This window comes from Rutidosis leptorrhynchoides, chromosome 11, assembly GCF_046630445.1.
Source record: "Rutidosis leptorrhynchoides isolate AG116_Rl617_1_P2 chromosome 11, CSIRO_AGI_Rlap_v1, whole genome shotgun sequence".
Classification (NCBI taxonomy): Eukaryota; Viridiplantae; Streptophyta; class Magnoliopsida; order Asterales; family Asteraceae; genus Rutidosis; species Rutidosis leptorrhynchoides.
Window position 1 is genome coordinate 172876834 of NC_092343.1, and position 144179 is coordinate 173021012.

Sequence of the window (144179 nt, forward strand, 5' to 3'; positions counted from 1 at the left end):
CAAAGTGCATGTATATGGAAAAGGGAAAGTATGGTCAAGTTTTGGGAATCATTAGCATGCTTTCTCCCAACTCCAAGGCCACTTCCATATTAGTTTAAATAAAATAGTTTTAAATAAGTTGAACTTTTATAAAACTATTATATATAAACTTCCATATAATTTATAATGCACATTTTATAAACTTGCATTTTAATTATGTACATTTTATATAAAACCAATTATATAAAAAAGTAACGTAACATTATTAATTATTTAACCTATAAATAATTAAATCCATATTATATAAATTATTCCATAATTTATATATGTACACATCAAGCAGTATTTCAGAAAACCATTTTTCTTAAAGTTCAAGTGTCGCGTATTTGATCAATGATCCAATCGTTAACATCAAATACGAATAAGGTGTCGGTAAGCTTGTTATTGGGTATGACCCGACTTGGATCATAACATGTTAGCCACATTAATTTAATATGTCTCTCGGGCATACGAAATACCTTCAATCTCCCACTTGCACGAGAAACATAAGAAATTAATGCAAGTGATGGATACAGCCTAACACACCGTCCATCACCGCTAATATGTTATGACTTTGTGCCATTCAATAACATCATCCCTTTCGAGTTCCCATTTCGAATATGATTAGGTGAATCTTTCATTATTTCCTTTCGTCCTAGATGTCATGTTAAATCCAAGAGATACAGAGTGATCACTCTCTTATAGATTTAACTTTTCAGGCCTTAGACATCTGACTCTCAACGAATAAGAGGGACAAATTCCATCTTGACTACATACGTCCTAGATATACACTTTGTAATATACCTGAGTTCTTCCTTATGTACTACCATGTTTCAGAATAGCGAAGGAAGGAATCAAGGCATAATACTCGGTGAATGTCAGAACCCAATATGTATCTCAGGTCAGAGGATACAATGATATTCTCCTTTACTCAAGATTACATGTGATCAACCACAAAAGTTCTATACAGTAATTCTTGAGAGCGGGTCTTCCAATATTTGTTTCCCACAAATATCTATGAACCTTGGTTGCAACCTTGCCCCACATTCAACCTATGAATGTATACCAATCCGAGTTCATAATAGTCTAAACCTCACACTTGTTCCCACAAATGTGATCAACTACGGAATTTAGAATAATAGTTTATTCATGGATGAATATGCTAAATTGGAACATGACTCATAATTAAATTAATACCATAATTATATTAATGAGTTTGAACTAATTCGTTCCGTTACAATACATAAAGTAGATCAATTCCAATCACTAGAATATCGAAGCCCTAACGCACAAACATGTCCCTCATGTTTTGGCCCATGTAAAAGCTTCGTGAGTGGATCCGCAACATTATGATCTGTGTGAACTTTGTGAATACATATCTTTCCCTTTTCAACCTCATCCCTGATGTAGTTGAATCTCCGCTCAATGTGACGAGTCTTTTGATGAGCACGAGGTTCCTTGATTTGAGCAATCGCACCCTCGTTGTCACAAAAGATCTCAAGAGGATCCTGAATGGAAGGGACCACTCCTAAGTCGTCGATGAATTTCTTCATCCATGCAGCTTCCTGAGCTGCCAGTGAGGCGGCAATGTACTCCGACTCTGTAGTGGATAACGCAACAACCTCCTGTTTCGAACTCTTCCAAGAGACCGCACCACCATTTAACATGAAGACATAACCGGATTGTGATCGAGAGTCATCTCGATCAGTTTGGAAACTCGCGTCCACGTAACCTTTTACGGCGAGTTCCTCTTCACCAGACCCATATATTAGAAACATATCCTTAGTTCTCCTAAGGTATTTCAATATACTTTTAACAGCAATCCAATGACTGTTTCCTGGGTTATTCTGGTATCTACTTGTCAAGCTTAGAGCGCATGACACATCCGGTCTAGTACATATCATCGCATACATGATAGACCCAATAGCAGATGCGTATGGGACTTTCTTCATTCTCTCTTGTTCATCTTTCGTGGTAGGACACTGAGATGAATTGAGAACGGTTCCTCTTTGAATAGGTACCAAACCTTTCTTAGAGTTTTCCATCTTGAACCTTTTCAAGATTTTATCAATGTATGTACTTTAACTTAAACCTATCAATCTCTTGGATCTATTCCTATAGATCCCTATCCCCAATATGTATTGTGCGTCTCCAATATCCTTAATGGAGAAGCAACTCTTTAGCCAAGTTTTGACTCCTTGCATTGTGGTAATATCATTCCCAAATAATAATATATCATCCACATATAGCACAAGGAACATTGTAGAGCTCCCACTAGCCTTCTTGTACACACAAGCTTCATCACCATTTTTAATGAAGCCAAATTTCTTTGCCTCTTCATTAAAGCGATGATTCCACATTCTAGATTCTTGTTTCAATCCGTAGATTGATTTCTTCAACTTGCATACCTTTTTAGGATTTTTCGGATCAACAAAACCTTCGGGCTGTACCATATAGACATCTTCCTCAAGATATCCATTTAGGAAAGCGGTTTTGACATCCATTTGCCATATTTCATAGTCATAGTGAGCAGCAATGGCAAATAATATCCTAATAGACTTTAGCATTGCTACTGGCGAGAAAGTTTCATCATAATCAACCCCTTGAGTTTGAGTGAAACCTTTTGCTACAAGTCTAGCTTTGTATGTATCCAAGTTTCCATGTATGTCGGTTTTCTTCTTGAAAAGCCATTTGCAATCAACTAGCTTGGAGCTAGGAGGTTACACAACAAGTTCCCAAACTTGGTTTTCATACATGGATTGCATCTCGGCGTTCATGGCTTCCTGCCATTTATCTTTATCAATTCTTGATAAAGCATCTTTGTAGTTTGTCGGTTCATCCAAATCAACCGTATAGCAACCTTCCACGAGAAACCCATATCTCTCGGGAGGATTACTAATCCTACTAGATCTTCGAACGTCTTGTGTACCTTAATCATCCACTTGATCATTTTCAACATTCTCATGTTGAGTACTAGTGCCAACCAATTGTGTATCATCGGCTTGATCTTGTACCTCTACAAGATCTATCTTCCTTTCACCATCACCTTCCATAAGGAACTTGGTTTCAAGGAATTCCGCTTTCCGAGCAACAAATACGGTTTGCTCGGATGGATCATAGAAGTAATATCCCATGTCATCTTTGGGATATCCTATGAAGATACACTTTGTGGATCGAGCATGTAGCTTATTTGCTACATAACGCTTAGGATAAGCTTCACATCCCCATACTTTCAAGTATGAAAGAGAAGGAGGTTTTCCAAACCACATCTCATGAGGAGTTCGTTCCACCTTCTTGGTTGGGGCCATATTTAAAATACGAGCCGCAGAGCTTAGACAATAACCCCAAAATGATAGAGGCAACGAGCTTCTTGCCATCATAGATCGAACCATATCCATTAGGGTTCGGTTCCTCCTTTCGGAAACTCCATTAAGTTGGGGTGTTCCGGGTGGAGTAAGTTGTGAGATAATCCCACAACTCCTAAGATGATCTTGGAAGGCATCGCTTAGGTATTCACCTCCTCTATCGGTACGTAGTACCTTAATTGTCTTATTGAGTTGATTTTGTACTTCGTTTTGATATTCTTTGAATGCTTCAAACGTTTCGTCCTTGTGTCTTAATAAGTAGACATATCCGAAACGACTAAAGTCATCAATGAAAGTAACAAACTATCTTTCACCTTTCCTAGTCATGGGTTTAAAGGGTCCACATACATCCGAATGTATTAATCCCAATAAATCTTTAGCCCTTTCATAGGTCCCTTTGAAAGGTGCTTTAGTCATCTTGCCTTGTAAACAAGATTCACATACTTCAAACGAATCCATTTCATTTGATTTCAAAAGTCCATTCTTTTGAAGTGTATGTATTCGGTTCTTGTTTATGTGACCAAGGCAACAATGCCATAAGTAGGAATCACTCAAATCTCTTTTGAGTTTCTTGGTGCTTGTATGGTACATTGAGCTACTAGATGATGTGTCATCATGAACCAATTCATAAATTCCATTTGAAGGCGAAGCCTTGAAATAGAATACATTATCTTTAGAAACATGAATATCATCATCAATAAAATTAACAACGTAACCACATTGTTTTAAGCGAGAAATAGAAATAATGTTTCTACACAAATCCGGAGCATACAAAACATTTTCTAAAATAAGTTCCAATCCGCTTGGAAGCTTCAAAATAAAATCTCCTTGAGCTTTAACATGCACCTTTGCACCATTGCCCATATAGAGACTTGATGTTCCCGCCTTATGATCACTTCTTTTGAACCCCTGCAAAGAATTGCAAATATGAGTTCCACATCCAGTGTCTAATACCCATGTATTAGAAGAAGTAATACTTAGCTCTATATATACCATATATATATTACCTGAGGTTTGCCCTGCATCCCTCTTGTCCTTCAACTCCTTAAGGTAGACCGGACAGTTTCGTTTCCAATGACCCATCTCACCGCAACCGAAACATGGGTCTTCCTTGGGGTTTGCCTTCTCGGTGACCTTTTGCTTCTTGGCCTTGTTGATGGTTGGGGTAACCATCTTCCCCTTCCCTTTGCCTTGATAGGCGGGTCCTTTTCTCTTAGCCACCTTTGGCTTAGAGGTGTTACCTTTGGACCCACCTTGATCGATTGCTAACACGGGTAAAGCCCTTTTACCCATGCTAGTTTCCGCCGTTCTAAGCATACCGTGAAGCTCACCTATGCTCTTATCCATCCCATTCATATTGTAATTAATTACAAATTGATCAAACCTTTTTGATAGGGAATTAAGGATAAGATCGGTGGCTAACTCATTTGATATGTTTAGGTTAAGACAGTTAGCACGATCAATAAGGCTCTTCATTTTGAGGACATAAGAGGAGACGGATTGGGTGTCATCCATACGACATGCATGTAGCGCTCGAACCGTTTCGAAGCGCTCGACACGTGCTTGTTGAAGGAACATCTCCTTCAATTGCGTAATCATGTCATATGCACTATGATGTTCGAAATCCTTTTGGAGTTCGGGTATCATAGTCCCAAGCATTAGACAAGCGACTTGCACCGAATCGGCGCAATACTTGTCATAATAAGCCATGCCCTCTATATCTTCCTCATCCGGTTGGTCGGGAATAGGGTCCTCCAACACATACGCTTTGTCCTCAAGTTTGAGGACAATCCTAAGATTACGGAACCAATCCATAAAGTTCGTATGGTTGAGTTTGTCTTTCTCGAGGAGAGACCTTAATGATAGGTTGTTTAGGTTAAGTGGTGCATTTTGCATGTTGTTGTTATTTGCGGCCATCTACAAAATTTAACAAAGTCCTTTTAAGTATCGATTTTAAATTTAATAAACAATACCCTTTTATTTTTAATTGTTTTATTAAATCTTAGAATCCAACGGTAAATCAAATTTCGGTTAGGTGACCTTTATCCCGTTATTTGATTTAGCTAGGTAGTCATTTATGTGACAATTGCAATCCTTTTGCAACTTCTAAGTTATGGGATCATGCAATCCTTTTGCATGGCATATTTATCCCATCAACGCCTATTTGTTCCTCATGCTTCGGTGACCCTAAGTTCATGATTCCTAAATCAAGTCGTCCTACTTGTGTAAACATGTAGACTTAACATACAAGTGGTTAGGTGACCTTTATCCCACATGTATGCGAAGTGTACCTTATTCATATTAGTTCATTCATGACGGTTAGGTGACCTTTATCCCATCAAGAGATTCCTAATATGTCTAAGTGTTTCCACAAAAGGATGGCGTTTAACTTGTTTACCTTGTTTTAGTTAAGGGATTTTAAGTTTTCATAAATTCTAGTTTAAGAAAACATTTGCCATACACCAATATGCATTTGGTGTATAGTTCATTATGAAAAGCCAATTTCATGTCTATAAACCATTTTATATATATGATCCTAATCATGATCTTAATAACCGTTTATTAATGTCCTTTTAGCCATTTTTAATTCAACCAATTAAATTGTCGTTTTGCATGTCGTTAATTAATGTATAATTTAACCAATTAAATTTCCATTTTGCTTGTTGTTAAGTTGTGTGATTAACATGTAGCATACAAACATACAATCCACAATCATACAATAAACAACCATGCATGCAAAACAAATATGTTCACAATCAAGCCATTTTGGTAGACATTTGTTTAGCCGAAAACAAATGCCACCGGATAAGGGGTAATTACACAAAGTAGGAGATTTCAAATCTCCCACTTAACCTTGCATCCAAATGCTTCTTCATGTGTTCTTCAAGTCTTCATCATTCTTCATCATTTTACAAAATATATCCTAATACATTTTGTCTAAAAAATGAAATTACAACCTAATCTATTTTACATACCAAATATAAAATAAATTACATAACCAAATGAATTATTACATGCCAAATGAATAAATATTATTACAAACCAATTGAATAATATCAATCAACCATGCATGCAACCAAACACAAGGTCAAGGCTTAGATTGTGAACATCATCAACATAAGTGATAGGCAATACAGAATCACAAGTGATTGGAAACACAGAATCACAAGTGATCTGCAACACAGAATCACAAGTGATCGGCAACACAGAATCACAAGTGATTGGCAGTACAGAATCACAAGTGATTGGCAGTACAGAATCACAAGTGATTGGCAGTACAGAATGCAGAATCACAAGTGATTTTGGCCAAAATGACAACCACCCAAAACCAAAAATTTTACATTCTACTTCATGCATGTTCATAGAATGCAAAATTATAGTGGGTTTAATAACCATCTCGAAGCATATTTCAACAACTTCGGCTCTAGATACCATTGTTGGGATTTAACAAGTTCATAATATACTTAAACCATTTTAAGAATTAAAAAAGCGGAAGCATGTTAATTACCAATTTGATACTTGTTATTCTTTAACCAATTAAAGTTAAATCCCAATTAGGATCAAGTTGTGAAACATACTTACAAACTATAAGCAAGAAAAGAGATTATACCTACTCCAAGCTTGTTGATAAGTGATGAAGATGATGATGATGAATGGAGCCTCAAAACTATGAAACCTCAAGTAGTTATACCCCAAGCTTATCACCAACACCTTGTACTTTGGTTAGGATTTGTTGACACATGAATTTGGCTTCCAAAAACCAAATTATGAAACCCTTTTGTGCACAAAAAGGCCACGGCCAGAACAGCTCTTGGAGAGAGCTTTGTGCAGTTTTTTTTTTTTTTTTTTTTGTGTATTTTTGCAAGTGTTACTCTCCACAAAGTGTCAAAGTGCATGTATATGGAAAAGGGAAAGTATGGTCAAGTTTTGGGAATCATTAGCATGCTTTCTCCCAACTCCAAGGCCACTTCCATATTAGTTTAAATAAAATAGTTTTAAATAAGTTGAACTTTTATAAAACTATTATATATAAACTTCCATATAATTTATAATGCACATTTTATAAACTTGCATTTTAATTATGTACATTTTATATAAAACCAATTATATAAAAAGTAACATAACATTATTAATTATTTAACCTATAAATAATTAAATCCATATTATATAAATTATTCCATAATTTATATAATTACACATCAAGTAGTATTTCAGAAAACCATTTTTCTTAAAGTTCAAGTGTCGCGTATTTGATCAATGATCCAATCGTTAACATCAAATACGAATAAGGTGTCGGTAAGCTTGTTATTGGGTATGACCCGACTTGGATCATAACATGTTAGCCACATTAATTTAATATGTCTCTCGGGCATACGAAATACCTTCAGATGTTGATCCCAACTGTTTCCGAAATCAATAACACATGCTCGTAGCATGTCTTCAAGCGTTTGTATCGTCCTTTCGCTCTGCCCATCAGTTTGTGGATGATAGGCAGTACTCATGTCTAGACGAGTTCCTAATGCTTGCTGTAATGTCTGCCAGAATCTTGAAATAAATCTGCCATCCCTATCAGAGATAATAGAGATTGGTATTCCATGTCTGGAGACGACTTCCTTCAAATACAGTCGTGCTAACTTCTCCATCTTGTCATCTTCTCTTATTAGCAGGAAGTGTGCTGATTTGGTGAGACGATCAACTATTACCCAAATAGTATCAAAACCACTTGCAGTCCTTGGCAATTTAGTGATGAAATCCATGGTAATGTTTTCCCATTTCCATTCCGGGATTTCGGGTTGTTGAAGTAGACCTGATGGTTTCTGATGCTCAGCTTTGACCTTAGAACACGTCAAACATTCTCCTACGTATTTAGCAACATCGGCTTTCATACCCGGCCACCAAAAATGTTTCTTGAGATCCTTGTACATCTTCCCCGTTCCAGGATGTATTGAGTATCTGGTTTATGAGCTTCTCTAAGTACTATTTCTCTCATATCTCCAAATTTTGGTACCCAAATCCTTTCAGCCCTATACCGGGTTCCGTCTTCCCGAATATTAAGATGCTGCTCCGATCCTTCGGGTATTTCATCCTTTAAATTTCCTTCTTTTAAAACTCCTTGTTGCGCCTCCTTTATTTGAGTAGTAAGGTTATTATGAATCATTATATTCATAGATTTTACTCGAATGGGTTCTCTGTCCTTCCTGCTCAAGGCATCGGCTACCACATTTGCCTTCCTCGGGTGGTAACGAATCTCAAAGTCGTAATCATTCAACAATTCAATCCACCTACGCTGCCTCATATTCAGTTGTTTCTGATTAAATATATGTTGAAGACTTTTGTGGTCGGTATATATAATACTTTTGACCCCATGTAAGTAGTGCCTCCAAGTCTTTAATGCAAAAACAACCGCGCCTAATTCCAAATCATGCGTCGTATAATTTTGCTCGTGAATCTTCAATTGTCTAGACGCATAAGCAATCACCTTCGTTCGTTGCATTAATACACAACCGAGACCTTGCTTTGATGCGTCAGAATAAATCACAAAATCATCATTCCCTTCAGGCAATGACAATATAGGTGCCGTAGTTAGTTTTTTCTTCAATAACTGAAACGCTTTCTCTTGTTCATCCTTCCATTCAAATTTCTTCCCTTTATGCGTTAATGCAGTCAAGGGTTTTGCTATTCTGGAAAAGTCTTGGATGAACCTTCTGTAGTAACCAGCTAGTCCTAAAAACTGGCGTATGTGTTTCGGAGTTTTCGGGGTTTCCCACTTTTCAACAGTTTCTATCTTTGCCGGATCCACCTTAATACCTTTTTTGTTCACTATGCGACCGAGGAATTGAACTTCTTCCAACCAAAATGCACACTTTGAAAATTTAGCGTACAATTCTTCCTTCCTCAATACTTCTAACACCTTTCTCAAATGTTCACCGTGTTCTTGGTCATTCTTTGAGTAAATAAGTATGTCATCAATGAAAACAATGACAAACTTGTCAAGGTATGGTCCACACACTCGGTTCATAAGGTCCATGAACACAACTGGTGCATTAATTAAACCAAATGGCATGACCATAAACTCGTAATGACCGTAACGTGTTCTGAAAGCAGTCTTTGGAATATCATCTTCTTTCACCCGCATTTGATGATACCCGGAACGTAAGTCAATCTTTGAATAAACAGACGAGCCTTGTAGTTGATCAAATAAGTCATCGATTCTCGGTAGTGGGTAGCGGTTCTTGATGGTAAGTATGTTCAACTCTCGGTAGTAGATACACAACCTGAATGTACTATCTTTCTTCTTGACAAGCAAAACAGGAGCTCCCCACGGTGATGTGCTTGGTCGAATGAAACCACGCTCTAAAAGTTCTTGTAATTGGCTTTGCAGTTCTTTCATCTCGCTGGGTGCGAGTCTGTAAGGAGCACGAGCTATTGGTGCAGCTCCTGGTACAAGATCTATTTGAAATTCAACGGATCGATGTGGGGGTAATCCCGGTAATTCTTTCGGAAATACATCGGGAAATTCTTTTGCAATGGGAACATCATTGATGCTCTTTTCTTTAGTTTGTACTTTCTCGACATGTGCTAGAACAGTATAGCAACCTTTTCTTATTAGTTTTTGTGCCTTCAAATTACTAATAAGATGTAGCTTCGTGTTGCCCTTTTCTCCGTACACCATTAAGGGTTTTCCTTTTTCTCGTATAATGCGAATTGCATTTTTGTAACAAACGATCTCTGCTTTCACTTCTTTCAACCAGTCCATACCGATTATCACATCAAAACTCCCTAACTCTACTGGTATCAAATCAATCTTAAATGTTTCGCTAACCAGTTTAATTTCTCGATTCCGACATATATTATCTGCTGAAATTAATTTACCATTTGCTAATTCGAGTAAAAATTTACTATCCAAATGCGTCAATGGACAACTTAATTTAGCACAAAAATCTCTACTCATATAGCTTCTATCCGCACCCGAATCAAATAAAACGTAAGCAGATTTATTATCAATAAGAAACGTACCCGTAACAAGCTCCGGGTCTTCCTGTGCCTCTGCCGCATTAATATTGAAAACTCTTCCACGGCCTTGTCCATTCGTGTTCTCCTGGTTCGGGCAATTTCTAATAATGTGGCCCGGTTTTCCACATTTATAACAAACTACATTGGCATAACTTGCTCCGACACTACTTGCTCCGCCATTACTCGTTCTGACACCATTTGTTCCTTTCGTTCTATTAACCCCTGGTCCGTAGACCTCACACTTCGCCGCGCTATGACCATTTCTTTTACACTTGTTGCAAAATTTGGTGCAGAACCCCGAGTGACACTTTTCACACCTTTGGCATAGCTGCTTCTGATTGTTGTTGTTGTTGCGGTTATTATTGTTGTTGGGATGATTGTTGTAGTTGCTGTTGTTGTTGTTGCTGTTGTTGTTGTTGTTGTTGTTGGGCCGTTTGTTGTAGTTGCGATTGATGTTGCGATTGTTGGGATAATTGTTGCGATTATTGTTGTAATTGCTGTTGTTGTTGTATTGGTGATTCTTATCACCGTTTTCCTCCCACTTTCTTTTGACTTGCTTCACATTGGCCTCTTCAGCAGTCTGTTCTTTAATTCTTTCTTCAATCTGGTTCACTAGTTTGTGAGCCATTCTACATGCCTGTTGTATGGAGGCGGGCTCGTGTGAACTTATATCTTCTTGGATTCTTTCCGGTAATCCTTTCACAAACGCGTCGATCTTCTCTTCCTCATCTTCGAATGCTCCCGGACACAATAGGCACAATTCTGTGAATCGTCTTTCGTACGTGGTAATATCAAATCCTTGGGTTCGTAACCCTCTAAGTTCTGTCTTGAGCTTATTGACCTCGATTCTGGAACGGTACTTCTCGTTCATCAAGTGCTTGAATGCTGACCACGGTAGTGCGTACGCATCGTCTTGTCCCACTTGCTCTAGATAGGTATTCCACCATGTTAACGTAGAACCTGTGAAGGTATGCGTAGCGTACTTTACTTTGTCCTCTTCAGTACACTTACTTATGGAAAACACAGATTCGACCTTCTCGGTCAACCGTTTCAATCCGATCGGTCCTTCGGTTCCATCAAATTCCAAAGGTTTGCAGGCAGTGAATTCTTTGTAGGTGCATCCTACACGATTTCCTGTACTGCTAGATCCAAGGTTATTGTTGGTATGTAGCGCAGCCTGTACTGCGGCTATGTTTGAAGCTAGAAAAGTACGGAATTCCTCTTCATTCATATTCACGGTGTGTCGAGTAGTCGGTGCCATTTCCTTCAAAATAGTCAAATGGAACAAGTTAATCATACAGAATATTAAGAGTAGTTAATAGTATTTCGTAGCATAATATGAACTCATTTATAAAAGCTTTTTCTTCATATTAGCGTTTTATAAGTTTAAATTCGGGTAGCACACAATAACTTTGATATGAAAAACTGATTATAATAATATTTCGCGTTCAAACTTTTATACAATATTTTACAAACTTACAATACCGCTTATTTTACATAAAGCATGAAATATAGCACACAATAACTTTGATACAAGATAGTTGTGAAGATAATTCTAGCTAGTACACAAGTCGTTCAGCAAAGGCAATAAAGACACGTAATTCATACGTCCAGAAACAAGTCGTGCATTCTGGTTTTACTAGGACTACTTCCCATCCTTGGTCTTGTGGAACATAACAGTTATGGCCGTTGATAAGACAGCGTGTTGTAACATCGTCAAAGGGACGAGGGTTACGTAATGTCCAACAGTCCCGTAACAATCTAAAAACCTCATTTCTTACCCCAATTACCGACTCCGTCACTTGTGGGAACATTTTGTTTAATAGTTGTAGGCCGATGTTCTTGTTCTCACTTTGGTGAGAAGCGAACATTACTAATCCGTAAGCATAACATGCTTCTTTATGTTGCATGTTAGCCGCTTTTTCTAAATCACGAAGTCCAATATTCGGATATATTGAGTCAAAATAATTTCTTAACCCATTGCGTAAAATAGCATTTGGGTTCCCCGCAATATATGCGTCAAAGTAAACACATCGTAACTTATGGATTTCCCAATGTGATATCCCCCATCTTTCGAACGAAATCCTTTTATAAACCAAGGCATTCTTGGAACGTTCTTCGAATGTCTTACAAACTGATCTCGCCTTAAATAGTTGTGCCGAAGAATTCTGACCGACTCTAGACAAGATTTCATCAATCATGTCTCCGGGTAGGTCTCTTAAAATATTGGGTTGTCTATCCATTTTGTGTTTTTATACTGTAAAATAGACAAGAGTTAGATTCATAAAAAAATACTTATTAATACAAGCAATTTTTACATATATCATAAAGCATAAGCACACTATATTACATATATTACACCACACGAATACAACTATCTTATTCCGACTCGCTTGTTTCTTCTTCTTCGGTTTTGGTTCGTTTTGCCAAGTTTCTAGGGATATATGATGTTCCCCTAATACGAGCCGTCGTTTTCCACATTGGTTTAAAAAAATCTGGTGGTTTAGAGGTTCCCGGGTCATTGTTACAACTTAAGGGCTTCGGGGGTTGACGATACATATAAAGTTCATCGGGGTTGGAATTAGATTTCTCTATTTTTATGCCCTTTCCCTTATTATTTTCTTTTGCCTTTTTAAATTTAGTTGGGGTAATTTCTATAACATCATCGGAATTCTCGTCAGAATCCGATTCATCGGAGAATTGGTAATCCTCCCAATATTTTGCTTCCTTAGCGGAAACACCATTGACCATAATTAACCTTGGTTTGTTGGTTGAGGATTTTCTTTTACTTAACCGTTTTATTATTTCCCCCACCGGTTCTATTTCTTCATCCAGTTCCGATTCTTCTTCCGGTTCCGATTCTTCTTCTGGTTCTGACTCTTCTTCCGGTTCCTCTTCGAGAACTTGTGAATCAGTCCACGAATCATTCCAATTTATATTTGACTCTTCATTATTATTAGGTGAGTCAATGGGACTTGTTCTAGAGGTAGACATCTATCACATAATATCAAACGCGTTAAGAGATTAATATATCACATAATATTCACATGTTAAAAATATATAGTTTCCAACAAAATTTGTTAAGCAATCATTTTTCAAGTAAACATGGTCGAAGTCCAGACTCACTAATGTATCCTAACAAACTCGATAAGACACACTAATGCAAAATTCTGGTTCTCTAAGACCAACGCTCGGATACCAACTGAAATGTCCCGTTCTTATTGATTAAAAATGTTCCATATTAATTGATTTCGTTGCGAGGTTTTGACCTCTATATGAGACGTTTTTCAAAGACTGAATTCATTTTTAAAACAAACCATAACCTTTATTTCATAAATAAAGGTTTAAAAAGCTTTACGTAGATTATCAAATAATGATAATCTAAAATATCCTGTTTACACACGACCATTACATAATGGTTTACAATACAAATATGTTACATCGAAATCAGTTTCTTGAATGCAGTTTTTACACAATATCATACAAACATGGACTCCAAATCTTGTCCTTATTTTAGTATGCAACAGCGGAAGCTCTTAATATTCACCTGAGAATAAACATGCTTTAAACGTCAACAAAAATGTTGGTGAGTTATAGGTTTAACCTATATATATCAAATCGTAACAATAGACCACAAGATTTCATATTTCAATACACATCCCATACATAGAGATAAAAATCATTCATATGGTGAACACCTGGTAACCGACATTAACAAGATGCATATATAAGAATATCCCCATCATTCCGGGACACCCTTCGGATATGATATAAATTTCGAAGTACTAAAGCATCCGGTACTTTGGATGGGGTTTGTTAGGCCCAATAGATCTATCTTTAGGATTCGCGTCAATTAGGGTGTCTGTTCCCTAATTCTTAGATTACCAGACTTAATAAAAAGGGGCATATTCGATTTCGATAATTCAACCATAGAATGTAGTTTCACGTACTTGTGTCTATTTTGTAAATCATTTATAAAACCTGCATGTATTCTCATCCCAAAAATATTAGATTTTAAAAGTGGGACTATAACTCACTTTCACAGATTTTTACTTCGTCGGGAAGTAAGACTTGGCCACTGGTTGATTCACGAACCTATAACAATATATACATATATATCAAAGTATGTTCAAAATATATTTACAACACTTTTAATATATTTTGATGTTTTAAGTTTATTAAGTCAGATGTCCTCGTTAGTAACCTACAACTAGTTGTCCACAGTTAGATGTACAGAAATAAATCGATAAATATTATCTTGAATCAATCCACGACCCAGTGTATACGTATCTCAGTATTGATCACAACTCAAACTATATATATTTTGGAATCAACCTCAACCCTGTATAGCTAACTCCAACATTCACATATAGAGTGTCTATGGTTGCTCCGAAATATATATAGATGTGTCGACATGATAGGTCGAAACATTGTATACGTGTCTATGGTATCTCAAGATTACATAATATACAATACAAGTTGATTAAGTTATGGTTGGAATAGATTTGTTACCAATTTTCACGTAGCTAAAATGAGAAAAATTATCCAATCTTGTTTTACCCATAACTTCTTCATTTTAAATCCATTTTGAGTGAATCAAATTGCTATGGTTTCATATTGAACTCTATTTTATGAATCTAAACATAAAAAGTATAGGTTTATAGTCGAAAAAATAAGTTACAAGTCGTTTTTGTAAAGGTAGTCATTTCAGTCGAAAGAACGACGTCTAGATGACCATTTTAGAAAACATACTTCCACTTTGAGTTTAACCATAATTTTTGGATATAGTTTCATGTTCATAATAAAAATCATTTTCTCAGAATAACAACTTTTAAATCAAAGTTTATCATAGTTTTTAATTAACTAACCCAAAACAGCCCGCGGTGTTACTACGACGGCGTAAATCCGGTTTTACGGTGTTTTTCGTGTTTCCAGGTTTTAAATCATTAAGTTAGTATATCATATAGATATAGAACATGTGTTTAGTTGATTTTAAAAGTCAAGTTAGAAGGATTAACTTTTGTTTGCGAACAAGTTTAGAATTAACTAAACTATGTTCTAGTGATTACGAGTTTAAACCTTCGAATAAGATAGTTTTATATATATGAATTGAATTATGTTATGAACATCATTACTACCTCAAGTTTAGTAGGTAAACCTACTGGAAGTGACAAGAAATGATCTAGCTTCAAAGGATCTTGGATGGCTTGAAAGTTCTTGAAGTAGGATCATGACACAAAAACAAGTTCAAGTAAGATTTTTACTCGAATTAAGATAGTTTATAGTTATAGAAATTGAATCAAAGTTTGAATATGAATATTACCTTGAATAAGAAAGATAACCTACTGTATATAACAAAGGTTTCTTGATCTTAGATGATTACTTGGAATGGATTAGAAAGCTTGGAAGTAAATTAGTAAACTTGAAGGGATTTTTGAAGTGTCCTTGAAGTGTTCTTCCTATAATGATTATAGCTTGATTCTTGAAGTGATTTTTGATGAAGATGATGATTAACTACTGGAAAAATACATTCATAATAGTGTGTGTGTATGTTGAGAGAGAATTAGAAAGAGAATTGGAAGTGAAATGGAATGAATGATGAGTGGTAATTGGTGAGTGGTGAGTGGGGTTAAAAGGAGTTCTAGTTAGTTGACTAGCTCATGGTAGAAGTTAAAATTCATTAGTCATACATGACATAATCAAGAGTGGAATCCCATGCTAGTTCCTATTAGTATATACCCATAGTAAGTACGTTTTGAAGCTGTGTATAATACGGGTAAGAATACGACTAGAATTCTTGATGAAAGAAAAGAATGGGAAAGTAACTGTAACCATTTTCATTAAGTATGAGTGTTTTGATATATGTCTTGAAGTCTTCCAAAAGTATTTTAATACATCTAAATACACTACATGTATATACATTTTAACTGAGTCGTTAAGTCATCGTTAGTCGTTACATGTAAGTGTTATTTTGAAACCTTTAAGTTAACGATCTCAATTAATGTTGTTAACCCATTGTTTATTATATCTAATGAGATGTTAAATTATTATATTATCATGATATTATGATATATTAATATATCTTAATATGATATATATACATTTAAATGTCGTTACAACGATAATCGTTACATATATGTCTCGTTTCGAAATCCTTAAGTTAGTAGTCTTGTTTATATGTATATAACTCATTGTTAATATACTTATGGAGATACTTACTTATCATAATCTCATGTTAACCATATGTATATCCATATATATATCGTCATGTAGTTTTTACAAGTTTTAACGTTCGTGAATCGCCGGTCAACTTGGGTGGTCAATTGTCTATATGAAACATATTTCAATTAATCAAGTCTTAACAAGTTTGATTACTTAACATGTTGGAAACATTTAATCATGTAAATATCAATCTCAATTAATATATATAAACATGGAAAAGTTCGGGTCACTACATCATTGATGTGATTTGCCATCTCATTCGTCATCAGCTTTTGATAGTTCCCTATGTTCTCTGTTCGTTTGCAAATGTCAAAGAACTTTAGAGCACGCTTGAGGGTTCCCTCTGAGTATTTTGGCAGCTCGGATTTACGAATGAATATGGGCCTTTTGATTTTTTTGCGAAAAATGAAGCTTTCTTTAGGGGCGTCCAAGCAATAGCATATCTTGAATTGAGACAAATCCAGAGTGTCGATGGTTTGATTAGGTGCGGAGATCAGGATCTTCTTTCGAATTGATTCGACACCTAGCTGAAGATCATATTGCGAGGCAAGTTTAATTCTGTCTTTCATGAACCTTCTCACCCTTTCGATAACCCAGGTTTTTCTTATTTTGTTCCTCAATCAATTGTATAGGAATAACACATCAACCGAATTGAGTTCAATCAGATCATACTCCGAGAACATGTACTCTTGGTCGTTTGAACGAATCACTCTAAAAAATGGGGTAAACACTCTCTTAGATAGTGACCTGTAGAACACACTGTTTATGACAATAATCGGATTCTCTTTCTGGTCTTCCATATTAAACTCATCCCAGTTCTTATAAATCCGCCTTTGATAATGGTACATTATCAACTTGTCCTTGTCATTAAGAAAATCATAACACCCGATTGGTTTGAACCTTTCAGTTACATGCACGTTTTTGAGTTTATCTTCACTCACGAAGATCCTATAGGCTTGTTCCTCAAGCCAACAGCCCTGTAATACCTCTTCAGATTGGGGTTCACTAAGTTTGATCGGAAGTGATCTGTGTTTGTTGAATTCTCCATGTTGAGGATCGGATGACGTGGATTGATCTGGAGTTGGTTGAGCGGATGGTTTGGGAAACTTTGGTGCAGGTTCACCGGTGTATTCCTGAGTGACAAACCGATCATATTCATTCAGCTCTTCCTCGTCCGGAGTTTCTAAGTTTACGTAATTTTCTTTAGTGAATGCTCCTTCAATGACCGTAGTAGGCTGGGGTTTCAAGTTTCTGAAGTGCTCTTCCTCTTCTTCTTTAGATTTTGGTATGATAAGCTGTGGTGCGGTGGTGATGATTGAATCGGAGTGTGAGGTGACGGGATTGATGTCGGGACTATTGTACACCACCATAGCAAGAGTGGTTTTTGCTGAGGTAACCACCGCTTCAGACGTTTTGATAACGGTTTCTACTTTTTCTTCTTTGACATCAACAAACATAATTTCATCAAAATCATCTTCATCATCAGAGTTTATTGTAATCACATCATGTCCATCGGGGGCAACATCATTTTCTTCTACTGTGTATTCGATCCCTTCGACCATTTCTTCAGGTACATCAGAGTCATCGACAATTTCTTTTCCTTTTCTGGAAGAGCTAGGTAGAGTTTATGTTTGACTGAAGGTTTGAGTGATATGCACAGTAGATCTTCCTTCAATATTCTCCCCCTCATGTTGGCTGCCGGAATCGGGGTCATCATGTTGCCGGGAGGAAGATGGTTGATCAACTCGATAAGGAACCGATTTAAGTACATGAGGATAGTTCGGGATCAGTTGAAGAGAGTTGAGAAGGCCAAGAATATCTCTTCTGATGTAGTCATCCTCAGAAATATTGACAGAGCGAAGGTGAGCATGAAACTCATTCTCCCGTTAAAGATAAGTGAGGTTCGGTTGACTGAGTGATTGGAGATGATGTCATGACGGGTGGTGATAGTGGTGGTGGTGAAGCATTGAGATTAGGTGGTGGTGATGTGAATAGAGGAGGTGAGGATATGATGGGTTCCTGCAAAGAAATGTTAGTGAAAACACCCTGAGATTCTTGGCGAAACTCAGTTGTCACCACTGTTGAGCTGGAGAGCTGAGCAGCGAGGCCTGTTGGAACAGGACTTCCAAGCGATCTCAGAGAGGTAATTTCCGGAGATTTTCATGTCTCTACGCTTGTTATGGCAGTCTGAGCTATAGACACTGAACGTTCGGTATAGGACTGCGCCAAGTCCCTACGAGCACTAGACACATTTGCAAACTGTTTTTGGCGAATCTCATCTAAAGTCGCCAATTCTAATTCATATGAAACAGATGTTTGTGCATCTGAGTGGCTTCCTAGTGTTTGTGGAGGGCTAACGTTTTCTTTTTGCCCTATCTCTCTCCCGGTTCGTACATCCTCTCTTGATTTTTCAACCACGCCCTCATTTCCATCCGTATCACTCCGATCAATATCGTGAAGATCCTTTTGGAGTTGTTCAGAGGTTACTTTCTTTAACTTGGTTTTCTTTTTAGGCCTAGAATCTCCCTCAATTCTTTTCCCCCAGACTTTCTTTTCGTTGACCCTCGCTTGCTAGACCACTCACCAGGTGTCCTATCAGCTCCTTGGGCAGGTTTCTCAGGTGGTAGGGGATCCGTTGGAGCTCCTATCTCTCTTAAGTAGCTCATTATTCTTGGATCGTCTCGTGGTCCGAGATTTAGTAAATGAGCAGGTATGAGTTGAGCTTGAACATTTTTGGACCCTATTTTCTTTTGAATATATGAGATATATTCCTGCATCACAAGTGGTTCAACCCGATCTCTAGGGATAGGTTCTGGAGTTCTGTTGCTGTCATCAATGATGTCTGAGAGAATGTTTGCGTAGAATCTCTGAAATTGAATGTATGATAGGAGAGGTGCTGAGTGTATTTCTATCATGCGATCCCAGATAACTCGGCCAAAATCGGCAGTTGGCAGGAACACGATTCCATAGAAGATTTTTAACAAGAAAATGGTGATGTGGTCGGATCCAGTCTGCATCGAGTTGAAACATCGATTAACAAATGTATACAGTACTGCCCATCGTTGTGTCATACGTTATTTTTTGAACGCTCTTATCTTTGTGACCTCTCCATCATAACCGAGTTGTTGAACGGCTGCTAACATCTCATTTTCGGAGGGAAATGCATCATATTCAGCTCTTGCAGGGATGCCTAAGAATCTTCTCATGTCAGTTAGAGTGAATGAGACTCTTCGATCAGGGTTTTGAGTGACTAGAAAGGAAAAGGAGTCAGGGGTGTCATCAACATATGGATGATAAGTCATAGTATCCCGCATCAAGAGAAGCTGCCACTCAGAAGCATGCTCGAACTCAGTGAATACGTAGCGCATTGGGTGGTTTAGTAATATGGGGATCCAGTAGTCACATGGGGTGGGGACATCTTCATCGAAAAAGGCAGTGTTCGACATTGCTGTTGTATCATGAGCATGGTTAGTTAAAACACGATTCATATGGTGTGTTTGAAAAGGTTGTTTCAAAAACATGTAATTTTAATTTTTTTTATTAATTAAAATTTGTCAAAGACAGTTTTAAGATATTTCCAACACTTAGAAAAATTTTGAACAGGAACATTTTTCGAGCAAGGGAAGGTTTTCAAGCAATATTGGGTTTTCGAGGATGCACTATTCAAACATTACATACAACACATTTTTCAGACAGGTTTTTCAGACAGAACATTTCGGACAGTAAGTTTTCAGGCAAAGCACATTTTCGAGCACAACAAGAGTTTTTATGCAAAGCTTTTTCGAGCAATTAAAAGTTTTCAGTCAAGTACCTTTTCGAGCAGTTACTGTTTTCGAGCACTCGAAAACATGAAGTTTTCGAGCACTCTGTCTGTTTGAACACATATTAATAGTAAAGAAGAGACATCAGCAAATCAGGCCAAGATAAGCTTTAATGAGTGAAATCTACACTAAGCCTAGCTCGTTTAAAATTATGAATTGAGACTAAACATCTGATATGCTTAAGTTCAATTAAGAACCCTAAATTTGTCCCCTTTTTGAAATTGAGATGACAGGAGCATCTAAAGATGGATTAAAGGAAGTAAGCATATTCAAATCATCACAAACATGAACCCTAAATCAATTTTACCTAACATATTTGTATTTTAGGTGTAATCGATCGGTTTTCAATTCTAGAGTTCGATACCCCTTTGCACAGTAAACAGAGATTAAGAAAACTAGCATATAAATCATGGCATTTCTTACATGTTTAGATGATTACATATGCTATTTAAGTTCCTATGTGACAATGGATTGAATCATAAACACATAAAATAGAAGAAAATACCGATTTTGTTAAGGGTTGGGGGCGATGAACAGTAATGATGATGATGATGATGATGGTTATTCTGAGCAAGTGGGTCTTTGATTTTAAAAGTGAAATTTGAAAGTGATGGGGTCAAAAGTGAACTTTTATCCTTTTATAGCCACATAATGACTAAAATTTTTTTTTTTCAGGCAACCTTGCTCGAGAACCATTATGTGACAACCCGGAAATTTCCGATCAAATTTAAACTTTAAATCTTTATATATTTCCGACACGATAACCAAAGTTTGTTAAGTTAAATCTCAAGAATTTTAAACTGTATTAATACATTCATTTAACCTCTACCAAATTCCAACGATTCACGAACCATTATATGAACGGACATGATAGTATATATATGTGTGTGTGTATATATATATATATATATATATATATATATATATATATATATATATATATATATATATATATATATATACATATACATATATTATAACTTGAGAATATTAACAAAGTATTAAACGTATAATACTTTACATGATCGTATTTGTTTTAATATGTTTATCGATGGAATTAGAAGATGATATCAAATGTTTGATTTATCAGAAACATTGAATTATGATTACGAATCTTTGTTGGGAGGTCCACTTTGATTTAGGAAACCTTTCTTTTTAACGGTATTTAGAATAATTAGTAAAGTAATTTACAAGTAAGAACAAATGTGTCAAATGACGAAGGTTAGACAAAAGTTAGTGGAGAACTGGATTTCATAATATTCGACTGACCTATTTTCAAACGTAAGAAAACAATTTCAAAAAAACTGAATTATTGTAATCTGTTATTTATAAAGGAAAATTGATTATATAGAATTAGCAGAATTTAAGCTTTATATTATAAAGGTATATATATAGTGTTTCTTAAACGAAAATGTTTTTCGATATAATAGACTTTTATTATTAACAACATATTATGACATAACAACTTCTACTATTATAACCTTTGTAATAAAATGATTTTGAATATAAAATAGGTTGATTATTAAAATGTCTTTATGAACATTTGTATATAAATGAATTATATCAATCTTAAACTTTAAAAATACAAATGTTACTAAATAATAATTCTTATTACTTAAACGATTTCAAAATATATAAGTTTTGAATATCATTAGTTTTGAAAAACTATATCTTATATTGTTAAATAAATATTTCAAATTAATATTTCGAAATGAAAATATAAGTATATTTATATTTTAACTTAGTCATAACACGTTTCGATAATATGTATATACAACGAGTCGATGATTTATAGAAGCAAATGACCAGAACACTCAAATGTATAAGTTACACTTCGTGTAATATAGCTACGAATGATTTAAGTCTATATTTTGAAAAGGGTACGAGTCACTAAACATAAAATGCTAGTTTTCTAAGCGTACGAAAATTTGTTTGAAAAACCGGAACCAGGACATAAGTTGAGTGACAACGTACAAGTCATTGAAATTAAATTTAGAAGTTAACTATGCGTATGAATATAATATAATATATAATTAATTATATAAATAAAAATATATATATATATATATATATATATATATATATATATATATATATATATATATATATATATACATATATATATATAAAACCGTCGGCACAAGAAGTTAGTCGAGAATGAGCTGGAATCCATAGGCTCGCGATCGCGGAGCCATTAGGTCTACACACTTCGTGATCACGAAGAAGGCTGGGACAGAAATGGGCATAAAGCTCGATTGTTCCTGGTTCGGCTGAATCCATTCCATCTATCCACTTATCTATTACTCCTTAGTATATTCATTTTATAATAATAATAAAAATAATAATAATAATAATAATAATAATAATAATTATTATTATTATTATTATTATTATTATTATTATTATTATTATTATTATTATTATTATTATTATTATTAATATTATTAATCATATTATTTTTAGAATTCGTATTAGTATTATTATTAGTATTATACATAAAATACTACGACGAGGTCATGAGCGTGTTATTTTCAAACGGGTTTTTGAGCGGGATAGAGCTAAGAAAATTATGGGTTATAGCTAAGGAGGTTATGGGTATGATTCGAGGGTATGCTCGTGAGGTCAAACGAGTATTTATCATCTTCATTGCGTCTACGTACTTTTCTACAATATTAAATCTCAATATTGATACGTGAGCACTCATAACTTAACTTTTATATATTAGTAGTGTATCCCCGACTAGTGCTCGAGTATATAGGATTATGCATGCTTGTACGTTTGATATTGTCGTTAGATAGGTTATGTTGAATCCTGAATTAGATACACATGCTACTGAGATAAGGTATATGATATGCATGTCGTTGGAAAGTTAGCGAAAAATTAAGAACTTTTCATTTAGAACTCGTGTGAATTCGATGAACGGATTAAAAGATATAGTCGACTGAATTATTATTAAGTTTAGTATTATTATTGTTAGAATGATTATCATTACTATCGTCGTTATTATTATCTAATTATTATTATTATTATCATTATCATTATCAAAATAGGTATTATAATTAAAATTGTTATTGTTACTATCGTTATTATTAAAAATTATCATTTCTATAAAAACTATCATTTTATTATTTTTATCATTATTATTATTATTATTATTATTAAAAGTATCATTAATATTAAAACTATCTTTTTTATTAAAAATAGCATTTTTAATAGAAATATGATTGTTATTATAAAATATCATTATTATTATCATTTTAGTGTTATTATTATTAAAATTATCATTTTAAATAAAATTATCATTTTCATATAAAATACTAATATCATTATAGATAAAATTAAAGAGAATCATTATTATTAAAAATTATCATTTTGAATAGAAGTATTATTTTAAAATATTATTATTGATATCGTTAATATTAAAAATAGTTATTTTTTATTATGTTTGTTAGAAAATAATACTTTAAATATTAAAACTTATATTTTCATTATCATTTTTGTTAATATTATTAATAACAACAATATTATTATTGTTATTATCATTAAGATGAATATAATATTACTGTCTGAAATATTATTATTATTATAACAATAGTATTACTACGAAAGATTATTATTTATTATCAAGGTTATTATTATCATTATTAAATCTAAATATTATTATTATTATTATTATTATTATTATAATATTATTATTATTATTAAAAATAATTAATATTATTTTAGTTATTATTATTATTATCAAATAAATAGGTGATACAAAGATATTTTTATCACACACGAGATAATTACATTTCACAATATTTTTACAATATTATGAAAACTTTATAAATTTTATATAAAAGTATATTTTTATCGTATATAGATTTTAATATAAATTTTTATAAATAATTTGTATTATTTACTATAATAAAATTGATAGATATATTTAAACATATAAAATGACTATATTTAGGTTATATAATAAACATGTATAGATTTTGTAAATCATTTTGGGTCAAATTGACTTTTGTTGACTTTTGCATATTAGTCTCGAGCATTAGGATTGTGATACACTATGACCTGACCTAAATTGTTAGACAGTTATTAACCAACATATAAATATATATACTTAATATAGGTTCGTGAATCCGAGGCCAACCTTGCATTGTTCAATGTCGTCATATGTATTTTTACTACAAAATACAGTATTGTGAGTTTCATTTGCTCCCTTTTTAAATGCTTTTGCAATATATATATTTTTGGGACTGAGAATACATGCGCTTTTATAAATGTTTGACGAAATAGACACAAGTAATCAAAACTACATTATATGGTTGAATGATCGAAATCGAATATGCCCCTTTTAGTCTGGTAATCTAAGAATTAGGGAACAAACACCCTAATTGACGCGAATCCTAAAGATAGATCTATGGGCACTAACAAGCCCCAGTCAGAGAATTTGAACTGCTTTAGTACTTCGAAATTATCATGTCCGAAGGGAGTCCCGGAATGATGGGGATATTCTATATGCATCTTGTTAATGTCGATTACTAGGTGTTCAATCCATATGAATGATTTTTGTCTCTATGTATGAGACGTATATTTATGAGAAATGGAAACTGAAAATCTTGTGGTCTATTAAAATGATGAAAATAATCGATTATGATAAACTAATGAACTCACCAACCTTTTGGTTGACACTTTTAAGCATGTTTATTCTCAGGTTTGAAAGAAATCTTCCGCTGTGCATTTGCTCATTTTAAAGATATTACTTGGAGTCATTCATGGCATATTTTAAAAGATGTTGCATTCAAGTCGTTGAGTTGAATAGAGATTATTATTAAGTGAATGACAGATTAGATCATTTATAGTTGGATATTATGAAATGGTATGCATGTCTGTCAACTTTCGATGTAATGAAAGTTTGTCTTTTAAACCGAATGCAATGTTTGTAAAATGTATCATATAGAGGTCAAATACCTCGCAATGTAATCATATGTTATTGCATTCGTTCTTATGGATTAGGATGGGTCTTTACACTTTACACATAAAAGCATAGCTTAAAAAGTTTGGATTTCAGACACCAATGCTCGAAAAGTTTGGATTTTAGATACCAATGCTTGAAAAGTTTGGATTTCAAACACCAATGCTAGAAAACCTTCATACTTTGAATTTGCTCGAAAACTTTCAATTTTTCGAGCAGGTTTGGATTTTAAAGGGATTTTGATTCAGTATGAAAGCCTTAAGAATTTTAAGAAATTCTGTGAAATAATCAAGTTAAAGTTTAAACTTTAATTATTTTTCAAAATTTAATTTTCTCAGGTTTTTTTACAACTTTTGAAACCGGGAACCATGAGGCAGTCATTTAGACACATCCTCCTGAGGCAGTCACCAGGACACATCCTCCGTCATTTGTTGACTGTGATTTTGAGGCAGTCATTTAGACACATCCTCTTGAGGCAGTCACCAGGACACATCCTCCGTCATTGCTGATTGATTGGTTTGGGGCAGTCATCTAGACACATCCTCCTGAGGTAGTCACCAGGAAACATCCTCCGTCATTGCTGACATTTTAATGTTAACTCCCCCTAGACAGTTGCAGGATTTAGGAGAATTAGTTTAGAAAGAACGAGTTTTACATTGTTGTTTGTGTAAAAGTCAGTTTAGATTTTTAAAATCACATTGACACTGGGTCTCACACTGTAATGTATGTGAGAGCCATTGTTCTCATCTCCCCCTCAAAATGAGATGCAAGTGCATCACTCCCCCTAGTCCCTTGTCAGGATCCTAAATGGAAAGGAAATCAATCATGCCAATTTTACCAACCAGATTTTTAAATGTGGGTTCATCTAGGGCCTTGGTCAGTAAGTCAGCTAGTTGACTTTTGGTGGGTACAAAGTACAATTCAACATTGCCTTTCTCAACATGATCCTTAATAAAATGATAGCGAATGTCAATGTGTTTGGTTTGAGAGTGGTGAACCGGATTGCTAGTGATAGCAATGGCACTCTGAGAGTCACAATAGATTGGGATTTTGTGGAATTTGAATCCATAGTCAAGTAGTTGGGACTGCATCCACAACACTTGAGAGCAACAACTTGCAACTGCAATGTACCCAGACTCAGCTGTGGAAAGAGAGATGTAGTTTTGCTTGCGGGAGGACCAGCTGACTAATTTGAGACCTAGGAATTGGAGACCACTAGAGGTGCTTTTCCGGTTTACTTGGTCACCACCATAATCAGCATCCGTGAATGCCGTAAGGTTGAATCCAGTCCCGAAGGGATACCAGATTCTGAGATTGGGTGTTCCTTTGAGATAGCTAAATATTCTCATTACAGCCTTGTAGTGAGAGTTCCTAGGGTTAGCTTGAAATCGGGCACACAGACATACATCAAACATGATGTCGGGTCTATTAGCAGTGCGATACATCAATGAGCCAATTAGGCTCCTATAGAGTGTTTGATCGAAAGGTTGACCATCCAGATCAGCATGTAAAGAAATATTGATTGACATTGGAGTGGGGCTGATTTTCATCTCAGGAAAGTTAAACTTTTTGAACATATCAGAAATGTATTTTGATTGACCTATGAAAATCCCCTTCGGAAGTTGTTTAACTTCTAATCCTAGAAAGAAATGGAGTCCTTCTAGCATGCTCATTTCGAACTTGTTTTTCATGAGTTCAGAAAACTCATAGCAGAGAGCGGGGGAAGTGGGACCGAAGATGATGTCATCAACATAGACTTGAATTAACAAGATGTGTTCTTTCTATTTTCTGATGAATAGAGTCGTGTCTATGGTTCCACGTGAGAAACTGTTCTTGAGAAAAAATGCGGTCAGGGTTTCATACCACGCCCTGGAAGCCTGTTTTAGATCATAAAGAGCCTTGGAAAGGAGATACACATGGTTGGGGCATTTGGAGTCTACAAAACCTTCAGGTTGACTGACATAGACCTCTTCTTGAAGAATGCCGTTCATAAAAGCAGTTTTTACGTCCATTTGATAAACGGTAAATCGCTTGTGAGCAGTATATGATAGAAATAGACGGATGGATTCTAATCGAGCTACAGGAGCAAATGTTTCATCGTAGTCAATTCCTTCTTGTTGTCTATATCCTTTTGCTACAAGACGTGCTTTGTTACGAATGATGATGCCGTGAGGATCCTTCTTATTTTTGAAGATCCACTCGGTATCAATAATGGTTTTTCCAAATGGATGAGGAACAAGTTGCCATACTTCAAGCCGATCAAATTGATGAATTTCTTCTTGCATGGAAATAGACCAGTTAGGATCTTGGAGGGCCTCAAAAGCATTTTTAGGTTCGATCGTGCTCAGAAAGGCAGCCAAGAGACATTCATTGTTAGAAGCCTGCGAGTGCGGACAGGAGCGTCTGGATCACCAATAATTTGATGAATTGGATGATCTGCAGTCCATTTCGTGGAATGTAGAAGAGGTGAAGTAGATCCATCATCGAAAGAGGTGTCAATATGCGAAGAGGATGAGGATCCAGTAAGCTCAGTGTTGTCAGTAGGGTAGGTGGCATTTTCTTCCCACAGAGGAACAAGGGTATCTGCATTTTGTTCAGTGGAAAGTATGGGAGGAGTTGTAGCATCTGAGGACCTAGTATATGTTTCATTTGAAGGAGAATCTTCACTAGATTCAAGAGGAGGCGATTCAACAGCTGGAGGATGAGAGTTGGTAATGTGAGCGTTGTTTGAGGAAGACACTCCAGTGTTAAGGTCATCCAGAAGAAGAAATCCGGATGAATTACTTTCATCAGATGGTGATTCGCCCACGACTTCTGGAGTAGAGGAATCGATTGTGATTGATTCGGGGGAGCATGTTCAGAGGGTACCGTGGGGTTTGACGTCATTGGAGGGATGATGGGTTCAAACAACACATCCAGATCATCAGAGGTGGCCAGTGGAACATGTCGAAAGTGAGGATCAGAATTGAGACCAGGGCGAGAACCGTTATGTCCAAGTACCATTCCATACATCTCGTCAAACTTGACATTGGTGCTTTCTTTAATGATTCGAGTTCGACGATTATAAACACGATATGCCACACGATCTTGAGAGTAGCCAATAAATATTGCTTCATCACCATGAACATCAAACTTTCCAAGGTTGTCCTTGTCATTTAGAACATAGCACACACATCCAAATATGCAAAAGTACTTCACATTGGGTCGACGATTGAAAAGAAATTCACATGGAGTTTTGTCAAACCGACAGTTAATGATGGACCGATTTTGGGTGAAGCACGCAGTGTTAACAGCTTCAGCCCAGAGGGACGGAGTTAATTTGGAATAAACAAGCATTGTTCTTGTGGCTTCAACAAGTGTACGATTTTGTCTTTCAACAATGCCATTTTGTTGTGGAGTGCGAGCGGCAGAGGTTTGATGGGTGATACTGGCCTGGTCAAGATATGAATTAAGAACCGAGTTTTGAAATTCCGTGCCGTTATCAGTTCTGAGTATTCGAACCAGTTTATTGATGGAGAGTTGGATTATTTTTAGGAATTCAATGATTATTTTGGGAGTTTCAGACTTGCTTTTCAGAAATATGACCCAGGTGTAACGAGAGTAGTCATCAACTATCACCAGAATGTATTTTTGACCGCCTAGACTGGAAACACACATAGGTCTACAAAGATCCATATGTAGCATATGTAATGGACTGGTGGTGTTGAATTCGGTTTTTGATTTGTGGGAGGATTTATGAATCTTTCCCATAGCACAGGACGGGCAAAAGTGTGTGGAATCAAATGAGATGAGTGGAACACCGTCAACAAGATTATTGGAAACTAGTTTGTTGAGGTTCTATGAGAGAAGGTGTGACATCCGGTGATGCCACAGCCATGAGGTTTCAGAGGAAGCTTTGGAAACCAGGCAGAGTGGTTGTAGATCTGAAGACATGTTTTTCATGGTAAGAGAATAAAGAGTGGATTCATGTTTTCCTTCGAATAAATTGTCTCCCTCCATGGTTTGAACACAGCACATGGACCTTTCAAAGATCACGCGGAGATCACTATTACAGAATTGACTAACACTGAAGAGACAGCATACAAGGCCTCGAACATAGGACACGCGCTTGATGGTTACACCGTTGAATACATAGTCTCCATACCCTTCGATGGTTGCAATTTCATCAATTCCAAAGCGAACTGTACCTAGGAACTTGTTGACATAGTTTGTCAACATGGATTTATCACCACTCATGTATCTGGAACAACCAGGATCCAGATACCAAACACATGCTGGGATAACCTGCAAAACAGAGTTAAGCACATGTTTTAGGGACCCCAGTTATCTCGGGTTCCTTGTAAGCAGACACATTCAGAGAATTTAGAGCATTAGGTTCATCAGATGAAACATTCAACAAGGTCTAAACATCCATTACAACACACGAATCATGGTTTTGGTGACCAAAATATAGACGTCTTTTACATCTATTACAATTTAATGACCCAGACTGAGAAGCAAGACTTGAGGATGCTTGGACTGTTTCAGTCTTGGATTTCTACGCTTTCAAAATGCTTTGTTTTGGTTTAGGTCCTGTGAAATTTAAAACACCAAATTTAGACTCAGTGTGAAAACGATTCATGTTTTTAAGTAATGACTGTCTAGCCCTTTGTGCTCTTTTGCGACGGTTTCGCTTTTGAGTCTTAGTTAACCCATCAGATACCCGCTTTGCAACATAGTTGAGATTTGGTAGTTGCGGATGTCTGATGGATTCGGGGTTGTGTTTCAATGGTCTATCACTGTTGCTCTGGATGAAGTTAGAGTGGTTGATATTACGGTAGACGTGAGGGCTGCTTGAACCACCCCTCCTGTCTGGAATAGGCGGTGCAGGGTGGTTATGGACTTTTCTTACTGAGTAGTCATACACACCATGTTCTTGGATTATTCTTCGAACAGGGTTGTTTGGCTTTCTCATCAGGGTTGCGAAATGTGGTGGTTTGGGATCAGCACCCCTTTTAGTGACAATCATCTCTAAACGAGAACCATGATTAGGGTTTTTTAGGATGGCGACAGCTGGAATGACAGGTTTCCTTTAGTTCACTACAGTAGTGTAAGGAACACCTTGGTGAAGTGGGGGAAGAACTCGTTGAGAATAAGTGGGTACCCATGGTACAAATTTCTCTTGCGTTGATTTTGATTCCTTTTGTTGTGAATAGTCTTGTGTTAATGTTGGACCAAAATTCTTTTCGTCTTTTTCAAAATCACGATTCATTAAAACTTTTACTTGCAAACCGATGTTGTCTTTTTCAATAAGAGCAACATGTTTCTTATAGCCTTTTAGTTCAAGTTTTAAGTCAACGATTTCTTTCTTGAGAGAATCAGTAAGGGCATTTGAGTGTTCTTTAAGGTGGCAGGGTGGCGGTTCCTGAGGGGCTTTGGACTTTGAAATCATTTCACAGAAAGTAGTTGCTTGACTAGCAATCTGTTTTTGAAGTTCATGCACATCATGAGCAAGTTGATCATTTGTGGACACATGGAGTGAGATTTGGTGTTGCATGGCCTTTATGATCATCGGAAATTTTCGTTCATTGTCAAAAGATTTCATTTTATTTTCGAAAAGTTCATTTTCTAAACTGATGATGTATTTTTCTAAGACCAGGGTTGGTAAGTAGACAACACGTTTTTGACCTTCCGAACTTTCACTCTCATTAAACAAATCAGGTAAACTTTCATATGAAAATGAGTTTTTCTTTTTCAAATAAAGGGCGTTGATTTTATCATAGATTAGAGCAATTTCTCGTTTCATTTTAGTTGATCTTTTAGCCAATGCTTCCTCAACCTCACTATTGGATGCAAATGTAAGTCGTGCAGGTAGGCCAATCATCAAGTATCTACTATCATACAGACAGGGCTCAGCTTTAGCCATATTGGACAAGGTGAGAGGATTTTCAAAGCCTAGTCCTTTGTTCTCACGGAAGGAGTCCTTTGGTCGATTCATGAACAGGGTTTGATTCAAAATATGTCCTGCTAAAACAACCTTAGACTATTCAGTCCTGTAGAGCTTTTCTTCAAATTGACCTAGACGAGTTTGAAGCTCTGAATTATGTGCAGTAAGTTTAGAACATTCAGAGGTTTTCTTAGCAAGGTCGAAAAGGGGTTCTCTTATCTTTTCTTCTAAGGTGTCTAGAAGAGTTTTCTTAGAAGCAGTGAGTTTCTTAATTTCTTTCTCAGCATTGTCTACTTTCTCACTAAGAACTTCATTTCTTAACCTAAAGTCTGTCCTTTCTATCCGTAACGGTCTCACACTAGATTCTAGCTCCTTCAATTGTGTTACTTTTTCAGCTAGATCCTTCTGAAGTGTTAGGTATGCATTGTTTGACACTTTGATTTTTAATTCAGCTTTTAACCTATGGTTCTCATTTTGTAGTCCACTAACTTGATTAGCAAGTGATCTAAGGTCCTTACTCATTTTAGCAAAGTTGTCAACATACATATCAGGTAATTCAGGGAGCATTTTATCATGATTATTAGAAGCAGGTTCATCTCTAATGGACACATTAATTTGGACAGGTAGGTCATTAGGTTTCTCAGAGGGTGCATGCAATACATCAGAAACACATTCAGAGCTATTATTTATAGAATTATAATATTCATGAATTATGTCGGTGTAAAGTTGTACCTCTTCCTCATCATCGGAAGAAACATTGTCAGGAGCACGGTTCATGTTGGTGAGTTTCACTACATTAGCTCATTCGGGCTCATGTTTACTGTCTGACCAGTTTAGCCAAACATCATCTGAAGCTTTGAGGACCTTCCCCTTTTCGGCATCTTGGGCGAGCAACATCTTTTTCGTGTAGTACTCGGCATCCTTTCGTTTGGGTAGTCTGCATTCTCGTGCAAAGTGACATGTTTTACCACAGTTGAAACAAACATTATCAGGGTCCTTGTTGTTAGGAGCCCGGTATTGAGTGGTTGAGGTTTCGGGCTTTTGGTTGTATGAAGAGCTGGATGAGGTTCGATTATTGTTGTTTTTGCTAAAACCTCCAGATGATCTCCTGAGATTCAGTTGCTTGCTGAACATTACGGCAGCCTTGACGAGATCTCGATGTTCTTCATCAACATCAGAGTATGTGTCTTCATCATAGGAAATGGTTTGTTTTGCTTTGAGTGATTTGGAGCGGTTGGAAGGGGTTTTGGTGGAGCTTTTGTTAACAAACAGAGCCATTGGATCACTGGTTTCAGCGAGGTTGGATTTAGGGTTTTGGGCGGCTAGAACATCAGGTTGAAGATTCATTAGTTTCCCTACAACTTCATGAATGTTGTACTTCTTGGTGTTTTTGGAGGCACGGAAGTTGTTTCCGTATGGTGTCCACGTGGCATTCAGTTTCTTCGGAAATTTCATATTCAACTCTTGATTTTCCTTTTTCACTCCAACATTTTTTAGCTCATTAATGACTTCACAGAAACGTCTGTAGCATCCTTTAGAGGTTCGTCAGGTTTCTGAAAGTAGTCCTCATACATTGCGAGAGCTATGTCAAGTTTTGTCTGATCGGATTGGCTGTATCCTTCCTGTTGACGGGTGATTTCATCTAGAAGTTCTTTTCCGGATTTCAGAGAGCTGATGGATTTGTACATGTCATGAGGAAGAGCTTGCTTGATAATGGACCTGGAATCAATATCGACTTGAGCTCTCTTGGCTTCTTCACCCTGAAGTTCATAGGGTTTTAGAACCGCGCCGGTGTCAGGATGAAGTGAGATCTTAGGTCCATTGAGAAATGATTCCCAGAGATATTTGGTTTATTCTCCCTTTCCATCGATGAAGTTGTCAAATCTTCCTTTCCATTCGTCAAACAATCCCTCAAACAGCATGGGAGGACGAGTATCAGAGCCCACGACCAAAGCATCACGGTTTGCAGTAGCCATCTTAACTAAGAGTGTGAACTGAGTGGTGCAAAAGAGAAGAGGTTTTGAGAGTGGGGAATCAAGAAAATTGGATAGTGAAATTAGGGTTTTAGTGTAAAACCACTTTTAAGAACAGGGTGGTTTGTGAGCAAAGCCAAATTTCAAGTCAGAATGAGTTTTCGAGCAGCAACAAAAAGTTATGAAGGAAAGTCTTAACGAATATATTAGAGCAAGCACCAAGATTTCGAGCAGACAATATAACTGAGCACTAGCCTATCTATTCGAGCAGACCAAGTTTTCGAGCAGCAAAGGAATTAGAGCACTATCCTAGTTCTAGAGCACTTAAGCTTTTCGAGCAGACAACTAGGGTTTCAAATAAAACCAAACCTTCTAGACAGGGTGGTTTTCGAGTAAAACCAAGTTTTCTGACAGCTAAGTTTTCGAGCACTAGGAGACAAAGTCTAAGAGTTTCGAGCAACAAAAGATTTTTCGTGCAAGGTTTTTAGACAGAAAAACCACTGTTTTCAGACAATCTTTTAAATTTTAGGACACAGTTTTCGAGCAAAGAATCAAGTTACACACTGTTTTCGAGCGAAAGTCTCACTATACTCACTGTTTTCTAGCAATTTTGACTGACAATACTTTAATCAGTTTGTTAAGTTTAAAGAGTTTGACTTATAAGTGAGATAAAACCTATGCACGTGAACTCTTATTCAACAGTACAATCTTATGCACAAAAGGACAAGTCCTTTGTCCTTTATGACACAAATCAAGGGATTATGTTAAGGACGTGTCCTTTTCACTTCTAAAATCTATCGGGTAATAGCAATTCGGTGGGTATTAACTAAGGGTCCAAGATTTGGAGCCAAAACACACTCGACAGGTGGGAAAATGACCAGAGTTTTCGAGCAAAAACCTTAGGGTTTCACTGTTGTGATGAAACCCTGAGAGGTTTTCGAGCAGAATCAAACCCAGAAGGGGTATTCGAGCATCTGATCTGGGAGAAAACTTAAGCAAATTGAAAGATTTTTAAGCAGTTTTATCAGGAAATGAGAGCAAAACAGCAATGAATCAAGTAATTATAGGGCCTTTAATTAACCTTAACACATATGGAGTGATAATTATCATGCAATTTTCGATTAAATCTTGTTAAAAAGTGACAAATACATAGTGACTCAGTCATGGCCTGTAACAACCCTCACTTTTCGACTTCTAAATTACTAAATTAACCCTAGGGTTATATGTCTGACTATATGTATTAAGGGTTGTTATATACAATTAAATATTGACCGAATAGTAATTTTTAGTCAACAATGTACGCTTAAATAAATAATATATTATTAATTTATATAATTTGACATAATTTAACTAAGTATATAAACTTTGTATCACTTTTATTATTTAGTTAATGTATTATATATTTAACTATATAATAAATCTAATTATATATAAATGTAATAATATTTACAAACTTACTAAAACTATAGTTTAATAATTAAAATCATAATTATTATTAAAAATACAAAATACCGAATTATTTATTATTTTTATGCAAAATTTGTATTTATTAATAAAATAAAACAAAAATACAAAAAAATAAAAAAAAAATATTATTGACAAATATTCTTGGAAAAGCATTAAATCAATTTGTTTATTTATATAAAAAAATCCTTAAAATAAATGAAAAAATAAATAAATAAATAAATTACTTTTTAATTAAAAATTATAATGGAAAAACTACTTTTATTATTTTATTTTGTGCATTATCCCATGACCTAACATTTAATATTTTTTAATTTTAAAATCCCATTAAGAATTAAAATATTTCTTTTTATTTTAATTATTTTATTCTTTTTACCTAATTTTTTCAAGTATAAATACCCCTCATTTCTCATTCAAACTCACACCAAAATTTCTCTCATTCTCTCTTTGAAGAATTACTACTAGTAAGTATTCTTTTCTTACTTTTTTTTTTTACTTTTTACTTTTTACTTCGGTTATTATTTTTACCGAAACATGTAAATAATGTTATAAATTATATGTAATTAAAAATAAAATAAATAACATGTATACACTATTACTATTACTAGCACCTATAACCTACTACTTATATTGTAACATAAAAACATTTTGGGATATGTATTAGAGATGTATAGATCTTCGAACTTTCTTGACGAATGGTTTCTATGAGATTCTAGGCAGAGGGTTTGGATTTCCGATTTAAAGGGTCCTATGGCTCAAGCCCCTAGATCTAAATTAGCCATTCGAAGGGAAAGGGGTGATTGGAAGCTTATCTAATACGGCAAGTATCCTAAAATGGAAAACACTGATAAAAGTAGAAACTCTCTAGTCATAGAAACTTAGTAAAATAAGAAACTTTCTAAAAATGGAAACTTTATAAAAATAGTAACTTACTAGGAATAGAAACTTAGTAAAACAAACTATACTTAAACACATACTTAAACTTAAACATGGGCAAAACACTTAACTACTCTTAAATGTCAATAGGTTGACTTTCCTGCTCACTCGTTCAACTCTTTATTCCGAGGAATAACTCTCTCTCTACTTACTAAGGTGAATACATAGCCCCTCTTTATTGCTAGCAAACTTACTTACTTTTACTTGGGGTGAGACACATGCTGTTTTTACTTTTTACACTTTAGATACAAGTACCAAACTGTTAAACTATGCTATACCCGGCTATGTCCGACTAAGTCCCTACAGTGATATTTTTAATTGCTGCAGCATGCTTAATTATTGGGGATAGGCCTATCGGGAGTAACGTCCCCGATACATTTAACCAAGTCATTGTATTACTTAATAATGAAATTAAACCGACAAGGATAGACACAACTTGTCATGGGGCAAAACTTGAACGTTTAGTCTAAATATCACGCATTGGCATAACTTTTTGATCCTGCGGGAGATCAACTTTACAAACTAAATCTTGTGGTCTAAAACAACGACAAACTTTTTGTTAAACCTATGAACTTCACTCAACCTTTTTGGTTGACACTTTAGCATGTTTTGTCTCAGGTGCTGTTTGATTCAAGCTCTTATACTTACTGCTTATGTGATGCTACTTGGACATAGGATCAAGAGATATCGCATTTATTTCTTCTGCATGTGAACATTTACGATATTGTTATTCCTGTCATTGTAACGACATTTCATTTTCCGCTGCGTACTCATTAAAGTTAAATTCATCATTTAGTATTGTTCTCATTTATTATAATATGTTGGTATGTTTTGATATTAGTGACGTTCCTTCCAGACCCTATTGGGAGGACGTTACAGATTGGTATCAGAGCATAACCAAGCTGTTATAGAGAACCAGGATTGCATTTTTGTGTGTGCCTTATGTGTTAACTAGGGTGCCTTAGCAATCTAGGAAACTATAACCTTTCCTGCCATAGACTTTAATGCACTTAGGATTACCTTATAATCTTAACAACCTTGCTTTGATAATCTTGGCTTAAAATGCTAATGAAAGTCTCTTTCCTAATGTTAGAATGTCTAATTTTCATCAAACAAACAAAATGACTCTTTTCAAGCCAATCGAAGAAGATACTAAATGGTCTTCCACTGAAAGACCAGCCCAAAGTCCACCTTATGGCTTTGGTCGTCCTCATTCACCAAACTATAGTCCGGATACTTTACCTAATTCTCCCGATCACTACCCGACCCCGAAAACTGAAGACAAGGGGAAACGTCCTGAGGAAACTAGTCCGTCAAGGAAAAGAGTCCGATCTCCTTCTTATGATGATGCTTCTAAGTATGAGATCATGAGCCTGCGAAAAGATACCGAGAGAACTTGGAAGGTTTGCTTTGCCACGTGGCGAGAATGGAGGTTCGTATGGATGAGAAGGATCGCGAAATTAAGAAACTCTTGGAGGTAAACGCGGAGTTAAAGAAAGAGATAAAGTTGGTGAAGTATGAGGAAGAACGTAACACCAGTTGGGGAAAGCAATCACTTGCTCATCTCAAGGAGAATGTTGATTTTTGGTTGGATATGGAAAGAAATCGAGTCAATAAGCAGCTTACTCTAAAGGGGTACGATAACAACACAGTCAACAGCCACGTTACCAACCTCTACGATAACCTTGAGTATCTTTATGAGAAGCAAAAGGCGAGGAACGAGAAAGTTGATGAGTTTATGTGAGAAAGTGGGACACGTTGCTAAGACGTGTAAAACTCCTCCAAAGGATAAGGCGATTGTTCCGGCCAAAGCTCCTCCTACATGTTATACTTGTGGAGAAAAGGGACACATTAGTCCAAATTGCCCTAAGAAGAAAGATACTCCCGCTACTGGAGCCAATACCATTGCTGCAAAGGGCCGTGCATTTGTTATTACTGCTGCTGAAGCCCGAGATGAAGATGAGGTTATCACGGGTACGTATCTTGTCAAAATTTTTACGCAACTATTTTATTCGATACTGGTGCCGACAGAAGTTACGTGTCTAGTGAATTTTGCACTTTATTCACTGAAAAGCCTCAACCCTTAGAAACTAAAAGATTAGTAGAAGTAGCCAATGGAAAGATCACGAAAGTCGATAAGATCTATAAAAACTGCAATCTAATCTTAGCCAATAAAGAATTTAAGATAGACCTTTTGCCGGTCGAACTCAGAAGTTTTGATGTCGTAGTTAGAGTGGATTGGTTACGTCCATTAAGAGCTGCCATCATGTGTTACGATAAAACCGTTCATGTTCCATTGGGAAATGGATAGACTCTTATCATCCAAGGTGAAAAGAGTGGTTCCAATCTCAACATTATCTCCTGTATTAAAATCCGCAAACACCTTATGAAAGGTTATCCAGCTATTCTAGCCCACGTTAAGATGATCGAATCGAAAGAGAAGTGTATTGAAGAAGTACCAGTGGTTAAAGACTTTCCCGATGTGGTTCCCGAAGATCTTCCTGGTCTTCCACCTCCTCGACAAGTTGAATTTCAAATTGATTTAGCTCCCGGTGCTGCTCCTATTGCTAAAGCACCATACCGTTTAGCACCTTCCGAAATGAAGGAACTTTCCAACCAGCTCCAAGAACTATTGGATAAAGGTTTCATTCGTCCAAGCTCGTCCCCATGGGGAGCTCCTATTCTATTTGTTAAAAAGAAGGATGGTACGTTAAGGATGTGCATTGATTACCGTGAACTTAACAAGCTTACTATCAAGAACCGTTATCCGTTGCCACGTATTGATGATCTATTCGACCAACTTCAAGGGTCAGTTGTTTATTCAAAGATTGATTTGAGGTCCGGATATCACCAACTTAGAGTCAAGGAATCTGATATTCCTAAGACAGCTTTTTGCACTCGTTATGGGCACTATGAATTCTGTGTCATGCCTTTTGGTTTGACCAATGCTCCTGCCGTTTTCATGGATCTCATGAACCGTGTCTGCAAACCTTATCTCGATAAATTCGTCATTGTTTTCATTGATGACATTTTGATCTACTCCAAGAGTGAGAAGGAACATGAGCAACATCTGCGCGTGATTCTTGAACTCTTACGAAAGGAACAACTCTACGCTAAGTTTTCTAAGTGCGAGTTTTGGCTCAAAACCGTACAATTCCTTGGACACGTTGTTGATAGTAATGGAATACATGTCGATCCAGCTAATATTACCGCTATCCAGAACTGGGAGATACCAAAGACTGCGAAGCATATTCGTCAATTTTTGGGACTTGCCGGTTATTATCGGAGATTCATAAAGGATTTTTCCCTTCTTGCCAAACCTCTTACGAAGCTAAATCAAAAAGGGAAGAAGTTTGAGTGGTCCGAAGAACAGGAATCTGCTTTCAAGATTCTGAAAGAGAAGTTGACCACAGCCCCGATTCTATCTTTACTTGAAGGTACTGACGATTTTGTTGTTTACTGCGATGCCTCAAAGCAAGGCTTTGGTTGTGTTTTAATGCAACGTGAAAAGGTTATTGCCTACGCATCTAGACAGTTGAAGAAACACGAGGAGAACTATACCACACACGACCTTGAGTTAGGTGCCGTGGTATTTGCATTAAAGATATGGAGACATTATCTATATGGTACCCAGTTTACGGTGTACACTGACCATAAAAGTCTTCGACACATCTTTGATCAAAAATAGCTGAATATGAGGCAAAGCCAATGGCTCGAGTTATTGAACGATTATGACTGTAAGATGGAATATCATCCTGGCAAGGCAAACGTAGTTGCCGATGCCCTCAGTCGAAAAGACGATGTTAAACGTGTTCGTGTCTTAAACCTGAAAATCAAATCAAATCTTATATCACAAATCTGCGAAGCTCAACTGGAAGCTATTAAACCAACACTTATCGAAGGTGAAGGACCTATCGGTTTTGAGAACCAACTCCAAGTGAAAGCTAATGGTACACGGTACTTTGGCAACAGAATTTGGGTTCCTCGCTTCGGTAATCTCCGTGAACTAGTCTTGGATGAAGCACATAAGACTAGGTATTCTATTCATCCGGGTTCCAGTAAGATGGACCACGATGTGAAGGAATTCTACTGGTGGCCTAATATGAAAGCCGACATTGCTACTTATGTTAGTAAGTGTCTCACTTGTTTGAAAGTCAAGGCTGAACAACAAAAGCCTTCTGGTCTGTTGACACAACCCGATATTCCGCAGTGGAAGTGGGAATGTATCGCTATGGACTATATTACTAAATTGCCCAAGACTTCTAGTGGCAATGATACTATATGGGTCATAGTAGATCGTCTTACTAAATCTACTCATTTCTTACCGATCAAGGAGACCGACAAGATGGAGAGATTGTCACAACTGTATATCAAAGAAATTATCTCTCGTCATGGTGTTCCTATATCAATCATATCCGATCGCGACAGTAGATTCACTTCCAGATTCTGGAAATCCTTACAATCTGCTCTTGGAACTCAACTCGACATGAGTACTTCTTATCATCCGCAAACCAATGGTCAAAGTGAACGAACCATTCAAACATTGGAAGATATGCTTCGCGTTTGTGTTATTGACTTCGGCAAAGGCTGGGATAGACATTTGCCTTTGGTTAAATTCTCTTACAATAATAGTTACCACTCAAGTATTAAGGCTGCACCTTTTGAGGCCTTATACGGATGAAAATGTAGATCCCCACTGTGCTGGGATGAATTAGAGGACAGACAGTTAACTGGTCCTGAAATCATACACGAGACAACCGAAAAGATAGTTCAGATTAAGAAACGAATAGAAACTACCCGTAGCCGACAGAAGAGCTATGCTAATAAAGGTCGGAAAGATTTGGAATTCCAAGTTGGTGACAAAGTCATGTTGAAAGTATCCCCTTGGAAAGGCGTCGTTCGTTTTGGTAAACGAAGCAAACTAAGTCCACGTTTTATTGGACCCTTCAAGATTACTGAAAGGATCGGACCCGTGGCTTATCGATTAGAATTACCTGCTGAACTTAGCAGCGTACACAACGTATTTCATGTCTCGAATCTTAAAAAGTGTCTCGCTGATGACACTCTCGTTATTCCTTTGGATGACATTCGCATTGATGATAAAATGCACTTCATAGAGGAACCCGTAGAAGTCATGGACCGATCTGCTAAACGCTTAAAACAAAGCACCATACCTATTGTTAAGATCCGTTGGAATTCACGACGTGGCCCCGAGTATACCTGGGAACGTGAAGACCAATTGAAACAGAAATATCCCCATCTCTTCTCAACCGCTGATGCATCCGAGAAGTCTACTTAAAACTTCGGGACGAAGTTTTTATTAACGGGGAGGTACTGTAACAACCCTCACTTTTCGACTTCTAAATTACTGAATTAACCCTAGGGTTATATGTCTGACTATATGTATTAAGGGTTGTTATATACAATTAAATATTGACCGAATAGTAATTTTTAGTCAACAATGTACGCTTAAATAAATAATATATTATTAATTTATATAATTTGACATAATTTAACTAAGTATATAAACTTTGTATCACTTTTATTATTTAGTTAATGTATTATATATTTAACTATATAATAAATCCAATTATATATAAATGTAATAATATTTACAAACTTACTAAAACTATAGTTTAATAATTAAAATCATAATTATTATTAAAAATACAAAATACCGAATTATTTATTATTTTTATGCAAAATTTGTATTTATTAATTAAATAAAACAAAAAAAAATAAAAAAAAAATATTATTGACAAATATTCTTGGAAAAGCATTAAATCAATTTGTTTATTTATATAAAAAAAATCCTTAAAATAAATGAAAAAATAAATAAATAAATTACTTTTTAATTAAAAATTGTAATGGAAAAACTACTTTTATTATTTTATTTTGTGCATTATCCCATGACCTAACATTTAATATTTTTTAATTTTAAAATCCCATTAAGAATTAAAATATTTCTTTTTATTTTAATTATTTTATTCTTTTTACCTAATTTTTTCAAATATAAATACCCCTCATTTCTCATTCAAACTCACACCAAAATTTCTCTCATTCTCTCTTTGAAGAATTACTACTAGTAAGTATTCTTTTCTTACTTTTTATTTTTTTTTACTTTTTACTTTTTACTTCGGTTATTATTTTTACCGAAACATGTAAATAATGTTATAAATTATATGCAATTAAAAATAAAATAAATAACATGTATACACTATTACTATTACTAGCACCTATAACCTACTACTTATATTGTAACATAAAAACATTTTGGGATATGTATTAGAGATGTATAGATCTTCGAACTTTCTTAACGAATGGTTTCTATGAGATTCTAGGCAGAGGGTTTGGATTTCCGATTTAAAGGGTCCTATGGCTCAAGCCCCTAGATCTAAATTAGCCATTCGAAGGGAAAGGGGTGATTGGAAGCTTATCTAATACGGCAAGTATCCTACAATAGAAAACACTGATAAAAGTAGAAACTCTCTAGTCATAGAAACTTAGTAAAATAAGAAACTTTCTAAAAATGGAAACTTTATAAAAATAGTAACTTACTAGGAATAGAAACTTAGTAAAACAAACTATACTTAAATACATACTTAAACTTAAACATGGACAAAACACTTAACTACTCTTAAATGTCAATAGGTTGACTTTCCTGCTCACTCGTTCAACTCTTTATTCCGAGGAATAACTCTCTATCTACTTACTAAGGTGAATTCATAGCCCCTCTTTATTGCTAGCAAACTTACTTACTTTTACTTGGGGTGAGACACATGCTGTTTTTACTTTTTACACTTTAGACACAAGTACCAAACTGTTAAACTATGCTATACCCGGCTATGTCCGACTAAGTCCCTACAGTGATATTTTTAATTGCTGCAGCATGCTTAATTATTGGGGGTAGGCCTATTGGGAGTAACGTCCCCGATACATTTGACCAAGTCATTGTATTACTTAATAATAAAATTAAACCGACAAGGACAGACACAACTTGTCATGGGGCAAAACTTGAACATTTAGTCTAAATATCACGCATTGGCATAACTTTTTGATCCTGCGGGAGATCAACTTTACAAACTAAATCTTGTGGTCTAAAACAACGACAAACTTTTTGTTAAACCTATGAACTTCACTCAACCTTTTTGGTTGACACTTTAGCATGTTTTGTCTCAGGTGCTGTTTGATTCAAGCTCTTATACTTACCGCTTATGTGATGCTACTTGAACATAGGATCAACAGATATCGCATTTATTACTTATGCATGTGAACATTTACGATATTGTTATTCCTGTCATTGTAACGACATTTCATTTTTCGCTGCGTACTCATTAAAGTTAAATTCATCATTTAGTATTGTTCTCGTTTATTATAATATGTTGGTATGTTTTGATATTAGTGACGTTCCTTCCAGACCCTATTGGGAGGACGTTACATGGCCGCAAAAAAATGAACATTCAAACATGAAATATGAACAAAGTACATGAACTAAGCACAAAATTAACAGGAAACTTCATGAGTTTCATACCATTTTGACATACAAATCATTTTTCATGAGATAAACATGTTAAGCATACTTCAACATAAACGAAAAACACGACATATTAGAACTAGATATGAGTTTTCATGCATATAACTTTAAGAAACAGATTAAAATAAGTTAATACATGAGATTTTTCAGTTCATGTTAAGAATTTTAGACAGATTTAAAGCAAATCAGTGAATAAATAAGGAGAAAAACGTGATACCTAAACCGAAGAACACCAAACACTTCAAAACACGAATCTAGAGGCTTCAATCCTTGGATCTAGTAGCAAGATAGCAAGTCCCGCTCTTATACCAATTGTTAGTCCCTAAAGAAGCCTAGATCGACCGGTTTGTGATTGGATTAGTGGGTTAGAGGTATTAGTTAGCAAGAACACTTGAGAGAGAAAACAATAGATATGTAAGTGCAAATGGATAACTAGTTGAATTAGATGTGGGGAGGTTGTTTATATATGACAACCTCCCTAGTTACAAAAGGTACATTGTTACCATGGTAATTACTAGTAAATACATTACAAACTTAGATTAAAATCGGGCACCACTAAACTATTACATAAACATATGTCAACAAGTTGATTCAGTCATCAGGTTGCTCATTCGGGATGCCATCAAAAATGCCACATTAATCTCTGTATTTAATTCAATTGCCCACATGACATAAATTTGAGTGACATAAATGTGGGAGTGGTTCCCCAGCCTACAGTAGATTTTGTGGTCAATGATTTTGTTCAGAATATCCAGATCTGATCGGAGATCCTTTTCGGCTAGTGCCTTGGATAGTATTTCTGAGTGATTGGCGTTAGGTTTGCAAAGCAAGGTTAATGCATCAGTAGCTTGAATAAACTGAGGAAGATGTTCTAGCTTGTGTCGTCTACTGTAGAACTCCATTCCTTCAGTATGAACACCCGGAATTTCACCAAAAGTACTGAGAGGAAATTCCCACCATTTTTTATTAAGATGAAATCTTACCATCTTAGTTTCTGTGTTAAAGCTATAGTTGGCATAGAACTATCTTATCAATTCAGGATATATATGTCCATTAATTAGTACGAACGAAGCTAGATTCCTTTGAAACAGCTTATCAATTATTTCAGGGAATGATTCAAGGCTTATGATTCTTCCTTCTGCTATTGCTCTTGCTTTGAGCCATTTCTTGTTATATGTTGTACGTTGTCTCGCATCAGTTGGAGGATTATATCTATTCTCACCTCCTCTAGATTAAGCATCCCTGGTCCTTGCCATTTTTCTACACAATGATACTTCAAATTAATTCAAAGTGTATAATTCAATTGTAGGCAACTAGTTTTGCAAACTTTAATTATCATCAATACTTAGAAGTTTTGATGCTAATATTCTTTACATTTTCATTCTTCATTAGTGTCAATGAGTTCCAACTAGATTAAGATTTTCACAAAGTTCATATGTGTTCTAGACTTTTGAGATCATCATCAACACATGTTTTGATATTCAACATTATTACACTCAATTAGCAACAATGTCATTCATATCATATGAACAATGATTCTATGAAAATCTAATCTATATGTATAATGAACCGTAGAATTGTCCAAAGTTAAATCAATTCATAGACATACTACAATCACTACTACAATCGTTTCTAAATTGTTCTTCAAGAACAATTTTGATTGTTTGCATCAATTTAAGTTTTTATTTATTCTAGTTAGGGTTTCTTCATAGCCTTAATTCATCATACAAACCCAATTGAATGTTAGGAAAGCAAGGATTAATCATACCAAAAGTAGGAATTAAGATTGAAGGAATGAGCGTTCTTCTTCGTACGGTTGATCTCCTCAGCCGTGTGTAAGTGTGTGTGTTTTGAAGTGAGTTGAAAAGAAATAAAAGTGAGGGTTTAGTTTAATTTAAAACAAAATCAGACCACGCAAGGTCGAAGCACGGTCGACTGTGGTGTTAGCCGTGTAGGAATTTTTACATGTACAGGACAGGAATCTGCAGTCAGGTATACGGTCAGCCGTGGTGCTGCCGTGGATCCTTCTGATAACTTATTTCTTCACTTCTTCTATCTTTGAACGTGTTTTGATGATTCTTAGGTTCTATAGAATACTTGAGGACAAGTTTTCTTTTCCTGACATTGAATGATTACATCCTCCCACTGTTTAATCATCAATGACAAATAATATACTATATCTATATGTATACATATACATATACATATATATATATATATATATATATATATATATATATATATAATATATATATATATATATATATATATATATATATATATATATATATATATATATATATATATATATTCATATTCAATCATTCACATAGTATACACAAAACGCATAAATCTTGTAGTTAGCATGCAATACATAGTTTCACGTAAACACACAATCCTAAAGCAAGTAAGCTTCCTTCAATAATCTTTTAAAATCATTTTTTCAAAACCATTTTGTATTTGCAAGAGAAACCTTTCATTAAAACAAAGTCTTTTGAGAAAAATTATTCCCATTAGCATTTTGATCATTGGTTTTGATTGATTTTAAGATTATCCAATCCTTGACTTATCCCTACCATTGAATTGTTAGCTTAATCCATTTTCCCCATGTTCTCAATGCTTCTAATAATGGACAATGGACTTTGATTACATGATTTGTGCTTACTAGAGCCGTGACACACATTCATTTCAAGTTTATCTTTTGATGAACCATAAATAGTTATCCTTTCAAGTTTTCTTTTCAAGGTGTTATTTTCATCAATTAAAACTTTGTTAAGTTGTCCAACTTTGTGTAATTCTTTCTCCAAAAGTTTTACTTTGTCACGACTACTATCCTACACAAATTTAACAGTCTTGCAATCCATGTTTGAGACATCATCTTATTTGAAAGGAGATTCAACCTCTTCCTCACTTTGACCATCTTGATCCATATCATTCCAAGAACTCATGAGGCAAAAGTCTTCATATCCATTCAAACCTTTTGTTTGAGAATCACCAAGCTTCTCCAAATCCTTCCCTATTCCTTTACCCTTTAAACTCCTAGAGTTTTCTTCTTCTTGAGAACATAGTGAATCCCAACATTCCTTTGCACTTTCACATGAGATTATTTTCAATCTTTCTTCACTAGAAAAAATTCCATGAAGTAGTGAAATTGCATCAATTTGTTTTAAAATATCATTGTTTTGAAATGTTGACTTCACTAGTCCTGAACTAGCTTGCGGAACAAAGTCTCCTACTTTGATTATTCTCCACAAGTAGTAATCCTTGGATTTGAGATAAACCTCAAATCTTAATTTCCACACATCAATATCCATCTTATCAAAGATTGGTGCTTCTTTCACCAATTCTTCCAAGTATCCCATAGTTTGAGTTGATCCGAGAATCGATGACTCAAGTTTTTGCACAAAACAAATTTTGACGCTTTCGCAATCGTTTATAGAGCAATGATTTAAGCAACCGCTCTGATACCAATTGTAAGTAACTAGAGGGGGGTGTGAATAGTTACTTAATACGTTTTTAACTTTTTTTCGATTGATCACCAAATTCGATTAACTTTGATCAATCATTCAACTCAAACTTGATATGTGTAGTGTATATGTTCAAAATGATAAATGAAGTAATGTAAAGAACATAGACACAAGGATTTATAGTGGTTTAGGTGGATGTTAACTAATCCACCTTAATCCACTCCCCGATTACACTAATCGGGATTTGTTGCTTCACTAAGCACTTTTCTCCAAACCCGGTGGAGATCCGATTTACAAGTCTTCAACTTCTTTGGTAGACAACAAACCTAATCTCTCTATCCCTTTAAAAGATCAACTCCAACCTAGATCAACTTGTCTTCACCTTGGACACATATTAATCTTCAAATAAGATTAATCAACTTCCTAAGTCCCTTTAAGGAAGTAGATCACTAAGCTAGCTTATGCTTCTACTAATTGAAGTTACAAGACTTATACACTTTGTAATGATGATCCTAAGACAATACTAGGACATACATTACACTAAGTAAACTCACAAGATTAATGATTTTTATTAGAAAGTTTACAACAACTAAATTCTATATCTATAAGATCATAGAATCTTCTCTTGCTTGATCAAATTTGAGTAGTGATTGGAGCCCTTGTGGAAATAAGCCTTTGAAATGTGCAAGAGGGTCAGCTTCAAATGCTCATTAAAGTTTGCCTTTTATAGTGGGATTCAAAAAGTAGCCGTTGACACACGGTTGCCATCATGGTCGACCGTGGTTCGACCGTGCGTGCTCCAGTCCAAATTTAGTATCCATTGTATAGCCGTTTGACTCAAATTTGAACACCACATTTTAGCACCTTTACTCCTTATAGCACCTGCAAAAGAACCAAACATCCTATAAAAGTACTACATGCATTAAGTGTGTGAGATTTGGTCTTATTGCATGAAAGTGACTTAACATTCCAAAAGTGGCAAACCCAACATTCTTGAAGAAGTGTCTTGATAGATATATTGGGAAATCTCAGTTGGTCAAGACTTAGTTAGTCACATTAATGCCTTTGGTTTAATTCTAAAGACTAGTCACCATGTCATTAACTTCCTAGTTTCAATTAATCACAAGTTATGTTCCATTTGAATTTAGATAGAGATTAATTGAACAATGTCTCCATAAGATAACCATGAAGTATGTATAGACATTAAAGTTAAGTCATTCTTGAATAAGCAATCACACTTAGTTACTTAGACTAGACCAAATAGACAATTGACTATAATTTCATTGTGAACCATTATTTAAGCTAATCGTGTAGTATGTACCTGACCGTGTATTTTGCTGAACTATTATTTAAGCTATGTTTGACTTGGTCGTTTGCAAGATAAAGTATGAATTAGTGACCTTGCATGTTTTATGTTAAAATGTCAGTCATTACTTATGCATATGTATGTGTCATCATCAAAACATATTCTTTGGTTAATCATACTTAAGTTTGTCGTTTAGTTCATTAACCAACATTCAACCAACAGAGTATTTTCTTTTAATGACTGAATGGAAATATTTGGTGTTTTCATCCCCATTGAGAATCCATTTTACTCGAACTTTCTGCTTTGCCATACCAGCCCGCACCTTTTCCATATCGATCCACTTTTTTCGATCAGTTAACCACTCCCTTCGCTCAGAATCTGATAGAAGCCTGAAGTCAGCCCTCTGTTCCCACTCATCGACCTGTTTTCGCAGCTTATTAATGTCAGAATCCAGATTCCCAAAGATATTGGAGCATGCTGCTTTTAACGCAAACTTTACACTTTTTAATTTGTCTTGAAGGCAAACAGTCAGTTCACGGCCCATTAAAATTGCACTTCCATTTTTCTGAGATAACCTTTTCCGCATACTCTATCTCGAGCCATTCGTCGAAAATTTTAGTAGGTTTCAGCCCAAAATCGATTTCTTTATCTCTAAGAATTATTGGGCAATGATCCGACCAACCCCTATCTAAAACCAAAGAAGAAAGTTCAGCCCACATATTACAAAATTTCTCTGATATTAAGAATCGATCGAGCTTGCTAAATTTAAGTCCGTTATCGCAGATTCTAGTTCTCCCACCCATAGGAACCTCAATTAGCCTAGAGTTGTTAATGAACTCATTAAACCACTTTGCTCTATACTCTATAAAGGCACAATTTTGTTGTTTCGACTCATCCATAACTTCGTTGAAATCGCCACAGAGTACCCATGCAATATGTATACTGCCCACGAAAGCCTCTAGACTTGCCCACATTCTTTGTTTATTTTGATCATCATGCAGGCCATACACATTAATTATGGCTACATCCTCTGTCTTCCCAACCCATCTACCTTTGATTGCAATAAAGAAGTCTCGATAAAAGAATCTTCCATGGTGAATTCATGAATATTCCACAAAAGTTGCATACCCCCTTATTTCCCGACCATTTCTTTGTGGATAAAACACACATCACCCGACCCCCATAAAATATTAACCCATTGAGTATTGTAACGACCCGGATTTTTCCGCTAATATATAGAAGATTAATATTTACATAATTAAGGTTTCCAACATGTTAGGCAATCAAATTTATTAAGACTTGGTTATTTGGAATGAATTTTATACAAGCGTTTGGACACCCAGTCTGTCTGACGATTCACGAACGTCATATATCGTAATAATTAATTAAAGGAATATATATTTGGATATATATATATATATATATATATATATATATATATATATATATATATATATATATATATATATGATTTGATTAAATTATATTTAAGTATCTCATTAAGTATAATAACAATGAGTTATATATATTAGATGAGACTACTAACTTAAAGACTTTGAAACAATATACATATATGTATCGATTATCGACGTACTAACTCTTAAGTTAAAATCAATATATATGTATTGTATTAAGATATATTAATACACTTTTAAAAGACTTAAATACATATATCAATATAATTATACTCAACAAAGATAGCTATATTCATATTCCCATTCAATTCCATCAAGAATTCTACTCGTATTCATACGGTATTTATACCCGTATTGTAACCAGTTTCTATATGTATATACTATTGGTATATACACATAAAAATCTGCATCTTACCAACCCTAGGACAGCAAGAAACATGTGGGAGCCATGGATTGACAACTAGTATTAACCATTTAGCTAAAATTCAACATAAGGATCCTATACACTTACCTTAACCTCATGCCATCTTTACTACTTATACATCCATTCCATTTTCATTTCTACTTCATATTTTTCTAACTAAAAACACACATACTCAAACACTCTCTCAAGAACACAACACAATTCAACAAGTTTTAGAATCAAAAGCTAAGTTAGGATCATCATAAGAAAGCTTGATCAAGAACGTATCAAGATAACCTTCCAAGTGTACAAGTTAACTTCCAATCTTTTAATCCAACTCCACAACTCTTTAGAATCCATAATCCTACTTTCATATCATTAGCTTTCCATCTTATAATCAAGGTAATAAATATATTCAAGCTTTGGTTCAATTCATATAATCATAACTATCTTAAATCAAGATAGATTTCTTACTTAAAACTTTTGTTGATTCTATGATTCTACTTCAAGAATTTCAAGCCATCAAAGTTACCTTTGAGCTAAAGATTATTTACTATCTTTTCCAGTAGCTTTACTGTAGTAAGTTGAGGTAATAGCTTTGTTCAAAATCTCATTCGATTCATATTCATATAGCTATCTTATTTTGAGTTATAACTAATAACAACAAGAACATAGTTTAGATTATTTCTAAACTTGTTTGCAAATAAACTTAATCCTTCTAACTTGACTTTTAAAATACTTCAACACATGTATTATGACAGTATGTCAAGCTAACATAAGGATATAAAACTTGTAAACACGAAGAACACCTTAAAATCGAATATACGCCGTCTTAGTCGAACGGGGGCTGTTTTGGGTTTAATTTTAAAAACCTATCTTAAACTTTGAATTAAAAGATTTCCTTTGGTGAAAAATCTTATTTTATATGGATATGAAATATATCCAAAATTCATGGTTAAACTCTAAGTGGAAGTATGTTTTTCAAAAGGGTCATCAAGATGTCGTTCTTACGACGGATATGACTATCTTCTCTTATTTGAAACCTAAGCTGTATTTTCGGCTATAAACCTATACTTTTTCTGTTAAGATTAATAATTTTGAGTTCGATACGAAACCATGGCAACTCGAATCACTCAAAACGGATTTGTAACGAAGAAATTATGGGTAAAACAAAATTGGATATTTTTCTTAATTTTTAGCTACGTACATGATTTATAAAAATGGATGCTAACCTTATCCTAGCTAACTTACCTTGTATCCTACATGTATATATACATGCCTTGTTCCCGAACTTATGGAAATACAATTTATAATAGTCGTGATTAAGTTCTACGACAATATATTATAGTCTTAATAAAGATCGTAAGGCACCATATATATATATATATATATATATATATATATATATATGACTTGATCACCGTGGATTCGTATACAAAGTTTTGACATATCATTTTGACTTCTTCTATATATATTATTGGAACGAACTATTAGACACCATTGGCAGTAATCTCGAGTTAGCTGTGGGTCAAAGTGGATTCCAAAATATTATATACTTTGAGTTGTGATCGAGCCTGAGACATGTATACAATGGGTCGCGGATTGCTTCAGACAATATACATATTATGTGTCTTATTATATTAAGACAATATATTATAGTGTTAGTGAATTCTAACACAATATACGCATTTATATTTATATATATATATATTTATACTGTTGGACTACTGGACTATTGGACTACGAACGTTGGACTACTAACGATGGACAATTAAAATTATCACAAGTATCATAAGTATGGAATATTATATATATATATATATCTTGACACAAAAATATTATTATTAGGTTCGTGAATTTGTCAAAAGGCCAAGTCTTATCACCATCTATTCGGAAATCATCACAAGTGAGTTATAGTGCCATTTTTACTATCTAAATTATTTTGGGATGAGAATACATGCAAAATTTATAAATGTTTTACAAAATAAGCACAAGTTCATGGAACTACATTCTACGATTGTTTTGTTATACCGGATATCTGTACTTATTATTATTATGCTTGGTAACCTAAGAATTAGTGAAAAACACTAATTGACGCGTATCCTAAAGGTAGATCTACGGGCACCAACCACCCCCATTTTCGAATAGTGGAAATGCTTTAGTACTTCGAAGGGTTCTTGTCATACATTTGAATAGTGGAATGTATGATGCTAGATATCTTAAGCGCTCTATGTTAAGGTCGGTTACCAGGTAACTCATCATATGAATGATTTTTGCAGTTGTAATGATCCTGCGCATTTAATTAAATGAAATCTTGTGACTTATTAAATGTTATGATTATTATATAGAAATTAAACCTATGACTCACCAACATTTTTGTTGACGTTTTAAGCATGTTTATTCTCAGGTGAATATTAAAAACGCTTCTGCTGTCGTATGCCAATCCAAGGTCAAGATTTGGAGTCGGCATAATTGTTTATATTGTTTAAACTTGCATTCGGAGTATTTGTTGTAATATATTTGATCATATTGTAATGGGTTGTGTAAAAATTTATTTATTTGAGGAGATTGTCTTTGATAGACAATCTAAATTATGTCATTAAGACCTTTATTCAATAATAAAGGTTATGGTTGTTTTTAAAAACGAATGCAAGATTTGAAAAACGTCTCATATAGAGGTCAAAACCTCGCAAAGAAACCAATTAATATGAAACGTTTATAATTAATATGAACGGGGCATTTCAGTTGGTATCCCAGCGTTGGTCTTAGAGAGTCAGAAAATTTTTTATTAGTGTGTCTAACTGATTTTTGATGCATTAGTGAGTCTGGACTTCGACCGTAATTATTTTAAAAATGATTGCTTAATATAATTGTTGGAAACATAAGATTATTAACATATAAATATTATAAGATATATCATTCTCTTAACGTGCCTGCTATTATGTGACAGATGACTTCATCCGATCATATAAGCATCTCTAGTGATTCAGATTTCATTTACTTATCAAGTGATTCGGAGGCTGAGTCAAAGCATACGACTTATGAACCAACGGAAAAGTTAACTTTTGGTGCTACCATTAAAGTGGAAAATTGTTGGGAAAATTGGGAAGATTCATAATTGGCAGTAGAGGTTCCAGAAGTGGATCCAGAAGAAGATCCCGAAGAGGAACCCGAAGAAGAGGATCCTGAAGAAGTTGTGGAAATTACCGAACCACAACGTGATTTGGGAAAATCTTTGGCTGTTATACCCGATCCCAAACCCGATGAACCTATTATGACCCAAAATGTTTGTGGTCATCCAACTGAACCACCTAAGAGACCAGTTTATAAAATGATCGCTCGTATAACGACTGTTGGTTTTGCTCCCAAATAATTAGCCGAAAGAACCTATTGGGAGGAATTGGAAAAAGAACTATCCAAACGAAAATGCAAACGTTTGGCTGAGAAAGAAACAACGTCAACATCTAAGAAATCTCGCCGTTCTTGAACCATCGGCAGCTATCCTATATTCCATGCATTGTATAATATGTATTATATTGTGTGTTTAAGTTTGTAAGAAAATCCGCAATGTAATTTTCCTTATGATTGTATAATAATAAGAATAAGCATAGAAGGTTTATTATTATTATTACAACTTATTATTACGTAGTAACGTAATAACTTACCATAGTTTTTCATATTAGAATTTTAGTAGTTAATTTGTGTGTTAGCTGCTAAGGATGAACATTATTATAGTTATAAAACGCTAATATGAAGAAAAGGCTTTTATAATAATAAGTTCATATAAAGCTACAAAATAATTTTTGGCTACTTCTAAAATTCTATATGATTAACTCAGTCGGCTATTTTTGAAGGAAATGGCTCCTCCAGCTACTAGACAACAACAATTGAACACAGAAGAACTTCAAGCTTTCGCTGTAAATATGGCTGCAGTGGTGAATGCAATGAATAACAATAACCAATCGGGTTCCAGTGGTGGAGGAAACAATGGCAACCGGGTAGGATGTTCCTACAAAGCTTTTATGGCCTGCAAACCCAATGAGTTTGAAGGAACTGAAGGACCCGTTGGACTAAAGAGGTGGACAGAGAAGGTTGAAGCCGTGTTTGCAATCAGCAACTGCGCAGAAGAGGTTAAAGTTAAGTACGCCACACATACTTTCAGGGTTACTGCTTTGACATGGTGGAATACCTACATGGATTACGTAGGACAGGATACCGCCTACGCACTTCCATGGTCCGCTTTCAAGCACATGATGACGGAAGAGTACCGTCCCAGAACCGAAATCAACAAGTTCAAGGCAGAGCTTAAAGCACTGACAACCCAAGGGTTAGATGTCACTACCTACGAGCGACGTTTCAATGAACTGGCTTTAATGTGTCCTAGAGCATTTGAGGACGAAGAAGCAAAAATTGAAGCATTCATAAAAGGGTTGCCGGAACGAATCTAAGAGCATGTAGGTGCTAACAACCCTGCAATAATGCAGAAAGCGAGTCGTATAGTGCACAAATTGATAGGCCAAATTACAGGAAGGATAAAGAAAGAAGTAGCCGAGGAGGCCATAATGAAACAGGGAAAAAGAAAGTGGGAGGAAAGCAGTGATCAGGGTCACCAGTACAACAACAACAATCAAAACAACAACTACAACAACAATCACAACCACCCCAACAACAACAATAATCACAACAACAACCGCAACAATAACCGCAATAATCATCCCAATAATAATAACAACAACAACAATCCTAATCACAACAATAACAACAACAAACGACTCAACAACAATAACCCTAACAACAACAACAACAACAACAACAACAACAACAACAACAACAACAACAACAACAACAACAACAACAACAACAACAACAACAACAACAACAACAACAACAACAACAACAACAACAACAACAACAACAACAACAACAATAACAACAACAACAACGACAACGACAACAAAAGGTAAAGAACTATATGCCCCAGGTGTGATACGTTTCATCCGGAATGGTTTTGTAGAGAATTATGTACCAAGTATAATAGGAATGGCCATATTACGGCAAAGTGTGAAGTCTACAGACCAAATAGAAACAAAGGAGTAAATAATGTCGGAACAAATAATAACGGCGTTGTTTTCTATGGATGTGGAAAACTGGGCCATACCATAAACTAGTGCAGGAATGGAAATAGGCAAGGCCGTGGGAGAGACTTCAACATTAATGGGGAGAAAGCACAGGAAGACCCGGAGCTTGTTACGGGTATGTTTCTTGTCAACAATACACCTGCTTATGTTTTATTTGATTCGGGTGTCGATAGAAGTTATATGAGTAGAGAATTTTATGCCAAATTAAATTGCCCGTTAACACCTTTGGATAAAAAGTGTATAGTTGAAGTAGCAAACGGTAAACTAATTAAGGTTGATAAAATTTGCCGAAATCAAAAAACTAGTTTAGTTAGCGAAACGTTTGCAATTCATTTAATACCGGTGGAATTGAGAAGCTTCGACGTAATTATTGGAATGGACCAGATGTCCAAGGTGAAAGCCGAAGTTGTTTGTCATGAGAAGGCGATTCGCATTCCGAGAGAAAACGGGTTACCCTTAACGGTATACGGAGAAAAGGGTAATGCCAAATTAAATCTTATTAGTAGTTTGAAGGCACGCAAACTAATAAGAAAAGGTTGCTATGCCATACTAGCACACGTCGAGAAGGTTGAAAAAGAAGAAAACAAAATCGATGACGTTCCTGTTGCAAGAGAATTTCCTGAGGTGTTTTTGGATGAATTACCGGGACTACCTCCACACCGATCCGTTGAATTTCATATAGATCTTGTACCAGGATCCGCACCAATAGCTCGTGCTCCATATAGACTTGCGCCCACCGAAATGAAAGAATTAAAAAGTCAGCTACAAGAATTATTAGAACGTGGTTTTATCCGACCGAGTACATCACCATGGGGAGCTCCAACTTTATTCGTTAAAAAGAAAGATGGGTCTTTTCGCATGTGTATCGATTATCATGAGCTGAATAAAGTAACCATCAAAAACCGATACCCTTTACCCCGAATCGACGACCTATTTGATCAACTCCAAGGTTCGAGCGTATACTCCAAAATCGACTTAAGGTCGGGTTATCATCAACTGAGGGTTAAAGAAGCCGATATACCAAAAACAACCTTCAGAACTCGTTATGGCCATTACAAATTCATGGTTATGCCATTCGGTCTAACCAATGCACCCGCAGTTTTCATGGATCTCATGCACCGAGTATGTAGTCCATATTTAGATAAGTTTGTTATTGTCTTTATTGAGACATTCTTATCTATTTGAAGAATAACCAAGAACACGAACAACACTTGAGACTTGTATTAGAGTTGTTAAGAAAGAACAACTTTATGCAAAATTCTCTAAGTACGCTTTTTGGTTAAATGAAGTACAATTTCTTGGCCACGTAGTCAGTACTAATGGAATCAAAGTTGATCCCGCAAGATCGAATCCATCAAAAATTGGGAAACCCCGAAAACTCCAACACAAATACGTCAATTTTTGGGTTTAGCCGGTTATTATAGGAAATGTATTCAAGATTTCTCCCGAGTAGCCAAACCTTTAACTGCCTTGACACACAAGGGGAAAAAGTATGAATGGACTTCCGAACAAGAGGGTGCCTTCCAATTGTTGAAAAAGAAGTTGACTACGGCACCTATTTTATCATTACCTGATGGAATGGAAGATTTTGTTATCTACTGTGACGCATCAAGAATGGGTTTTGGGTGTGTTCTTATACAACGGAAGAAGGTGATTGCATATGCTTCTCAACAACTCAAAATTCATGAACAAAACTACACCACACATGATCTGGAATTGGGCACCGTTGTTTTTGCATTAAAGATGTGGAGACATTATCTATATGGGGTCAAGTTTATTGTATACACCGACCACAAAAGTCTCCAACATATTTTAAATCAAAAGCAACTAAATATGAGGCAGCATAGGTGGGTTGAGCTGCTAAATGATTATGATTGTGAAATCTGTTACCACCCGGGGAAAGCGAATGTGGTAGCTGATGCCTTGAGTCGAAAGGAAAGAGAACCTATTCGATTAAAAGCTATGAACATGATTATTCATACTAATCTTACTACTCGAATAAAAGACCCACAACAGGAGGTTTTGAAGGAAGTAATTTTTAGAAAGGAAATACCCAAAGGATTAGAAAAACAGCTTAATATTCGGGAAGACGGAACCAGATATTTAGCTGAAAGAATTTGGGTACCAAAGAATGGGGATTTGAGGAAAGTGGTACTAGATGAAGCACATAAAACCAGATATTCAATACATCCCGGAGCGGGGAAAATGTACCAAGACCTCAAGAGAAACTTTTGGTGGCCAGGAATGAAGGCCGATATAGCCACATATGTAGGAGCATGTTTGACTTGTTCTAAAGTCAAAGCTGAACATCAAAAACCATCGGATCTACTCCAACAACCTGAATCCCAGAATGGAAATGGGAAAACATTACCATGGATTTCATTGCTAAGTTACCGAGAACCGCAGGTGGTTATGATATGATTTGGGTAATAGTCGATCATCTTACTAAGTCAGCACACTTTCTGCCAATAAAAGAAGAGGATGGTATAGAGAAATTAGCATGATTATACCTGAAAGAAGTTATTTCTAGACATGGTATACCAATCTCTATTATCTCTGATCGTGATAGCAGATTTACTTCCAGATTTTGGCAGGCATTACATGAAGCGTTGGGAACTTGTCTAGATTTAAGTACTGCCTATCATCCACAAACTGATGGGCAGAATGAAAGGACGATTCAGACACTCGAAGACATGCTACGTGTGACAACCCGGAAATTTCCAACCAAATTTAAACTTTAATCTTTATATGTTTCTGACACGATAAGCAATATTTGTTAAGTTAAATTGCAAGAATTTTAAACTATGTTCATACATTCATTCAACCTCGACCAAGTTCCAACGATTCACGAAACATTAAACGAATATGATTATATATGTATATGTGTATATATATTATAACTTGAAACGTAAACAAAATATTAGATTAAATACTTTATATGATTGTATCTGTTTCAAAATGTTTATCAATGGAATTAGAAGATAAGGTCAAATGATTGAATTATCAGATATATTGAATTATGATTACAAGTCTCTGTTGAAAGGCCCACGTTGATTTGAGAAATCTTTCCATTTTAACAATATTCGAAAAATGGTAAAGTGATTTATAAATAAGAACAAATTGTCAATCATTGAGAACTAGACAAAGGATAGTGGAAGATTGAATCTCATAAAGACTCGATTAATCTATTTAGTTTCAAACGTACAAAAACGTTTTTAGTTTAAAAAGAACTTTATTATTAAAACGTATATAACTTTTATAAATATCTAGAACCACTTTTGACAACTCATTACTTAACTAGTATGATAAAGATAACGATATTTATATTTTATTTTATTAAATATATATAACGATTTAAATTAATATTATATATATTTATACGCGTATTATACGTACATAGTTTTATACTTTTACTATACTTAAACTTTATCTTTACTTTATTTTTACTTTACTTTAACTTTACTTTAACTTTAATAATTCACTTTAATAATTCATACTTTAATAATTCACTTTAATAATTCATACTTTAATAATTCACTTTAATAATTCACTTTAATAATTCATACTTTAATAATTCACTTTAATAATTCATACTTTAATAATTCACTTTAATAATTCAAAAATCTATTATAAATAGAATTCAATAGGTTTCATTATTTCATAGAAACTTGAAAATATTTTTCTCTAAACTCTCTCAATCGATTTACATATATATTTACTCCTTATTATTTCAAGATATTATTAGTATACATAAAATATTACGACGGAGTGCTGTCCGAGTGATTTCGAAATTGTTTTTCGAGTAGGATAGGATTAAGGAAATTATGGGTTATAGCTATGAAGGTGATTGAGTATGGTTCATGGGTATGCTCGTGAGGTCAATATAGTGTTTATCATTTCCGTTGCGTCTACGTACCTTTCCTGCAATATTGAATCTCAATATTGATACGTGAGTACTCATAATTTAACTTTTACATACTAATAGTGTATCCCCGACTAGTGCTAGAGTGTTTAGGATTATGCATGTTTGTACTTTTGATATTGCCCTTAGATAGGTTAGGTTGAATATTGAATTAGTTACACTTGCGGTTGAGATAAGGTATAAGATATGCATGTCCTTGGAAAGCTAGCGAAAAATTAAGAACTTTTTCTTTAGATATCGAATGGTTTCGATGAACGGATTAGAAGTTATAATCAATTGAATTTTCGATATTTTTATTAAAATTGATTATTATTATCGTCGTTTTTATCTTCGTTCTAGTTTTATCTTATTATTATCATTATTATTATCTTTATCAATAAAAGGGATTTATCATTAAAAATTGTTATTTTTTTTATTATTACTATCATTATTATCGTTAAAGTTATAATTAGTATTATTATTATTATCCAATTATTATTATTATTATTATTATTATTATTATTATTATTATTATTATTATTATTATTATTATTATTATTATTATTATTATTATTATTATTATTATTATTATTAGTATTATTATTATTATTATTATCATTATTAATATATATATCATTATTTAAAAATGGTTATTGTTATTATTATTATTACTATATTATCATTAAGATAATTATTAGTATTATCGTTAATAATGTTATAGTAACTATCATTATTAATATTAGTTAATTAAAATAAATATTTGTAACACCTAATTATTTTGATTACTATTATTATCATTATTATGAACACGATATAAAAGACGATTAAAAGCTATTAAACGAAACGATTAGGAAATAATGAGTAAGAGTATCATGATGAAATTAAAATATTATAAGATATTGATTTAGATAAAATTATCGTTCTTATTATTTTTATCATTACTATTATTATTAAAAGTATCGTTAGTATTAAAACTATCATTTTAACAAAAATTATCATTTTAATAGAAATGTCATTGTTACTATAAAATATTATTATTATTATTATTATTATTATTATTTTAAATAGAATTATTATTTTAAAGATAATATTAAAAATTATCGTAAATATTAAAGTTATCATAATTAGAATTATCGTTTTATCATAATGTCATCTTAGTAATTATAAATATTGATATTTTTATAATAATAATTATTATTACAAAATAATACAACTTTTACTTACTATCATTATAGATATTATTTTATCAAATAAATATGTGATACAAACATATTTTACTACGTGTAATAATTTACTTTAATAATACCTATCATATTATCTTTATGATATTAAATGAACCCTATAAATTTTATTACTTAATATATATAAAAGTATATTTTATTACATAAATTTAATATAAAATTTTATTTATTAATAAATAAATTATATTATTACTCTAATAAATCTTTTAAAAATATTTAAAAATATAAAACGACGATATTTAAACTATATATTAATCATGTATAGATTTTTTGGAAATTATTTTGAGTCAAATTTACTTTTGTTGACTTTTGCATATTAGTCTCGAGCATTAGGATTGTGGTACACTATGACTTGACCTAATTTGTTAGACAAATATTGACCAACACATAATTATATATAATTAATTTAGGTTCGTGAATCCAAGGCCAACCTTGCACTTGTTCAATGACGTTATACGTATTTTTACTACGAAATACAGTATGGTGAGTTTTATTTGCCCTTTTTACTCTTTACTTTTTTGGGCTGAGAATACATGCAAATGTTTTATTAACTGTTTTACAATATTTATATGCGTGAGTTTCATTTGCCTTTTTACCCTTTATATTTTTGGGCTGAGAATACATGCGCAATTTTTATAAATATTTTACGAAATAGACACAAGTAATCGAAACTACATTATATGGTTGAATTATCGAAATCGAATATGCCCCTTTTTATTAAGTCTGGTAATCTAAGAATTAGGGAACAGACACCCTAATTGACGCGAATCCTAAAGATAGATCTATTGGGCCTAACAAACCCCATCCAAAGTACCGGATGCTTTAGTACTTCGAAATTTATATCATGTCCGAAGGAGGATCCCGGAATGATAGGGGATATTCTTATATGTATCTAGTTAATGTCGGTTACCAGGTGTTCACCATATGAATGATTATTTTTGTCTCTATGCATGGGACGTATATTTATGAGAACTGGAAATGAAATTCTTGTGGTCTATTAAAATGATGGAAATAAATGATTATGATAAACTAATGAACTCACCAACCTTTTGGTTGACACTTTAAAGTATGTTTATTCTCAGGTGTTAAAGAAATCTTCCGCTGTGCATTTGCTCATTTTAAAGATATTACTTGGAGTCTTTCATAGCATATTTTGAAGAACGTTGCATTCGAGTCATTGAGTTCATCAAAGATTATTATTAAATCAATTTATAGTTGGATAGTGGATATTATGAAATGGTATGCATGCCTGTCAATTTTCAATGTAAAGAAAGTTTGTCTTTTAAAAACAAATGCAATGTTTGTAAAATGTATCATATAGAGGTCAAATACCTCGCAATGTAATCAACTATTGTGAATCGTTTATAATGTATATGAACGGGTCCTTTCAGTTGGTATGAGAGCGGTGGTCTTAGCGAACCATGTCTGCATTAGTGTGTCTAACTGATAAGTCGTTAGGATGCATTAGTGAGTCTGGACTTCGACCGTGTCTGCATGTCAAAAGTTTTGCTTATCAATTTTAGTCGGAAATCATCTGCTTATCATTCTTAGGAAATTACCTGCTTATCATTACTAGTCTAGACACGTCTTGCTACATTAATTGCATGAGTAGTGTATAGACAAAATTCATATCTTAGTGTATCTGCTAAATCATATCTTATCGTATCTGTTACTTTAAACTTTACCTGACATATCCCGCAAATTCCTCCGTAATCTATGAAATCTTTTGTTCTATATCTATGGATATTCTATGTAATTAGAATACCATCCGATAACCGAAAATCATTTCATATCGAAAAATCCTTATTCAATCGTACGAAATGGAATTCATCATTAATTCAAGTTCCTCGGATTCCGAAATGGAATCCCACTCCAGCTCTGAAAGCAGTGTGACCGGAATGGATCAACCAATCAGCCATCATCTATTCTGGATGAATTGGGGATGGGTTCGTAGCCTCCTCAATCATTGGAGACAAGAAGAAGGTGATCCCTTCCATCCACCCCATTGCCCTCTTAACGAAGAACCTGAAGCACTTACCGGCGAACCAATCCGAAACACCATTTTCTCTATCATTTCCAGAGTATCTCATCACGATTATATACTACATCAAATTCTAGATTATATTTATCCGCTCATCCGAACCGACAATCACCCAGGTATAATAGAAGAAGTCAACGAGCTTCGCGCTCAGGTAGTGGCTTTAGAGAATATGGTGCAAAGATTACAAACACCAGCAGCAGCACCAGCAGCATAACCAGTACCACCATCATCAACGCCAACAGTACCATTACCACCTCCAACCACAACCGCGTCGTAAACCTCAACTTCACAATCTGTCCCACGAGCATCAACGTCATACGCACCATAGATACCAAGGAGTACCAACAACAATAACTGACGAAGTATTAATTCATAACTTCATTGGAGAAACATTCCGTGGCGATTATGTAATCTCTAAAGTCTTAGAGATTATCTAATCTAGCCCTAACCATAAAACAGTTAAACGAACCAAAATGATAGAAGGAAGAGTAGAAACCCTAACAAAAATGGTGTGTGATTAACAAGCTAAACTTGCTTTACCAACAGCATCAACAGTACCGTCAGCGTTACCAGCATCGTCAGTACAGTCAACATCCGAATCAACAACACCGATAACATCATAAACTCCGTCAGTTCAAGAATCACTGTGGACATCATTACGAATCAATAACGTGTATATTGTATCAACGAGTTATGAAGAATTAACTCATTCCCTCTGAAGAAATTATATGCATATTATATATATATATATATATATATATATATATATATATATATATATATATATATATATATATATATATATATATATATATATATATATATATATATATATATTGAAATAAATCTTTCTGTGCTAAGCTATTGTGTGTGAATCTTAACTACTCGGTTAATTCATATTACAAATATGCAATAATGTACGTCCTTCGGCCGCAACTTAACCAGTGTTAACTACAATCTCTGTCGCAATTCAACAAATTTCAATTCATAATAAATCAAGTATATATTTGATTTTACACTTTCATCATCGATGTACCCGAAACTTTTCAGATAACATCATTCGTACTTTGCAAAATTCACAAGAATTCCATGAGCCGAACATCATACATCAACAAATAACGAAGTATTGATTCATAATTTCAATGTCATTAAAGAAATACTGCGTAAAAGTTATGTACTTTTTAAAGCCTTTAGGGATTATTCAATTCTAGTTTCAACCATAAATCAAATGAGTTTAATTTAACATTAACTCATTAAATCTATGTTACATCTGAAGAAAATATACATATATATATTTTCATAAAGACTGTAATAAAATTCTTTTGTACAAAATATTAATTGTGAAATTTTTTTTAATGGGTAGGTAATACCCGAGAGATATATAAATTCACAATTAATATGTTACATTCTTCGAATCTGATTCAGCAAATCATCCATTATACTCCCCACTTTCACAACAATATACATTCTTTTATAGAAATCAAAACAACCATACGCATTCAAAATTTAATTACATATTCTGATTTTGAAATCTCAAAATTCAACTTGAGATATGACCAAAATCATCACTCTTAGATCCTTACATCTTTCACAAGCTATATTTTGACTTCAAAACTGTGTTAGAACATCAAATGTATGTTAACGATTACAATCTGTGTTCAAACCCTTCGAAAATTTCTGAAGACACTTCGAATGATGAGCAATCGAGATGATGATCCAACCACATGTTACCCACAGTTATGTACTCGAAAAACTCTTGAAACCAAAGTAAAAGTTTAAACAATGTATCCGCGTCAGATTCTTTGGCATTTATTAGCAAAAATAACTTTACGACTCCTATTCAAAGTAGCCAGTTTTGTCACAGCTCCAGCAAGTCAACTTCGACTTTTCAGTCAGACTAACCTTATTATAACCTTGAGATATACACCATCGTTACCAGGGAACCTTTTACATTCCACCACATTATTAGCAGATGTACCAACAACTTCATTACCCTTTGACTTTAGCCTCTACAAAAAGTCATTATAATTATTCATTGAAACCCCATTATTTACTCATTCGCATCTTGTAATGAGAATTGCCATACGAATCATTGGGAATTAGCAATCAGTATTTTGAAATCTCGCAGGATGTCTACGCCAACAGTTATATGTGTATATATAACGTCTATCTTCTGGACTTAATTTGAATGTGAAGTTTCTGAAAAACACTCCGAACTACGAATTGGTTCTCCGAAGAAAAAAATGCTGATGAAGCAGCAAAAACTATAAACGACTTTAAACGGTAAAAGCTGGATTATAATGATGAAGTGTGCTGGCAAAGCGCAGAAAAATAGAAGTTTTGGAATTGGAAAACAGATTGAGCAAAGTAGGAAGGAGGCTGAGGACAAATTACAAAGACTGAACATGACTTCAAAGGATCCAAATAATTCAGTACCTGCTGAAGTCATTAACGAATACCTTGCTCCTAACTCTAAACCCCTGCGGACAATATTCTTCATCATCCTCTGATATTAGAAATTCTAAAATATCATCATATCTTTCATTATAAATATCCTCCATATTTCTGAAGATATTTTCTTAATTTTTCTTATTTGAATTCATTTACCTCTTCGCGCTATCTGTATTACATCATAAAAGAAACTATTTTAGTTTCTAAATTCTGAAACATTCAAGTTTAAAATAGGAATATTTTGAAGTAATGTTGGGAACTGAAGCATGAATTAGTATAATATAATGACACTTGATCAATGTGATTATATTACAGTAAGTCATGCTGAGTTCCTAAATGGAACGTGATGATTCACAGATCATAACATCATCATGTGCCATGTTATACGACTCTTGTATTCTATTTAACCTCTAAAATATCAAGAAAATATTTCTTGATGATTCAGCCTTTTCCAAGGTATTCTAGTAATTTGACAAGTCAAGATCGTGCCATCACAATTTCCTTCCTAGAACATTAACAATGTTCATTCCAAAATTCATATCTGTGAATTCTGGACCATTACAAGCTGTGCTTAATCGCAAGAAGAAGAAACGAAAGGACAAAACTCCGAAATAGAAATTGGGGTATAAATTGCAGCAAATAAAAGAGAGCATTAACTGTGAATGATAATGATTATAGAAGACAGAAGCAGAGACTTTGAAATATAAGGGAACATATAAATCCCAACGACAAACCAGAAATTATAAACCATATATATCAATGCATATAGCAATATAAAGACACGGGAGAACTAGAAACACTATAAACCCAAGAGTATAGTAGAAGTAAATAGATTCTTCTGGCGGTAGATGAAAAAGAAGAATGACCGATATGAAAGTTAGAAGTATATCGAGAATCAGAACTGGATGGAGCATATTGATGAATACTTTAAAATATGAGTTGAGGGGGAAAGAATAGAAGGTGATGAAACATGACTAGGAACTTAGAAATCAACAGATTTAACTCACACAATGGCGGAATAAGTGAATCAAACCCTCTAGTGAATAGGTTAAGTTTTTTTTTTGATTAATTTAGTCAAACCACAACTAAATCAAGTGTGATTAGATCAACACCTAGAGCTATTATTCACCACCTGGGTGATTTGGACTGAGAGAGAATCGGAGGAGCTCATTAGATCTGAGTGTGTGTAACAAATGAGAGGCTTAACCTAAAATGAAGAATATAAGACTTAATATACCCCTGCTGTTGACTCACCCATACGATTCATTCAACACACGTACGAGTTGGCTTCATCAGCCGTACGGGTGATCACTCACTCGTGTTTTCTCATTTAGGTTGTAATTGTGGCTTAGCTCAGCATCAACCGTGCGTATGAGCCTGTCAGCCGTACTAGTGAGGCTTCACTCGTACATCTGACTAAGTTTAACATAGTCAAACATCTAAATCTCGTTCCTGCAGTTCCTGTAACCACATACAAACACGGATAGGATAATAACGAGCAATCATGGTGGCCTGTAAACTGTTGTACCTGCAATGGATGTGGGTAGATGTATTGGGAGTTGCATAAAATGCATCAACAGAAGGTGTGAGTTGTAAGGAAATGAAGGAGGTGAATTTATAAGAAAATCTCCTACAGAACAATTAAAATGGACGATCGCATTTAAAGCAGATCCTAATTCCCTTGATTACCGGAGAGTCAAATCTTATTAAGAAGATTTTCTTCAAATCCCTTGAAATCTGGGAATCAATCATATCTACGTCAAATGATAAGATGAATCTACACTTACTCATTTCACTATTCTATGTTAGCTTCATTCGTACTCTTCATATAAATGGATTGTTTATCCAAATTATTCGCTGATGATAAAACTCTAATTTTCAGCCCGTATGCATCATGAAAAATACTTATTATCATTCACGACCTTTCCACTCAAATTTCGGGACGAAATTTCTTTAACGGGTAGGTACTGTGACAACCCAGAAATTTCCAACCAAATTTAAACTTTAATCTTTATATGTTTCTGACACGATAAGCAATATTTGTTAAGTTAAATTGCAAGAAATTTAAACTATGTTCATACATTCATTCAACCTCGACCAAGTTCCAATGATTCATGAACCATTAAACGAATATGATTATATATGTATATGTGTATATATATTATAACTTGAAACGTAAACAAAATATTAGATTAAATACTTTATATGATTGTATCTGTTTCAAAATGTTTATCAATGGAATTAGAAGATAAGATCAAATGATTGAATTATCAGATATATTGAATTATGATTACAAGTCTCTGTTGAAAGGCCCACGTTGATTTGAGAAATCTTTCCATTTTAACAATATTCGAAAAATGGTAAAGTGATTTATAAATAAGAACAAATTGTCAATCATTGAGAACTAGACAAAGGATAGTGGAAGATTGAATCTCATAAAGACTCGATTGATCTATTTAGTTTCAAACGTACAAAAACGTTTTTAGTTTAAAAAGAACTTTATTATTAAAACGTATATAACTTTTATAAATATCTAGAACCACTTTTGACAACTCATTACTTAACTAGTATGATAAAGATAACGATATTTATATTTTATTTTATTAAATATATATAACGATTTAAATTAATATTATATATATTTATACGCGTATTATACGTACATAGTTTTATACTTTTACTATACTTAAACTTTACCTTTACTTTATTTTTACTTTACTTTAACTTTACTTTAACTTTAATAATTCACTTTAATAATTCATACTTTAATAATTCACTTTAATAATTCATACTTTAATAATTCACTTTAATAATTCACTTTAATAATTCATACTTTAATAATTCACTTTAATAATTCATACTTTAATAATTCACTTTAATAATTCAAAAATCTATTATAAATAGAATTCAATAGGTTTCATTATTTCATAGAAACTTGAAAATATTTTTCTCTAAACTCTCTCAATCGATTTACATATATATTTACTCCTTATTATTTCAAGATATTATTAGTATACATAAAATATTACGACGGAGTGCTGTTCGAGTGATTTCGAAATTGTTTTTCGAGTAGGATAGGATTAAGGAAATTATGGGTTATAGCTATGAAGGTGATTGAGTATGGTTCATGGGTATGCTCGTGAGGTCAATATAGTGTTTATCATTTCCGTTGCGTCTACGTACCTTTCCTGCAATATTGAATCTCAATATTGATACGTGAGTACTCATAATTTACCTTTTACATACTAATAGTGTATCCCCGACTAGTGCTAGAGTGTTTAGGATTATGCATGTTTGTACTTTTGATATTGCCCTTAGATAGGTTAGGTTGAATATTGAATTAGTTACACTTGCAGTTGAGATAAGGTATAAGATATGCATGTCCTTGGAAAGCTAGCGAAAAATTAAGAACTTTTTCTTTACATATCGAATGGTTTCGATGAACGGATTAGAAGTTATAATCAATTGAATTTTCGATATTTTTATTAAAATTGATTATTATTATCGTCGTTTTTATCGTCGTTCTAGTTTTATCTTATTATTATCATTATTATTATCTTTATCAATAAAAGGGATTTATCATTAAAAATTGTTAATTTTTTTATTATTACTATCATTATTATCGTTAAAGTTATAATTAGTATTATTATTATTATCCAATTATTATTATTATTATTATTATTATTATTATTATTATTATTATTATTATTATTATTATTATTATTATTATTATTATTATTATTATTATTATTATTATTATTATTATTATTATTATTATTAGTATTATTATTATTATTATCATTATTAATATATATATCATTATTTAAAAATGGTTATTGTTATTATTATTATTACTATATTATCATTAAGATAATTATTAGTATTATCGTTAATAATGTTATAGTAACTATCATTATTAATATTAGTTAATTAAAACAAATATTTGTAACACCTAATTATTTTGATTACTATTATTATCATTATTATGAACACGATATAAAAGACGATTAAAAGCTATTAAACGAAACGATTAGGAAATAATGAGTAAGAGTATCATGATGAAATTAAAATATTATAAGATATTGATTTAGATAAAATTATCGTTCTTATTATTTTTATCATTACTATTATTATTAAAAGTATCGTTAGTATTAAAACTATCATTTTAACAAAAATTATCATTTTAATAGAAATGTCATTGTTACTATAAAATATTATTATTATTATTATTATTATTTTAAATAGAATTATTATTTTAAAGATAATATTAAAAATTATCGTAAATATTAAAGTTATCATAATTAGAATTATCATTTTATCATAATGTCATCTTAGTAATTATAAATATTGATATTTTTATAATAATAATTATTATTACAAAATAATACAACTTTTACTTACTATCATTATAGATATTATTTTATCAAATAAATATGTGATACAAACATATTTTACTACGTGTAATAATTTACTTTAATAATACCTATCATATTATCTTTATGATATTAAATGAACCCTATAAATTTTATTACTTAATATATATAAAAGTATATTTTATTAAATAAATTTAATATAAAATTTTATTTATTAATAAATAAATTATATTATTACTCTAATAAATCTTTTAAAAATATTTAAAAATATAAAACGACGATATTTAAACTATATATTAATCATGTATAGATTTTTTGGAAATTATTTTGAGTCAAATTTACTTTTGTTGACTTTTGCATATTAGTCTCGAGCATTAGGATTGTGGTACACTATGACTTGACCTAATTTGTTAGACAAATATTGACCAACACATAATTATATATAATTAATTTAGGTTCGTGAATCCGAGGCCAACCTTGCACTTGTTCAATGACGTTATACATATTTTTACTACGAAATACAGTATGGTGAGTTTTATTTGCCCTTTTTACTCTTTACTTTTTTGGGCTGAGAATACATGCAAATGTTTTATTAACTGTTTTACAATATTTATATGCGTGAGTTTCATTTGCCTTTTTACCCTTTATATTTTTGGGCTGAGAATACATGCGCAATTTTTATAAATGTTTTACGAAATAGACACAAGTAATCGAAACTACATTATATGGTTAAATTATCGAAATCGAATATGCCCCTTTTTATTAAGTCTGGTAATCTAAGAATTAGGGAACAGACACCCTAATTGACGCGAATCCTAAAGATAGATCTATTGGGCCTAACAAACCCCATCCAAAGTACCGGATGCTTTAGTACTTCGAAATTCATATCATGTCCGAAGGAGGATCCCGGAATGATAGGGGATATTCTTATATGTATCTAGTTAATGTCGGTTACCAGGTGTTCACCATATGAATGATTATTTTTGTCTCTATGCATGGGACGTATATTTATGAGAACTGGAAATGAAATTCTTGTAGTCTATTAAAATGATGGAAATAAATGATTATGATAAACTGATGAACTCACCAACCTTTTGATTGACACTTTAAAGCATGTTTATTCTCAGGTGTTAAAGAAATCTTCCGCTGTGCATTTGCTCATTTTAAAGATATTACTTGGAGTCTTTCATAGCATATTTTGAAGAACGTTGCATTCGAGTCATTGAGTTCATCAAAGATTATTATTAAATCAATTTATAGTTGGATAGTGGATATTATGAAATGGTATGCATGCCTGTCAATTTTCAATGTAAAGAAAGTTTGTCTTTTAAAAACGAATGCAATGTTTGTAAAATGTATCATATAGAGGTCAAATACCTCGCAATGTAATCAACTATTGTGAATCGTTTATAATGTATATGAACGGGTCCTTTCACTACGAGCATGTGTTATTGATTTTGGAAGCAGTTGGGATTGACATCTACCGTTAGCTGAGTTTTCCTACAACAATAGCTATCATTCTAGCATTGAGGCGGCACCATTCGAGGTACTTTATGGGAGGAAGTGCAGGTCTCTGATTTGTTGGAGTGATGTGGGGGAAAAACAGATTACAGGTCCGGAAATTATCCAGGAAACTACCGACAAGGTCATTCAGATTCAGCAACGATTGAAAACAGCTCGGAGTCGGTAAAAGAGCTACGCAGATGTTAGAAGGAAACCTTTAGAGTTTGAGGAGGGTGATATGGTTATGCTTAAGGTATCACCTTGGAAAGGTGTTATTCGTTTTGGAAAGCGAGGAAAATTGAGCCCAAGATACATTGGGCCATTCAAGATCGAAAAACGCATTGGGCCAGTGGCCTATCGACTTGAACTACCTCCACAATTAGAAAAGATTCACAACACCTTTCATGTTTCGAACCTGAAGAAATGCCTAGCTACCAAAGATCTCATTATCCCTTTAGACGAAATTCAGATTGATGAGAAACTAAATTTCGTCGAAGAACCCGTCGAAATTATGGATCGTGAGGTCAAACGACTCAAACAAAGTAAGATACCAATCGTTAAGGTTCGGTGGAATGCTCGTAGAGGACCTGAATTCACTTGGGAACGAGAAGATCCAAATGAAACTGAAGTACCCACATTTTTTTTCCGATATCGCACGTTAACTAGGTACTATTCTAAATTTCAGGACGAAATTTAATTTCACGGGTGTGTAATGTAACGACCCGGATTTTTCCTCTAATATATAGAAGATTAATATTTACATAATTAAGGTTTCCAACATGTTAGGCAATAAAATTTATTAAGACTTGGTTATTTGGAATGAATTTTATACAAACGTTTGGCCACCCAGTCTGTCTGACGATTCACGAACGTCATATATCGTAATAATTAATTAAAGGAATATATATTTGGATATATATATATATATATATATATATATATATATATATATATATATATATATATATATATATATATATATATATATATTATGATTTGATTAAATGATATTTAAGTATCTCATTAAGTATAATAACAATGAGTTATATATATTAGATGAGACTACTAACTTAAAGATTTTGAAACAATATACATATATGTATCGATTATCGACGTATTAACTCTTAAGTTAAAATCAATATATATGTATTGTATTAAGATGTAATAATACACTTTTGAAAGACTTAAATACATATATCAATATACTTATACTCAACAAAGATAGCTATATTCATATTCCTATTCAATTCCATCAAGAATTCTACTCGTATTCATACGGTATTTATACCCGTATTGTAACCAGTTTCTATACGTATATACTATTGGTATATACACATAAAAATCTGCATCTTACCAACCCTAGGACAGCAAGAAACATGTAGGAGCCACGGATTGACAACTAGTATTAACCATTTAGCTAAAATTCAACATAAGGATCCTATACACTTACCTTAACCTCATGCCATCTTTACTACTTATACATCCATTCCATTTTCATTTCTACTTCATATTTTTCTAACTAAAAACACACATACTCAAACACTCTCTCAAGAACACAACACAATTCATCAAGTTTTAGAATCAAAAGCTAAGTTAGGATCATCATAAGAAAGCTTGATCAAGAACATATCAAGATAACCTTCCAAGTGTACAAGTTTACTTCCAATCTTTCAATCCAACTCCACAACTATTTAGAATCCATAATCCTACTTTCATATCAGTAGCTTTCCATTTTATAATCAAGGTAATAAATATATTCAAGCTTTGGTTCAATTCATATAATCATAACTATCTTAAATCAAGATAGATTTCTTACTTGAAACTTTTGTTGATTCCATGATTCTACTTCAAGAATTTCAAGCCATCAAAGCTACCTTTGAGCTAAAGATTATTTACTATCTTTTCCAGTAGCTTTACCCTAGTAAGTTGAGGTAATATCTTTGTTCAAAATCTCGTTCGATTCATATTCATATAGCTATCTTATTTTGAGTTATAACTAATAACAACAAGAACATAGTTTAGATTATTTTTAAACTTGTTTGCAAATAAACTTAATCCTTCTAACTTGACTTTTAAAATACTTCAACACATGTATTATGACAGTATGTCAAGCTAACATAAGGATATAAAACTTTTAAACACGAAGAACACTTTAAAATCGAATATACGCCGTCTTAGTCGAACGGAGGCTGTTTTGGGTTTAATTTTAAAAACCTATCTTAAACTTTGAATTAAAAGATTTCCTTTGGTGAAAAATATTATTTTATATGGATATGAAATATATCCAAAATCCATGGTTAAACTGTAGTGACCCGAACTTTTCCATGTTTATATATATATATATATATATATATATATATATATATATATATATATATATATATATATATATATATATATATATATATTAAATGAAATTGTTATTTACATGATTAATTGTTCTAACATGTTAAGACTTCAAACTTGTTAAGACTTGATTAATTGAAATAGGTTTCATATAGACATTTGACCACCCAAGTTGACCAGTAATTCACGAACGTTAAAACTTGTAAAAACTATATGATGACATATATATGATTATATATATAGTTAACATGATATTATGATAAGTAAGTATCTCATTAGGTATTTTAACAATGAGTTATATTCATAAAATTGAGTTTATTGAATTAAGAAACTCGAAACGATATATATAACGATTATCGTTATAACAACTTCTTACTAAATACATATGAATCATATTAAGATATTGATACACTATGTTTAATCATGATAAATGATAAGTAAACATGTCATTAAGTGTATTAACAATGAACTACATATGTAAAAACAAGACTACTAACTTAATGATTTCTAAACGAGACATATATATAACGATTATCGTTGTATCGATATTTAAATGTATATATATCATATTAAGATATATTAATATATCATAATATCATGATAATATAATAATTTAACATCTCATTAGATATAATAAACATTGGGTTAACAACATTTAACAAGATCGTTAACTTAAAGGTTTCAAATCAACATTTACATGTAACGACTAACGATGACTTAACGACTCAGTTAAAATGTATATACATGTAGTGTTTTAATATGTATTCATATACTTTTGAAAGACTTCAATACACTTATCAAAATACTTCTACTTAACAAAAATGCTTACAATTACATCCTCGTTCAGTTTCATCAACAATTCTACTCGTATGCACCCGTATTCGTACTCGTACAATACACAGCTTTTAGATGTATGTACTATTGGTATATACACTCCAATGATCAGATTTTAGCAGCCCATTTGAGGCACCTAACACATGTGGAAACCATCATTTAGCAACTAGGATGAAATATCTCATAAAATTACAAAAATATGAGTAATCATTCATGACTTATTTACATGTAAACAAAATTACACATCCTTTATATCTAATCCATATACCAACGACCAAAAACACCTAAAAAGTTCTAGTTTCATAAAACACCTACAAAGTTCTTCATCTAATTGATCTCTCTCAAGTTCTATCTTCAAGTTCTAAGTGTTCTTCATAAATTCTACAAGTTCTAGTTTCATAAAATCAAGAATACTTCCAAGTTTGCTAGCTTACTTCCAATCCTGTAGAGTGATCATCCAACCTCAAGAAATCTTTCTTATTTACAGTAAGATATCTTTCTAATACAAGGTAATACTCATATTCAAACTTTGATTCAATTTCTATAACTATAACAATCTTATTTCGAGTGAAAATCTTACTTGAACTTATTTTCGTGTCATGATTCTACTTCAAGAACTTTCAAGCCATCCAAGATCCTTTGAAGCTAGATCCATTTGTCTCTTTTCCAGTAGGTTTATCCACAAAACTTGAGGTAGTAATGATGTTTATAACATCATTCGATTCATACATATAAAGCTATCTTATTCGAAGGTTTAAACTTGAATTCACTAGAACATAGTTTAGTTAATTCTAAACTTGTTCGCAAACAAAAGTTAATCCTTCTAACTTGACTTTTAAAATCAACTAAACACATGTTCTATATCTATTTTATATGCTAACTTAATGATTTAAAACCTGGAAACACGAAAAACACCGTAAAACCGGACATACGCCGTCGTAGTAACACCGCGGGCTGTTTTGGGTTTGATAATTAAAAACTATGATAAACCTTGATTTAAAAGTTATTCTTCTGGGAAAATGATTTTTCTTATGAACATGAAACTATATCCAAAAATCATGGTTAAACTCAAAGTGGAAGTATGTTTTTCAAAATGGTCATCAAGACGTCGTTCTTTCGACTAAAATGACTACCTCTTACAAAAATGATTTGTAACTTATATTTTCGACTATAAACATATAATTTTTCTGTTTAGATTCATAAAATAGAAATAGCAATTTGATTCACTCAAAACGGATTTAAAATGAAGAAGTTATGGGTAAAACAAGATTGGATATTTTTTTATTTTTGTAGCTACGGGAAATATTAACAATTCTATACAAATCATATCCTAGCTAACTTATATTGTATTATACATGTATTCTAATATATTATGTAATCTTGGGATACCATATACACGTATGCAAATGTTTTGACATATCATATCGACCCATGTATATATATTATTTGGAACAACCATAGACACTCTATATGCAGTAATGTTGGAGTTAGCTATAAAGGGTTGAGGTTGATTCCAAAAATATATATACTTTGAGTTGTGATCTAGCCTGAGACGTGTATACACTGGGTCATGGATTGATTCAAGATAATATATATATCGATTTATTTCTGTACATCTAACTGTAGACAACTAGTTGTAGTTTACTAACGAGGACAGCTGACTTAATAAACTTAAAACATCAAAATGTATTAAAAGTGTTGTAAATATATTTTGAACATACTTTGATATATATGTACATATTTGTTATAGGTTCGTGAATCGACCAGTGGCCAAGTCTTACTTCCCGACGAAGTAAAAATCTGTGAAAGTGAGTTATAGTCCCACTTTTAAAATCTAATATTTTGGGATGAGAATACATGCAGTTTTATAAATGTTTTATGAAATAGACACAAGTAATTGAAACTACATTATATGGGTGAATGATCGAAGCCGAATATGCCCCTTTTGCTTGGTAACCTAAGAATTAGTAAACCGATCTACTAATTGACGCGAATCCTAAAGATAGATCTATTGGGCCTAACGAACCCCATCCAAAGTACCGGATGCTTTAGTACTTCGAATTCATTTTTATCATGTTCGAAGGATTTCCCGGAATGATAGGGGATATTCTTATATGCATCTTGTTAATGTCGGTTACCAGGTGTTCACCATATGAATGAATTTTATCTCTATGTATGGGATGTATATTGAAATATGAAATCTTGTGGTCTATTATTATGATTTGATAATATATAGGATAAACCTATAACTCACCAACATTTTTGTTGATGTTTTAAGCATGTTTATTCTCAGGTGATTATTAAGAGCTTCCGCTGTTGCATACTAAAATAAGGACAAGATTTGGAGTCCATGCTTGTATGATATTATGTAAAAACTGCATTCAAGAAACTTATTTTTGATGTAATATGTTCTTATTGTAAACCATTATGTAATGGTCGTGTGTAACGGTGTATTTTAGATTATCATTATTTGATAATCTACGTAATGCTTTTTAAACCTTTATCGATAAAAGAAAGGTTATGGTTGTTTTAAAAATGAATGCAGTCTTTGAAAAACGTCCCATATAGAGGTCAAAACCTCGCGACGAAATCAATTAATATGGAACGTTTATAATCAATATGAACGGAACATTTCAGTTGGTATCCTAGCGTTGGTCTTAGAGAACCAGAAAATTGCATTAGTGTGTCTTACCGAGTTTGTTAGGATGCATTAGTGAGTCTGGACTTCGATCGTGTTTTTCTTCAAAAAAAAAAAAAACAATTGCTTAACATTTTTGTTGTTGGAAACTATATATTATTAACATGTAAATATTATGTGATATATTAATCTCTTAACGTGTTTGATATTATGTGATAGATGTCTACCTTTAGTACAAATCCCATTGATTCATCTAATAATAATGAAGAGTCGAATATATTTTGGGAAGATTCACAAATTTCCGAAGAGGAACCGAAAGAAGAGGAACCGGAAGAGGAGGAACCGGAAGAAGAGGAACCAGGAGAGGAGGAATCAGAAGAGGAGGAACCAGAAGAAGAAGAGGTTCCGGAGGAAGAAATATTGATACCTATAGTAAATCGATTAAATAAAAGAAAATCCTCAACCAACGGACCAAAGTTAATAATGGTCAATGGTGTTTTCGCCGAGGAAGCAAAATATTGGGAAGATTACCAATTTTCCGATGAATCGGATCCCGATGAGGATTCCGATGATGTTATAGAAATTACCTCGACCCAATTTAATAAAGTGAAAGAAAATAATAAGGGAAAAGGTATAAAAATAGAGAAACCCGATTCCAACCCCGATGAACTTTATATGTATCGAAACATCCGTATTTCCTAAAATGTAACAATGACCCGTGAACCTCTAAACCACCAGGTTTTTCTAAACCATTATATAAAATGACGGCTCGTATTAGAGGAACACCATATATTCCTAGAAAATTAGAAAAACGAACCAAGTCCGAAGAAGAAGAAACCAGTGATTCAGATTAGAGGGTTGTAATCATGTTGTGTATTATATGTATTGTAGTGTGCTTGTATTTTTTTTGTTCTATGTAAAAATTGCTTGTATTGTTTGTTAATTATCTTTTACGAATCTAATTCTTGTCTATTTTACAGTATAAAGACAAAATGGACGTTAAGGGTAGACAACCGAATATTTTAGAAGACCTACCAGAGGATATGATTGAGGAAATCTTGTCTAGAGTCGGTCAGAATTCATCAGCACATTTAGTTATGGCGAAATTAACTTGTCAAACATTTGAAACACTTTCCAGAAATGCCTTAGTTTATAAAAGGCTTTCCTTTGATAGGTAGGGTATATCACATTGGGGAGACCGTAATTTACGCCGTGTTTTCTTTAAAGCGTTAAATGCGGGGAACCCAAATGCAATTTCATGCTACGGGTTAAGAACCTATTTTGACTCAACATATCCCAACATAGGATTTCGTGAATTAGAAAGAGCTTCTAACATGCAACATAAAGAAGCATGTTATGCTTATGGGTTAGTGATGTTTGCTTCTTACCAAATTGAGAAAAAGAATATCGGATTGAAACTTTTAAATAAAACCTTCCCACAAGTGACGGATTCAGTAGTTGGGGTGAGAAACAAGGTTTTTAGATTATTACGGGGCTGTTGGACATTACGAAACCCTCGTCCTTTTGACGACGTTACAACATGCTGCCTAGCCAATGGTCATAACGGTTATTTTCCACAAGACCAAGGATGGGAAGTCGTCTTAGTAAAACCAGAATGCATGACTTGTTTCTGGACATATGAATTACGTGTCTTTATTTCCTTTGCTGAACAACTTGCATATTAACTAGATTTATCTTCAAAACTGTCCAGTATCATAGTGTACTATATTTCATGTTATATGTAATATAGCGAAGTTGTAAGTTTGAAGAATATTTGTCTGTGATATATTATTATAATCAGTTTTTCATATGGAATTGTAGTAGTTGAATTGTATATTAGCTAATAAGTATGAACTTAACGGGTCGGTAGTACCCGAATTTAAACTTATAAAACGCCAATATGAAGAAAAAGTTTTTATAAATGAGTTCATATTATGCTACAAAATACTATTTGTTGGGATTTAACAAGTTTGAAACTCTTAAAACCATTTAAGAATCATTATAAAACGGAAGCGTGAAATTACCAATTTAACTTGTTATCTTTAAACCAATTAAAGCTAAATCCCATCTTGGATCAAGTTGTGAAATGATGCTTACTAATTAACAAGAAAGGATAAGAGTGTCATACCTCCTCAAAACCAAGTTTGAGGGCTACTCAAATGTGCAGAAAATTGATGGAGATGATGGTGAAAATAGCCTCCAAATTAATGCTTCAAGTGTGTTAAACTCCAAGCCTTTGAAGCTCCAACACCACCCTTGAGCTTGCTAATATTTAGGACCCTTAAACACCTTGAACACAAGCTTTAAACTCACTTTCTTTTCTGCTCAAAAACCGAACAGCAGCTGACTTAATTTGATGGTGAATGCAAGCCTCGAAACAATGAGACCTCAAGGGATTATACCCCAAGCCTTTAACCAACACCTTGTACAAGTTGGTTAGGATTTTTACACTTGAAAATGAGCTTCCTAAAGCTCAAGAACACTCTTATTTTTCTGCTGGAATTTTTCACCCGCCTTGACCAAAAAAATAAAGAGAGTATTTACTAGTATTTTTTTTTTACTTTTAAGAAAGATGCTTGCATGTGTGTCTTTAAAAGGTATCAAGCATGCTTGTCTATGGAGTTGTGTAAACACAAGTAACAAGAAAAGGGAGCATGTGTGTCTTGAAGACCACCCTTAAAAAAACGGCCACCCTTTTGTTTTTATAAAAAAATTCAATTTTTATAAACTTGTGAAAATACATTATGTATTTATCTTGTTACTTGCATATTTTATAAAACCTTTTTTAAAATATAACACAAGATAATTATTTAAACCTATAAATAATTATATATAAATTATCCAAATAATTTATCTCAAGTGATAATGTTTTAGAAAACCGATTTTCTAAAATTCAAGTGTCGCGTATTTATTTAACGAACCAATCGATAAGATAAACACATATAAGGTGTCGGTAAGCTTGTTATTGGGTATGACCCGACTTGGATCATAACATGTTAGCCACATTAATTTAATATGTCTCTCGGGCATACGAAATACCTTCAATCTCCCACTTGCACGAGAAACATAAGAAATTAATGCAAGTGACAGATACCACCTAACGACCGTCCATCACCCCCAATATGTTATGACTTTGTGCCATTCAATAACATCATCCTTTTTGAGTTCCCATCTCGAATATAAATAGGTAAATCTTTCATTATATCCTTTCATCCTAGATGTCATGTTAAATCCAAGAGACACAGAGTGATCACTCTCTTCTAGATTTAACTTTATCAGGCCTTAGACATCTAACTCTCAACGAATAAGAGGGACAAATTCCATCTTGACTATATATGTCCTAGATATACACTATTCATTATACCTGAGCTCTTCCTTATGAACTACCATATTTCAGAATAGCGAAGGAAAGAATCTAGGCATAATACTTAGTGAATATCCGAACCCAATATGTATCTCAGGTCAGAGGATACGATGATATTCGCCTTTACTCAAGATTACATGTGATCAACCACAAAGGCTCCATTTAGTAAATCTTGAGAGCGGGTCTTCCAATATTTACATCCCACAAATATCTATGAACCTTGGTTGCAACCTTGCCCCACATTCAACCTGAATGTATACCAATCCAAGTTCATAATAGTCTAAACCTCACACTTGTTCCCACAAATGTGATCGACTACGGAATTTAGAATAATTGCTTATTCATGGATAAAATATGCAAAATAGGAACATAACTCAAAATAAATTAACCCATAATTATATTAATGAGTTTGAACCATTTCGTTCCGTTACAATACTTAAAATAGATCATGACCAATCACTATAATATCGAAGCCCTAATGCACTAACATGCCCTTGATGTTTTGCACCATGTAAGAGCTTCGTGAGTGGATCCGCTATGTTAAGATCTGTGTGAACTTTGCGAATACATATCTTTCCCTTTTAAACTTCATCCCTTATGTAGTTGAATCTCCGCTCAATGTGACGGGTCTTTTGGTGAGCACGAGGTTCCTTGATTTGAGCAATCGCACCCTCGTTGTCACAAAAGATCTCAAGAGTGTCCTGAATGGAAGGGACAACTCCTAAGTCGTCGATGAATTTTGAAATGTCCCGTTCTTATTGATTAACAACGTTCCATATTAATTGATTTCGTTGCGAGGTTTTGACCTCTATATGAGACGTTTTTCAAAGACTGCATTCATTTTTAAAACAAACCATAACCTTTATTTCATAAATAAAGGTTTAAAAAGCTTTACATAGATTATCAAATAATGATAATCTAAAATATCCTGTTTACACACGACCATTACATAATGGTTTACAATACAAATATGTTACATCGAAATCAGTTTCTTGAATGCAGTTTTTACACAATATCATACAAACATGGACTCCAAATCTTGTCCTTATTTTAGTATGCAACAGCGGAAGCTCTTAATATTCACCTGAGAATAAACATGCTTTAAACGTCAACAAAAATGTTGGTGAGTTATAGGTTTAACCTATATATATCAAATCGTAACAATAGACCACAAGATTTCATATTTCAATACACATCCCATACATAGAGATAAAAATCATTCATATGGTGAACACCTGGTAACCGACAATAACAAGATGCATATATAAGAATATCCCCATCATTCCGGGACACCCTTCGGATATGATATAAATTTCGAAGTACTAAAGCATCCGGTACTTTGGATGGGGTTCGTTAGGCCCAATAGATCTATCTTTAGGATTCGCGTCAATTAGGGTGTCTGTTCCCTAATTCTTAGATTACCAGACTTAATAAAAAGGGGCATATTCGATTTCGATAATTCAACCATAGAATGTAGTTTCATGTACTTGTGTCTATTTTGTAAATCATTTATAAAACCTGCATGTATTCTCATCCCAAAAATATTAGATTTTAAAAGTGGGACTATAACTCACTTTCACAGATTTTTACTTCGTCGGGAAGTAAGACTTGGCCACTGGTTGATTCACGAACCTATAACAATATATACATATATATCAAAGTATGTTCAAAATATATTTACAACACTTTTAATATATTTTGATGTTTTAAGTTTATTAAGTCAGCTGTCCTCGTTAGTAACCTACAACTAGTTGTCCACAGTTAGATGTACAGAAATAAATCGATAAATATTATCTTGAATCAATCCACGACCCAGTGTATACATATCTCAGTATTGATCACAACTCAAACTATATATATTTTGGAATCAACCTCAACCCTGTATAGCTAACTCCGACATTCACATATAGAGTGTCTATGGTTGTTCCGAAATATATATAGATGTGTCGACATGATAGGTCGAAACATTGTATACGTGTCTATGGTATCTCAAGATTACATAATATATAATACAAGTTGATTAAGTTATGGTTGGAATAGATTTGTTACCAATTTTCACGTAGCTAAAATGAGAAAAATTATCCAATCTTGTTTTACCCATAACTTCTTCATTTTAAATCCGTTTTGAGTGAATCAAATTGCAATGGTTTCATATTGAACTATATTTTATGAATCTAAACCAAAAAAGTATAGGTTTCTAGTCGGAAATATAAGTTACAAGTCGTTTTTGTAAAGGTAGTCATTTCAGTCGAAAGAACGACGTCTAGATGACCATTTTAGAAAACATACTTCCACTTTGAGTTTAACCATAATTTTTGGATATAGTTTCATGTTCATAATAAAAATCATTTTCTCAGAATAACAACTTTTAAATCAAAGTTTATCATAGTTTTTAATTAACTAACCCAAAACAGCCCGCGGTGTTACTACGACGGCGTAAATCCGGTTTTACGGTGTTTTTCGTGTTTCCAGGTTTTAAATCATTAAGTTAGCATATCATATAGATATAGAACATGTGTTTAGTTGATTTTAAAAGTCAAGTTAGAAGGATTAACTTTTGTTTGCGAACAAGTTTAGAATTAACTAAACTATGTTCTAGTGATTACAAGTTTAAACCTTCGAATAAGATAGCTTTATATGTATGAATCGAATGATGTTATGAACATCATTACTACCTTAAGTTCCTTGGATGAACCTACTGGAAAAGAGAAAAATGGATCTAGCTTCAATGGATCCTTGGATGGCTCAAAGTTCTTGAAGCAAAATCATGACACGAAAACAAGTTCAAGTAAGATCATCACTTGAAATAAGATTGTTATAGTTATAGAAATTGAACCAAAGTTTGAATATGATTATTACCTTGTATTAGAATGATAACCTACTGTAAGAAACAAAGATTTCTTGAGGTTGGATGATCACCTTACAAGATTGGAAGTGAGCTAGCAAACTTGAAAGTATTCTTGATTTTATGAAACTAGAACTTTTGGAATTTATGAAGAACACTTAGAACTTGAAGATAGAACTTGAGAGAGTTCAATTAGATGAAGAAAATTGAAGAATGAAAGTGTTTGTAGGTGTTTTTGGTCGTTGGTGTATGGATTAGATATAAAGGATATGTAATTTTGTTTTCATGTAAATAAGTCATGAATGATTACTCATATTTTTGTAATCTTATGAGATATTTCATGCTAGTTGCCAAATGATGGTTCCCACATGTGTTAGGTGACTCACATGGGCTGCTAAGAGCTGATCATTGGAGTGTATATACCAATAGTACATACATCTAAAAGCTGTGTATTGTACGAGTACGAATACGGGTGCATACGAGTAGAATTGTTGATGAAACTGAACGAGAATGTAATTGTAAGCATTTTTGTTAAGTAGAAGTATTTTGATAAGTGTATTGAAGTCTTTCAAAAGTGTATAAATACATATTAAAACACTACATGTATATACATTTTAACTGAGTCGTTAAGTCATCGTTAGTCGTTACATGTAAGTGTTGTTTTGAAACCTTTAGGTTAACGATCTTGTTAAATGTTGTTAACCCAATGTTTATAATATCAAAAGAGATTTTAAATTATTATATTATCATGATATTATGATGTACGAATATCTCTTAATATGATATATATACATTAAATGTCGTTACAACGATAAACGTTACATATATGTCTCGTTTCAAAATCATTAAGTTAGTAGTCTTGTTTTTACATATGTAGTTCATTGTTAATATAATTAATGATATGTTTACTTATCATAATATCATGTTAACTATATATATAACCATATATATGTCATCATATAGTTTTTTTTTTTTACAAGTTTTAACGTTCGTGAATCACCGGTCAACTTGGGTGGTCAATTGTCTATATGAAACCTATTTCAATTAATCAAGTCTTAACAAGTTTGATTGCTTAACATGTTGGAAACATTTAATCATGTAAACATCAATCTCAATTAATATATATAAACATGGAAAAGTTCGGGTCACTACAGTACCTACCCGTTAAATAAATTTCGTCCCGAAATTTTAAGCTGTTGAAGGTGTTGACGAATCTTCTGGAAATAGATGCGGGTATTTCTTCTTCATCTGATCTTCATGCTCCCAGGTGAACTCGGGTCCTCTACGAGCATTCCATCGAACCTTAACAATTGGTATCTTGTTTTGCTTAAGTCTTTTAACCTCACGATCCATTATTTCGACGGGTTCTTCGATGAATTGGAGTTTTTCGTTGATTTGGATTTCATCTAACGGAATAGTGAGATCTTCTTTAGCAAAACATTTCTTCAAATTCGAGACGTGGAAAGTGTTATGTACAGCCGCGAGTTGTTGAGGTAACTCAAGTCGGTAAGCTACTGGTCCGACACGATCAATAATCTTGAATGGTCCAATATACCTTGGATTTAATTTCCCTCGTTTACCAAATCGAACAACGCCTTTCCAAGGTGAAACTTTAAGCATGACCATCTCTCCAATTTCAAATTCTATATCTTTTCTTTTAATGTCAGCGTAGCTCTTTTGTCGACTTTGGGCGGTTTTCAACCGTTGTTGAATTTGGATGATCTTCTCGGTAGTTTCTTGTATAATCTCCGGACCCGTAATCTGTCTATCCCCCACCTCACTCCAACAAATCGGAGACCTGCACTTTCTACCATAAAGTGCTTCAAACGGCGCCATCTCAATGCTTGAATGGTAGCTGTTGTTGTAGGAAAATTCTGCTAACGGTAGATGTCGATCCCAACTGTTTCCGAAATCAATAACACATGCTCGTAGCATGTCTTCAAGCGTTTGTATCATCCTTTCGCTCTGCCCATCAGTTTGTGGATGATAGGCAGTACTCATGTCTAGACGAGTTCCTAATGCTTGCTGTAATGTCTGCCAGAATCTTGAAATAAATCTGCCATCCCTATCAGAGATAATAGAGATTGGTATTCCATGTCTGGAGACGACTTCCTTCAAATACAGTCGTGCTAACTTCTCCATCTTGTCATCTTCTCTTATTGGTAGGAAGTGTGCTGATTTGGTGAGACGATCAACTATTACCCAAATAGTATCAAAACCACTTGCAGTCCTTGGCAATTTAGTGATGAAATCCATGGTAATGTTTTCCCATTTCCATTCCGGGATTTCGGGTTGTTGAAGTAGACCTGATGGTTTCTGATGCTCAGCTTTGACCTTAGAACACGTCAAACATTCTCCTACGTATTTAGCAACATCGGCTTTCATACCCGGCCACCAAAAATGTTTCTTGAGATCCTTGTACATCTTCCCCGTTCCAGGATGTATTGAGTATCTGGTTTTATGAGCTTCTCTAAGTACCATTTCTCTCATATCTCCAAATTTTGGTACCCAAATCCTTTCAGCCCTATACCGGGTTCCGTCTTCCCGAATATTAAGATGCTTCTCCGATCCTTTGGGTATTTCATCCTTTAAATTTCCCTCTTTTAAAACTCCTTGTTGCGCCTCCTTTATTTGAGTAGTAATGTTATTATGAATCATTATATTCATAGATTTTACTCGAATGGGTTCTCTATCCTTCCTGCTCAAGGCATCGGCTACCACATTTGCCTTCCCCGGGTGGTAACGAATCTCAAAATCGTAATCATTCAATAATTCAATCCACCTACGCTGCCTCATATTCAGTTGTTTCTGATTAAATATGTGTTGAAGACTTTTGTGGTCGGTATATATAATACTTTTGACCCCATATAAGTAGTGCCTCCAAGTCTTTAATGCAAAAACAACCGCGCCTAATTCCAAATCATGCGTCGTATAATTTTGTTCGTGAATCTTCAATTGTCTAGACGCATAAGCAATCACCTTCGTTCGTTGCATTAATACACAACCGAGACCTTGCTTTGATGCGTCACAATAAATCACAAAATCATCATTCCCTTTAGGCAATGACAATATAGGTGTCGTAGTTAGCTTTTTCTTCAATAACTGAAACGCTCTCTCTTGTTCATCATTCCATTCAAATTTCTTCCCTTTATGCGTTAATGCAGTCAAGGGTTTTGCTATTCTGGAAAAGTCTTGGATGAACCTTCTGTAGTAACCAGCTAGTCCTAAAAACTGGCGTATGTGTTTCGGAGTTTTCGGGGTTTCCCACTTTTCAACAGTTTCTATCTTTGCCGGATCCACCTTAATACCTTCTTTGTTCACTATGTGACCGAGGAATTGAACTTCTTCCAACCAAAATGCACACTTTGAAAACTTAGCGTACAATTCTTCCTTCCTCAATACTTCTAACACCTTTCTCAAATGTTCACCGTGTTCTTGGTCATTCTTTGAGTAAATAAGTATGTCATCAATGAAAACAATGACAAACTTGTCAAGGTATGGTCCACACACTCGGTTCATAAGGTCCATGAACACAGCTGGTGCATTAGTTAAACCAAACGGCATGACCATAAACTCGTAATGACCGTAACGTGTTCTGAAAGCAGTCTTTGGAATATCATCTTCTTTCACCCGCATTTGATGATACCCGGAACGTAAGTCAATCTTTGAATAAACAGACGAGCCTTGTAGTTGATCAAATAAGTCGTCGATTCTCGGTAGTGGGTAGCGGTTCTTGATGGTAAGTTTGTTCAACTCTCGGTAGTCGATACACAACCTGAATGTACCATCTTTCTTCTTGACAAACAAAACAGGAGCTCCCCACGGTGATGTGCTTGGTCGAATGAAACCACGCTCTAAAAGTTCTTGTAATTGGCTTTGCAGTTCTTTCATCTCGCTGGGTGCGAGTCTGTAAGGAGCACGAGCTATTGGTGCAGCTCCTGGTACAAGATCTATTTGAAATTCAACGGATCGATGTGGGGGTAATCCCGGTAATTCTTTCGGAAATACATCGAGAAATTCTTTTGCAATGGGAACATCATTGATGCTCTTTTCTTCAGTTTGTACTTTCTCGACGTGTGCTAGAACAGCATAGCAACCTTTTCTTATTAGTTTTTGTGCCTTCAAATTACTAATAAGATGTAGCTTCGTGTTGCCCTTTTCTCCGTACACCATTAAGGGTTTTCCTTTTTCTCGTATAATGCGAATTGCATTTTTGTAACAAACGATCTCTGCTTTCACTTCTTTCAACCAGTCCATACCGATTATCACATCAAAACTCCCTAACTCTACTGGTATCAAATCAATCTTAAATGTTTCGCTAACCAGTTTAATTTCTCGATTCCGACATATATTATCTGCTGAAATTAATTTACCATTTGCTAATTCGAGTAAAAATTTACTATTCAAAGGCGTCAATGGACAACTTAATTTAGCACAAAAATCTCTACTCATATAGCTTCTATCCGCACCCGAATCAAATAAAACGTAAGCAGATTTATTGTCAATAAGAAACGTACCCGTAACAAGCTCCGGGTCTTCCTGTGCCTCTGCCGCATTAATATTGAAAACTCTTCCGCGGCCTTGTCCATTCGTGTTCTCCTGGTTCGGGCAATTTCTAATAATGTGGCCCGGTTTTCCACATTTATAACAAACTACATTGGCATAACTTGCTCCGACACTACTTGCTCCGCCATTACTCGTTCCGACACCATTTGTTCCTTTCGTTCTATTAACCCCTGGTCCGTAGACCTCACACTTCACCGCGCTATGACCATTTCTTTTACACTTGTTGCAAAATTTGGTGCAGAATCCCGAGTGATTCTTTTCACACCTTTGGCATAGCTGCTTCTGATTGTTGTTATTGTTACTGTTATTATTGTTGTTGGGATGATTGTTGTAGTTGTTGTTGTTGTTGTTGTTGTTGTTGTTGGGCCGTTTGTTGTAGTTGCGATTGATGTTGCGATTGTTGGGATAATTGTTGCGATTATTGTTGTAATTGCTGTTGTTGTTGTATTGGTGATTCTTATCACCGTTTTCCTCCCACTTTCTTTTGACTTGCTTCACATTGGCCTCTTCAGCAGTCTGTTCTTTAATTCTTTCTTCAATCTGGTTCACTAGTTTGTGAGCCATTCTACATGCCTGTTGTATGGAGGCGGGCTCGTGTGAACTTATATCTTCTTGGATTCTTTCCGGTAATCCTTTCACAAACGCGTCGATCTTCTCTTCCTCATCTTCGAATGCTCCCGGACACAATAGGCACAATTCTGTGAATCGTCTTTCGTACGTGGTAATATCAAATCCTTGGGTTCGTAACCCTCTAAGTTCTGTCTTGGGCTTATTGACCTCGGTTCTGGGACGGTACTTCTCGTTCATCAAGTGCTTGAATGCTGACCACGGTAGTGCGTACGCATCATCTTGTCCCACTTGCTCTAGATAGGTATTCCACCATGTTAACGCAGAACCTGTGAAGGTATGCGTAGCGTACTTCACTTTGTCCTCTTCAGTACACTTACTTATGGCAAACACCGATTCAACCTTCTCGGTCCACCGTTTCAATCCGATCGGTCCTTCGGTTCCATCAAATTCCAAAGGTTTGCAGGCAGTGAATTCTTTGTAGGTGCATCCTACACGATTTCCTGTACTGCTAGATCCAAGGTTATTGTTGGTATGTAGCGCAGCCTGTACTGCGGCTATGTTTGAAGCTAGAAAAGTACGGAATTCCTCTTCATTCATATTCACGGTGTGTCGAGTAGTCGGTGCCATTTCCTTCAAAATAGTTAAATGGAACAAGTTAATCATACAGAATATTAAGAGTAGTTAATAGTATTTTGTAGCATAATATGAACTCATTTATAAAAGCTTTTTCTTCATATTAGCGTTTTATAAGTTTAAATTCGGGTAGTACCTACCCGTTAAGTTCATACTTAGTAGCTAATATACAATTCAACTACTACAATTCTATATGAAAAACTGATTATAATAATATTTCGCGTTCAAACTTTTATACAATATTTTACAAACTTACAATACCGCTTATTTTACATAAAGCATGAAATATAGCACACAATAACTTTGATACAAGATAGTTGTGAAGACAATTCTAGCTAGTACACAAGTCGTTCAGCAAAGGCAATAAAGACACGTAATTCATACGTCCAGAAACAAGTCATGCATTCTGGTTTTACTAGGACTACTTCCCATCCTTGGTCTTGTGCAACATAACCGTTATGGCCGTTGATAAGACAGCGTGTTGTAACGTCATCAAAGGGACGAGGGTTACGTAATGTCCAACAGTCCCGTAATAATCTAAAAACCTCATTTCTTACCCCAATTACCGACTCCGTCACTTGTGGAAACGTTTTGTTTAATAGTTGTAGCCCAATGTTCTTGTTCTCACTTTGGTGAGAAGCGAACATTACTAATCCGTAAGCATAACATGCTTCTTTATGTTGCATGTTAGCCGCTTTTTCTAAATCACGAAGCCCAATATTCGGATATATTGAGTCAAAATAATTTCTTAACCCGTTGCGTAAAATAGCATTTGGGTTCCCCGCAATATATGCGTCAAAGTAAACACATCGTAACTTATGGGTTTCCCAATGTGATATCCCCCATCTTTCAAACGAAAGTCTCTTATAAACCAAGACATTCTTGGAACGTTCTTCGAATGTCTTACAAACTGATCTCGCCTTAAATAGTTGTGCCGAAGAATTCTGGCCGACTCTAGACAAGATTTCATCAATCATGTCTCCGGGTAGGTCTCTTAAAATATTGGGTTGTCTATCCATTTTGTGTTTTTAAACTGTAAAATAGACAAGAGTTAGATTCATAAAAAAATACTTATTAATACAAGCAATTTTTACATATATCATAAAGCATAAGAACACTATATTACATATATTACACCACACGAATACAACTATCTTATTCCGACTCACTCGTTTCTTCTTCTTCGGTTTTGGTTCGTTTTGCCAAGTTTCTAGGGATATATGATGTTCCCCTAATATGAGCCGTCAATTTCCACATTGGTTTAGAAAAACCTGGTGGTTTAGAGGTTCCCGGGTCATTGTTACAACTTAAGGACTTCGGGGGTTGACGATACATATAAAGTTCATCGGGGTTGGAATTAGATTTCTCTATTTTTATGCCCTTTCCCTTATTATTTTCTTTTGCCTTTTTTAAATTCAGTTGGAGTAATTTCTATAACATCATCGGAATTCTCGTCGGAATCCGATTCATCGGAGAATTGGTAATCCTCCCAATATTTTGCTTCCTTGGCGGAAACACCATTGACCATAATTAACCTTGGTCGGTTGGTTGAGGATTTTCTTTTATTTAACCGTTTTATTATTTCCCCCAAAGGTTCTATTTCTTCATCCGGTTCCGATTCTTCTTCCGGTTCCGATTCTTCTTCCGGTTCCGACTCTTCTTCCGGTTCCTCTTCGGGAACTTGTGAATCAGTCCACGAATCATTCCAATTTATATTTGACTCTTCATTATTATTAGGTGAGTCAATGGGACTTGTTCTGGAGGTAGACATCTATCACATAATATCAAACGCGTTAAGAGATTAATATATCACATAATATTCACATGTTAAAAATATATAGTTTCCAACAAAATTTGTTAAGCAATCATTTTTCAAGTAAACACGGTCGAAGTCCAGACTCACTAATGCATCCTAACAAACTCGATAAGACACACTAATGCAAATTTTCTGGTTCTCTAAGACCAACGCTCGGATACCAACTGAAATGTCCCGTTCTTATTGATTAAAAACGTTCCATATTAATTGATTTCGTTGCGAGGTTTTGACCTCTATATGAGACGTTTTTCAAAGACTGCATTCATTTTTAAAACAAACCATAACCTTTATTTCATAAATAAAGGTTTAAAAAGCTTTACATAGATTATCAAATAATGATAATCTAAAATATCCTGTTTACACACGACCATTACATAATGGTTTACAATACAAATATGTTACATCGAAATCAGTTTCTTGAATGCAGTTTTTACACAATATCATACAAACATGGACTCCAAATCTTGTCCTTATTTTAGTATGCAACAGCGGAAGCTCTTAATATTCACCTGAGAATAAACATGCTTTAAACGTCAACAAAAATGTTGGTGAGTTATAGGTTTAACCTATATATATCAAATCGTAACAATAGACCACAAGATTTCATATTTCAATACACATCCCATACATAGAGATAAAAATCATTCATATGGTGAACACCTGGTAACCGACAATAACAAGATGCATATATAAGAATATCCCCATCATTCCGGGACACCCTTCGGATATGATATAAATTTCGAAGTACTAAAGCATCCGGTACTTTGGATGGGGTTCGTTAGGCCCAATAGATCTATCTTTAGGATTCGCGTTAATTAGGGTGTCTGTTCCCTAATTCTTAGATTACCAGACTTAATAAAAAGGGGCATATTCGATTTCGATAATTCAACCATAGAATGTAGTTTCACGTACTTGTGTCTATTTTGTAAATCATTTATAAAACCTGCATGTATTCTCATCCCAAAAATATTAGATTTTAAAAGTGGGACTATAACTCACTTTCACAGATTTTTACTTCGTCGGGAAGTAAGACTTGGCCACTGGTTGATTCACGAACCTATAACAATATATACATATATATCAAAGTATGTTCAAAATATATTTACAACACTTTTAATATATTTTGATGTTTTAAGTTTATTAAGTCAGCTGTCCTCGTTAGTAACCTACAACTAGTTGTCCACAGTTAGATGTACAGAAATAAATCGATAAATATTATCTTGAATCAATCCACGACCCAGTGTATACGTATCTCAGTATTGATCACAACTCAAACTATATATATTTTGGAATCAACCTCAACCCTGTATAGCTAACTCCGACATTCACATATAGAGTGTCTATGGTTGTTCCGAAATATATATAGATGTGTCGACATGATAGGTCGAAACATTGTATACGTGTCTATGGTATCTCAAGATTACATAATATATAATACAAGTTGATTAAGTTATGGTTGGAATAGATTTGTTACCAATTTTCACGTAGCTAAAATGAGAAAAATTATCCAATCTTGTTTTACCCATAACTTCTTCATTTTAAATCCGTTTTGAGTGAATCAAATTGCTATGGTTTCATATTGAACTCTATTTTATGAATCTAAACCAAAAAAGTATAGGTTTCTAGTCGAAAATATAAGTTACAAGTCGTTTTTGTAAAGGTAGTCATTTCAGTCGAAAGAACGACGTCTAGATGACCATTTTAGAAAACATACTTCCACTTTGAGTTTAACCATAATTTTTGGATATAGTTTCATGTTCATAATAAAAATCATTTTCTCAGAATAACAACTTTTAAATCAAAGTTTATCATAGTTTTTAATTAACTAACCCAAAACAGCCCGCGGTGTTACTACGACGGCGTAAATCCGGTTTTACGGTGTTTTTCGTGTTTCCAGGTTTTAAATCATTAAGTTAGCATATCATATAGATATAGAACATGTGTTTAGTTGATTTTAAAAGTCAAGTTAGAAGGATTAACTTTTGTTTGCGAACAAGTTTAGAATTAACTAAACTATGTTCTAGTGATTACAAGTTTAAACCTTCGAATAAGATAGCTTTATATGTATGAATCGAATGATGTTATGAACATCATTACTACCTTAAGTTCCTTGGATGAACCTACTGGAAAAGAGAAAAATGGATCTAGCTTCAATGGATCCTTGGATGGCTCAAAGTTCTTGAAGCAAAATCATGACACGAAAACAAGTTCAAGTAAGATCATCACTTGAAATAAGATTGTTATAGTTATAGAAATTGAACCAAAGTTTGAATATGATTATTACCTTGTATTAGAATGATAACCTACTGTAAGAAACAAAGATTTCTTGAGGTTGGATGATCACCTTACAAGATTGGAAGTGAGCTAGCAAACTTGAAAGTATTCTTGATTTTATGAAACTAGAACTTTTGGAATTTATGAAGAACACTTAGAACTTGAAGATAGAACTTGAGAGAGTTCAATTAGATGAAGAAAATTGAAGAATGAAAGTGTTTGTAGGTGTTTTTGGTCGTTGGTGTATGGATTAGATATAAAGGATATGTAATTTTGTTTTCATGTAAATAAGTCATGAATGATTACTCATATTTTTGTAATCTTATGAGATATTTCATGCTAGTTGCCAAATGATGGTTCCCACATGTGTTAGGTGACTCACATGGGCTGCTAAGAGCTGATCATTGGAGTGTATATACCAATAGTACATACATCTAAAAGCTGTGTATTGTACGAGTACGAATACGGGTGCATACGAGTAGAATTGTTGATGAAACTGAACGAGAATGTAATTGTAAGCATTTTTGTTAAGTAGAAGTATTTTGATAAGTGTATTGAAGTCTTTCAAAAGTGTATAAATACATATTAAAACACTACATGTATATACATTTTAACTGAGTCGTTAAGTCATCGTTAGTCGTTACATGTAAGTGTTGTTTTGAAACCTTTAGGTTAACGATCTTGTTAAATGTTGTTAACCCAATGTTTATAATATCAAAAGAGATTTTAAATTATTATATTATCATGATATTATGATGTACGAATATCTCTTAATATGATATATATACATTAAATGTCGTTACAACGATAAACGTTACATATATGTCTCGTTTCAAAATCATTAAGTTAGTAGTCTTGTTTTTACATATGTAGTTCATTGTTAATATAATTAATGATATGTTTACTTATCATAATATCATGTTAACTATATATATAACCATATATATGTCATCATATAGTTTTTTTTTTACAAGTTTTAACGTTCGTGAATCACCGGTCAACTTGGGTGGTCAATTGTCTATATGAAACCTATTTCAATTAATCAAGTCTTAACAAGTTTGATTGCTTAACATGTTGGAAACATTTAATCATGTAAACATCAATCTCAATTAATATATATAAACATGGAAAAGTTCGGGTCACTACAAATTTCTTCATCCATGCAGCTTCCTGAGCTACCAATGAGGCGGCAATGTACTCTTACTCTGTATTGGATAATGCAACAACATCCTGTTTTGAACTCTTTCAAGAGACCGTACCTCCATTTAATGTGAAGACATAACCGGATTGTGATCGAGAATCATCACGATCAGTTTGGAAACTCGCGTCCACGTAACCTTTTACAGCGAGTTCCTCCTCACCAGACCCGTATATAAGAAACATATCCTTAGTCCTCCTAAGGTATTTCAATATACTTTTAACAGCAATCTAATGACTGTTTCTTGGGTTATTCTGGTATCTACTTGTTAATCTTAGAGCGCATGACACGTCCGGTCTAGTACATATCATTGCATACATGATTGACCCAATAGCAGATGCATATGGGACTTTCTTCATTCTCTCCTGTTCATCTTTCGTGGTGGGGCACTGAGATGAACTGAGGAGTGTTCCCTTTTGAATAGGTACCAAACCTTTCTTAGAGTACTCCATCTTGAACCTTTTCAAGATCTTTTCAATGTATGCACTTTGATTCAAACCTATCAATTTCTTGGATCTATTCCTATAGATCCCTATCCCCAATATATATTGTGCTTCTCCAAGATCCTTAATGGAGAAGCAACTTTTAAGCCAAGTTTTGACTCCTTGCATTGTGGTAATATCATTCCCAAATAACAATATATCATCCACGTATAGTACGAGGAACATAACAGAGCTCCCACTAGCTTTCTTGTATACACAAGCTTCATAACCATTTTTAATGAAGCCAAATTTCTTTGCCTCCTCATTAAAATGGTGATTCCATATTCTAGATGCTTGTTTCAATCTGTAGATTGATTTCTTTAACTTGCATACCTTTTTAGGATGTTTCGGATCAACAAAACCTTCGGGCTGTACCATATAGACATCTTCCTCAAGATATCCATTTAGGAAAGTGGTTTTGACATCCATTTGCCATATTTCATAGTCATAGTGAGCAGCAATGGCAAATAATATCCTAATAGACTTTAGCATTGCCACAGGCGAGAAAGTTTCATCATAGTCAACCCCTTGAGTTTGAGTGAAACCTTTTGCTACAAGTCTAGCTTTGTATGTATCCAAGTTTCCATGTATGTCGGTTTTCTTCTTGAAAAGCCATTTTCAATCAACTAGCTTGGAGCTAGGAGGTTGCACAACAAGTTCCTAAACTTGGTTTTCATACATGGATTGCATCTCGGCGTTCATGGCTTCCTGCCATTTGTCTTTATCAATCCTTGATAAAGCATCTTTGTAGTTTGTGGGTTCATCCAAATCAACCATATAGCAACCATCCACGAGAAAACCATATCTCTCAGGAGGATTACTAATCCTACTAGATCTTCGAATGTCTTGTATACTTTGATCAACCACTTGATCATTTTCAACATTTTCATGTTGAGTGCTAGTGTTAACCAATTGTGTATCATCTATTTGATCTTGAACCTCTTCAAAATCTATCTTCCTTTCACTATTTCCTTCCATTAGGAACTTAGCTTCAAGGAATTCCGCCTTTCGAGCAACAAATACATTTTGCTCAGTCGGATCATAGAAATAGTATCCCATATCATCCTTGGGATATCCTATGAAGATACACTTTGTGGATCGAGCATGCAACTTATTAGCATCATAGCGCTTAGGATAAGCTTCACATCCCCATACTTTCAAGTATGATAGAGAAGGAGGTTTTCCGAACCACATCTCGTGAGGAGTTCGTTCCACTGTCTTGGTTGGGGCCATATTTAAAATACGAGCTGCGGAGCATAGACAATAACCCCAAAAGGATAGAGGTAACGAGCTTCTTGCCATCATAGATCGAACCATATCCATTAGGGTTCGGTTTCTCCTCTCGGACACTCCATTAAGCTGGGGTGTTTCGGGTGGAGTAAGTTGTGAGATAATCCCACAATTTCTAAGATGATCTTGGAAGGCATCGCTGAGGTATTCACCTCCTCTATCGGTATGAAGTACCTTAATTGTCTTGTTGAGTTGATTTTGTACTTCGTTTTGATATTCCTTGAATGCTTCAAAAGTTTCGTCCTTATGTCTTAACAGGTAGACATATCCGAAACGACTGAAGTCATCAATGAAAGTAACGAAGTATCTTTCACCATTTCTAGTTATGGGCTTAAAGGGTCCACATACATCCAAATGTATTAATCCCAATAAGTCCTTAGCCCTTTCATAGGTCCCTTTGAAAGGTGCTTTAGTCATTTTGCCTTGTAAACAAGATTCACATACATCAAACGAATCCAGCTCACTTGATTTTAAAAGACCATTCTTTTGAAGTGTATGCATTCGATTCTTGTTTATGTGACCAAGGCGACAATGCCATAAGTAGGAATCACTCAAATCCCTTTTGAGCTTCTTGGTGCTTGCTTGGTATATTGAGCTATCGAATGATGTGTTATCATGAACCAATTCATAAATACCATTTAAAGGCGAGGCCTTAAAATAGAACATATCATTCGAAGAAACATGGATATCATCATTAATAAAATTAAGATTAAAACCACATAGTCTTAAACGGGAAACAGAAATAATGTTTCGTGTTAAATCCGGTGCATACAAAACATTTTTCAATATAAGCTCCAAACCACTTGGTAGCTTTAAAACAAAGTCTCCTTGAGCTTTTACGTGTACCTTTGCACCATTTCCCATGTAGAGACTTGTTGTTCCCGTATTTAGTTTACTTCTTATGAACCCTTGCAATGAATTGCAAATATGAGTTCCACATCCTGTGTCTAATACCCATGTATTAGAAGAAGTAATACTAAGCTCAACGTATATCATGTATACATTACCTGAGGTTTGCCCTGCATCCCTCTTTGCATTCAACTCCTTTAGGTAGACCGGGCAGTTGCGTTTCCAGTGACCCATTTCACCGCAACCGAAGCACGGGTCTTCCTTTGGGTTTGCTTGTCCGGTAACCTTTTGCTTCTTGTTCTTGTTTTTGGTTGGGGTAACCATCTTCCCTTTTCCCTTGCCTTGATGAGCGGGTCCTTTCCTCTTAGCCACCTTAGGCTTAGAGGTGTTATTACCTTTGGACCCACCATCATTGATCATTAGCATGGGTGAAGCCTTTTTACCTATGCTTAATTCATCCGTCCTTAGCATGGCATGTAATTTGCCAATGCTCTTATCCCAATCATTCATGCTGTAATACAACACGCATGTGTCAAACCTTTTTGACAAAGAGTTGTGGATAAGGTCCGTGGTTAATTCATTAGACACGGGACAGTTGAGACGGTGCAATCGATCAATGAGGCTTTTCATCTTTTGTACATTAGATGAAACGGATTGGGAGTTATTTTTCTTTTCGAGGATGGACCTCAATGATAGGTTATTAAAGTTGATTGGTGTGTTTGGAATATTGTTGTTATTATTGGCGGCCATCTACAAAATTTAACAAAGTTTGTTTAAGTATCAATTTCAATTTAACATTCAATGCCCTTTAAATCCAATTGATATATTAAATTCTAGAATCCAACGGTAAACCAAATTCCGGTTAGGTGACCTTTATCCCGTCATTTGATTTAGCTAGGTAGTCATTATATGACAATTGCAATCCATTTGCAACTTCTAGAGTATGGGATCATGCAATCCTTTTGCATGGCATATTTATCCCATCAACGCCTATTTGTTCCTCATGCTTCGGTGACCCTAAGTTCATAATTCCCAAATCAAGTCGTCCTACTTGTGTAAACGTGTAAACTTAACATACAAGTGGTTAGGTGACCTTTATCCCACAAGCATGTCAAATTCACCTTAACCACATTAGTTTGTTCATGACGGTTAGGTGACCTTTATCCCATCATGAGTTCCCTAATATGTTTAAGTGTCTCACAAAAGGATGGCGTTAAACTTGTTTACCTTGTTTGTAAAAGGGATTTTAAGTTTTCGTTTATTCTAGTATGAGAAAACTTTTATGCCATACACCAACATGCATTTAGTATATGGTACTTATGAAAAACCACTTGCATGTCTTGTAATTTACCAATTACTTGATATAAACCATTTTATATATATGTGATCCTTTTCTTGTTCTTAATAACCATTTATTAAGGTCTTTAGTTGCTTTTAATTTAACCAATTAAATTGTCGTCTTGCATGTTATTAATACGTCTAATTTAACCAATTAAATTGTCGTTTTGCTTGTTGTTATCTTGTGATTAATTGTATCAACCAAACATACAATACAATAAACAAACAAACAAACAACCACACATGCAAAACAAGTATGTTCACAATCTAACCATTTTGGTGGACATTTATTTAGCCGAAAACAAATGTCACCGGGTTAAGGGGTAATAATACAAAGTAGGAGATTTCAAATCTCCCACTTAACCTTGCATCCATATGCTCCTTGTGTTCTTCAAGTCTTCATCATCTTGTATCTTCATTTTTTTTTACAAAATATATATCCTGATACATTTTTCTAGAAAATGAAATACAACCTAATCTATTTTACATACCAAATATAAAATAAATTACATGACCAAATGAATAAATATTATTACATACCAAATGAATAAATATTAAATCAACCAAACATGCAACCAAACACAAGGTCAAGGCATAGATTGTGAACATTATCTATATAAGTGATAGGAAATACAGAATCACAAGTGATTGGAAACACAGAATCACAAGTGATTGGCAGTACAGAATCACAAGTGATTGGCAGTACAGAATCACAAGTGATTGGCAGTACAGAATCACAAGTGATTTTGGCCAAAATGATAAACCACCCAAAACCGAAAATTTTACATTCTCCTTCATGCATGTTCATAGAATGCAAAATTATAGTGGGTTTAATAACCATCTCGAAGCATATTTCAACAACTTCGGCTCTAGATACCATTGTTGGGATTTAACAAGTTTGAAACTCTTAAAACCATTTAAGAATCATTATAAAACGGAAGCATGAAATTACCAATTTAACTTGTTATCTTTAAACCAATTAAAGCTAAATCCCATCTTAGATCAAGTTGTGAAATGATACTTACTAATTAACAAGAAAGGATAAGAGTGTCATACCTCCTGAAAACCAAGTTTGAGGGCTACTCAAATGTACAGAAAATTGATGGAGATGATGGTGAAAATAGCCTCCAAATTGATGCTTCAAGTGTGTTAAACTCCAAGCCTTTGAAGCTCCAACACCACCCTTGAGCTTGCTAATATTTAGGACCCTTAAACACCTTGAACACAAGCTTTAAACTTATTTTCTTTTCTGCTCAAAAACTGAACAGCAGCTGACTTAATTTGATGGTGAATGCAAGCCTCAAAACAATGAGACCTCAAGGGATTATACCCCAAGCCTTTAACCAACACCTTGTACAAGTTGGTTAGGATTTTTACACTTGAAAATGAGCTTCCTAAAGCTCAAGAACACTCTTATTTTTCTGCTGGAATTTTTCACCCGCCTTGACCACAAAATAAAGAGAGTATTTACTAGTATATTTTTTTTACTTTTAAGAAAGATGCTTGCATGTGTGTCTTTAAAAGGTATCAAGCATGCTTGTCTATGGAGTTGTGTAAACACAAGTAACAAGAAAAGGGAGAATGTGTGTCTTGAAGACCACCCTTAAAAAAAACGGCCACCCTTTTGTTTTTATAAAAAAATTCAATTTTTATAAACTTGTGAAAATACATTATGTATTTATCTTGTTACTTGCATATTTTATAAAACCTCTTATAAAATATAACACAATATAATTATTTAAACCTATAAATAATTATATATAAATTATCCAAATAATTTATCTCAAGTGATAATGTTTTAGAAAACCGATTTTCTAAAATTCAAGTGTCGCGTATTTATTTAACGAAAGAATCGATAAGATAAACACATATAAGGTGTCGGTAAGCTTGTTATTGGGTATGACCCGACTTGGATCATAACATGTTAGCCACATTAATTTAATATGTCTCTCGGGCATACGAAATACCTTCACTATTGACTACTCTTAATATTCTGTATGATTAACTCGATTCAGTTGTCTATTTTGAAGGAAATGGCACCGACTACTCGACATACCATGAATATGAACGAAGTAGAATTTCGTACCTTTCTTGCTGCAAACATAGCCGTAGTACAGGCTGCGCTACATACCAACAATAACGCTGAATCTAGCAATGCAGCTAACGGCGCAAGAAATCGTGTAGGATGCACCTACAAAGAATTCACTGCCTGCAAACCTTTGGAATTTGATGGAACCGAAGGACCAATTGGATTGAAACGGTGGACCGAGAAAGTCGAATCGGTGTTTTCCATAAGTAAGTGTACTGAAGAGGACAAAGTTAAGTACGCTATGCATACCTTCACAGGTACTGCGTTAACATGGTGGAACACCTATCTTGAACAGGTAGGACAAAATGCTGCTTACGCACTACCGTGGTCGGCATTCAAGCAATTGATGAACGAGCAGTACCGTCCTAGAAACGAAGTCAATAAACTCAAGGCAGAACTTAGAGAGTTACGAACACAAGGGTTCGACGTTACCACATATGAACGACTATTCACAGATTTGTGCCTATTGTGTCCGGGAGCATTCGAAGATGAAGAAGAGAAGATCGACGCGTTTGTAAAAGGGTTACCAGTAAGGATTCAAGAAGATGTAAGTTCACACGAGCCCGCTTCTATACAGAAGGCAAGTCGAATGGCTCATAAACTCATAAATCAGATTGAGGGAAGAATTAAAGAGCAGGTGGCCGAAGAAGCCAACACGAAAGAACTCAAGAGGAAGTGGGAGGAAAACGGTGACAAGAGTCACCAGTACAACAACAATAACAATTACAACCACAATCGCAACAACCGCACAACAATCGCAACAATAACCGCAATCCTAACAATAACTACAACAAACATCCCAACAACAACAACTACAACAACCGTTTCAACAACAATAACAATCCCAACAACAACCTCAATAACAACAACGGCAACGGAAACCAAAAACAGCCTTGTCATAGGTGTGAAGAATATCACCAGGGGTTTTGCACGATATTTTGCAACAGGTGTAAAAGAAATGGTCATAGCGCGACAAAGTGTGAGGTCTACGGACTAAAGTTTAACAGAACTAAGGGAGCAAATAATGCCGAAACGAATAGTGTCAGAGCAAGTAATACCAACGCTGTTTGTTATAAATGTGGAAAACCGGGCCACATTATTAGAAATTTCCCGAATCAGGGGAATACTAATGAGCAGGGCCGTGGAAGAGTTTTTAATATTAATGCGGCAGAAGCACAGGAAGACCCGGAGCTTGTTACGGGTACGTTTCTTATTGACGATAAATCTGCTTATGTTTTATTTGATTTGGGTGCGGATAGAAGCTATATGAGTAGAGAATTTTTTGCTAAATTAAGTTGCCCATTGACGCCTTTGGATAGTAAATTTTTACTCGAATTAGCAAATGGTAAATTAATTTCAGCAGATAATATATGTCGGAATCGAGAAATTAAACTGGTTAGCGAAACATTTAAGATTGACTTGATACCAGTAGAGTTAGGGAGTTTTGATGTGATAATTAGTATGGACTGGTTGAAAGAAGTGAAAGCAGAGATCGTTTGTTACAAAAATGCAATTCGCATTATACGAGAAAAAGGAAAACCCTTAATGGTGTACGGAGAAAAGAGCAACGCAAAGTTAAATCTTATTAGTAACCTGAAGGCACAAAAACTAATAAGAAAAGGTTGCTATGCTGTGCTAGCACACGTCGAGAAAGTCAATTCTGAAGTAAAGAACATCAATGATATTCTCGTCGCAAAATAATTTCCCCATGTATTTCCGAAAGAATTACCGGGACTACCTCCACACCGATCTGTTGAATTTCAAATAGACCTTGTACCGGGAGCTGCACCAATAGCTCGTGCTCCATACAGACTCGCACCTAGTGAAATGAAGGAACTTCAGAGCCAATTACAAGAACTTTTATAGCGTGGTTTTATTCGACCAAGCACATCACCGTGGGGAGCTCCTGTTTTGTTTGTCAAGAAGAAAGATGGTACATTCAGGTTGTGTATCGACTACCGAGAGTTGAACAAACTTACCATCAAGAACCGCTACCCACTACCGAGAATCGACGACTTATTTGATCAACTACAAGGCTCGTCTGTTTATTTGAAGATCGATTTACGTTCTGGATATCATCAAATGCGGGTGAAGGAGGATGATATTCCAAAGACTACTTTTAGGACGCGTTACGGTCATTACGAGTTTATGGTTATGCCATTTGGATTGACTAACGCACCAGCTATGTTCATGGACCTTATGAACCGAGTGTGTGGGCCATATCTTGACAAGTTTGTCATTATTTTCATCGATGACATACTTATTTACTCAAAGAATGATCAAGAGCATGAAGAACACTTGAGAAAAGTGCTAGAGTTGTTAAGGAAAGAAAAACTGTACGCTAAGTTTTCAAAGTGTGCATTTTGGTTGGAAGAAGTTCAATTCCTCGGTCACATAGTGAACAAAGAAGGTATTCAGGTGGATCCCGCAAAGATTGAAACTGTTGAAAAGTGGGAAACCCCGAAAACTCCGAAACACATACGCCAGTTTTTAGGACTAGCTGGTTACTACAGAAGGTTCATCCAAGACTTTTCCAGAATAGCAAAACCCTTGACTGCATTAACGCATAAAGGGAAGAAATTTCAATGGAAGGATGAACAAGAGAAAGCGTTTCAGTTATTGAAGAAAAAGTTAACTACGGTACCTATATTGTCATTACCTGAAGGGAATGATGATTTTGTGATATATTGTGACGCCTCAAAGCAAGGTCTCGGTTGTGTATTAATGCAACGAACGAAAGTAATTGCTTATGCGTCTAGACAATTGAAGATTCACGAACAAAATTATACGACGCATGATTTGGAATTAGGTGCGGTTGTTTTTGCATTAAAGACTTGGAGGCACTACTTATATGGGGTCAAAAGTATTATATATACCGACCACAAAAGTCTTCAACACATATTTAATCAGAAACAACTGAATATGAGGCAGCGTAGGTGGATTGAATTGTTGAATGATTACGACTTTGAGATTCATTACCACCCGAGGAAGGCAAATGTGGTAGCCGACGCCTTGAGCAGGAAGGACAGAGAACTCATTCGAGTAAAATCTATGAATATAATGATTCACAATAACCTTACTACTCAAATAAAGGAGGCGCAACAAGGAGTTTTAAAAGAGGGAAATTTTAAGGATGAAATACCCAAAGGATCGGAGAAGCATCTTAATATTCGGGAAGATGGAACCCGGTATAGGGCTGAAAGGATTTGGGTACCAAAATTTGGAGATATGAGAGAAATGGTACTTAGAGAAGCTCATAAAAACAGATACTCAATACATTCTAGAACGGGGAAGATGTACAAGGATCTCAAGAAACATTTTTGGTGGCCGGGTATGAAAGCCGATGTTGCTAAATACGTAGGAGGATGTTTGACGTGTTCTAAGTTCAAAGCAGCGCATCAGAAACCGTCAGGTCTACTTCAACAACCCGAAATCCCGGAATGGAAATGGGAAAATATTACCATGGATTTCATCACTAAATTGCCAAGGACTGCAAGTGGTTTTGATACTATTTGGGTAATAGTTGATCGTCTCACCAAATCAGCACACTTCCTGCCAATAAGAGAAGATGACAAAATGGAGAAGTTAGCACGACTGTATTTGAAGGAAGTCGTCTCCAAACATGGAATACCAATCTCTATTATCTCTGATAGGCATGGCAGATTTATTTCAAGATTCTGGCAGACATTACAGCAAGCATTAGGAACTCGTCTAGACATGAGTACTGCCTATCATCCACAAACTGATGGGCATATCGAAAGGACGATACAAACGCTTGAAGACATGCTACGAGCATGTGTTATTGATTTCAAAAACAGTTGGGATCGACATCTACCGTTAGCAGAATTTTCCTACAACAACAGCTACCATTCAAGCATTGAGATGGCGCCGTTTGAAGAACTTTATGGTAGAAAGTGCAGGTCTCCGATTTTTTGGAGTGAAGTGGGGGATAGACAGATTACGGGTCCAGAGATAATACAAGAAACTACCGAGAAGATCATCCAAATTCAACAACGGTTGAAAACCACCTAAAGTCGACAAAAGAGCTACGCTGACATTAAAAGAAAAGATATAGAATTTGAAATTGGAGAGATGGCCATGCTTAAAGTTGCACCTTGGAAAGGCATTGTTCGATTTGGTAAATGAGGGAAATTAAATCCAAGATATATTGGACCATTCAAGATTATTGATCGTGTCGGACCAGTAGCTTACCGACTTCAGTTACCTCAACAACTCGCGGCTGTACATAACACTTTCCACGTCTCGAATTTGAAGAAATGTTTTGCTATAGAAGATCTCACTATTCCGTAAGATGAAATCCAAATCAACGAAAAACTTCAATTCATCGAAGAACCTGTCGAAATAATGGATCGTGAGGTTAAAAGACTTAAGCAAAACAAGATACCAATTGTTAAGGTTCAATGGAATGCTCGTAGAGGACCCGAGTTCACCTGGGAACGAGAAGATTAGATGAAGAAGAAATACCCGCATTTATTTCCAGAAGATACGTCAACACCTCCAACTGCTTAAAATTTCGGGACGAAATTTATTTAACGGGTAGGTACTGTAGTGACCCGAACTTTTCCATGTTTATATATATATTAAATAAAATTGTTATTTACATGATTAAGTGTTCCAACATGTTAAGCAATCAAACTTGTTAAGACTTGATTAATTGAAATAGGTTTCATATAGACATTTGACCACCCAAGTTGACCGGTGATTCACGAACGTTAAAACTTGTAAAACTATATGATGACATATATATAATTATATATATAGTTAACATGAGATTATGATAAATAAGTATCTCATTAGGTATTTTAACAATGAGTTATATACATAAAATTGAGTTTATTGAATTAAGAAACTCGAAACGATATATATAACGATTATCGTTATAACAACTTCTTACTAAATACATATGAATCATATTAAGATATTGATACACTATGTTTAATCATGATAAATGATAAGTAAACATGTCATTAAGTGTATTAACAATGAACTACATATGTAAAAACAAGACTACTAACTTAATGATTTCGAAACGAGACATATATGTAACGATTATCGTTGTATCGACATTTAAATGTATATATATCATATTAAGATATATTAATATATCATAATATCATGATAATATAATAATTTAACATCTCATTATATATAATAAACATTGGGTTAACAACATTTAACAAGATCGTTAACTTAAAGGTTTCAAATCAACATTTACATGTAACGACTAACGATGACTTAACGACTCAGTTAAAATGTATATACATGTAGTGTTTTAATATGTATTCATACACTTTTGAAAGACTTCAAGACACTTATCAAAATACTTCTACTTAACAAAAATGCTTACAATTACATCCTCGTTCAGTTTCATCAACAATTCTACTCGTATGCACCCGTATTCGTACTCGTACAATACACAGCTTTTAGATGTATGTACTATTGGTATATACACTCAAATGATCAGCTCTTAGTAGCCCATGTGAGTCACCTAACACATGTGGGAACCATCATTTGGCAACTAGCATGAAATATCTCATAAAATTACAAAAATATGAGTAATCATTCATGACTTATTTACATGTAAACAAAATTACACATCCTTTATATCTAATCCATATACCAACGACCAAAAACACCTACAAACACTTTCATTCTTCAATTTTCTTCATCTAATTGATCTCTCTCAAGTTCTATCTTCAAGTTCTAAGTGTTCTTCATAAATTCTACAAGTTCTAGTTTCATAAAATCAAGAATACTTCCAAGTTTGCTAGCTTACTTCCAATCTTGTAGAGTGATCATCCAACCTCAAGAAATCTTTCTTATTTACAGTAAGATATCTTTCTAATACAAGGTAATACTCATATTCAAACTTTGATTCAATTTCTATAACTATAACAATCTTATTTCGAGTGAAAATCTTACTTGAACTTATTTTCGTGTCATGATTCTACTTCAAGAACTTTCAAGCCATCCAAGATCCTTTGAAGCTAGATCCATTTGTCTCTTTTCCAGTAGGTTTATCCACAAAACTTGAGGTAGTAATGATGTTCATAACATCATTCAATTCATACATATAAAGCTATCTTATTCGAAGGTTTAAACTTGAATTCACTAGAACATAGTTTAGTTAATTCTAAACTTGTTCGCAAAAAAAAGTTAATCCTTATAACTTGACTTTTAAAATCAACTAAACACATGTTCTATATCTATATGATATGCTAACTTAATGATTTAAAACCTGGAAACACGAAAAACACCGTAAAACCGGACATACGCCGTCGTAGTAACACCGCGGGCTGTTTTGGGTTTGATAATTAAAAACTATGATAAACTTTGATTTAAAAGTTGTTCTTCTGGGAAAATGATTTTTCTTATGAACATGAAACTATATCCAAAAATCATGGTTAAACTCAAAGTGGAAGTATGTTTTTCAAAATGGTTATCAAGACGTCGTTCTTTCGACTGAAATGACTACCTCTTACAAAAATGACTTGTAACTTATATTTCCAACTATAAACCTATACTTTTTATGTTTAGATTCATAAAATATAGTTCAATATGAAACCATAGCAATTTGATTCACTCAAAACGGATTTAAAATGAAGAAGTTATGGGTAAAACAAGATTGGATATTTTTTGATTTTTGTAGCTACGGGAAATATTAACAATTCTATACAAATCATATCCTAGATAACTTATATTGCATTATACATATATTCTAATATATTATGTAATCTTGGGATACCATAGACACGTATGCAAATGTTTTGACATATCATATCGACCCATGTATATATATTATTTGGAACAACCATAGACACTCTATATGCAGTAATGTTGGAGTTAGCTATACAGGGTTGAGGTTGATTCCAAAAATATATATACTTTGAGTTGTGATCTAGCCTGAGACGTGTATACACTGGGTCGTGGATTGATTCAAGATAATATATATCGATTTATTTCTGTACATCTAACTGTAGACCACTAGTTGTAGGTTACTAACGAGGACAGCTGACTTAATAAACTTAAAACATCAAAATGTATTAAAAGTGTTGTAAATATATTTTGAACATACTTTGATATATATGTACATATTTGTTATAGGTTCGTGAATCGACCAGTGGCCAAGTCTTACTTCCCGATGAAGTAAAAATTTGTGAAAGTGAGTTATAGTCCCACTTTTAAAATCTAATATTTTGGGATGAGAATACATGCAGTTTTATAAATGTTTTACGAAATAGACACAATTAATTGAAACTACATTATATGGGTGAATGATCGAAGCCGAATATGCCCCTTTTGCTTGATAACCTAAGAATTAGTAAACCGATCTACTAATTGACGCGAATCCTAAAGATAGATCTATTGGGCCTAACGAACCCCATCCAAAGTACCGGATGCTTTAGTACTTCGAATTCGTTTTTATCATGTCCGAAGGATTTCCCGGAATGATAGGGGATATTCTTATATGCATCTTGTTAATGTCGGTTACCAGGTGTTCACCATATGAATGAATTTTATCTCTATGTATGGGATGTATATTGAAATATGAAATCTTGTGATCTATTATTATGATTTGATAATATATAGGATAAACCTATAACTCACCAACATTTTTGTTGATGTTTTAAGCATGTTTATTCTCAGGTGATTATTAAGAGCTTCCGCCGTTGCATACTAAAATAAGGACAAGATTTGGAGTCCATGCTTGTATGATATTATGTAAAAACTGCATTCAAGAAACTTATTTTTGATGTAATATGTTCTTATTGTAAACCATTATGTAATGGTCGTGTGTAAACGGTATATTTTAGATTATCATTATTTGATAATCTACGTAATGCTTTTTAAACCTTTATCGATAAAAGAAAGGTTATGGTTGTTTTAAAAATGAATGCAGTCTTTGAAAAATGTCCCATATAGAGGTCAAAACCTCGCGACGAAATCAATTAATATGGAACGTTTATAATCAATATGAACGGGACATTTCTGTTGGTATCCGAGCGTTGGTCTTAGAGAACCAGAAAATTGCATTAGTGTGTCTTACCGAGTTTGTTAGGATGCATTAGTGAGTCTGGACTTCGACCGTGTTTTTCTTAAAAAAAAAAAAGAAAACGATTGCTTAACATTTTTTTTTTGTTGGAAACTATATATTATTAACATGTAAATATTATGTGATATATTAATCTCTTAACGTGTTTGATATTGTGTGATAGATGTCTACCTTTAGTACAAATCCCATTGATTCACCTAATAATAATGAAGAGTCGAATATATTTTGGGAAGATTCACAAATTTCCGAAGAGGAACCGGAAAAAGAGGAACCGGAAGAGGAGGATCCGGAAGAGGAGGTACCGGAAGAAGAGGAACCAGAAGAGGAGGAATCAGAAGAGGAGGAACCAGAAGAAGAAGAGGTTCCGGAGGAAGAAATATTGATACCTATAGTAAATCATTTAAATAAAAGAAAATCCTCAACCAACGGACCAAAGTTAATAATGGTCAATGGTGTTTCCGCCGAGGAAGCAAAATATTGGTAAGATTACCAATTTTCTGATGAATCGGATTCCGATGAGGATTCCGATGATGTTATAGAAATTACCTCGACCCAACTTAATAAAGCGAAAGAAAATAATAAGGGAAAAGGTATAAAAATAGAGAAACCCGATTCCAACCCCGATGAACTTTATATGTATCGACAACATCCGTATTTCCTAAAATGTAACAATAACCCGGGAACCTCTAAACCACCAGGTTTTTCTAAACCATTATATAAAACGACGGCTCGTATTAGAGCTACACCATATATTCCTAGAAAATTAGGAAAACGAACCAAGTCCGAAGAAGAAGAAACCAGTGATTCATATTAGAGGGTTGTAATCATGTTGTGTATTATATGTATTGTAGTGTGCTTGTATTTTTTTTGTTCTATGTAAAAATTGCTTGTATTGTTTGTTAATTATCTTTTACGAATCTAATTCTTGTCTATTTTACAGTATAAAAACAAAATGGACATTAAGGGTAGACAACCAAATATTTTAGAAGACCTACCAGAGGATATGATTGAGGAAATCTTGTCTAGAGTTGGTCAAAATTCATCAGCACATTTAATTATGGCGAAATTAACTTGTCAAACATTTGAAACACTTTCCAGAAATGCCTTAGTTTATAAAAGGCTTTCCTTTGATAGGTGGGGTATATCACATTGGGGAGACCGTAAGTTACGCCGTGTTTTCTTTAAAGCGTTAAATGCGGGGAACCCAAATGCAATTTTATGCTACGGGTTAAGAACCTATTTTGACTCAACATATCCCAACATAGGATTTCGTGAATTAGAAAGAGCTTCTAACATGCAACATAAAGAAGCATGTTATGCTTACGGGTTAGTGATGTTCGCTTCTTACCAAAGTGAGAAAAAGAATATCGGATTGCAACTTTTAAATAAAACCTTCCCACAAGTGACGAATTCAGTAGTTGGGGTGAGAAACAAGGTTTTTAGATTATTACGGGGCTGTTGGACATTACGAAACCCTCGTCCTTTTGACGATGTTACAACATGCTGCCTAGCCAATGGTCATAACGGTTATTTTCCACAAGACCAAGGATGGGAAGTCGTCTTAGTACAACCAGAATGCATGACTTGTTTCTGGACTTATGAATTACGTGTCTTTATTTCCTTTGCTGAACAACTTACGTATTAACTAGATTTATCTTCAAAACTGTCCGGTATCATAGTGTACTATATTTCATGTTATATGTAATATAGCGAAGTTGTAAGTTTGAAGAATATTTGTCTGTGATATATTATTATAATCAGTTTTTTATATGGAATTGTAGTAGTTGAATTGTATATTAGCTAATAAGTATGAACTTAACGGGTCGGTAGTACCCGAATTTAAACTTATAAAACGCTAATATGAAGAGAAAGCTTTTATAAATGAGTTCATATTATGCTACGAAATACTATTGACTACTCTTAATATTCTGTTTGATTAACTCGATTCAGTTGTCTATTTTGAAGGAAATGGCACCGACTACTCGACACACCATGAATATGAACGAAGAGGAATTTCGTACCTTTCTTGCTGCAAACATAGCCGCAGTACAGGCTGCGCTACATACCAACAATAACGCTGAATCTATCAATGCAGCTAACGTCGCAAGAAATCATGTAGGATGTACCTACAAAGAATTCACTGCCTGCAAACCTTTGGAATTTGATGGAACCGAAGGACCAATTGGATTGAAACGGTGGACCGAGAAAGTCGAATCGGTGTTTGCCATAAGTAAGTGTACTGAAGAGGACAAAGTTAAGTATGCTATGCATACCTTCACAGGTACTGCGTTAACGTGGTGGAACACCTATCTTGAACAGGTAGGACAAAATGCTGCTTACGCACTACCGTGTTCGGCATTCAAGCAATTGATGAACGAGCAGTACCGTCCTAGAAACGAAGTCAATAAACTCAAGGCAGAACTTAGAGAGTTACGAACACAAGGGTTCGACGTTACCACATATGAACGACGATTCACAGAGTTGTGCCTATTGTGTCCGGGAGCATTTGAAGATGAAGAAGAGAAGATCGACGCGTTTGTAAAAGGGTTACCAGTAAGGATTCAAGAAGATATAAGTTCACACGAGCCCGCTTCTATACAGAAGGCAAGTCGAATGGCTCATAAACTCATAAATCAGATTGAGGGAAGAATTAAAGAGCAGGCGGCCGAAGAAGCCAACACGAAAGAACTCAAGAGGAAGTGGGAGGAAAACAGTGACAAGAGTCACCAGTACAACAACAATAACAATTACAACCACAATCGCAACAACCGCACAACAATCGCAACAATAACCGCAATCCTAACAATAACTACAACAAACATCCCAACAACAACAACTACAACAACCGTTTCAACAACAATAACAATCCCAACAACAACCTCAATAACAACAACGGCAACAGAAACCAAAAACAGCCTTGTCATAGGTGTGAAGAATATCACCAGGGGATTTGCACGACATTTTGCAACAGGTGTAAAAGAAATGGTCATAGCCCGACAAAGTATGAGGTCTATGGACCAAAGTTTAACAGAACTAAGGGAGCAAATAATGCCGGAACAAGTAATTCCGAAACGAATAGTGTCGGAGCAAGTAATACCAACGCTGTTTGTTATAAATGTTGAAAACCGGGCCACATTATTAGAAATTGCCCGAATCAGGGGAATACTAATGGGCAGGGCCGTGGAAGATTTTTCAATATTAATGCGGCAGAAGTATAGGAAGACCCGGAGCTTGTTACGGGTACGTTTCTTATTGACGATAAATCTGCTTATGTTTTATTTGATTCGGGTGCGGATAGAAGCTATATGAGTAGAGAATTTTGTGCTAAATTAAGTTGCCCATTGACGCCTTTGGAAAGTAAATTTTTACTCGAATTAGCAAATGGTAAATTAATTTCAGCAGATAATATATGTCGGAATCGAGAAATTAAACTGGTTAGCGAAACATTTAAGATTGACTTGATACCAGTAGAGTTAGGGAGTTTTGATGTGATAATCGGTATGGACTGGTTGAAAGAAGTGAAAGCAGAGATCGTTTGTAACAAAAATGTAATTCGCATTATACGAGAAAAAGGAAAACCCTTAATGGTGTATGGAGAAAAGAGCAACGCAAAGTTAAATCTTATTAGTAACCTGAAGGCACAAAAACTAATAAGAAAAGGTTGCTATGATGTGCTAGCACACGTCGAGAAAGTCAATTCCGAAGAAAAGAACATCAATGATATTTTCGTCGCAAAAGAATTTCCCGATGTATTTCCGAAAGAATTACCGGGACTACCACTACACCGATCCGTTGAATTTCAAATAGACCTTGTACCGGGAGCTGCACCAATAGCTCGTGCTCCATACAGACTCGCACCTAGCGAAATGAAGGAACTTCAGAGCCAATTACAAGAACTTTTAGAGCGTGGTTTCATTCGACCAAGCACATCACAGTGGGGAGCTCCTGTTTTGTTTGTCAAGAAGAAAGATGGTACATTCAGGTTGTGTATCGACTACCGAGAGTTGAACAAACTTACCATCAAGAACCGCTACCCACTACCGAGAATCGACGACTTATTTGATCAACTACAAGGCTCGTCTGTTTATTCGAAGATCGATTTACGTTCTGGATATCATCAAATGCGGGTGAAGGAGGATGATATTCCAAAGACTGCTTTTAGGACGCGTTACGGTCATTACGAGTTTATGGTTATGTCATTTGGATTGACTAACGCACCAGCTATGTTCATGGACCTCATGAACCGAGTGTGTGGGCCATATCTTGACATGTTTGTCATTGTTTTCATCGATGACATACTTATTTACTCGAAGAATGATCAAGAGCACGAAGAACACTTGAGAAAAGTGCTAGAGTTGTTAAGGAAAGAAAAACTGTATGCTAAGTTTTCAAAGTGTGCATTTTGGTTGGAAGAAGTTCAATTCCTCGGTCACATAGTGAACAAAGAAGGTATTCAGGTGGATCCAGCAAAGATTGAAACTGTTGAAAAGTGGGAAACCCCGAAAACTCCAAAAACTCCGAAACACATACGCCAGTTTTTAGGACTAGCTGGTTACTATAGAAGGTTCATCCAAGACTTTTCTAGAATAGCAAAACCCTTGACTGCATTAACGCATAAAGGGAAGAAATTTGAATGGAAGGATGAACAAGAGAAAGCGTTTCAGTTATTGAAGAAAAAGTTAACTAAGGCACCTATATTGTCATTACCTGAAGGGAATGATGATTTTGTGATATATTTTGACGCCTCAAAGCAAGGTCTCGGTTGTGTATTAATGCAACGAACGAAAGTAATTGCGTATGCATCTAGACAATTGAAGATTCACAAACAAAATTATACGATGCATGATTTGGAATTAGGTGCGGTTGTTTTTGCATTAAAGACTTGGAGGCACTACTTATATGGGGTCAAAAGTATTATATATACCGACCACAAATGTCTTCAACACATATTTAATCAGAAACAACTGCATATGAGGCAGCGTAGGTGGATTCAATTGTTGAATGATTACGACTTTGAGATTCATTACCACCCGTAGAACGCAAATGTGGTAGCCGACGCCTTGAGCAGGAAGGACAGAGAACCCATTCGAGTAAAATCTATGAATATAATGATTCACAATAACCTTACAACTCAAATAAAGGAGGCGCAACAAGGAGTTTTAAAAGAGGGAAATTTAAAGGATGAAATACCCAAAGGATCAGAGAAGCATCTTAATATTCGGGAAGATGGAACCCGGTATAGAACTGAAAGGATTTGGGTACCAAAATTTGGAGATATGAGAGAAATGGTACTTAGAGAAGCTCATAAAACCAGATACTCAATACATCCTGGAATGGGGAAGATGTACAAGGATCTCAAGAAACATTTTTGGTGGCCGGGTATGAAAGCCGATGTTGCTAAATATGTAGGAGAATGTTTGACGTGTTCTAAGGTCAAAGCTGAGCATCAGAAACCATCAGGTCTACTTCAACAACCCAAAATCCCGAAATGGAAATGGGAAAACATTACCATGGATTTCATCACTAAATTGCCAAGGACTGCAAGTGGTTTTGATACTATTTGGGTAATAGTTGATCGTCTCACCAAATCAGCACACTTCCTGCCAATAAGAGAAGATGACAAAATGGAGAAGTTAGCACGACTGTATTTGAAGGAAGTCATCTCCAGACATGGAATACCAATCTCTATTATCTCTGATAGGGATGGCAGATTTATTTCAAGATTCTGGCAGACATTACAACAAGCATTAGGAACTCGTCTAGACATGAGTACTGCCTATCATCCATAAACTAATGGGCAGAGCGAAAGGACGATACAAACGCTTGAAGACATGCTACGAGCATGTGTTATTGATTTCGAAAACAGTTGGGATCGACATCTACCGTTAGCAGAATTTTTCTACAACAATATCTACCATTCAAGCATTGATATGGCGCTGTTTGAAGCACTTTATGGTAGAAAGTGCAGGTCTTCGATTTGTTGGAGTGAAGTGGGGGATAGACAGATTACGGGTCCGGAGATAATACAAGAAACTACCGAGAAGATCATCCAAATTCAACAACGGTTGAAAACCGCCCAAAGTCCACAAAAGAGCTACGCTAACATTAAAAGAAAAGATATAGAATTTGAAATTGGAGAGATGGTCATGCTTAAAGTTGCACCTTGGAAAGGCGTTGTTCGATTTGGTAAATGAGGTAAATTAAATCCAAGGTATATGGGACCATTCAAGATTATTGATCGTGTCGGAACAGTAGCTTACCGACTTCAGTTACCTTAACAACTCGCGGTTGTACATAACAATTTCCATGTCTCGAATTTGAAGAAATGTTTTGCTAAAGAAGATCTCACTATTCCGTTAGATGAAATCCAAATAAACGAAAAACTTCAATTCATCGAAGAATCCGTCGAAATAATGGATCGTGAGGTTAAAAGACTTAAGCAAAACAAGATACCAATTGTTAAGGTTTGATGGAATGCTCGTAGAGGATCGGAGTTCACCTGGGAACGAGAAGATCAGATGAAGAAGAAATACCCGCATTTATTTCCAGAAGATACGTCAACACCTCCAACTGCTTAAAACTTCGGGATGAAATTTATTTAACGGGTAGGTACTGTAGTGACCCGAACTTTTAAGACTTGATTAATTGAAATAGGTTTCATATAGACATTTGACCACCCAAGTTGACCGGTGATTCACGAACGTTAAAACTTTTAAAAACTGTATGATGACATATATATGATTATATATATAGTTAACATGAGATTATGATAAGTAAGTATCTCATTAGGTATTTTAACAATGAGTTATATACATAAAATTGAGTTTATTGAATTAAGAAACTCGAAACGATATATATAACGATTATCGTTATAACAACTTCTTACTAAATACATATGAATCATATTAAGATATTGATACACTATGTTTAATCATGATAAATGATAAGTAAACATGTCATTAAGTGTATTAACAATGAACTACATATGTAAAAACAAGACTACTAACTTAATGATTTCGAAACGAGACATATATGTAACGATTATCGTTGTATCGACATATAAATGTATATATATCATATTAAGATATATTAATATATCATAATATCATGATAATATAATCATTTAACATCTCATTAGATATAATAAACATTGGGTTAACAACATTTAACAAGATCGTTAACTTAAAGGTTTCAAATCAACATTTACATGTAACGACTAACGATGACTTAACGACTCAGTTAAAATGTATATACATGTAGTGTTTTAATATGTATTCATACACTTTTGAAAGACTTCAAGACACTTATTAAAATACTTCTACTTAACAAAAATTCTTACAATTACATCCTCGTTCAGTTTCATCAATAATTCTACTCGTATGCACCCGTATTCGTACTCGTACAATACACAGCTTTTAGATGTATGTACTATTGGTATATACACTCCAATGAATGAGCAGCCTATGTGAGTCACCTAACACATGTGGGAACCATCATTTGGCAACTAGCATGAAATATCTCATAAAATTACAAAAATATGAGTAATCATTCATGACTTATTTACATGTAAACAAAATTACACATCCTTTATATCTAATCCATATACCAACGACCAAAAACACCTAAAAACACTTTCATTCTTCAATTTTATTCATCTAATTGATCACTCTCAAGTTCTATCTTCAAGTTCTAAGTGTTCTTCATAAATTCTACAAGTTCTAGTTTCATAAAATCAAGAATACTTCCAAGTTTGCTAGCTTACTTCCAATCTTGTAGAGTGATCATCCAACCTCAAGAAATCTTTCTTATTTACAGTAAGATATCTTTCTAATACAAGGTAATACTCATATTCAAACTTTGATTCAATTTCTATAACTATAACAATCTTATTTCGAGTGAAAATCTTACTTGAACTTATTTTCGTGTCATGATTCTACTTCAAGAACTTTCAAGCCATACAAGATCCTTTGAAGCTAGATCCATTTGTCTCTTTTACAGTAGGTTTATCCAATTTATAATAGTCGTGATTAAGTTCTACGACAATATATTATAGTCTTAATAAAGATCGTAAGGCACCATATATATATATATATATATATATATATATATATATATATATATATATATATATATATATATATATATATATATATATATATATATATATATATATATATATATGACTTGATCACCGTGGATTCGTATACAAAGTTTTGACATATCATTTTGACTTCTTCTATATATATTATTGGAAAAAACTATTAGACACCATTGGCAGTAATCTCGAGTTAGCTGTGGGTCGAAGTGGATTCCAAAATATTATATACTTTGAGTTGTGATCGAGCCTGAGACATGTATACAATGGGTCACGAATTGCTTCAAACAATATACATATTATGTGTCTTATTATATTAAGATAATATATTATAGTGTTAGTGAATTCTAACACAATATACGCATTTATATTTATATATATATTTATACTGTTGGACTATTGGACTATTGGATTACGAACGTTGGACTACCAACGATGGACAATTAAAATTATCACAAGTATCATAAGTATGGAATAATATATATATATATATATATATATATATATATATATATATATATATATATATATATATATATATATATATATATATATATCTTGACACAAGAATATTATTATTAGGTTCATGAATTTGTCAAAAGGCCAAGTCTTATTACCATCTATTCAGAAATCATCACAAGTGAGTTATAGTCCCATTTTTACTATCTAAATTATTTTGGGATGAGAATACATGCAAAATTTATAAATGTTTTACAAAATAAGCACAAGTTCATGGAACTACATTCTACGATTGTTTTGTTATACCGGATATCTGTACTTATTATTATTATGCTTGGTAACCTAAGAATTAGTGAAAAACACTAATTGACGCGAATCCTAAAGGTAGATCTACGGGCACCAACCACCCCCATTTTTGAATAGTGGAAATGATTTAGTACTTCGAAGGGTTCTTGTCATACATTTGAATAGTGGAATGTATGATGCCAGATATCTTAAGCACTCTATGTTAAGGTCGGTTACCAGGTGACTCATCGTATGAATGATTTTTGCAGTTATAATGATCCTGCGCATTTAATTAAATGAAATCTTGTAGCTTATTAAATGTTATGATTATTATATAGAAATTAAACCTATGACTCACCAACATTTTTGTTGACGTTTTAAGCATGTTTATTCTCAGGTGAATATTAAAAATGCTTCCGCTGTCGTATACCAACTCAAGGTCAAGATTTGGAGTCGGCATAATTGTTTATATTGTTTAAACTTGCATTCGGAGTATTTGTTGTAATATATTTGATCATATTGTAATGGGTTGTGTAAAAACTTATTAATTTAAGGAGATTGTCTTTGATAGACAATCTAAATTATATCATTAAGACCTTTATTCAATAATAAAGGTTATGGTTGTTTTTAAAAACGAATGCAAGATTTGAAAAACGTCTCATATAGAGGTCAAAACCTCGCAAAGAAACCAATTAATATAAAACGTTTATAATTAATATGAACGGGGCATTTCAAGTATCCACCATCTTACACTTGGTTTCTTGCAAGGCAACAATAGCCGGTTTTTCGGGAAAAACAATTTTCTCATATCACTAATTTTACTATCTTTCCCCTTCCCGAAACTACAAATATTAAAAGACATTATCTTCATGATAAATAAGAGGAAACGAAACATACAGAAGCATTAATTGTGCTTCTCAACCCAATCTAGGTCAATTTGTCTTGCAAACTCGCCTAGCTCCACACTGTTATTCGAATTTTCGTTCTTCGAAATACCGCATCCTGAGATTTGCTTCTATTTCGTTACCGCATCCTGATATTTGCTTCTTACACATGCCTAAGTTAAAATTAGATTCAACACGCTATTAATTTGCTTCTTTTTCGTTACTTCGAACCATTTTACACTCGCAAATTTTACATGATTAATTATAATTATAATTATTAATTAACAACAACGTCAACAACAACAATAATAAATTGATAATAATAATAATAATAATAATAATAATAATAATAATAATAATAATAATAATAATAATAATAATAATATAATAATATTAATATTAATATTAATATTAATATTAATTAATAATCATAATCATAATAATATAATAATAATAATAATAATAATAATAATAATAATAATAATAATAATAACAACAATAATAATAATAATAATAATAATAATAATAATAATAATAATAATAATAATAATAATAATAATAATAATAATAATAATAATAATAATAATAATAATAATAATAATAATAATAATAATAATAATAATAATAATAATAATAATTTTTAATTATAGAAGAGAATAAAAATATAATTGTATTTGTTTGTTTTTATATACGGAGTATAACAAATGGAAGAAATAATTTTAATACAAATTGTTGGTTGTCTAGTTGAAATTTCAACATAAATAGTTGATCTGAAGAGAAACAATTTCACCAAATCAATTATTGAAAATTATAATTATGAACTCACAAGTTCTATTGAAATCCTTTGAGATTATGTGAATCAAACAATCTCTAAATTTTTTAGAATTATAACTTTTAAGTAATATTATTTTTTGACTAAATACTAATAACCATAACATTAAAACAAAATATTTTCATAAAAGATGAAAAATTGACTGTGTGAAAAGTTAACAATTACTCTATATTATAATGGAGAGTATGTATCTGTATGGCTATATATTTTTTATTTTTATTTTTTTGCCAAAAAGCAAGGAATTAAATTAAAACACAAATCATCAAAACAGTGATTTGAGACATTACAAAGGTATGGCATCATGAATATGACCTAGTGAACATAAAAGACCCACGTGGTCTGTACAATCAAAAATCTAACCACATGAAGCCATCTACAAATTGGCTAACACACTATTCAAACGGAACATAAGTAAAAACTGAGCATTCTTAGACCCGAATTAACATCCATGGATTATTTCCAAATATAAAATCAATGAGAGTGATATAACTTTGTCCAAGATGTGACGACCCGAAAATTTCTGACCAAATTTAAACTTAATCTTTATATGGTTTCGACACGATAAACAGAGTCTGTAATGTCGAGTTTCAAGATTTTTGAACTGTTTTCATATATTCAATTGACCTTCGACTGTTCTCGATGATTCACGAACAACTAATTGTAAATAGATAATATATATTTCAATATATATAAGTATGTATATATTTGAAGTCTAAATTTAAAATACTATATGCTTTAGTTAACTATGTAAAATAAAAATATAATATAATATTATTACTAAAATAAATACATATATATAAAGTATATTAAAAATAAATATTTAATGATTGTAATACTAGTTTGATGTTCCAATTGATATTAAACAAGATGAATTCAAACTTATATGATTTTAAAATAGACGGTGATCCGAAAATGAGTTACATAAACTATAGGCTTATTAAAAATATAATTAGGAACTACTTGTTTAATTTTAAAAAAATTTATATTTTACTTAGGGTTGGGAGTAAATAATTAATGTAATTTTTATTTAATAATTTATGATCGAATTTTATACCATAATGACCAAAATAAATAAATATAGTTAATTTAAAAATATGGAACTTTTCTGAAGACTTTTATCCGCCATTAATCATCAACGGGCCACGGTATGCTATCTGTGTAAAACTGTCGGTAGAATTAAATTCTTTATTACATGTTCGTATTATGAATCAATATGATATTAGTTAATGGAGTTTCACTGTGTCTTTTTCTTTTTATATATGCATATATGTGCAACTAGTTAATCAATTATACAACCCACTAGTTTCATGTTCTCATTCGATTGTGAAGACCACACAACAACCCAAGCCATAATCCATGCTACTACTACTTAAAATTTTTTGTTTCTTTTCGAATATAAAACTAAAAATGCCATCACCTCCTTTTCTTCTTCCTCTTGTTTCTGTCTTTCGTCACCACTTCAAGACCACCACACATTTATGATCACCACCTTATGATTCCACCACCATCGTGTTTTATTTTAGTTTCGTGTTGATTAATAAACCACTACTGATACACAATTGTTTTGATGATATCCCACAGCCGCCACCATGTCCCTTTGCTCATTCTATCTCTCAATTCTGTTTCCAGATGTTATTCACACACAATATCTTTTGTGATCTGCTGCAAACTTAGTTGTGTTTTTACTGCATATAACCGAAACACCACCACTATGAAACCATCACCCAAGAACACCCTAACTTATCTTGAACCTTTATTGTTCACTGCTACTATTTCTGTTTACTTTATTTTTGTGTTACCAGCCCAAAACCATCGATTAATTGATGTTTTATTGCTACTTCTTGTTCGATCAATACATGTATCTGTTTGATGCGTTCAAAATAACAACTGCTGCAGCTGTAACTCTTGCTTCTGTACAATGAATCTAATAAACAATTGAAGTGGGTTTGATATTATTTTGGGCTACTAGTAGACCCATTTAATTCCTAATTTGATCGAAGCCCAAAACTAATGCTACTGCATATTCGTTTTTACTTTATGATATTTTGTTCAAACAAAACGATGATAAAGATGAGTAATAACGATGATGGTGATCGAGATGAATAAAGATAACAGTGATGATGGATAGGATCATGATGATAACGATGAAGTTAGGTGATCACAGTGACGATGATAATGATGTTATTATGATGATGGCGAGGTCATAATGATGAACGTATGATAGTAATAAACGAGTATGATGTTAAGATGAAAAAGATGATACATGAACTAACAAAGATTATGATGATGACTTGATGAAGAAGATGATGAATAGTAATCGTGATTTTATGTTAGCGATGATGATCATTGTTGAAACAGTGACCAAACCTTTTTTTCTTTCTTTTTCCTGTTGCGACAATAGCATGTTATGTTAACGAGATGATATACGGTCATGAAGTTGATCATGATGTTCGCTGTTGATAATGGATAATATGATGATGAACGAAACCCGGTTGTTATCACGTTCCTGTTTCCTTTTTTTTCTATTTTACTTTTATTTTGGCCGACAAACTTTGAAACCCTTCATTTATTTAATTGTTTGCTGTTACCGATTTTTTTTTAAACCCATGACACCTCATGGATTGCTAAGTGGGCCGAAGTCTCTTATTCTATGTTGAGCCGAGATCCACTTTGCTGTTGGGCCAAGATGTAGCTTATGTTATTCCTGTTGGGCTGAAAATAATAGGTTAAATTAAACGGGTTTCGATTTATATCAGAAAGACAAAATGGGTGAGTGGTTTGGGGTGTTAGCGGTCTAGCGAGAGGTCTCAAGTTCTAGCCATGTCTAAGGCATTCTTTTTACGGAAAAAGCTTTTAAAGGTAGTTTCAAGTACTATTGTTTTTATTGTTATTATTATTATTAATTATTATTTGTTGTTGTTATTAAGTTAATTATTATTATCACTAATATTAGTAATATGATTATTGGTATAATTAATAGTATTATCATTATTATTATTACTAGTATTATCATTAAGTATTACTAGGTGCAGTGCCCGTGCGTTGGATGAATAATTTTATGGTTTGCGGTTGGATAGCTGGGTCGTATAGGAGTCGGGTGAAGGAGGTTATTGATTTGTAAACTGGTCCAACAACAATGGTCGGTACTTATGAATAATATAAAGTAAGCAATTTATGAAAGACACATGACCGTTAATTCAGTATCCTACATCCATACAATTGATTACAAATAACCAAAAATTATCATACGGAGCTTCTACTTCGATTAAAAATAGTAGTCGTGTTATAAAACATTAGAAGGAAAATGATGGACATAGTGAGTAGATAGTTGATGCGCCTTCTTCTTTAGTGGGCACTTGAGGTTTTCTAACAGATGTGATGTATCTTTGCCAGCAAACAGCAACGGAATTGTATGAAATCAAAACAATAAATGTGATTATGTGTATAAAGAATAATGAAAATGAATAAATGAGATAAACAGTGCTAATAACATACCTCCTAAAGAATGTTGTTGGTGGGGCCAGAAGTAATGTTGTTCAACATGATAACGTGAGGGGGCCGAAAAATGTGCGAAATCTGCAAAGTGAAATAATAACATATAAAGTAGTTAGAGATGAAATAATTAGGTAGGTGCTTTGTAATTCATAATAGTGTTACAAATGGGTAGTTTAAAATATAAGTGACATTGGTATGTATTTTGTGTGAATTAAAATGGAAATATTATAAGAGATATAACATTACATCAGTAGCACAAAACCAGTATAAGTTTAAAAAGGTTAGTATAATTTTCCTATTCCTACTTCAGGTAATAGAAAGTAGTAGTAAGCATACCGCTATGAAATGTGGTTCAAGTTGAAGAAAGTTTCCTTGTAGACTACATTTCTTGTGTGATCCTTTAAACGTTCATCGCTATCATTTATCATGACTATTTTCAGACCATCGGGGTCGGTGACTCGTGATAGGGCTACGTATAGTTGACCGTGGCTAAAAACGGGTTTTGGCAGGTACAAACTGACAAATTTTAGCGACTGACCTTGGCTTTTGTTTATTGTCATTCCATAACAGGGCCTGACTGGGAATTGTATGCGCTGCATGACAAAGGGCCATTTTGATTGTGTCAAAGTAAGAACAATGTGTGGTATGATTACTATTTTTCCTATATGAGATCCAGTTATAATTCGGGCCTGGAGAACAAACTTTTGGAAGTCTATTAGGATGAGGCATGTTCCATTACACAGGCCTGCGCTTGGGCACAGATTGCGCAACAACATAACCGGCTGACCTATTTTTAGCTTAAGCTTGTGAGGAGACACCCCTGGGAAGTTCAGTCTATTTAAGTATTCCACCGGATATGATTGTTGTTGTTCAAAACCTACATGTATTCAATATGCATCCTCATGTATGCGCAGTTCTGATCTTATGCATGAAGTATATGTTCCAAACAAGTGGCCGATGGGTTTCTTTGATCTTATACATGAACTCTGTATCCCAAAAAAATATCCTATTCTTTTACTATGAAAACCATAGGGTTTCTATAAAAATAGGCAAAGCTTAGATATTAAGAAGATGGAATACTGTACATTATTATACATGGAAATAAAGTTGTAGTTTGAGAAAATTATGGAATCATGGTGATTTGCAGAATGAGATGTAACCAAAATATATATATTAAATTGCACCCAAAGCATACAATAAAGGCCTATTCTGCTAAATTAGACCCAAAATATCTATATATATAAGCTTTATTTATGCTCCATGTTAAATTGCACCAAAAGCGTACAATAAAGGCCTATTATGTTAAATTACACCCAAAATATATATATATATATATATATATATATATATATATATATATATATATATATATATATATATATATATATATATATATATGCTATATGTTAGATATATATATATATATATATATATATATATATATATATATATATATATATATATATATATATATATATATATATATATATATATATATATATATATATATATATATATATATATATATATATGCTATATGTTAAATTGCACCCAAAGCATATAATAATTCCATATTCTGTTAAATTACACCCAAAATATCCATATATATATATATATAAGCTTTATTTATGCAAAAGTGCTCTAACAGGAAACAGTTTTGAATCAAGATCATTTATTAAATATTAGCATTAGAGAAGCATTAAAACACTTTAATTTTCACACATATATATATAAATTATATATATGCAAAATTCCTCTAACAGGATATAGTTTTGAGTCAATATTTCTACAAATCAATAATATTTCTACAAAAATAGGCAATGTAAATGCAAAACTAAAGTTGAGTTTTCTACCTGTTCATCGGAGGGGATGAAGTCTGTGCTCAAATACTTGCCATAAGCAGTATGTGTATCCCAGCTTCGACATATCATCAGTTTCACCTCTGCTTCCTTGCCAATTTCAAGCTGCTTAAGGAAAACATAAGGTTTTCTCTCAACACCACATGTGCATGTTTGCTTAACCTGTGCCATTGCAATTGAATCTCCTGCTGCAGTCGATATTGAAGACAATAGTGGGCGTCCTTGCAATTTTTACCCATGGGTAATTATATACTAATACTAATAAAGCAAACGAACGACCTCTGCAACTGATAAATTGAATTCAAATATTCAATTCAATGGGATAATAAGCAACAAACAAACCGTCCAATCTATGGTTTTAGCACATAATGGTGAATTAAAATAGAATGGGATATAGGAATTCAATTCGCTTCAACTGGGATACAATTTAATTCCACAATAGAGATCTTGGATGAAGGGAGATGGGTAATTGCATTGCGTGGGACGTTAGGGTTGATGAAGCCGATTAAATTGGCTAACCCTTGAAACTGCCATTGCTTTCAATTCTGGAGATGAAGCGTTGGGGATAGTAGAATAGTGTTGGGTATGACCGGGTACGAATTATTTAGGGATATATAAGGATTTAAAAATTAAAATTAAAACCAATTACAGTAAATTAAATAATATATAACCATCTAATTACCAGTGAATATTAACATGGAATTTATTATGCACAATTATTGCTCAGGGAGTCACTATTTAGGTAGTAATAGATTGTTATTATTATTATTATTAATATTAGTATTTGTATTATCATTAAAGAACATTATTAGTAGTAACATTAATATTAAAACTATCATTATTATCATCATTATTACTATCATTATTATTATTTTCATTAACATGATTTTTATATAATTTTATTTACATTATTTTTATTATCATTAATATTATTATTATTATTATTACAGTATTATTATTAAATAGTAATATTATTAATATTATCATTAGTATTATTATAAATATTACTAAAAATATAAATTTTACCATTTTAGTATTATTATCAAAATTATGATTATGATTATTATCATTATTAAAATAATATAATTTTTTATTATTAGTATTAGTATCATTTTATAATTATTAGTATTATTAATATGGATATAAGTATTATTATTAATATTATCATTTTCATTAATATGATCATCATTAAGAAGTACTATTATTATTAAAAATTAATATAATTATTATTAAAAGTATCATTACTTTAAATCTATTTTTTTTAAAAACTGTTATTAATACTATCATTATTATTATTAGTAGTATAAAAATTATTATTATTATCATTATAATTATTCTGGTGTTGTTATAACTAGTATTTTGTAAACAAAAAGAATAATTATATAAAAATATATTTAACACGCATAATTTAAATATATTAATACTTTTAGTTATCTAAAATATACAAAATGAATATATAATAAATATATAGGTTATTAATATAAAAATTATCACTAATAATAATATAAATAATTGCTCGATTACGATTATATGTATTAATGAATATACAAATCATATAGGTTCGTGAATCCGAGGCCAACCCTGCATTATTCAGTATCGTCGTATGAATATTTTTACTACAAAATATTGTATTGTGAGTTTCATTTGCTCCCTTTTTAAATGCTTTTGCAATATATATTTTTGGGACTGAGAATACATGCGCTTCTTTTATAAATGTTTTACGAAATAGACACAAGTAATCGAAACTACATTCTATGGTTGGATTATCGAATCGAATATGCCCCTTTTTAGCTTGGTAGCCTAAGAATTAGGGAAATGGCCCCTAATTGAAGCGAATCCTAAAGATAGATCTATGGACCTTGACACGTCCCATTCGGGTTACGAATGCTTTAGTACTTCGATTATCATGTCCGATGAGAGTCCCGAAATGATGGGGATATTCTATATGCATCCTGTTAGTTCGGTTATCAAGCGTTCACCATATGAATGATTTTTTTTTATCTCTATGCAGTTTGCGAAATGCCTGATATGAGATGATGTTTATGAGAAATGAAATGAAAATCTTGTGGTCTATTAAATTAATGGAAATGATTGTTTATGATAAACTAATGAACTCACCAACGTTTTTGTTGATACTTGAAAGCATGTTTATTCTCAGGTATTAAAGAAATCTTTCGCTGTCCATTTGCTCATTTTAAAGATATTACTTTGAGTCGTTCATGGCATATTTCAAAAGACGTTGCATTCGAGTCGTTGAGTTCATCAAGATTGATAATAATAAGTCATTCATAGTTTGGATATATTATGAGATAGCATGCATGCCTGTCAACTTTTGTTGTAATGAAAGTTTGTCTTTTAAAAACGAATGCAATGTTTGTAAAATGTATCATATAGAGGTTAAATACCTCGCAATGTTACCAAATGTAATGTATTCATCCTTATGGATTAGGACGGGTCGTCTCATGTGGCATCAGAGCGGTGGTTTTAGTGAACCAGGTCTGCATTAGTGTGTCTAACTGATATTCGTTAGGATGCATTAATGAGTCTGGACATCGACCGTGTCTGCATGTCAAAAGTTTTGCTTATCATTTGTTGTCGAAAATTACTTGCTTATCATTCTTAGTCTAGACACATCTTATTATATTGATTGCATGAATAGTGTATAGACAAAATTCATATCTTAGCGTATCTGTTACTGTAAACTTTGCCTTACAACTTCTGAAGATTCCTCCGTAACTTATGGGATCTTGGTATTCTATATACATATGAAAATTATGTATTTCTAAGTCCTATAATCTATCTCATATCGAAAATCAATTCCCTGATCGTACGAAATGGATCCTTCAACTAGTTCCAGTTTCTCGGATTCCAACAGCTATTCCGATATGGATTTCCACACGAGCTCTGACCGCAGTATAACCGGAATGGATCAACTAGTTAGTCATCTTCAGTTCTGAATGAATTGGGGATGAGTTCATAGTCTACTTAATTAATGGAAATGCGAAAAAAGCGATCCTTTCCACCAACCAAATTCACCTCTTGGCGAAGAACCTAAAGCACTTACCGGCGAACCAGTTCGATACACTATATTCACCCTCATTTCCAGGATATCTCGCAATGATTATATGATATCCAAAATTCTCAACCTTATTCATCCACTCATTCCGACCGACAATCTTTCTGGAATAATGGGAGAAGTCAACGAGCTTCGCGCTCGAGTAATCAATTTGGAGAAAATGGTGTAAAAATTACCAGCTTCAGCAATATCACCGGCACCAACAGTACGATCAATAACAGCACCAGTACCATCAACAATCCATGCCTTAACATCTCATTCTGTACCTCGAGTACAATCACCGTTCTACGTATCGTTCTACATCAATTATCTTCATTCTTCATGGCGATTATGTAATCTCTAAAGTCTTAGAGATTATTTATTCTAGCTCAAACCGAAAAGCAAATGAGATTAATATTATATTAACTCATTAAATCCATGATTACATCTGAAGAAAATATATATGTATATATGTTTTCATAAAGATTGTAATTAAAAATTCTTTTGTACAAACTGTTAATGGTGAAAATATTTTAATGGGTAGGTAATACCAGAGGAATATTTAGATTTCACATTAATAAGTTACAATGTATATTCTTCGAATTTGATTCAACGATCATTTACTATCCTACTTACATCCACAGATATACGAATCTGTTCACCATAAAATAACCATTTTCATTCAATTTCATATTTGGATTTTGACCTATCAGAATCCAACAAGTGGCATAATGAAGAAAAATATTGGACAAAATAAAAATTTGTTAGAAACAAACAAATTAACTATAAGAAATTCTGTTAAGAAACCACGCTAACAAAATCCTAGCTAACTGTTCCTAGCTAACTATTAATTCCTTATTACATTTATTTATCGCAAATTTAATTCTCCCAATTTTATTTATCGTCATTTAATTTCTGTTATTTATTTTACGCACTTTAAATATCAGGACACGTATACAAGGTTTTGACATATCATATAGACGCATCTATATATATTATTTGGAATAACCATAGACACTCTATATACGGTAATGCTTGAGTTAGCTATACAGGGTTGAGGTTGATTCTAAAATAATATATATACTTTGAGTTGTGATCGAGTGTGAGACATGTATATAATGGGTCAAGACACGTATTAATTAATTCGAATATTATAAACTATATATGAATTATTGATTTACTAACTGTGGACTGTTAACCGTGGACTACCAACATTGGACAATTAAAATGAATTAAAATATTGATTATAACATATGAAACTAAACAATTTTTCAAGTTTGCCACTTGATTTCATCTTAAACCTCATTTGTATCTTGACGATTACAATCTGCGTTCAAACCTTTCATGATTCTTGAAAACACCTCAATCGAGAGGATGAACCAACCGCACTTCATCTACGGAAGAAAAGATTTATGCATATATTTATGCACCTGAAAACACTCAGAACCTGAGTAAACGTTTAATATGTATCTGTGTTAGCTCCTTTGGCGTTGTTATTACCGAAAATAACTTTTGTGACGACCCGAAAATTTTTGACCAAATTTAAACTTAACCTTTATATGTTTCCGACACGATAAGCAGAATTTGTAATGTTGAATCTCAAAAAGTTTGGAACTACATTCATGTAATTAATTATCCTTTGACCGTGTTCGACGATTCACGAACAATTATGTGTATATAGATATGTATATATAATATATAATATTAACTGAAAACATTAACAAAGTATTAGATATATGATACTTTACATGAACGTATTTGTTTCGATATATTTATTGACAGAATTAAGAGATAATATCAAATGATTGAATTATCAGATACATTATGATATGATTACGGGCCTATGTTATGAGTTTCACTGTGATTTAAGAAATCTATTCTTTTTGACCACTCATTACTTAACTAGTATGATAAAATAACGATATTTATATTTTATTTTATCAAATATATATAACGATTTAAATTGATATTATATATATTTATACGCGTATTATACGTACATAGTTTTATACTTTTACTATACTTTAACTTTATCTTCACTTTACTTTTACTTTACTTTAACTTTAATAATTCACTTTAATAATTCATACTTTAATAATTCACTTTAATAATTCACTTTAATAATTCATACTTTAATAATTCACTTTAATAATTCATACTTTAATAATTCACTTTAATAATTCATACTTTAATAATTCACTTTAATAATTCAAAAATCTATTATAAATAGAATTCAATATGTTTTATTATTTCATAGAAACTTGAAAATCTATTTCTCTAAACTCTCTCAATCGAATTACACATATATATATTTTCTTTGTATTATTTCAAGATATTATTAGTATACATAAAATACTACGACGGAGTTATATTGAGACGATTTTAAAATAAGTTTTCAAACGGGATAGAGCTAAGGAAATTATGGGTTATATCTATGGAGGTTATGGGTATTGATCGAGGGTATTGCTCGTGAGGTCAACCTAACGTTTATCATTTTCGTTTCGTCGACGTACTTTCCTACAATATTGAATCTCAATATTGATACGTGAGCACTCATAACTTAACTTTTATATTTCAATAGTGTATCCCTGACTAGTGCTCGAGTATATAGGATTATGCATGCTTGTACATTCGATATTGTCCTTAGATAGGTTTGTTGAATCCTGAATTAGATACATATGCTACTGAGATAGGGTATAGATATGCATGTCATTGGAAAGCTAGCGAAAAATTAAGAACTTTTCATTTAGATATCGAATGGTTTCGATGAACGGATTAGAAGTTATAGTCAACTGAATTTTAGTATTATTGTTAAAATGATTATTATTACTATCGTCGTTATTATTTTAATAGAAATATCATTGTTATTATAAAATATCATTATTACTATTATGTTAGTATTATCATTTTATCATAATAACATTTTTAGTAAATATAAATATTGTTATTTTTTATAGAATAATAATAATTATTATTACAAAATAATACAATTTTTACTTATTATTATTATGATCAATATTATTTTATCAAATAAATAGGGGATACAAAGATATTTTTCACCACGCGTAATATAATTACATTAATAATACTTACCACTATAGTTTTACGATATTAAGTGAACTTTATAAATTTTACTACTTAAGATATATAAAAGTATATTTTATCATATATAAACGTTAATATAAATTTTTATTAATAAATGACTTTTATTATTATAAAATCTAATAAATATATTTAAATATATAAAATGACTATAGTTAAGTTATATAATAAACACGTATAAATTTTAGAAGTCATTTTGGGTTAAGTTGACTTTTGTTGACTTTTGCATATTAGTCTCGAGCATTAGGATTGTGGTACACTATGACTTGACCAAAAATTGTTAGACAAATATTGACCAACATATAAATATATATAATTAATATAGGTTCGTGAATCCGAGGCCAACCTTGCACTTGTTAAATGACGTTATATGTATTTTTACTACGAAATACAGTATGGTGAGTTTCATTTGCTCCCTTTTATATATATTTTTGGGACTGAGAATACATGCGCTGTATTTATAAATGTTTTACGAAATAGGCACAAGTACTAAAACTAATTCTACGTGGGTTTAAACCAGAAATATACCCTTAGCTTGGTAACATTAAACTACTTGTCTATGTACGGTAGGCGCGAATCCTAAAGATAGATCTATTGGGCCTGACAAACCCCATCCTGACTATGGGATGCTTTAGTACTTCGAGGTTATTTTAAACACACCTGATCTGGTGTACTTCAGAGGGTAAAACATGAACGTTAAGGCTTGTTACCGGGTGCCTACAACTTATAGAATACTTTTATACACTTGCGAGTGTACATATATTTATAAACGGAAATCTTGTGGTCTATTAATATATTGAAATGATTGTTATGATAAACCTATGAACTCACCAACCTTTTGGTTGACATTTTAAAGCATGTTTATTCTCAGGTATTAAAGAAATCTTCCGCTGTGCATTAGCTCATTTTAAGGATATTACTTGGAGTCATTTATGGCATACTTTGAAAGACGTTGCATTCGAGTTATTGAGTTTATCAAGATTATTATTAAGCCAATTATAGTTGGATGTATTATGAAATGGTGTGCATGCCGTCAACTTTCGTTGTAAAGAAAGTTTGTCTTTTAAAAACGAATGCAATGTTTGTAAGATGTATCATATAGAGGTCAAATACCTCGCGATGTAATCAACTATTGTGAATCGTTTATAATGTATATGAACGGGTCCTTTCAGTTGGTATCAGAGCGGTGGTCTTAGCGAACCAGGTCTTGCATTAGTGTGTCTAACTGATAGTTGTTAAGATGCATCAGTGAGTCTGGACTTCGACCGTGTCTGCATGTCAAAAGTTTTGCTTATCATTTTTAGTCTGAAATCATCTACTTACCACCCTTAGGAAATTACCTGCTTATCATTCTTAAGTCTAGACGCGTTTTCCTACATTTATTGCATAATAGTGTATAGACGAATTCTTATCTTAGCATATCTGTTACTGTGAACTTTGACTGACATCTTTCAAAGATTCCTCCGTAATTTATGAGATTTTGGTATTATATATACATATGTAAATTATGTATTGAAGAATACCAAATCTAAATTCTACAATCTATTTCATACAAAAAAAATTCTTTCCCTGATCATACAAGATGGATCCCTCAACCAGTTTGAGTTCCTCGGATTCCGACAGCTATGCCGATATGGATTTCCACATGAGCTCCGAAAGCAGCGTGACCGGAATGGATCAACCAATTAGCCATCATCTATTCTGGATGAATTGGGGATGGGTTCGTAATCTACTTAACCATTGGAGACAAGAAGAAGGTGATCCCTTTCATCCACCACATTGCCCTCTTGGCAATGAACCTGAAGCACTTACTGGCGAACCTGTCCGAAACACCATTTTCTCTCTCATTTCCAGAGTATCTCGTCATGATTATATACTACACCAAATTCTAGATCTTATTTATCCGCTCGTCTGAACCGACAATCACCCCGGTGTAATAGAAGAAGTCAACGAGCTTCGCGCTCGGGTAGTGGCTTTGGAGAATATGGTGCAAAGGTTACAAACACCAGCAGCAGCACCAGCAGCATAACTAGTACCACCATCAACAACATCAACAGTACCATTACCACCACCAACAACAACCGCATCGCAAACCTCAACTTCACAATCTGTCCCACGAGCATCGACGTCATACGCCATGTAGATACCAAGGAATACCACAACGATTAAGTATTGATTCATAACTTCATTGGGGAAACATTCTACGGCGATTATGTAATTTCTAAAGTTTAGAAATTATCTATCCTAGCCTTAACCATAAATCAAATGAGTTTAATTTAATATTAACTCATTAAATCTATATTACATCTGAAGAAATATACACATATATATTTCCATAAAGACTGTAATAAAATTCTTTTGTACAAAATATTAATTGTGAATTTTTTTTTAACGGGTAGGTAATACCCTAGAGATATATAAATTTACAATTAATATGTTACATTCTTCGAATCTGATTCAGCAAGTCATCCATTATACTCCCTACTTTCACAACAATATACATTCTTTTATAGAAATCAAAACAACCATACTCATTCAAAATCTAATTACATATTCTAATTTTAAAATCTCAGAATTCGATTCAAGATATAACCGAAATCATCACTCTTAGATTCCTATATCTTTCAAAGCTATACTTTGACTTCAAAACTGTGTTAGAACATCATATGTATTAACGATTACAATATGTGCTCAAACCCTTCGAAATTCCTGAAGACACTTCAACTAAGGAACAATCGAGATGATGATCCAACCACATGTTACCCACAGTTATACACCTGAAAAACTCTCAAAACCCAAGTCATAATTCGACACGTATCCGTGTTAGACCCTTTGGCATTTACTAGCTAAAATAACTTTTTAATTCCGTTTCAAAATAGAGAGTTTTGTCACATCTCCAGCAAGTCAACTTCGACTTCTCAATCAAAACAGTCTTATTATAACCTCAATAGATACGTTGCCCTTTCGCCAACGTTACCGGGGAATCGTTTATATTCACCACATTAGCAATAAACTTACCAACAACTTCACTGATCTTTGACTTTCAAAAAAAAAAATCATTATAATTATCGAAACCCTATCATATACTCATTCGTACCTTATAACAAGAATTGCCATACCAATTATTGAGAATCAGCAATCAGTATTTTGAAACCACGCAGCATGTCTACATCAACAATTACATATACACACAACGTCTACCTCCAAGACTTACATTCTTTGAATGAGAAATTTCTGAAAAACACCCTAAACTGCGAACCAGTTCTCAAAATTTTGAAAAATGCTGATGAAGCAGCAAAAACTGTAAACGACCTTAACAGTAAAAAGTTGGATGATAAAGGATAGTATATTGGCAAAGCTCAGAAAAAGAGAAGCTTTGGAACTGGAAAACGGATTAAGCAAAGTATGAAGGCGGCTGTGGACAAATCACAACGGCAGAACCTGCCTTCAAAGAATCCAAATGATTCAGTACTTGCTGAAGTCATTAACGAATACCTTGCTCCTGACTCTAAATCCCTGCGGATAATATCCTTCATCATCCTCTGATATTAGACATTCTAAGATATCATCGTATCTTTCATTATAAATATCATCCATACTTCTGAAGATATTTTTATAATTATTCTTTTCTGAAATCATTTACCTCTTCGCACTATCTGTATTATATCATAAAAGAAACTATTTTAGTTTCTAAATTCTGAAACATTCGAGTTTAAAATAGGAGTATTCTTGAAGAAGTGTTGGGAGCTGAAGCCTGAGTTAGTATAATATAATGACACTTGATCAACGTGATTATATTACAGTAATTCATGCTGAGTTTCTAAATGGAACATGATGATTCACAGATCATAACGTCATCATGTGCTATGTTACACGACTCTTGTATTCTCTTTGATCTCTAAATATCAAGAAAATATTTCTTGATGATTCGGCCTTTTCCGAGGTATTCTGGTAATTTGACAAGTCAAGATCGTGTCATTACAATTTCCTTCCTAGAACATTAACAATGTTCATTCCGAAATTTATATCTGCGAATTCTGGACCATTACAAGCGGTGCTTAATCGCAAGAAGAAGAAACGAAAGGACAAAGCTCCGAACTAGAAATGGGAGTATAAATCATAGCAAATAAAAGAGAGCATTAACTGTGGATGACAATTATTATAGAAGAAGTAAGGACTTTGAAATATAAGGGAAGATATAAAACCCAACAACAACCCATAAATCACAAACCGTATATATCAATGCATATAGCAATATAAAGACACGGGAGAACTAAAAACACTATAAAACCAAGAGTATAGTAGAAGTAAATAGATTCTTCCGGAGGCAGATGAAAAAGAAGAGCGACAGATATGAAAGTGATGAGTATATCAAGAATCAGCACTGGATGAAGCATATTGACAAATACTTTAAAATGTGAGTTGAGAAGGTGTGATTTGTAAGAAAACAAATGAGGTGGATTTATAGTGAAATATCAGACAGAGAAATCGAGACAGATTATCGCATTTAATCAAAGAAGGTCATGATTTTCTTAATCGCCGAAGAACCAAATCTTATTGCAAAGATTTTCTTTAAATCCAATGAATTCTGGAAATCAATCATAACTACGTCATCGGTTAAAATAAATATACGTTTACTCATTTCACTCTCTTGCGATAGTTTCACTTATACTCTTCGCGTAATCAAATTGTTTTATCTATATTACTCAATGATGATAAAACTCTATTTATCAACTCATATTCGTCATGAAAACATTTTTATAGTTAGCCATGACGACCTCGATCAAATTTCGGGACGAAATTTCTTTAACGGGTAGGTACTGTGACGACCCGAAAATTTTCGACCAAATTTAAACTTAACCTTTATATGTTTCCGACACGATAAGCAGAATTTGTAATGTTGAATCTCAAAAAGTTTGGAACTACATTCATGTAATCAATTATCCTTTGACCGTGTTCGACGATTCACGAACAATTATGTGTATATAGATATGTATATATAATATATAATATTAACTGAAAACATTAACAAAGTATTAGATATATGATACTTTACATGAACGTATTTGTTTCGATATATTTATTGACAGAATTAAGAGATAATATCAAATGATTGAATTATCAAATACATTATGATATGATTACGGGCCTATGTTATGAGGTCCACTGTGATTTAAGAAATCTATTCTTTTTGACCACTCATTACTTAACTAGTATGATAAAATAACGATATTTATATTTTATTTTATCAAATATATATAACGATTTAAATTGATATTATATATATTTATACGCGTATTATACGTACATAGTTTTATACTTTTACTATACTTTAACTTTATCTTCACTTTACTTTTACTTTACTTTAACTTTAATAATTCACTTTAATAATTCATACTTTAATAATTCACTTTAATAATTCACTTTAATAATTCATACTTTAATAATTCACTTTAATAATTCATACTTTAATAATTCACTTTAATAATTCATACTTTAATAATTCACTTTAATAATTCAAAAATCTATTATAAATAGAATTCAATATGTTTTATTATTTCATAGAAACTTGAAAATCTATTTCTCTAAACTCTCTCAATCGAATTACACATATATATATTTTCTTTGTATTATTTCAAGATATTATTAGTATACATAAAATACTACGACGGAGTTATATTGAGACGATTTTAAAATAAGTTTTCAAACGGGATAGAGCTAAGGAAATTATGGGTTATAGCTATGGAGGTTATGGGTATTGATCGAGGGTATTGCTCGTGAGGTCAACCTAACGTTTATCATTTTCGTTTCGTCTACGTACTTTCCTACAATATTGAATCTCAATATTGATACGTGAGCACTCATAACTTAACTTTTATATTTCAATAGTGTATCCCTGACTAGTGCTCGAGTATATAGGATTATGCATGCTTGTACATTCGATATTATCCTTAGATAGGTTTGTTGAATCCTGAATTAGATACATATGCTACTGAGATAGGGTATAGATATGCATGTCATTGGAAAGCTAGCGAAAAATTAAGAACTTTTCATTTAGATATCGAATGGTTTCGATGAACGGATTAGAAGGTATAGTCAACTGAATTTTAGTATTATTGTTAAAATGATTATTATTACTATCGTCGTTATTATTTTAATAGAAATATCATTGTTATTATAAAATATCATTATTGCTATTATGTTAGTATTATCATTTTATCATAATAACATTTTTAGTAAATATAAATATTGTTATTTTTTATAGAATAATAATAATTATTATTACAAAATAATACAACTTTTACTTATTATTATTATGATCAATATTATTTTATCAAATAAATAGGGGATACAAAGATATTTTTCACCACGCGTAATATAATTACATTAATAATACTTACCACTATAGTTTTACGATATTAAGTGAACTTTATAAATTTTACTACTTAAGATATATAAAAGTATATTTTATCATATATAAACGTTAATATAAATTTTTATTAATAAATGACTTTTATTATTATAAAATCTAATAAATATATTTAAATATATAAAATGACTATAGTTAAGTTATATAATAAACACGTATAAATTTTAGAAGTCATTTTGGGTTAAGTTGACTTTTGTTGACTTTTGCATATTAGTCTCGAGCATTAGGATTGTGGTACACTATGACTTGACCAAAAATTGTTAGACAAATATTGACCAACATATAAATATATATAATTAATATAGGTTCGTGAATCCGAGGCCAACCTTGCACTTGTTAAATGACGTTATATGTATTTTTACTACGAAATACAGTATGGTGAGTTTCATTTGCTCCCTTTTATATATATTTTTGGGACTGAGAATACATGCGATGTATTTATAAATGTTTTACGAAATAGGCACAAGTACTAAAACTAATTCTACGTGGGTTTAAACCAGAAATATACCCTTAGCTTGGTAACATTAAACTACTTGTCTATGTACGGTAGGCGCGAATCCTAAAGATAGATCTATTGGGCCTGACAAACCCCATCCTGACTATGGGATGCTTTAGTACTTCGAGGTTATTTTAAACACACCTGATCTGGTGTACTTCAGAGGGTAAAACATGAACGTTAAGGCTTGTTACCGGGTGCCTACAACTTATAGAATACTTTTATACACTTGCGAGTGTACATATATTTATAAACGGAAATCTTGTGGTCTATTAATATATTGAAATGATTGTTATGATAAACCTATGAACTCACCAACCTTTTGGTTGACACTTTAAAGCATGTTTATTCTCAGGTATTAAAGAAATCTTCCGCTGTGCATTAGCTCATTTTAAGGATATTACTTGGAGTCATTTATGGCATATTTTGAAAGACGTTGCATTCGAGTTATTGAGTTCATCAAGATTATTATTAAGCCAATTATAGTTGGATGTATTATGAAATGGTGTGCATGCCATCAACTTTCGTTGTAAAGAAAGTTTGTCTTTTAAAAACGAATGCAATGTTTGTAAAATGTATCATATAGAGGTCAAATACCTCGCGATGTAATCAACTATTGTGAATCGTTTATAATGTATATGAACGGGTCCTTTCAACTTTGCAATCCCTTTCCAAAGTAGCCAATTTTGTCACAGCTTCAGCAAATCAATTTCGATTGTTCGTTCGAAACAACCTTATTATAACCTTGATATATAAGTTTGCCCTTCATCATCGTTATCGGAGAACCATTTATATCCCACCACATTAGCAGTAAACTTACCAACAACTTCATTGATCCTTGACCTTCCGAAAAATCATTATCTTTATCGAAACCTTATCATGTGCTCATCTACATCTTGTAACAATAATTGCCATACCAACTATCGAAGATCATCAATTATTATTTTGAATCTCACAATGTTTCTACATCAACGGATATATGTATACATATAACATTTATCTCTTAGAATTATGATCTTCCATTCTGAAATTCTGAAAAAGCACCCAGTCTACGAATCAATACTTTAATTTTTGAAAAAGCTGAATGAAGCAGCAGAAACTGTGGACAACCGTAACAGTCAAAAGTTTGATAATAAAGAATGGCAGGCTAAAAAAGCTCAGAAAAAGAGAAGGCTTTGAACTGAAAAACAGATTGAGCAAACCATGAAGGAGGCTGTGGACAAATCACAAAGACTAAACCTGCCTTCAAAGAATCCAAATGATTCAGTATCTGCTGAATTCATTAACGAATACCTTGCTCCTGACTCTAAATCTTTACGGAAAAATCTTCTTCATCATCCACCGATAATAGAAAATTCTAAAGATATCATCGTATCTTTCATTATAAATATCCTCGATATTTCTAAAGATATTTTCATAACTATTCTTATCTGAGATCATTTATCTCTTTGCGATATCAGTGTTACATCATAAAGGAAACTGTTTAGTTTCTATATTCTGTAAACTTTCGAGTTTAAATTCTGAATGTTTTTGAAGTGTTGGGGAACTGAAGCATGAGTTAGTATAATATAATGACACTTGATCATTGTGACTATATTATAGTAAGTCATGCTGAGTTTCTAATGAAACGTGATGATTCACAGACCTTAACGTCATCATGTGCCATGCTACACGACTCTTACATTCTACCTAACCTCCAAACATATCAAGAACATATCTTCTAGATAGTCCTATCTTTTCCAGTAAATTCTGGTAATTTAACCAATCAATATCGTGCTATTACAATTCCCCTCTAAGAACATTAGTCATGTTCATTTGAAACTCCATACCTACTAATTCTGAACCATTATTCGCTTGACTTAAAGTCAGGAAAAGAAAACAAAAGTATGGACCTCTAAATTATAAAGGAAATGAAGAAGATGGATTTATAGTGAAATATCAGACATAGCAATCAACACAGATTATCGCATTTAACCAAAGAGGATCCTAATTTCCTTAATTACCGAAGAATCAAATCTTATTACGAAGATTTTCTCTAAAATCCCTTAAATTTCGAAAATCAACCGTGACTACGTCACCGGTTAAGTCGAACCTGCATTTACTCATTCTCACACATCTGTGATAACTTCACTCGTACTATTCACATAAATGAATTGTTTTATCCATATTACTTATTGATGATAAAACTCTAATTTCCAACTCGTATGCGTCATGAAAACATACTTATTACCATTCATGATCATCCCAATCAAATTTTGGGACGAAATTTCTTTAACGGGTAGGTACTGTGACGACCAGGAAATTTTCGACCAAATTTAAACTTAATATTTATATGGTTTCAACACGATAAGCAGAGTCTGTAATGTCGAGTTTCAAGATTTTTGAACTGTTTTCATATATTCAATTGACCTTCGACTGTTCTCGACGATTCACGAACAACTAATTGTAAATCGATAATATATATTTCAGTATATATAAGTATGTATATATTTGAAGTCTAAATTTAAAATACTATATGCTTTAGTTAACTATATAAAATAAAAATATAATATAATATTATTACTAAAATAAATACATATATATAAAGTATATTAAAAATAAATATTTAATGATTGTAATACTAGTTTGATGTTCTGATTGATATTAAACAAGATGAATTCAAACTTATATAATTTTAAAATAGACGGTGATCCGAAAATGAGTTACATATACTATAGGCTTATTAAAAAATATAATTAGGAACTACTTGTTTAATTTTAAAAATTTTTATATTTTACTTAGGGGTTGGGAGTAAATAATTAATGTAATTTTTATTTAATAATTTATGATCGAATATTATACCATAATGACCAAAATAAATAAATATAATTAATTTAAAAATATGGAATTTTTCTGAAGACTTTTATCCGCCACTAATCATCAACGGGCCACGGTATGCTATCTGTGTAAAACGGTCAGTAGAATTAAATTCTTTATTTCACGTTTGTATTATGAATTAATATGATATTAATTAATGGAGTTTCACTGTGTCTTTTTCTTTTTATATATGCATATATGTGCAACTAGTTAATCAATTATACAACCCACTAGTTTCATGTTCTCATTCGATTGTGAAGACCACACAACAACCCAAGCCATAATCCATGCTACTACTACATAAAATTTTCTGTTTCTTTTCGAATTTTAAACTAAAAATGCCATCACCTCCTTTTCTTCTTCCTCTTGTTTCTGTCTTTCGTCACCACTTCAAGACCACCACACATTTATGATCACCACCTTATGATTCCACCACCATCGTGTTTTATTTTAGTTTCGTGTTGATTAATAATCCACTACTGATACACATTTGTTTTGATGATATCCCACAGCCGCCACCATGTCCCTTTGCTCATTCTATCTCTCAATTCTGTTTCTAGATGTTATTCACACCCAATATCTTTTGTGATCTGCTGCAAAATGAGTTGTGTTTTTACTGCATATAACCGAAACACCACCACTATGAAACCATCACCCAAGAACACCCTAACTTATCTTGAACCTTTACTGTTCACTGCTACTGTTTCTGTTTACTTTATTTTCGTGTTACCAGCCCCAAAACCATCAATTAATTGATGTTTTATTGCTACTGCTACTTCTTGTTCGATCAATACATGTATCTGTTTGATGCGTCCAAAATAACAACTGCTGCTGCTGTAACTCTTGCTTTTGTACAACGAATCCAATAAACAATTGAAGTGGGTTTGATATTGTTTTGGGCTACTAGTAGACCCATTTAATTCCTAATTTGATCGAAGCCCAAAACTAATGCTAATGCACGTTCGTTTTTACTTTGTGATATTTTGTTCAAACAAAAAGATGATAAAGATGAGTAATAACGATGATGGTGATTGAGATGAATAAAGATAACGATGATGACTGTTAGGATCATGATGAAAACGATGAAGTTAGGTGATCACAGTGACGATGATAATGATGTTATTATGATGATGGCGAGGTCATAATGATGAACGTATGATGGTAATAAACGAGTATGATGTTAAGATCATAAAGATGATACATGAACTAACAAAGATTATGATGATGACTTGATGAAGAAGATGATGAATAGTAATCGTGATTCTATGTTAGCGATGATGATCGATGTTGAAACAGTGACCAAACCTTTTTTCTTTCTTTTTCATGTTGCGACAATAGCATGTTATGTAAAGACCCGTCCTAATCTACAAGAACGAATACAATAACATATGATTACATTGCGAGGTACTTGACCTCTATATGATACATTTTATAAACATTGCATTCGTTTTTAAAAGACAAACTTTCATTTCATCGAAAGTTGGTGGCATGCATACCATTTCATAATATATCCAACTATAATTGACTTAATAATAATCTTGATGAACTCAACGACTTGAATGCAACGTCCTTTGAAATATGTCATGAATGACTCCAAGTAATATCTCTAAAATGAGCAAATGCACAGCGGAAGATTTCGTTCATACCTGAGAATAAACATGCTTTAAAGTGTCAACCAAAAGGTTGGTGAGTTCATTAGTTTATCACAATCTATCATTTTCATCATTTTAATAGACCACAAGATTTTCATTTCTATTACTCATAAATATACGTCCCATGCATAGAGACAAAAATAATCATTCATATGGATTGAACACCTGGTAACCGACATTAATAAGATGCATATAGAATATCCCCATCATTCCGGGACATCCTTCTAACATGATAAAAAAACTCGAAGTACTAAAGCATCCGCTACAACGGATGGGGTTTGTTGGGCCCAATAGATCTATCTTTAGGATTCGCGTCAATTAGTAGACTGGTTTACTAATTCTTAGTCTACAAAGCAAAAAGGGGCATATTCGGCTTCGATCCATTCAACCATATAATGTAGTTTGGATTACTTGTGTCTATTTCGTAAAACATTTATAAAAGCGCATGTATTTTCAGTCCCAAAAATATATATTGCAAAAGCATTTAAAAATGGAGTAATGAAACTCACTATACTGTATTTTGTAGTAAAAATACATATGACGACATTGCACAACTGAACAATGCAGGGTTGGCCTCGGATTCACGAACCTATATCATTTGTATATATATATATATATATATATATATATATATATATATATATATATATATATATATATATATATATATATTAAAACATATAATCGTAACTGAACAAGTTTGTTTATTATATCTTTAATTTATATATTATGTATGTTTAATTTGTGTATATATTCATAATGGTTAATATTTATAGAGTTATATATTTCGTTATTAATATATATTCATTTTTATATATAAAAATATAAATTTTGTTACGTTATATGTATTAAGTATTTTATATATATTTCATTGGTTTGTTAATTTAGTAATTATAATAATATCAAAATAATATTAGTAGTGAATAAAATAAGGATAATGATAATACTAGCGTTAATAATAATGATAATAATATTAATGATAGTTTTTAAAAAAAAATAACAGTAGTCTTTAATAAAATGAAAAGTTTAATGATAATGATAATGAAAATAATAATTTTGATAATAATACATAATACTTAATAATAATAATTATTATAACAATCTTATTACAAATGATAATCTTGATAATAATACTTTTGTTAATAATAATAATAATAATAATAATAATAATAATAATAATAATAATAATAATAATAATAATAATAATAATAATAATAATAATAATAATAATAATAATAAGTCTATAATGATACTAATACTAATATTAATCATAGTTGATAATGCTAAAACGAACATATATTTCATAGCGTTATCCCTCAAGAAAGACAAGCTTTTAGTTGCAATTGTTCTATTTACAAGTGATATTCGTTTAAATATTAAAAGGTGAAGGCAAAAGACAGATTCGACGATTTGAAGACGCAAACGACCAAAATGCTAAAAAGTACAAAATACAACCAAGTGGTTCAATTTATTGATGAGAAACGTCTAAAAGTTACAAGAGTACGAGCCGCGAAACGTAAAGTACAAGATATTAAATCATACGAAAGGACGTTTGGAAATCCGGAACCGGGACATGAACCAACTATCAATGTGTGATGCAACAGAGCTAAAATTACAAGTCAACGGAGTACAAGAATATAATATAATATAATATAATATAATATAATATAATATATATAATTATATAAAATTATATATATTATATTATATATTAAATAAATACGAGCAGCCCAAGTTTAAAATGCAATGTGACCAGGAAATGATGGCCATGCGATCGCATGGCCAAGAAGGCTTAATCCCATGCGATCGCATGGCACCCAGCAACTTGCCACATCTATAAATTGAAGCGTTTTTCAGACGAATTTTACACCAATATATCAACTATCTCTCTTACTCTCAAGTATATATTTATATTTACATTTTAATTATAATTTTAATTAAAGTTTAATAATAATAAGGTTATGTTAGCGAATATTTTAAGTTTGTAAGTCGAAATTCTGTCCGTGTAACACTACGCGATTAATACTCATTGTAAGTTATGTTCAACCTTTTTAAATTAATGTCTCATAGCTAAGTTATTATTATGATTATTTAAATCGAAGTAATCGTGATGTTGGGCTAAATATTTAGATTGGGTAATTGGGCTTTGTACCATAATTGGGGTTTGGATAAAAGAACGACACTTGTGGAAATTAGACTATGGGCTATTAATGGGCTTTATATTAACTAAATGATACCTCGTTAAATTAATATAGAGATTTATAATTTGACGTATTTATATATAACCACATACGCTTGACTGGGTACGGTGGGCGGGATATTTATAAATACCAATAATTATTCATTTGACCGGACACGGGAATGGATTAATAGTCAATGGACTCGTTGAAACAGGGGTGAATTACATTCAAGGGTAATTGGTGTAATTGTTAACAAAGTAGTAAAACCTTGGATTACACGCAGTCGATAACCTGGTGTATTCATTAAACAAAGTATTAAGACCTTGTTACAGTTTGAATCCCCAATTAGTTGGAATATTTGACTTCGGGTATAAGGATAATTTGACGAGAACACTCGCACTTTATATTTATGACTGATGGATTGTTATGGACAAAAACCGTATGGGCCTATTGAACAATCCAGGACAATGGACAATTAACCCATGGTAATAAACTAAAATCAACACGTCGAACATCATGATTACGGAAGTTTAAATAAGCATAATTCCTTTATTTTATATCTTATCGCATTTTTAATTATCGTACTTTTAATTATCGCAATTTCATTTACCGTCATTTTGTTTATCGCACTTTAATTTATCGCAATTTTATTATCGTCCTCTACTTTACGCTTTAAATTAAGTTATATTTATTTTTAATATTTTACATTAGGTTTTAACTGTGACTAAAGTTTTAAAATCGACAAACCGGTCATTAAACGGTAAAAACCCCTTTTTATAATAATAATATTACTACTTACGTATATATATATATAT